A 142,619-nucleotide genomic window follows, 5' to 3' on the forward strand; every position below is an offset into this window, starting at 1 on the left:
TGAACAAAGTCGAGGAGCAACCTGAATGCAGCGATGCCTCTGATCCCTTCAGTAAACCAACGCATCCCAATCCGCAAATCACACTAAAGTTAGTCTTTCTATTTCTGTCAGTGTCCTTCCTAAAGACGTGCTTTCCTCCGGCGTCTTGGTGAGTTACATGTGCAAAGCGTGTCAGCAGGAGCACGACGACGTAAAACACACATCAGGCAACAACACACCATAAACGGCAACGCAGGAAACTGAAATGTGTCGTCGGGTTAAAGTTTGCTGGAGTCAAAGTGCAGCTTCAGAAACGCTGCAGCAGGAAAACCTAAAGACGACGGATCGGTAGCAGAAATAAATCCAGAAGGTTCTGGATGTTCCACCGGGTCAGAACCATCATCACCCTGAGCTGAATATTCTGGAGAAAATCTGGAAAAATGTTTAAACTGGGAAGGCATCAGGACTATAACTGGGTCGGGTAAAGTCCAGGGTTCTGTGATCCGGTTCGACTGACTGTGGGTTCTGGTGGACGGGAGGTCCAAACAGGACCGGTTCTCAAATGTAGACCAAAAACTTTGTCTCGATGCGTTGGTTCAGTTTTTCTGCCAGAACCCGGACCTGAAAAACTGCTGAACAACCAGCGGTCCTGGCTAGTTAATGGACAGCTTTGGTCTCCATTACTTAGCCAGAGCCCTAAGTCATGTGATCTCCCACAGAAACAACCAGACAAGTTTTCTTCTTTACATTTAGTGAAATCACACAAATATACAAACTGAGCAGAAGGCAATGATAGAAAAACAGACGGCGGCCATTATGAGGCATCGACGTTCAAATCAGCAAAACCACAAGAAAAACAAGGCAATGGCGAATGGAACCAAAGATGGGCCCCGACTACTTCCTGGACTTGGCTGCACCTCGGGAATAAAGACGTTCCCAGGAGGAGCGACGGATGGCCTGATGGTGGCGCTGTGACCCGCAGGCGGCCAATCAGGTGCTAGAACCACATCACCTGATAAATGGCATCACAGCAGCCAGGTCAGCTGGCTGAAACAGGAGAGGAGGAGCTTCTGATGTCAGAGTTCACCTGAGGGAAATCGACCAATCACAGGCAGTGCTGCAGCACAGCAGAGGAGGGGGCGGAGACACCAGGTACAGTCTGCTCAGGTGTTCGGATCCCCTCTGCTGGCTCCGCCCTCCTCTTCGTCAGGACGAAGAGTCCGGAGCGGTTCTGGACATGATGGCGGTCCGTCCCCCAGGTGGGACACGAGATCGCTGCTGACAAACATCTCCATCCTCCCATAATAAATAAAATCCATCACAAAAATAAATAAAATAATAAATATCCCACCACTGAGTGTCTGTGTGACTCGGGCTGGGTCTAATTCCTGGAGTCTGGGCTAGGAGCTGCCAGCTCCAGTCCTCCAGGTTCTAGAAAACCTGGATTAAATGGTCCGCCATCCAGTTCAGCAGAGGTCCCTGTTGTAGACTCCAGGAATTAGACCTGGCCCTCCCACATAGGAATCCCAGAGAATCACTGATCTGCCTTGAAATCTGCTTATGAAATGAGGCTCATGATTGGTTAGCTTGTTACCAAGGAGACAAAATGTTTCCTTCATGAAGTTCAGCAGGACGTGGAGAAGTTTGGTGGAGGAAGATCTCTGAGAAGCTGCATCCATCCATCCATTCATCCTCTTTTCCTCCATCAGATCTCAGATCAGAATTGGCTGGTTTAGGCAGAGAAGAACAGGAAGTGGGAGGAGCTCCAGATCTGATCAGTGATTGGCTGGTTTTTCTGCTCAGACACCCAATGGGGGGCGAACAGTGGTGCTGGTACGCTAGTGGCTTCAGAGCCCGACCTGTGCTACCGACACAACGCAGAACCCGCCCTCCATCTGGTCCTTTTGGGTTCACACAGATTAAACGGCTTCAGCCGAGCTGCAACATTTCACACCAAGCACCTGGAGGTCAGAGGTCACCTGCTCCACCTGTAACCGTCTGCAGCTGCTGTTCCCAACCCGACTGCCAGGGGGCAGCAGCTGCTGCAAACGAACCTAAACTCCAACATTTATTCTCATTATAATAAATTAAACATTAATTAAGATTTAAATTTTCATCTTTTTTCCCACACATCAGTTCTGAAGGAAGGAAGTCCACTGGGTTTCTGGACCCGAGTGGAAACGATTCAACTGGAACAGAACCGGAACCAGATTCTGGTAGAACCAGCTGTGCTATCTGACATCGGAGAGCAACCGGACCTCTGAGCCGGCCAGAACCAGCACTGTGATGTGTAAATGTTCCAGAACACAGATGGAGCGTCTCCTGCCGAGTCTCAGGCGGTCCAAACCCGGTTCCCGGACCGAGCCATTAAACCTGCTGAGCTCCGGTTCTGCTCGTTAAAAAAGTACCAAAACGCCTGTTTGGATCTGTAGAGCAGGATTGTTGTGGCTCGGTCCGAGCCGGTCTGCAGGGTTCTGGGCCTGTCGGTACCGTCAGACTTGGATGTAATGTTCCACTTTATACAAGTTCTGGTCCATAAAGTCCACAAGGTTCTGATTACATTTGAACATTTTTTAGATTTTATCATTTGAGCTTCATTTTTTTCTTCTTTACAATTATGGCCACAAGTCTCAAAAGTTCTAGGTATCCGGCCCGGTTCAGCTCCACTCTTGGTTCTGGACCGGATTTGGTCCAAGTCCGGTCCAGTCCTGAGGGAGTTCTGGTCGGGTCTTTGCATGCCACTAGGTTTGTAGCTCTGCACAGTATTTCCCCATCGGCGCCGTTAGCATGGCTGTGTGTCCAGTCCGGATTGGGTCCAGATCCCAGGTGATTCTGGTTCTGACCCGGACAGCGTTGCTGTGCTGGAATGTATTCAGAGGTTCTGTCCACAGTCTGGTTGGTCAGGCAGTGCGTCCTCCCGGCCAGCGGACTGACCAATGAGGAGCAGGGGGCGGGACCGGGGGTCCGATCGGATCGGGCTCAGTGTGCTGCACTGATTGTTCACAGAACCGGAACAGAACCGACACCTGACGTTCGTTTTGGCTCCTCCTCCTTCATTAAAGCTTCAAACTGTCCAGAATCCGATACTTGTTCTGGATCAGAACCGGATCGCTGTGAGGTCCAGATGAACCCTGGTTCTGATCTGGAGGGCCGGGACGGGCTTCTGTTACGCTTCACTTTACATCCTGAGCTCAGTCTGTAGCGGTTCCGATCCAAACCGCCCTGGTTCTGCTGTAGAACCTGTTGAGGTCCGGCTGGCTCCACGAGTCTCATGAAAGGTTCTGCCCCGCTGGGTTCTGGGTCCAATCAATCCATCTGACCAATAAATCAATTGACAGACTGACTGCTGGTTATTCGGTCCGGTCCGGTCCGGGTGTCCAGCAGAACCTCACCCCCCCAGCCCCGCCCCCCCATCGGTCCGGCGCCGACTCTCAGCTGCTGCCGGACATCAGGTTGATGGCTTGGTCCAGTTTGTGTCTCAGCTTGTGTTTCCGACAGTAACCGTCCCGGTCCAACGCCGTCAGGATCTGGAGACATGGAGAGATGGAGGGATGGAGGGATGGAGAGATGGAGGGATGGAGGGATGGAGGGACAGAGAGATGGAGGTACGGAGGGATGGAGGGATGGAGAGATGGAGAGACGGAGGGATGGAGGGATGGAGAGATGGAGAGATGGAAGGATGGAGGGATGGAGAGATGGAGAGACGGAGGGATGGAGGGACAGAGAGATGGAGAGATGGAGGGATGGAGACACGGAGAGATGGAGACATGGAGGGATGGAGAGATGGAGGGACGGAGGGATGGAGGGACAGAGAGATGGAGGTACGGAGAGATGGAGGGACGGAGGGATGGAGGGACAGAGGGATGGAGACATGGAGAGATGGAGGGATGGAGGGATGGAGGGATGGACCGGGTCAGGAGTTATTCGGTTATCCATCCATAATTAAATATTGAAAACCAGGTTTAGCAAAGTTTTCCCAGGTTTTCATCTTCCCAGTCTCGTTTGGACCGACCGTCGGCTGATGGGTCCAACATGGTGGACCCATTGTAGTTGTATCAGGAGGCATCAGAGTTAGTTCTGGTTCTGTTTGACCCGGTTTAAAAGGCTCATTAAATCGACATGAAAATCCTGATGACTGGAGCGTTGAGCTTTGAGGCCCAGTGAAGAAAACAGGGGACATCATTTAGATATAAAGTCATGTAAAACAAGCGTTAGGTATTAAAATATTCACTCTTATCAATTCAAAAATAGAAAACTAGTGGAAACTCAGCTTCTAAAACATCCAGAACCAGAAGCAGATAAAAACATCCAAACTGGTCCTTCTGGTCCTGCCTTGACCTTTCCTCTGGATGAAAGCAGGAAAAGCCTGAGGGGAGTCCTGGGCTGTGAACCCAAGAACTGCAGGAGAAGGAAACAGCCTCACCTCTTCCTTGTACTTGTTGATGTAGAAGTAGAGTTCATTGAGCGCGCTCAGTGTGTTGAACTCGTTGCCATGCAGACGGGACTGCTCCACCAGGTAGGCGTCCATGTCCTGGTCGCTGATGCTGGGCATCTTGGAGATGTCCCTGTAGTACCTTCATGACAGACCGACAGGTGAGACGGGTCCGGAACCGAAACACCAGCTTCTGGTTCCGGACTGAACAATCTGGATCTGTTCAGCCAAACAGATTTTAGACTTTTCAAATGCCTTTGAGGATTTGTGGACCAATCATCTGTTTTGAGTTTCTGAAAGTAACTGAATTTCTTATAAGAATCCACATTTTCCGATGAAATCTTCAAAAACCCAACAATGAGAGCAAATCAGCAGCTTCCAGCTATTAGAGCACTTTGGATTGAAATCTGAAATGAAAAACGGCTGAAACAAGTCTCAAAGTGTCTTCCTGCCCCCGGTGAAGGTGGGCACTTTTCCCTCTCCTGCCTCCCTCATCTGTGCTGCTTTTGCTCTTTGCTATTTTTTTTCGGGGCATCTCTTTGCATGTCCTCCAAATTGTAAATTATGGGTCTGGTCAACTGGGGCCTCACGCATAAAAGACTGCGCAGTTTTCACATTAAAACTTGGAGTACAGAGAAATGTAGAAAAATGCGGCGCACAAAAGAAATCAGATGCATGAAGCCGTGGCGGCGCACCTTTCCTTTATTAATCCTAATTTACAGGAAACAGAGCAGCTCCATAAATACATATTAATGTAAATTAGTATAAATACCCAGAAGTCTGCCACCACCTGAAGCAGTAGTCATGGCAACGGCCTTGTTTGTAGCGGGTTTTTTAAAGGTTTTGTTGGCTCTACTGGCCTTTATTTGAAAGTAGTTTGACAGGAAGGAGGGAGACGAGTGGCAAATGTCACCAGACCGGGAATCAAACCTGCGACCTCTGGCATGAGGACCAAGGCCTCAATACGGGGGCTGTGCTTTGCCCCTGCGCCACCACAGCGCCCCCATTGTGTGAAGCAGTCTAAGTATTTATAATAATACTTATATATTTTATTTAAAAGTTGCTTTGAGGGCACATACTGTCACCTCACAAAATAAAAATACATTTTAAAGAAAAAAAAATCAAATTTAAAAATTAAAAAATAAAGATATCCTGCAAATGCCTGTCTGAACAGCAGCAAAGCTTTCAGCCCGGATTTAAAGAGACAGAGTCTCTGAGTGGGAAACTGGACGTTTATTCTAAAGAGGGGTGTCCAAACTTTTTGAGACCAAGATCTACTTTTTCTCTCACCAGCCGCCTGAGATCTACCTCAGGACACAAAGACATAAAAATTGCTAATTAAACTCTATTGACATATTTTATATGCGAATATCCATCAGTTATAGCAGAAATAATAAAGTGACAGAAAACCTGATCCAGTTTCTTCCTCAGTGAGATTCTGACACTGGGAGCAGGTTACTGGTTTCTCAGTCAGAAGCTGGTTTCAGACCAGCAGGTCAGTCAGTCATGGTGGATCTGAACTTTGGTTTGATGACTGAAATATGAGAAACTACAGACTGATAGGAGGAACCAGAGGGCCCAGTAAAGGCAAATCTTCTGAAGTCGGGATATAATTAATTTAATTTCACATAATTATCGTGGCAGAGATTACTTTAAAAACACATCATTCAGTCCGTTACATATCAGGTTTCCAGGCTTGATATTTATTCCTCGGTTATGAATAAGCCTCTCATGGACACAGCGCTGGTCGAGCAGCTCATTTAAACTCCTGCTCTGCTCTGTCGCCTTTTTTTCTCTTACTGAGATTATTAATTTTAACACGTTTCATTGATTTTTTATTCTTTTTTAATGAAGCTACAAACGTTTAGCATCTTAGTGAATATTTTTGATAAGCCCGTCAGAAGAGGAAGTGCTGCTCTCAGCTTCCTGGCAGCGATCAGATTGTCACCTGCTGAGATCGACTCAGACCCTTTCCGATCGATCGATCGACGTATTGGGCACCGCTGATCTAAATAGTAGAATCATGTGCATAAGTTGTACATCTGCAGAATAAAGATGCTTTATGTCCATAAGGCGCATTGACAAAGCGGGCGGCTCGACTGAAGGATGACTGCAGCTGGACTGGTACCGGTACCGGACGGCTCCTTCTTTAGGTTTTGCTCAGACTGATCATTCTGGAGCTCTGAACAAAACCTAAAGAAGGAGCTGTGCGGTACTGCTCATAAACCATCATCATCATTTCCCAGCAGATCAATGTGATCTCTGATCAATCCTCGCTCTGAAACCTACCGTTGTTCTCCATCAGAGCCAAAGCTTCACAATTACACGGCTCACCTTCATGCAGCTACTTGTATACGTGTGATTGCATACACACCTTAAAAATAATCAAACCTGTTGATTAAATTTCTATAGATGCCATCTTGTACGTAAAATATGGTGCCACACATTTCTTATGCGCACGCCGCGTTATGCATGAGGCCCCTGCTCTTTCAGCACAGTTGACCAAATTTTCTCGAGAAGACGAGCGGTCAAAGCAGAGCCGTCTGGTCCGATGGGACCCATGCAGCTGGAAGCACCGTGGACCGGGTGTTTGTCTGTTATTCTGGCGCCTCCATGATGGCTGCAGCCTCAGGAACCTGTCTACCCATGCCTTATGTTGTCTTTCTTTGTTCTTTGGATGGGCTGCACTCAAACATACTTGATTGTGCTTCTTTGTACAACAACAATAAAGACTGATTGTGAAAGTAAAGCTGTACACAGACAATGTTGTTTCAATAAAGAAGAAACTAAACGTGTACATGACCCATCTGGTGACCTCTGATGGTTTGTTACCTGAACTCACGTCTCATCTGGTTGTTGTGGAGAAACTATCAGTGAAGTGTTTCATCTAATTCTTCTAAAGTTTGGGCTGCGAAGCTGTGAAACATTAACATGTGAAAAGCCCAGAGAAGACCAAGATTTTCTACCTCTCCACCCAGCTTTTGTAGTTGGGGATGTCTTTAGCATAGAGCAACTTGTTGGACGGTGAGTCTTTGCCGAGCCGATGTTCGGATGTCGAGCACGAGTCCATAAAGGTCTGCGCCACCACCGACAGGCAGGCGTCTGTGATGCTGCTCTTATGGATGTCGAAGACGAACTGTGGATTCTTAATGACGTTGACCCAGAACCTGAGAGGAAGACTGCATACCGCACAGAGGCTTACTCAGACGGAACCTAGGAAGATGTTCAGGGACAAAATTCATGAGTTCTTGGCTCACCAGTTACTCTTCCAGGTGTGCCGGACATCTGGGTCGGTGATTGACCGTTTGTCGGCCTGCTCGTCCAAAAAGTCGAACATGTATTTAATCGCCAACGGCAGTGCAGAGCCACGATGGGCTGTGCTGAACACAGTCTCAAAAAGGTCGTCCACAAACTTCTGCAGCGTCCCCTGGTGGTGGAAGGACCAATGTATAAGTTAAGAGTCAGAACAATGATGAAATATTTGACTTCAAAAGTCGAAATTAAGAGATGTGCTGATTAGGTTTTTTCCCGCTGATTCTGATCATCCATGAGGGCTGATCACCAAAAACCAGTGCCGCAAAAAGTGGGTATGCAGCGCATGCAACGCGCCGCACCAGAGGGGCGCCGCACCAGAGGGGCATTAAAACCCCGTCTGGAGGGGGCAGCGCCGATGATGCCTTCACATACACTTCACCGCCCCCTTACACTCCTTCACCTCTTGGGGGGGGGGGTGCGATCTATGGTTTTGCATCCACCTGAATAATATGTAGTTGCGCCCCTGCCGATACCGATCACATAATTATTATTTTTTTTAATCATAAGCACTACCGGTTACATTATGTGGAAAAAGGAACCATGAATTCACCTTAATTTAGACAAAAACTTGTTTTTAATAACTTTTTCCAAGAAAAAACTGAACAGGCATTGTGCAAATTGTACTGCTATTGATAAAACTACCTTTAACAGACTGATAACATATGGAGGCTCTGAAGAGGCTAAATAATGCAAAGAGCCAAAATAAAACCTCTCAACATTGCCAAAAAATTCAAGTATAAAACTTAACATTCAAAGGCAAAAACAGGTTCCATTACAATAAACAATCCAGAGTTACTGAATGAAAACTTCCTGTTAGCATGGCGGCTAGCTGGTTACTGCTAGCTCTGATTGGCTGATTCTGGCTGAGAGGAGTAATTATGCAGATCAGGGAGGAGATCGATTATTTTCTCAGAGATCATCTGTCTCATGTTTTAATACTATGTAAAATGTATTTTTAGGTTAAGATGCTGCAGCTTTAAGCAGGTCGGTGTGAGAGTCACTACCAGGTGGAGCAGAAGCGAAGCTCCGTCTGTCAGATATTACTACCTGTAGCCTGTCAGATATTACTACCTGTAGCCTGTCAGATATTACTACCTGTAGCGTAGCAGCGGTTCAACAGGAGAGCAGAACCAGAGTCTGACATCGCAGCTTGAAGACTTAAATCATTTTCCAGGTTATTTGTTTAGCTTTCTGACCGTCATGCTAATCCAGGTGAGTGTTTGTAGCTGTGCGCTGCTTTACCTGCTATCTGATCCTCCGTATGTCTTTTTTACTGCAGTGAGCCTCGATGTAGCCAAACTCCGTCAAGTATCTCAATGTTTTTATGTCTATTAGCTTCGTTGTGTTGATGCATTTTGACCTGCTTCAATTTTCCGCCGCAACACGCAAACTTCCCCTTTCACTCAGTGGTTATAGTTACACATCGCTTAGGATTTGTTGCTGCGTTTGCGCAGAGTGAAGGAAAGAGGAGACCAGCTGCACAGGCAGGGCCGGCCCAAGCCTTCATGGGGCCCTAAGCGAAATTTGGTTTTGGGGCCCTTTAGTTTTGCTTATATTGCAGACTGGCTGCAGTCAACAGTGAGATTGTTAGATCATTCATAAACCTGCTAAACTTATTGCATCTCTGACAGTGATGTTTACATTATATCCAATATGCAAGTATAATATAGGATATGTGTGTTGGCCCATTTATTGGCACCGATTTCCTTAATTTTGGGGCATCGTGATTGGCTGAAACTTACATGTGAAGCTGATCTTATCCCCTGATCTTCATCAGCAAAGGTTATAACTCAGCCTCTGTCCTCTTCTGCTCTGCAGTGAGAGGTTTGACTGACAGACCACCAGGTCTGAACCTTTACAGTTAATATTCACCCACTGTGGAAACTCAGTGACTTTCTTGCTACATTTAGCAACATTTCAGACAAAAAAATTAGTGTAGAGAAAAATCTAAATTGAAAGGTAAAGCTTTTCAAAGATTGGTAATCTGTGATCGGCCAGAAAACTGAAATTGGTGGAGCCCTACATAGTCATGACATTCTATGATTAAATTGATGTAAAAATACTGTTTGTTTTAGACATAAATTATTATACTCAGCAGCAAACTAATATATATTACCACCAGCTACAGCACAGAGCAGCTCATCCATGTAGCCTGACGTAGAAACATTTAGCTAGACGATGTCAGACAGTCAGAAGTTTTAATTATTGTTATCAAACCTTATCAAACTCGGCGTTTTGAAGCCAAAACTACCTCAGAAATATACAGAGCTGAGAATCACCTCATTTAAAGTTAAACTCAGTTTCACACAAAAACAAACATTGTAGCATAAATGTTTGGCTGTTGAACTGAACAGTTGCAGGTCACCAAGTTTCTAATAGTAGCTCCACAAATCTTTCTGATAAACATTACATTACCAAGAAAAACATTCCTTTATCTTGTCTTTATTCTATTCTCTCTCCGTTTCTCTCTCCCTGAAGTATTAAGTCATTTTTTGTGACATTATTTTGCTAACTTATCTTCCACCGGAGCTTTGGAGGTTTGGATGCTCTGCTCATTGCAGCTCATGATACTGTGTAGTGCGGTACCTACCACAGCCACCGGGGGCCCCCCAAGAGCAATTTATATTTTAATCTTTATTTTTGTCCATATAAGAAAGACTTCTACATACATTATCAAATATATGTTATTGTAAAAAAAAAATCACATTATAATGAATTTGTATGTTTTTGTTAATATAACCACATATAAATCATTACTAAAAAAAAAAAATCAGTTCCACTTAGGGGGCCCCTAGTGGCCCTGGGGCCCTAAGCAGCCACTTAGTTCGCTTATGCCTTGGGCCGGCCCTGGATGCAGGTGATCAGATCGTGTGATCTGATCACCGATCATACACTTTTTCACGGAAATTGGCCGATTATGATCGGTGGCCGATCGATCGGCACACCTCTAGTTGAAATAAATCTAACAGACCAAGAAAAAATATAAAAATGAACACAGACAAGTTCATGATACCCAGGCATTTTTTGTGTTTTGGTGGGTTTTTAGGAAAGCTTCTATGTCTCCAGAAACTAGAGGAGAACCATCTGTTCTTTTAAATAACAACAGGAACCCTTAAGTAAATCAAATATAAGTTCTAAAAGACAAATCAGATGAAGCATCTAATCCAGGGTCCCCAAACCTTTTCCTGAGGGCCACATAACTTTCCCCTTCTCTGCTGGGGGCCGGAGTCAGTTTGTAACAGAAAAAGTGACGATTGCAGGAGCCTAAATGTACAAATATACTGTTTTCCAGAAAGCACAATCAAATAACCCTCTCTGGTTCTTCACAGAAAAAATCCAGGAAATATCACTATTTATGAAATAAATACCGTATTTTCCTGACTATAAGCCGCAGATATCTCCAGGTTTTCCACAGCGATGCAGCAGCAGCAGAGGGGTGGACAGCCACCATCTGAGTCATAACAGGTCAATTGAATATCATTTATTACGGTTGAAAAAGAAAAAGGTGCCAAGTTTAGATTTAACTGAACTGATTATGAGTTTGAAGAGAAAAGTCTCCTTCGTGTTGCTACTAGCATGAACTAAATGAAAATGGCCGCTTTCTTCTTCTTCTTTAGATTCCAACAGCAGCTTGCATCCATTATTGTTGCACTACTGCCATCTACTGGATCCTAATATCTGTACTTCAAATTCTCATGATGATCCCAGTATTATTTAAAAAACGAAAAATCTTCTTTTTCCCCTCAATGCTGTTTAACTGATCAGCAACTTTCTCAAATTTCAATTCCCTATTAAATCCGAATTCCGTTTTAATGGGCTCGTTCTTCTTTTATTTCCAATTTTGACTTCCGATGATTCACTTCCTGCTAAAGAGCCCCCTGGTGGTTGAAGAAAAATCCACATATAAGCCACATGGTTCAAAGCTTAGGAAGAAAGTAGCGGCTTATAGTCCGGGATATACGGTATATGAAAAAAAATCTGAATGCTCTCTGGTATTGTTCAGGGGGCGGCCGGACCAAATGTGGAGGCGGGCCGGATCCGGCCCTCGGGCCGTAGTTTGGGGACCACTGATCTACAGCCTGCAGAGTGATCAACAGTAGGACCACAGTCTGCCCATCTTCTTGTTCCCTTCTTTTTGTTTTCCTGAACTGGAGCATCTCAGGTGGATCCTGAGCCACAAATAATCTCTGTGGAGATTCCTGGGTCCGACTCGTTCCAGTGGGACCAAAGACTCCACTGCACATCTTTGCCAAGACTTTCAGACTATGTGGCATAGCTTCTGCAAAAGAGCCAAGAACTCTTCTCTAATCCTAACTCTGGATCTTACACAAACTCTGATGATCATGTCTTATAGTGTTACCTTGGTGACCAGCAGTCTGCTTTAAGGCGTTACCTTGGTGGCCAGCAGTCTGCTTTCAGGCGTTACCTTGGTGACCAGCAGTCTGCTTTCAGGCGTTACCTTGGTGGCCAGCAGTCTGCTTTCAGGCGTTACCTTGGTGACCAGCAGTCTGCTTTAAGGCGTTACCTTGGTGGCCAGCAGTCTGCTTTCAGGCGTTACCTTGGTGGCCAGCAGTCTGCTTTCAGGCGTTACCTTGGTGACCAGCAGTCTGCTTTAAGGCGTCACCTTGGTGGCCAGCAGTCTGCTTTCAGGCGTTACCTTGGTGGCCAGCAGTCTGCTTTCAGGCGTTACCTTGGTGACCAGCAGTCTGCTTTCAGGCGTTACCTTGGTGGCCAGCAGTCTGCTTTCAGGCGTTACCTTGGTGGCCAGCAGTCTGCTTTAAGGCGTTACCTTGGTGACCAGCAGTCTGCTTTCAGGCGTTACCTTGGTGGCCAGCAGTCTGCTTTAAGGCGTTACCTTGGTGGCCAGCAGTCTGCTTTAAGGCGTTACCTTGGTGACCAGCAGTCTGCTTTCAGGCGTTACCTTGGTGGCCAGCAGTCTGCTTTAAGGCGTTACCTTGGTGGCCAGCAGTCTGCTTTAAGGCGTTACCTTGGTGACCAGCAGTCTGCTTTCAGGCGTTACCTTGGTGGCCAGCAGTCTGCTTTCAGGCGTTACCTTGGTGGCCAGCAGTCTGCTTTAAGGCGTTACCTTGGTGACCAGCAGTCTGCTTTCAGGCGTTACCTTGGTGGCCAGCAGTCTGCTTTAAGGCGTTACCTTGGTGGCCAGCAGTCTGCTTTCAGGCGTTACCTTGGTGACCAGCAGTCTGCTTTCAGGCGTTACCTTGGTGGCCAGCAGTCTGCTTTCAGGCGTTACCTTGGTGACCAGCAGTCTGCTTTAAGGCGTTACCTTGGTGGCCAGCAGTCTGCTTTCAGGCGTTACCTTGGTGGCCAGCAGTCTGCTTTCAGGCGTTACCTTGGTGACCAGCAGTCTGCTTTAAGGCGTCACCTTGGTGGCCAGCAGTCTGCTTTAAGGCGTTACCTTGGTGACCAGCAGTCTGCTTTAAGGCGTTACCTTGGTGGCCAGCAGTCTGCTTTAAGGCGTTACCTTGGTGGCCAGCAGTCTGCTTTCAGGCGTTACCTTGGTGGCCAGCAGTCTGCTTTCAGGCGTTACCTTGGTGACCAGCAGTCTGCTTTCAGGCGTTACCTTGGTGGCCAGCAGTCTGCTTTCAGGCGTTACCTTGGTGGCCAGCAGTCTGCTTTAAGGCGTTACCTTGGTGACCAGCAGTCTGCTTTCAGGCGTTACCTTGGTGGCCAGCAGTCTGCTTTAAGGCGTTACCTTGGTGGCCAGCAGTCTGCTTTAAGGCGTTACCTTGGTGACCAGCAGTCTGCTTTAAGGCGTTACCTTGGTGGCCAGCAGTCTGCTTTAAGGCGTTACCTTGGTGGCCAGCAGTCTGCTTTAAGGCGTTACCTTGGTGGCCAGCAGTCTGCTTTAAGGCGTTACCTTGGTGACCAGCAGTCTGCTTTCAGGCGTTACCTTGGTGGCCAGCAGTCTGCTTTAAGGCGTTACCTTGGTGGCCAGCAGTCTGCTTTAAGGCGTTACCTTGGTGACCAGCAGTCTGCTTTAAGGCGTTACCTTGGTGGCCAGCAGTCTGCTTTAAGGCGTTACCTTGGTGACCAGCAGTCTGCTTTAAGGCGTTACTTTGGTGACCAGCAGTCTGCTTTCAGGCGTTACCTTGGTGACCAGCAGTCTGCTTTAAGGCGTTACCTTGGTGACCAGCAGTCTGCTTTAAGGCGTTACCTTGGTGACCAGCAGTCTGCTTTAAGGCGTTACCTTGGTGACCAGCAGTCTGCTTTAAGGCGTTACCTTGGTGACCAGCAGTCTGCTTTAAGGCGTTACCTTGGTGACCAGCAGTCTGCTTTAAGGCGTTACCTTGGTGACCAGCAGTTTGCTTTAAGGCGTTACCTTGGTGACCAGCAGTCTGCTTTAAGGCGTTACCTTGGTGGCCAGCAGTCTGGTCAGGTAGATCTCAGAGACCATCTTGCTGCCCCGGTCTCCTTCTCTCTGGTCGCTGTGCTCGTGGTTCTTCACCAGGTGCCAAAGTTTAGTTCCTGCAAACAGACAATGGTGGAGCGTCACCAGAGGCCAAGCCGGATCTCTACTGAGTCATGCCTGGCTCCTACAAACACCCAGGTCTACTCCATGAGGATCTCGGATGTTTCTGCAGTACCTGTCTCCTGGTCTGGGGTGATCATTGGAGCTCTGGATCTCAGGCTGTCGGGACTGCTGGACGTCCGCAGTAAGGACTCTGATGGCGGAGACGAACAGATGAGAACCAAAATATTTATGGTGACATCAATAAAACTACAATCAGTCTGGAAGCATTCAGCTTTTCCCACAGTGAGCTGGTCTGATAAGGTAGAAGTCCTGGATCTGGACTCGGTAGCTGAACCTGACCCGTTAAACCCGACTGCAGCGACCGGTCTGGCTCACCGTATCTGCTGAGGGATCTGGTGAAGGTGAAGGAGTTGGCGATGTTGTAGGCAGAAACCTGCTTCTGGACCAGCGCCACCAGGGAACCATCTGTTACCTAGCAACCAGAACCACACATCAGTTGGCGAACCGCTTCACCGGCCCGTTTCCGCCAACAACATTCTGTAAGCAAGAACTGGACCTGATCTGGACCCGGTTCTCTTTAATTCAGCAAAGCATGTACCAGTACCATCCTCTGACCCGGTTCTGGTGGGCCCGGTTCCGTACCTGGTAGTGAGCCAACGTGTTCAGCCTTTTCCAGTCGCTCTCTATCTTGGTTGTCACGTCTTCGTCCTGTAGGATGATCCGGGTCAGTCGGCCCTGCCGCCACTCTGAGAACACAGAACCGTTAACAGAACGGGTCAGAACAGGTCAGACGGGGCCAGCAGAACCAGGAAGCGTGGTGGAGCGGTACCGAGGTCCATGTCGTCGGCCTGCGGCCGCTGGGAGAACGGGATTCCTTTGTAGACGGCGTCCAGCAGCTTGTCTTTGACCTGGGTCACTGTGTCACAGTTCAGAACCTTCACCGGTACCTCGGTTCCGGCTTCGCCCTCCGGAGGGATGCACATCAGCGTCTGAGGGAGAGATGCTCCGTTTCTACAAAATTCCTGCTCCAGAAATCAGCAGCAGAACATCTCAGAATCTGGCCTGCTGCCTGGAGGTCCAGTTAAGGAGCCCAGTGGGACCCCAGCCTGAAGTCTGACCCGGTTCTGCCCCAGATCTGGGATCAGCAACCAGAGGACTGGGTTCTGGTTGAAAGCTCAGATTGGGCTCTGAAACCAGAATGCCGGGTCAGAACCAGTGACGGGATCACTGGGAGTCAGGCTACATTTCAGAGTAAGGAAGGCTCTGCCTGTCGGTCCAATCAGAACCGACAGCCCATCGAAGGCTCTGTACCAGGCAGACCTGATACCGCGTCTATCTGGACGATACTTTTTCCCAGGATTCATTGCGATAAATGATAATATGCTAAAGGAAAATCCTCTCAGTGTTCTGAAGATCATTGAACTGGAAAACATTTTAAATATCCAAAATACATCAACTGGGAACGGAACCAGGACAACCGAAGACCGCAGTCTCCGCAGAACCGGCCCGCGACCTGCCGGGCCCGTTAGCTCGGTTCTGACCACCTGTTTTCTTTTGTGAGCTCCTGGCAATTTCCGGATCGGTTCCAGATCAGTTCTGGATCGGTCCTGTTCTGGTTCCATATTAACCCAGAAGCAGTGAACCTTCAGTCTGCTCCTAATCCTAATGGGAAGCCCGTTGCTATGGAAACGGCTCAGCGATCCAGGCCGGACTCGGTAAACAGTAAAACTATTGAGGTTCAAAGGTTCGGTTCTGAAAGGTGGACCCTCAGCTCTAGAACCAGAACCAGAACCTTTACCAGCTGCTTGTAGTCAATCTGCTGCCGGATCAGCTTGTCTTCGCTCAGAGAGTAGCGCGCCTCTCCGGTGATGGCGTCGATCGGCCCTTTCTCCATCTGCTGCTTGATGGCGCAGTAGAGCATGAAGAGCGGCTCCCCGGCGCACTCCTGGGGGGGAAAGCGGGGAGGGAAGACATTCGGGGTGGGGGCCCACAGGCCCATCAGCGTCCAACTCTCCTCTGCTCGTCCTCCACAGCAATGATCTGATTGGCCGGCAGCCCGGGGGGGCGGGGTTACCTTCAGGAAGCGATGCAGCAGGAAGGTGAACCAGTTGGTCAGCATCTTCTCAGCAACAGACTCTGTTCTAAACAGACAGAGGTCAAAGGTCACATAGGAACCGACTTGGTGTGGTACTGTGGGTGCCAGAGCGAACCTCCTGAGGAGCAGCTTGGGGTGGTTCCGGTTCTCCAGGTTCTTCTCTATCAGATCCGCCAGCAGCTGCTTCAGCACCACCGTGGCGTACTCCATCCGACCCTGAGGAGACAGGTTGGAGGTCACAGGTCAGAATCATAGTCTGGGATTGAATTATGTACGGTGTCCCTCAGGGTTCTGTGCTCTGTCCTCTGTGGTTCAGCTAGTGTTGTAGTACCTGAGACCGGTCTTGATCTCAAGATTACTTCTTGATGGTCTCGGTCGTTGACGACTCTGGATTTTATTTCAGGACCACAACCGTGGAAATATCACTGAATTGCCACCACATGTAATAAATAACGTAACTTACTAATTACGTGTTTGTGTTTCCGCTGCCCCCCGTCGGTCCCTTTAACTCCCTTTAGCACGCGGCGCTCTGACACATGCAGTGGTTTCCTCTGAGCAGCAGAAGATGTCTGTAATTGTCGGTAATAAAAATCCGCTACATAAATCATCAGACATGGCGACATGTAAATTCAGCTTCGCTTTCACAGATGGTGCGGCTACGGCTAACTTTTAGCGTCACTTAGAAAAGAAGCTCAAAGAAAGGTGAGCTCTGTGAGGGGATGCTAGCAAAGCTAGCTGTACAGGGACACGTATGTTGCGTTTGCGATGATAAATGCCGTCACTTCCTGCGCTTGTTGACTGACGTGTTGCACATGTGCAACGATGCTGTGACAAAGACTAATATAGTCATGTCACTCACGAACGATCCGATTCTTCTGAACGGCTCTTCACTGTAATCAACAGGACTGGAGTCTCACTGAGAGCCGTTCTTTGTAGCCATTCTATCATTATTCTATTTTATTAAATATATCCATCCATTTCTGGACCCTTGTCCCCTACTGGGGTCAGCAGGAGCTGCTGCCTCCAGCTAACTTTCCGGGCGAGAGGCGGGGTCACCTGGACAGGTCGCCAGTCTGTCGCATTATTAAAATATTTATTTAATCATTGAATAAATAAAATACAAGAACGTAACATCACACAAAGAGAATGTTCATTGCTCTTTGATTATTTTTGTCACCCATCATCTGTGTGCCGTCTGGTTTCAACAGTCAGGTTATTTCTTGCTAGTTGGTCCTTGGTCAGTGTTCATGGTTGACCGTTTACTGTTAGTGCATTGGCATGGTTGCTGTGTTTAATGATTCAGACAGTGGTGGTTTCTGACATGGGCCATATGAGCAACCACCCAGGGCGTTATCTTGTTAGGGGCGACATGAGATCTGTGCAGATTGTGGCACAGAGATGGAAGCAAAGCAGAAGAAAGAAGAATTTGAATTGATGATTATTATTTATTTCCCGGGCCTTTGGGCCGTTCCCAGACTTTCAGGTCGGTACCTGCAGAGCGGCCATCAGCAGGGAGGCGACGTTCCCTCGGTCCCGCATGGAGAAGGACCTCTGGGCCTCCAGCGTGTGGATGAAGCTGAGCAGGAACATCTTGTTGTTGAGCAGCTGGCTGAAGAGACGCAGAGCTTTCTCCACGTTGGCAGGAGACTGCAGGGAGAGAGAAGCGTTACCAGCTGGGTTCTGGTCGGGACCATCTGGGATGTGAGGCTCGGCGGAAGCGTGGGTTTGGGCCGAATCGGCGGTCGTACGTACATCGAGCTCCTTGAGCACCGGGTGCTCCTCTATGCCGGGGAACATGACCCTCATGGTGTAGGTCCGATACTCCAGGAAGGGGATCTTGACTCCGTCCATGTCGTTGGTCAGCTCCTGGATGTCGGTCTGCAGCTCGGCGAAGGCTGCAGGACGGACAGGAAGTTATATTCACGAGTGGACAGAGGGCGATGGAGCCAAGCGATCACCCACCTTCTTTGCACTCTAGCGCCACCCGGCTCTCCAAGTTGTCCATCTGCAGCTGCAGGCGCTTCAGCGTCCGGTCGGCATCTCGGGTCTTCCTCTTGTAGGCGATGAGCACGGCGATGATGGCGATGAGCAGAACGCCGCCGCCCGCGCCGATGCCGATGATGGCGGGCAGCGTCAGCGTGTTGTCGGAGTAAATGTGGAGAATCCCCGGGAAGTATTCCAGACCGCCCACCTGGATCTACAGGAGGACAGGCAGGTTAGGGTCAAGGGTCATGTGACCAGAGGTTTGGCCATAAAAAAAAAGGCCTTTAATTCATTTTATGGCAATATTTTACATAAATGTTTTCTCTTTTTATTGGCTCTAGTGGCCTTTATTTGATAGTGAATTGAAATACGGTAACGAGAGAAGGGGATGCAAAGGTCGCCAGACGGGAATCGAACCTGCGACGGCCGCGTGGAGGACTGAGGCCTCCATATGTGGAGTGTGCTGAACCCCCGCGCCACCACAGCCACTACAAATTATGTTGTTAAACATAAATGATTAATATGTACGTGTATATATTACCATATGATATACATACATGTACATATAATGCATTACATTTATGTTATTATTATTATTATACCCATAAGTATATTTCTTAGTTATGTTACATATATTTTCGGCTAATAACTGAAAAAAATAATTTAAAAAATCACTCATGCAGTAATGAGACGAAAATAAACAATTAAAAACAATAAATAGAACAAAATATAAACGTGCTGTTTGCTTTAACTTTATTAAATTCTGTATGGATAAAAAATTTAACATAAATATTCATATAATTAATGGCTTATGAAAGATTGACAGAGTTTTACAGTTTATAAAACACACACACCCTCACACACACACACCCACACACACACACACACACACACACACACACACACACACACACACTCTGCGCTCCAACTGGTGTTCAGGTGAGTCTTCATCTCAGCTCGGATTAAAGTGTTTCCTGTTTGCAGAGTAAATATTGATCCAGTTTGAACAAACTGATTAATTAATAACGGCGCTCTGATGTATCAATAGCTGTCAGCGAAGCCTGACTTCAGGTTCAGAATCTGGAATCTGCAGCTCTATAATAACTACAGTAGATTTCTAGATCTTATTGAGACGCTGAAGCTGCGTTTCATCAGCTTATGCAGAATTCATCTGGCAAGATTCTGACATCATAACAATTACCTTCATTAACTCCAATTAACTTCATTAGCTCCAATTAGCTTCATTAGCTCCAATTAGCTTCATTAGCACCAATTAACTCCAATTAGCTCCAATTAGCTTCATTAACTCCAATTAGCTTCATTAACTCCAATTAGCTTCATTAGCACCAATTAGCTTCATTAGCACCAATTAACTCCAATTAGCTCCAATTTAGTTCCAGTTAGCTTCATCAGCTCAAATTAGCTTCATTAGCACCAATTACCTTCATTAGCTCCAATTAGTTCCAATTAGCTTCATAAGCTCCAATTAGCTTCATTAACTCCAATTAGCACCAATTAGCTACATTAACTACAATTAGTTTCATCAGCTCAAATTAGCTTCATTAGCACCAATTACCTTCATTAACTCCAATTAGTTCCAGTTAGCTACATTAGCTCCAATTAGCTTCATCAGCCCCATTTAGTTTCATTAGCTTCAAATAGCCCCAATTAGCTCCATTAGCTCAAATTAGCTATGTTAGCTCCAATTAGTTTCATCAGCTCCAATTAGCTCAAAATTAGCTTCATTAGCACCAACTATCTTCATTGGCTCCAGTTAACCTCACTTGTAGCTGTAGCTAATGACCTTCACCTTTACAGCTCCTTCCTCTTCCTCCTTCGATGAAAGACCCACCTGCTTCACGCAGCGGGTCGGGTCCTGACTGTGTGAAGTGTTCACTCAGAGATTTTGCGTGGCAGAGAATCCAATGTGGCGCAACGTTTCAGGCTAAGCTCAACGTGGATCGTTTGTGTAAATAATGATGATGGCTGCAGATCTTCATCCTGGAGCTCCAAACTGGTCCCAGCGCCACAGAGGGAAACCAGTAGGAGCCATGAGGAACCGGTCCCAGTTCAAAGAGCCCCAACAGGTCCAGTTGGGACCCATCGCAGGTCCCAACTGGACCTGCGATGGGTCAGGAACGTTCCCAAAAGCTCCAGATGGGCCCGTCCGGACGGAACCGCACTGTCCCCATATGGACTGTCCCGTGTGGGGACAGTCGGTCCTCGTCCTGAGCGGACCAATCAGAACCAGTCAGGACTCACCGCGACCCGCTGCTCCCCAGTCAGGTCCGGCGAGTCGCAGAGCAGCTGGTTCTCAGAGACGGTGAGCAGGCAGGGCGATTCTCCGATGAGGACGGTGTAGTTCAGCCGGGCGTTGCCGGGCGCCGCCGGGATCAGGTTCTTCCCCTGGAACCAGAACACACCTGGTGAGCCGCAGGTAAGCCCTGCCACGCCCTGCGCGTCGCTCCCGTGACCTCTGACCTTCAGAATGATGGGGGAACCCGGCTTGACCTCCAGGATCCCAGCGGGGCCGAGCGGGTCGAAGGTCGGGTTGGGGTAGTGGGTAAAAGGGGTGGAGTTCAGGACCAGCAGAGATGACACCTGGACAGGTGGAGGAGAGAGAGAGCTGGCATGGAGTCCACACACAGAACCCGGTCGGAACCAGACCGGAAACACATCAGAACCCAGCTGGTACCTGGTCCAAGATGAAGCCGAACTCATCGGGCCGCAGCGCCCCCTCTGGCGGGTCGGGCTTGTTGTAGACGAGGCCGGGAGCCAGGCAGGTCATGGTGCTGTTGTTGACCACGGTGCAGTACTGCAGAGGAAGAGGAGGATGAAGAGGACCAAGAGGAAGAAGGATGAAGAGGAGGCGGCGCTCCAGCTGGTGTCTTACGTTGCTGGTCTCCACGCCGCCGTACTTGGCCCTGACCTTTGGCTCCTGGATGGTCTGCAGGTTGGTTCCCGTCACCGTGATCAGTGTGCTGCCACTGGACAAACACACAGGGATGGGGTCAGGGTTCTGGGTCGGTTCTGGTTCTGATGGCTCAGTTCCTGGCTTTGGATCTACAACCGGACATTGATTAATGATGAGCTCCACCAGAGCCCTGATTGATCCAGATGTTCCTAACATCTAACTTTTGCACACCGCACTTTTCAGTTTTTTATCTGTTTGAATTGTGAACATTTTTCTTCCCAGTTGTAAACCGTCATGTTGGTTTTTCACAGTAAACACTAATGAAGTCTGTGGTTGTAAGGAGGCAGTATGGGAAGTCTGAGTGCTTGTTTGCGGCGCAGCAGTGAAACCGATCTCACTTGAGGATGGTCCAGTTGGGCTCGATGCCGGAGATGGTCGGGTCCTCGCTGTAGCTGTAGCTGACCTCGGTGTTGGTCACCTCGGCCCGGTCGATCATCAGGCGCACGGGGGCAAGGCCGGCGCCGGTTGGCGAGGCGGGTGTTATGCAGACTATTTCCCGATTGGTGCGCCTGCAGGAGGAGAGATGCCGTTAACCTGCCGGTGGTCTGGAGGTTTTCTGGGCCGGCTTCCCGTCTGCTCAAGAATCTGAAGCTTCCCCAATGGACTCACTTCACAAACAGACACTCCTCCTTGTGGACAAACACAGAGACGCCGCTGCCGGAGTCCAGGTGTCGCCCGATCACTGTCAGCCGGGTTCCTCCGGAGACGGGCCCCATCAGGGGGCGGATCCGGGTGAAGCTTGGGCTCTGAGGAAACCAGGGAATCATTTTAATCACGAAACGGATTGGATCGGCCGTTCTGACCAGAATTATGACCAGGTTTTTTGCCTTCTAGACCTAAGAAGCTAACTGAGTGTAGCAGTGTGATGTTGTTACACTAGATTGTCAAGCATAAGCTATTCCAGTGGGAACTCATATGAGCACTGGCAGCTTTTATTTTGAAAAGACGGCAGATCCATTGCAAAACAGCGGGTAACTTCCTGTTTCAAAATTATTACTTTTATTTAAATGTGGTGTGTTGTGAATGAAAATGTGAACTGTTATCTCTACTGTTGAACATATTGAGTTCATATATTGTTGTTTTGAGTGTCAGTTCGGGGTTTAAGAAGAAAAAGTAACGGGTCATACCATTATAGAGCATTAAAGGTTTTCCTGCTCTTTCTGTTCGGATTCCGTGGGAGAAGATAAGAAGTTTTGTTTTCTGTTTAATAAGTGTATTTTAAGTATAAGTGATATGTTTTGTAAAATAATGTGCTTTGGGGCACTCAAACTGTGTTAAACAGGGCTGTGGAGCATTGTGAGGAGAAAGAGCCTGTTTGGATTATTTTCTGCTGTTTGAATGCAGGAATATTAAAAGTGCCTTCAGATCAGCTGTTGTCTGGCTGTTATTCCCACAAGACACAACGCAGATTCAACTACGCTACATAAGCTTCCTACATGGAAAGCTAACTAGAACCTGTATCCGAGAAGCTAACTGGGCCCAGTGGAGACTCACCACGAAGGAGTAGGTCTGGGTGGACAGGGTCCGGTACTCGGCGCTGCACACGCCGATGCAGAGCTCCACTGGCCCGCCGGGCGAGTGGGGCAGCAGGGCTTCGGCCATGTCGCACACAATCCTGCAGACGGCCCGGCAGAGTCAGGAGTACGCCTGCTTAGCATCTTTTAGCATGTTCCTTAGCGTGTTTCTTAGCATGTTTGCTATTACAGGCTAGCTAACAGGCTAACATCTTTGCTAGCCTGTTACCTAGCGTGTTGACCCAGACTCGCCACACTGACCTCTCAGCGCTGACGTACAGCGACGGCACCGGGTTGCAGCGGACGCCGGCCACCTGGATGTGCGTGATCTCCTTGACCTGCAGACCCAGGTTCTCGCCCTCAATGGCGACGCGGGTGCCACCCTCGCGGGGTCCGGTCAGCGGGTCGATCTGCAGGAGACGGCGGGTCAGAAGCACCCAACAGAACCCTGAGCGGAACGCTGTGGGAGACCCACCTTGGTGATGCGCGGATGGCTGCAGCGCAGGTTGTGGCGGCCGTGGTGCATCCAGTTCTGCTCCGGCGAGGGGCAGTGCTGCCGCAGGAGGCACTTCCTGCTCTCCACGCACCACCCGCATTCGAACACAGGGGGCGCTTTGAGGCACTGGCCACAGCTGGAGCGCTGCGCTTCACACTTGTACAGCAAAGCTGTGGAGAAGTCCAACAGGCAGAATCAGAACCGACCTCTGGCCCACTGGGGTGGTTCTGGTTATTAATTGTCCCCCAGATTAATAATCACTGATAACCGCCTGAATGATGATGAAGGACAAATACCTTTCATGAAGGTGGGCTTGTCAATCAGGAAGTTTTCGTCCCAGACGATGGAGAAGTCCACCTGGAGGTCTCCGGCCTCATCTCCTTCGTACCAGTACTGCAGAACCAGAACCAGAACCTCCTTCAACATCGAGACTTCACATCAGAAAATTACACATTATCATTTACAGTCAGGTGGCTGAGCAGAACCAGCAGCAATTAGTTGGTTCTGGTTCCACTCCAGCTCCCACAGAACCTGGCCCATCAGCTGAGAGACGGGTCTTTGTCTTGGAGACGGAGCCAGCAGGAATTCTGGGAGTTTACGGCTAAATGGGCAATTTCCTCCGGGAGCCAAGATTTAATTAAAGACACACTGAGGGTCTGTCTGCAGGCGCAGCATGGTGTGTGTGTGTCTGTGTGTGTGTGTGTCTGTCTGTGTGTGTGTAGGTGTGTGTGTCTGTGTGTGTGTGTGTGTCTGTGTGTGTGTGTGTAGGTGTGTGTGTCTGTAGGTGTGTGTGTGTGTGTGTGTAGGTGTGTGTGTCTGTGTGTGTGTGTGTGTCTGTGTGTGTGTGTGTGTGTAGGTGTGTGTGTCTGTGTGTGTGTGTGTGTGTGTGTGTGTGTGTGTGTGTGTGTGTGTGTGTGTGTGTGTGTGTGTGTTGGGGGGCAGCCTCGCTGACAGAAAGAGAGATGAAGGACAGGAAGTGAGCAGACTGTGTGCATCCTCAGAAAGAGATGGATCTGTGTCAGAAGATGTGTCTTGGTGAAGAGCAAGGACCAGACGGTGGACCGGCACCGGTCCACCGTCTGGTCCTTGTTGGACCGGTCCAATAAGGACCAGTTTGGACTGGTCCAATAAGGACCGGGACCAAACTGGTCCAGACAAATCAACAAAGTACAACGCCTGGAGACATTTTCAGATCCAGGCCCAGGAAACAGAACTCTGCCTGCCTCTTCCCTACCGACGGGCAGAACCTGGACAATGGGTCAGGCCCGGATCAGTTCTTCCTGGGTCGGGCCCGCTTACCGAGGTGTTCTGGCACTGGATGCAGGAGGAGTTGAAGCGCACGGCGGGGATGCGCTGCACCTTGCCCTGGATGCTGAACACGCACTCGTAGTTCTTCTGACCCGACTGCGGCTGCGGCAGGTTCCGGGCCCGGAGCGTGATCGGACGCACCATCCCAGCCGGAACCAGGATGTCAGCGGTGGGGAGGATCTGGGGACAGCCCTGCAGTGACACATGCAAACATTAAGGGGTTCTGTCTCGGTTCTGACCCAGTTCAGAAAATGTCCATCCTGAAACCTCCAGACTGACCCGGTTTCCACAAATCGGAAAACTTTCCTCACGATCCTGTTTCCACGGTAACATCACCGCCAACCTCTGATTGTTCCCAACCCAACACTTTTTCCAGAATGTTCCCAGAACATTCCTAAACTGTTCCCAGAAGAAGCTCACCTCCAGGCTGCTGACCCGGCCCTCCTGGAAGGAGCAGTCCTTCAGGTTGTTGGTGCAGATGTGGCGAAATTTACACCAGAGGCAGGGAAAGCTGCTGCTGACACAGGAAGTACACCTGAGGAGAGAGGGAGAGACTCTGATTGGTCCAGCAGGGTCACCTGTAGGGATGGGTACCAAACTTTTATTGGTACCGACTGAATTCTGCTGATACTACCAGGTGCCCATTCAAGTAAAATCAAACGGTACCATGTTTCGCTATATAAGCACCTATGGAGGAAAAGTGGGGGTTTTCCATGCTTGTCCTGAAAGCAGCACAGCAGCCCAAGGACGTGATGACGTCAGCAGCCGCTACTTCAGTAAACAAAGTCAGCAGAGCCGGTACAAAACGCTAAAAGGTATGGCTCCGCTTTTCAAAATGCAATGCAAATTATGCTTGTTGCAATATTTGTAAAACAAAGCACAAGGCCAGCGGAGGAAACGCATCTGGTTTGAGAAAGAACCTGGTTAAGCACAAGATTTTTCTAAATGCTGAAGTGTGCATGATTTTCTACAGCCTTCCACTGCTGCATTAGCATCCATTAGCTCGCCTGCATCTGTCTGCAAGTCTTCATCTGTAGCCAGCATCACGGATGAACAAATGTTCAACACATTTGGTGACGGCGACGTTTGTGATGCAAGTGAGGAGAAATGACAGACAGGAAAACATGGAGCTGGATTTTAATTTGTGCACAAAGACAAAACACTCCATTAGTTGCTCTGAAGAGTTTATCTTTAAAGAAATATGTAACATAGCTGTGATGTTGCAATATAGAGTTGGATGTTGTCTTGATATATTTTATATATATAAAAAAAATTCCCTTCTCACATTCTGCGGTCTCTCCCTGCTCGGGTTCCTCCAGTGCCTAGAACTGCACATTTCTGGACTGAGATGCCTGATGTTGTTCCTGGGAGATATATGGGTAAGTCACCAGTCTTCCACCTGGGAGACCCAGGTTCGAATCCAGGCTGGGGCAAAAAGTTACAACAGTGAAACTGAGCTGTGCAGTGTGGGTCCTTAGGCCAGACCCTTGGAGCTATATAGCCTACCTCATACCATGAGAGACATTGATATGCATAACATGCCGGCTCAGATGTCGCCCGGCCAAACAAGGTCTGCGTCAGGTGCTGGGGAACCAGAGCACCTTGATGACAAATGGGCTACTGGAACAAGACGGAAATGGGCGAGAGACGAAAACATGGATCTGTTGGAATGCTACTACTCAAGTAACCCTAGTCAGAGGGGCTATATGCAAAGAGTTCGACATCCCCAGTCTACAATGACTGCTAAACAACTAGTAGCTCAGTGTTCCAACATCCGCAAACGGCAACTGCTATCACAACTTGAGATTGACGAGGTACAACACAAGTGCAATGGCAAGGGGGAGGAGCCTGGATGTCAGGACAGGGGGGAGTTAACTACAACTACCCGCCCAGAGACTGGGTATGTAGCCCCAGTATGAACAAACCATCTGAGCTCAATGAGGCAGCAACTGACCTGAGAGAGAATCATGGCCCTGAATGAACACCAGACAACCCCGACGCCAACTACAGCAGCTGAGTGAAGTACCATCAGAAAGTCTCATTGAAGATGTGAATGCAGCATTGAGAACGATCCCTACCAACACCATAACGGAAACCAATGAGCTGATATACAACTCAGCATCAGTGATCCTTGATATGCTTGGCTATAAGAGCAATCATGAGACCCAATATCCACCATGGAAAAGATAGTTAGAGGCTAAGATCAAGATAACAAGGAGGGAAGTGAGCCAACTGTCAGAGCTCCTGAAGCACTCGAAACTGCCAAACAAAGGCTCCAAGTCTTGGCCAGCCGCCTAAAGAGATACACAAGAGAGAATGAAGCCAGGAGGATTAACCGGCTCTTCTCCACCCAACCAGCTAAAGTGAACTCTCAATGGCAGGGTACTAACAACAGAGCAGACCCACCAAGGCTGGAGACTGAACAATACTGGAAAGGCATATGGGAAAGGGAGGCGTCCCACAACAGCAATGCACAGTGGCTAACCTCTCTACGAGAGGACCACAGCAACCTCCCTGAACAAACCCCGGTAACCATCACTGTGGCAGATGTCCAAGAAAGAGTCTCGGGTATGAAAAACTGGACAGCACCAGGACCTGACATGAACCATGCCTACTGGCTGAAGAAACTCACTGCCCTCCATGAGCGACTGGCAGCTCAACTGAACCAGCTGCTACAAAATGGGACTCACCCTGAATGGTTAACTGAAGGGCACACAATCCTGATCCAGAAGGATCCCTCAAAGGGTTCAGTCCCATCCAACTATCGGCCAATAACCTGTCTCTCTACAACATGGAAGCTCATATCAGGCATCATAGGAGCTAAGATAAGCAGGCACATGGATAAATACATGAGCACGGTGGTCTACAAGGAGTTGGTGTTTGGCTCCTCTGCTGTTTATGCCGATGCCCTTCTGAGCATGGCACAGAAGGGCATCGGCATAAACAGCAGAGGAGCCAAACACCAACTCCTTGTAGACCACACAGTTGCCCGAGACTGCAAAACCAGACACACCAACCTGTGCACCGCTTGGATTGATTACAAGAAAGCCTATGACTCAATGCCACACACTTGGATCATTGAATGCTTAGAGATGTACAACATCAATAGGACTCTAAGAGCCTTCATTGCAAACTCGATGGGGCTGTGGAAAACCACCCTTGAAGCCAACTGCAAACCACTTGCACAAGTGTCCATCAAATGTGGCATATACCAAGGAGATGCTCTGTCCCCACTGCTGTTCTGCATAGGCCTGAACCCTTTCAGCCAAATCATCAACAAGACTGGCTACGGATACCGACTCAAGAATGGGGCCACAATCAGTCACCTCCTCTACATGGATGACATCAAGCTGTACGCCAAGAACGAGCGAGACATCGACTCACTGATCCACACCACCAGGATCTACAGCACTGACATTGGGATGTCATTCGGACTAGAGAAGTGTGGCCGGATGGTTACAAAGAGAGGGAAGGTCGTCCGCACAGAAGGGGTCTCACTCCCAGAGGGAACAATAGCAGACATAGAGGACAGTTGCAAGTACCTGGGAATACCACAAGCAAATGGCAACCTCGATGAGGTCACAAGGAAAGGAGCCACAGCCAAATACCTCCAACGAATAAGGCAAGTCCTGAGAAGCCAGCTCAATGGCAAGAACAAGATCCGTGCAATAAACAGCTATGCCTTACCAGTAATCAGATACCCTGCCGGAATAATTAGCTGGCCAATGGAGGAGATAAAGACCACGGATGTTAAGACTCGGAAGCTACTAACCATGCATGGAGGGTTCCACCCCAAATCCAGCACCCTGAGACTGTACACAAGCCGTAAGGAAGGAGGCAGAGGACTAGTGAGTGTGAGAGCCACTGTCCAGGATGAAACATCCAAGATCCATAAATACATCAAGGACAAAGCCTCAATGGACGATGTGCTCAGCGAATGTCTCAGGCAATGGGGAACAGAGGACAAGGTGCTGGAGGAACCATCATGGGAGGACAAGCCCCTACATGGGATGTACCACCGACAAATAACTGAAGTGGCTGATATCAGGAAATCCTACCAATGGCTGGAGAAAGCTGGACTCAAGGACAGCACAGAGGCCCTCATCCTGGCTGCACAGGAACAGGCCCTAAACACCAGAGCAATAGAGGCTCAGATCTACCACACCAGACAAGACCCAAGGTGTAGGTTGTGCAAGGAGGCCTCTGAGACAGTCCAGCACATAACAGCAGGGTGCAAGATGCTGGCAGGGCAAGCGTACATGGAACGACATAACCAAGTGGCGGGCATAGTGTACAGGAACATCTGTGCAGAATATGGACTGGAAGCCCCGAGGTCAAAGTGGGGAACACCCCCAAAGGTGGTGGAGAATGACCGAGCTAAGATCCTGTGGGACTTCCAGATCCAGACAGACAAGATGGTAATGGAGAACCAACCGGACATTGTGGTGGTGGACAAAGAACAGAGGAAAGCCGTTGTGGTGGATGTAGCAATACCAAGTGACCACAACATCAGGAAAAAGGAGAAACTGGAGAAATACCAGGGCCTCAGAGAGGAACTGGAGAAGGCCTGGAAGGTGAAGACCACAGTGGTGCCTGTGGTCATCGGGGCCCTCGGGGCAGTCACCCCCAAACTGGAGCAGTGGCTTAAACAGATCCCAGGAACAACATCAGACATCTCAGTCCAGAAATGTGCAGTTCTAGGCACAGCCAAGATACTGGAGGAGAACCTCCCAGGCCTCTGGTAGAGGACCCGAGCTCAGAGGATGAAAGAGAGAGAGAGAGAGAGAGACCACCCGCGGAGGGTGAGAAGGGAATTATTTATATATCTTTTTTTTTTAAATTGAAAAATAAATATGGTAAACAAAATAAGAGCGTTTACTATTAAAAAGCAACACATGCAAAAGTATCGAAAACTGGTAGTGATTCCCAGGTACCGGACTTTGGTACCAAGTGTCAAAGGTACCATCAGCTGACATGATGAAGAGGATGAAGAAAAGGAGGAGACTCACGAGCCGAGGACGGAGCAGTTGTAGTAAACCACGCTGGTGGAGATGAACCGGAGACCCGTCTCTGTAGAGCGCAGGCTGAGCTGGACCGCACGCTTCTCCCCTGGAGGAAACATGGCCGACCATCATCACACAACCTGCACACGACCACTCCACGTGTGTGTGTGTGTGTGTGTGTGTGTGTGTGTGTGTGTCTCACCGTAGGGAGGAGCTTGTGCTGGTAGCTCCTCGAGCGACGGCGACATGCACACCACCTGACCTTCTATCTGCACCTGTCCAGGTGTTTCTGTCAGGTCTTCGAACACACAGGTGACCCCGCCCGAAAGCTCCGGGACGTTCTTCACCCTGATGGTTAGCTGGATAAAAGGAGAAGGTGGAGCTTAGAGCTGACAAAGTCCAGGCCACAGGTGGGTTGGGGTGCGGCTGCTCACCTGAGTGGGAGGAGAGGTGACGGACATGTTGCTAGGAGAAACCGAGATGAACACGCATTGGTCCAGACGGGTGTTGAAGTGCTGAGGCTCCTCCCACCGGTCACATGACTCCTTCCTGGAACACCTGCAGAGGTTAAAGGTCATCAGACAGTGAAACCATCTGACCATCCATTCAACCAACCAACCATCCATTTTCAGGCTGATTTTTTTCTGATTCTCAGATTATCATCTCAGTTTTTATGACCCAACTTCCTGTTTCCTGATTAACGATGGAACTACCGAGGAGGCAGCGATGGAGGTGGAGGCGGAGCAGCCGACAGGTGGAGGTGAAGTCTGCAGAAAGCAGCAGCTCCAACCTGTAGTGATGATCTGTTTACTTCTAATGAACAGCAGATTGACAGAGAGAGAAGGAGGAGAAGGAGGAGCAAAGCTGCATACCAGAAGCAGCTACCATTAGAGGAAACTCTGCACTGGCTCTTTAGCCTGAATAGACGGAGCCTTGAAGGTGACGCTCAGGGTAAAGTGTAAGGGCATCACATCTTCAATAAGCCTTTAAGCTGAGACTGTCTGGTCCATAAACACAGAAACACCCAGAGACCCAACAAGTTGCCTCCTGGGTCTGCTCTCAGCCTTGTGGCTGAGGCTTTTACTTTGAAGGGACAGCTGACTGATGGAGCTCTAAACAGGAACTTCCTCCCCTGGCCTGGATGCTGAACATCAAACATCCTGATGAGAGATTGGAGAATTTATAGCAACATTATTGACACCTGAGGGGATCACACACACATGCACATGCACACATGCACACACGTTTGTGTTGCTATCTTTGTGGGGACTTTCCATTGACTTCCATTCATTTCTACAGCCTAATCCTAACCGTAACCAAAACTCAATTCACACCTTAGTCCTAAATCTGACCCCTGACCCACAAACAACATTTCCCCTTGTGGGGCCCAGGCTTCGGTCCCACAAGGAGCAGTGGGTCCCCACAGCGTAGTGTCAGGAAAATGGTCCCCACAAGGTATTACAAACAAACACACACACACACAGAGGGTCTTTCTATCTTCATGAGGACTTTGCATTGACTTTTATCCAAATTAATCAGTCCTACTTGGACCTTCCAGGTCCTCCAGGTGAGCCCCTGTGATGAATCAGTGAGTAGAAGAAGAAGAATGCTCTTACTTGTTGAAGAGGACGCACCAGCCGCAGTGCGGGTCTCCTGATCCCAGACAGTCAGAGCAGCTGCTGTACTGCTGGCAGCTCTCCACTGGCAGCCTGGTCACCTGGACACAGAACCAGAACCTTCAGTTGGGTTCTGCTCTGACCCGATCTGGTGCCAGGTTTCCATTGGCTGTGTTTCAGGACAGACAGTGAACCAGGCCAAACTGGGCCTGTTTAGAAGCAAACTGATGTTTGTTCAGAAAAGGGTTCAGTGTTTGCAGCTCGTTTTGTTGTTTGGCTTCTGGTCTTTTTCTGGAGGCTTAAAGCTGCAGAACGCCACTTTTACATATTTGTTTAATCCAGTCTTAGCACTGTCCACCACTCTGGTGGCTATGCTATCTAGCATTAGCATTCAGGACGGCCTCTGTTATGGTTGTAAGGTCCGGTTGGAGGTCTGGCTTGTCACAGCGAGCAGAAGCTCCGGACCCGGCTGTTGGTTCTGGGGGCATCAGAACTGGGCCTTACCTGTCGGTGGCTCAGCAGGTAGATGCTGCGGTGGTCTGGACTGAACACCATGTCCCTCAGGATGGGCTGGCCCTCCGCCACCGCCACCGTCTCATACAGCAAGGCATTCTGGGCTGGCGGCGGCACGCCGTCCACTCGGATCTGAAACACAGAACCAGAACCGTGAGACCAACCCGAAATGTATGAGCTGACAAAAAAAACACATGATGAAGCAAGCAGAACCAGATCAGAACCGGGTCCAGATTCTCCACAGACTCGTTTCTTTGGGTACCAGAACCTTTCAGCAGAACTTCAGATAAAACCCGGATCCATTTCCAGAGTCTGCCCAACGATTTCATCATCATCATCATCACCACCACCACCTTCTTCTTCATCATCATCTACATCCTACGATGAAAATCCTCCAAGATTTAATAGAAGCCGTTCCTGCAGCGTAATGGGATTACTTCTGACTGGAGAGGAGGAAGAGGAGGAGGAAGAGGGATGCTGAATACAGCAGGAACCCGGCAAATATGTGGAGCAACTAAAATAAGACCCAAATCCTCCCCTCCCCCCTGACCCAGAAAAACACCATCGAGGAAGAGGAGGAAGAAATGGGCAGCAAATAAATGGAAGGAAAAAAAGAGAAAAAAATGGAATAAAATATGGAGGAAGAAAAATGCAAACGAAAGAAAGAGAACAAACGATGTAAGAAGGGAAAGTCAGACAAGGGATGAAAGGACGAGTGTGTGTAGTTAATTAGCTGTCTGGTTAAGGAGCCCAGCTTAATTAGAGCCGACGAGTTGCACGCGCGCACACACACACACACACACACACACACTCTTCTACAATCCTGTTTAACGGAGTCAGAGCAGCAGGAAGGAAACGATAAAGTAGGACACTGCAGCAAGAGAGACGGCAGCAACACGGTTCTGGAAAAAGCTTCCAATCCCAACCCGGACCAGACCGCCTCATTGAACCGGACAGGAGTTGTGAAGACAAACGGGATGAGAGTGAAAGCAGAAGATGAAGGAAAGCTCAGTGATGGAGCAATACAGGAAGTGACCTGTGACCTTTGAACTATGACCCGCGGCTGGCATTCTAACCATCAGCACCTGCTTTGTTCCCGACACACTCGGCCCTTCGCCTACACATGACCTCTGACCTCGCAGCCACAGATAAAGAGCACAGCTGTTGGAAAGCTGTCGGTCCTCATAATCACTTCCTGTGTTTCTACTTTACCCACCATGTGAGGACCAGACCTCCAGAACCTCCAGAACCAACAAATCCAGAAGAACCTCCAGATCTAACAGAACCATGTCGGGGTCATGTGACCTGAACAGTCTCAGCCCTCTTGATTAGCATTAGCTTTAGCATCCTGCAGCAGCTGTTTGCACCTGAAACGCGGCTCTTAAACAATCCGTCACTGGGTTGGTTCTGTGGGACTTTTGAGGGAACACTTTGATTTTTCCTGAAGCAACTTACCTGACCCGTTCCAGAATCAGAACCTCTACTATAAACACTTCAATTTCACTTCCATAAAGCTGTCACTGGTTCCGTTGGAGTTAAACAAGCTTTTTAATGCTCAGTTTATTCTGCTCAGCTGGTCACATTCTGCTGGAAACACGATGCTGCACACACACGCAGACATTCCTGTGTAACGTAATACCTCAGAGTGTGTGTGGGTCGGCATGGGGGTGGAACTGGGAGGTCCGGTCTGATAGTTGGAGTAAAGCTGCAGCTCATTTCAAATAAAGTGACTTCAGAACTGATCATGCCTAGCCTCTGTGTGTGTGTGTTCAGCTGATAACACACAGATTCAGTCCTGTTCTGACTGGACTCTACAGCAGATCCACTGAATGAGACATTTATATAGATTTTATCTTGGTGTTTCCAAAAAATGTATTGTTTTCTGTGATGTTTTAAAAATTATTTCCGAAGTTTTTACTTGTCTGTAATTGAGGTTGATGTATTAAAGAGAGAAAATCTGGGCCAGAAGGTCATTAAAAATGACAGCAAAACACAGAAATTGCAATAAGCTAGTTCTGTTGAATCTTCTGAAGTTGCTCTAAATGGTCTGTTTCCCTTCCTCATGGTCTGGTTGACCTGGTTCTACTGGAACCAGAACTCCCATAATCTGCTCCACCAGATGCTGTGGTTCTCTTCCTCTCTGCTCTGAGTCAAACCAACCTGTTCCTCTCCTGGCCTGTGGGGGCGCTGCACCAAGAACCACTGAAGGAAACAACACAAAAACCTCTGAAGACACAGAGCAACTTCCTTCTTCATCAGATGGAAACAAGATGGAGGCGTCAGATTTTAGCGGTTGGAGGATTTCTCTTTAGGCTAAAGACGAGGAGCCATTTCTGCTGCTAGCCTTATGCTAGCATGTTAGCTTTGGTTGTATTTACCCAGAATGCCCTGCTCTGTAGTCCACTTCCTGATTTTGGAGTGGTCTCTGGTCCGCTTGGCGTTCACATTCAGACCAAACCAGAGTTCACTTCAACCGAACCCAGACCGAGGTTTGGAGGACCAGAGGTCAGAGGTCAATTAGTGTTCACACCTCACCAACCGGACGGGATTTTATAGGCAAACGAACTGGAGTCGGGTTAAAGCGGACTGGACAGAGCTGGTGGGAATGATGCTACCTCAGTCTCCATCCAGAGGAGCGAGACTGACAAAAGACTGGCTCAGACTTTCTGCCTCTGTGTCACATGTTTGTTTTTATAAAGGGGCAGCTTTATGTGTTTTCCAGGCACATATTCCCATTTTATATCATAATCAGCAGCTATTTTACCTTCAGTTGTTATGAAATCTTTTATATATCAAATATGACTTTAAATAGATTTGACTTCCTGATGTAACGCCTTGAAATTGGGTCTGTGTCTCTTTAAGAACTGTTCTTTATGTAGCTCCGCCTCCAGGAAGTCATCCCAACATGGCTACTCTATAACCCTTTAATGTTTTTACCAGTGCTGCTCTGAGCAGCAGCTCCTATCAGGAGCTCTGCTGTTTGCTAATTGCTGCTGGCTAGTCTGAAGGAGCTGAGTGGGGGAGGAGCTGTGCCTCGAAGGCGGGGCTAGGGCCACCCAGGTGTTTTAACAGCTAAATGGTTGCCATGGAGATTAAAGAAATTCTCCAACATGAAAGAATCAGAGCAACACAGCAGGGAGAAACGAGATGATTTACACGATACCGGCCCTTTAAGAACAGACCTTCAGAACGGACCTGGGCTTTCTCCAGGAAACTGGGTTCCATCAGAACCATTAGTATCTGTTAGCCAACCCATTCAGCTCATTCCATCTGTCTGCCTCACACTGCCATTCACAGACACATTAGCAAGGCCTGAAACTCAACACCTGCAGCGCTTTCCCTGCAGTGCGCGCACACACACACACACACACACACACACCGGGCTGCTCTCGGGTTTCATCCAGCAGCTGCTGCCTCTCTTCTCAATAATGTGGACAAATTAGAAAATTATGCCTTTGGTTCTGAGGACAGGAAGTTCTGCAGAACCACCTGACCTCTTGTAAAGACCTTTGACCTCTTCGGCCTCTCAGGACTTTATGATTTGCCTCTTCAGACTCGGAGTTTTGCCTCCTTACCGAGTTTTGGTTCTGACCTGACGGAACCGGGTCAGATATAACTGGGTCAGACAGAGGAGCATGGAGTCCTCTACGTCTGAAACTTAAATCTTGAAACAAATTAAAACTTTTACTGTTTCAGCTTTAAGCTTTGCTAAGGTAATTTTATTTCTATAGGAATAAGACAATTCAGAGAGCGTTACATGAATTAGAGGAAATACAAACAAAATGGATGGAAATAACACAAATGGTTCCACTGGATTCACCGGTTCTACTGGATTCACCGGTTCCACTGGATTCACCGGTTCCACTGGATTCACCGGTTCTACTGGATTCACCGGTTCCACTGGATTCACCGGTTCTACTGGATTCACCGGTTCCACTGGATTCACCGGTTCCACAACAGACTGTTTTCCCTGCAGCAGCCATTATTGTCGCCATGGAAAAATTAGAGACCATACCATGGAGATTCTTCAGGGAGTTGCATGATTCGCTCTGTCCTCCATCGTCTCCATGGCAACCGAATAATAATGAACCTGATGCTTTCTGCACCACAGCGCCTGTGGTGATGCAGCTCAAACAAGGATCTGAGAACCAGAACCTTCCAAACCTTCCTGTTCCCACCAGATCCAGTTCCTCGCCTGCAGGAAATCCTGCTCCTCTTCCTCAAGACGAAGGTCTGCACTCAGACCGCCTCCGAATGAATCAGCTGTTCATTTATTATTCTTACATATTATTGTCATCTTTAGCGTTATAGTATCAGGAATATCTATCACAGTTTTCCTCCTACATTATTTCTGTTAGTAAACACAGATTAAAATATTGAACAATATTTATGAATTTTTAAAGATATTTAGGAATATTTGTAGTTAATTTAGGATTTTCTCCCTGCTGAAACAAGAAAAGCAAAGACAGATCTGTAATTTGTACTGTAGCTCACAATAACACATAGAAATCAGAACAGAGATCATAAATGTTTTTATCAGAAGAAAAATATTCAGGATTTTCAGTCCCCCCTAAAATCAAACTGTAACTTTATTGACACAAACATTTTTATGTTTGAGTTCTTCAGATTTATCATTACATCATGTATTTTTTATCTAACATCTTCAGCCCCTTGGAGTCATTTCATCACGTAAATGTAATTTTGAGGCACAGATTGAGATCAGATTTATGTGAGCTGAAAAAGGAAAGCTGACAAATCAGAAGAGTTCTGGTGAGCTTCATGTCGTCAAACCGGTGCATTGCAACGATTGGGTTGAATGTAAAACGCCTCCAGTTGTTTCTCTCTGAGGGTCCGGACAAAGAAAAGTGAAGCGTTGCCGGCTGGTTTTTAGTGGCTCAACTGCAGTTTGTGCTCGTTTGCTTAATTGGAGACGAGTTTTGATTGGATATCGGCTCCAGAGCCGGTTAGCAGGAATCAGACAGATCCCACAGCTGAGCTGATTAAGGAAACAGGAAGTGACAAGCAGCATTCAGAGGCCAAACCAGGAAACATGACAGCGAGACCCTGCAGGACGGTTTATGAAGACATCCTCCGTCCTCTGTCTCCAGCCTGATCTGCCACCAGGGGGCAGTTTGGAGCTGGATCTCCTCCTGGAGTTTCCTGGTTATGTGAGGGTTAGGGCTAGACCCAGGCTTCTCCAAATCCCCCAAACCCCCTATTAGATGCTGACATTCCTGCCTCCCAGTTCCTCACAGTTTCTGACCCTGAAGGCATCACAACAAACCTCAGCTGCATGATTTACACAGAAACATTCTGGACGAGCGCCCAAAAAGTATTCAGTATTTTTCTGGGTGTGCCATCAGCCTGGCGGGGCCCATCAGGCTTTACTTGTCCCCTGCCAGGCTGAGCCTCATTTATTTCTCAAGCATTTTTAGACAGCAGAGACAGTGAAGACGGAGTAAGCTAGCTTTATAGCTGACGCGTCGATCTGGCTGTTCTGATTGCACTGTTCCTGCAGCTGCCTATTGGCCTCACACGCTACCATTTCCACATTATGATGCCAGATTATGCAGCTCTAAATTATGTAACTTTTAACATTTCTAACATGGCAGGCCGCTGGTAGACTGCTCTAGCGCCCCCTATCACCAGGCTGAGCAGGTAGCACCCAACATCCTGGACAATCCCCCGAAAAGGTATTAGCACCCAGCCTGCTGTACCACAGGGTAACTAACCAGCAGATGATTACAGCCGACCGCATGCAGCTCTGTCCGTGACTCTGTGGCCTGATGACCAGGCAACCAAACGCAGCCAGTTCTGAGAGTCGGACCAACAGCAGAACCTCGGTGAGGATAGATGGAGAGCGACATGCACTGGAGTGCAGGGACAGATCAATAAGAACAGATAACAGAACTGACAACCATGAAGAGGTTAGGCACCGATTATTCAGAGATATCAAAGATCTCCCGACCTCCAGAGGATCGACTGACGTGCTAGAAACTTTTAGTGATGAGTTTTAAAGTACTTTAGCCTGTTGCCTTGCAGCAAGAAGGTTCTGGGTTCAATTCCCGGCCCAGGGTCTTTCTGCATGGACTTTGCATGTTCTCCCTGTGTATGGTTCTCTCCGGGTACTCCGACTTCCTCCCACAGTCCAAATAGATGACTATCATGTTAAATGGTCTCTATATTGTCCCTAGGTCTGAGTGTGTGTGTGCATGGTTATTTGTCCTGACTGTCTCTGTGTTCCCCTGCGACAGACTGCATTCAGGCTCTGCAGACAAACAGCACGTCTACATGTGGTAAATAGACATGTCACATCTCTTCAAAAATTCAACATGATGATCACATGGTTTCCTAATATGCTGCTGCTGTTAAGAACAGGTTGGTTTGACCTGAAACCATTTCAGTTCAGACCAATTATCGTCCCAAACAATTTAATCAACTCACTTTGACAATAGTATAAATATATATGCACATAATTAATACGGATACAGTAGTTTTACATCGATTCTTAGCTAAATGTGTATGTTTAAATAAATAAATAGGTATGTTGCAATAAAAATAACTACAGAGGTAAGTTATAGCTGCAGGAGGCTGACAGGAACCATTAGTCGAATAACAGATATAATTTCAATTCACACAGTCTTTCATTCAGGGTTACATAAATAAAACAGTTTTATACTTTAAATCAGCTGAAATGTCCTGGTTTTTGTTCTTCAATTAATTTTCCTGCAAAACAAACCTGGAAATAATTCACCATTGAAATCCCATTTCCACCTTTCAGTAATTATGAAGAACTAATTAAAGATTTGCTTGACTAGCTGTGACACCAGAGGTCTCACACACGCACACACACACAGACACACACACACCAGTCTTTGCTTCCAGAGGATTTCTGCCGGCGTGGATTCGGTGGGGAATTTCACAACAGGAAGTGAATGAGTGAAATTCGGAGACTGAAGGTGAAAGCTGTGACGCTCTGCAGCGGTTTTCTGCGCATGCTCTGATTTATCGGGCGTGGCCATTTAAATCTCTCCCAGGTTTAGCAATCACCTGCAGTCTTTCCATCCAGGCCACATGGTTTTAATGTGACTCTATTTGTGTCTGACGTCAAGCTGAAATGCCTCCTAGGAGACCGTCTTTATGGATTTATCTCTAAAACAAAGTCAATAATAAAAGCTGTGGGGTCTGGGAGTGGGGGAGGGGCAGTCAGGCGGGGGGATGACAGAAAGAGATGAAGTCATTTCCCAAGGTGAAACAGGAGGATGAACACATCCTTAGCAAGCACCAAGCATTTAACTGGAATAGGCTTCCCTGCTCTGGATAATATTTCAGACTTTAGTCTGATTTAAACCCATTTAACCAAATAACAGGTATGTTAGGAAACCGCCTCCAGCAGCAGCCGGTGTGATCTGTGTTACTGTGATAATGGCAGCTGCAGGACAGGAAGCAGGCGACATGGTGGCACTCGGGTGGAAAACGAACAATGACCCTTTCTATGCATCTTCTATGCTGCTTCATTCACCAAAAATATTTGCATGTAAAGACAAAAAGGAAGCAAATTTTTAAAAAATGTCCAAATCTGAGTTATTCTGCAATCTGTTGAGAGATAAAAGAAGACAGTTATGTTGATTAATGAAGCCAGATATGGTGACACTTTCCAGTAACAGCCATGTGAAATCTTTAGGTAGTCACAGTGAATGAGTTGGGTCTTAAAAGCTGTTAAATTTAAAAATATTACATTATTTGACTAAACGTTTGCTTCACCTGGGGGTAAAGAAAAGATAACACAAAGGTTGACTTCAGGGCTGAACCACAGTCACTTTTAGCTCCATGTGGTTGTAAAACAACTTTTGGATCAAATGGGTAAAGTTAACTGATAGTCCAGAAGCAGATGGAAATATTGTAACTTAACTGCATTAAAATGTTTAATCGTTGACTGCAGGGTCTATAACTAATCGCATTTTAATAAAAAAAACATACATCAACAAGATTAGCAACATTCTCATTTCAAAACACTTTATTCCTGCTGAATAATTTTAAAAATATCCATCAGAGCTCAATGACAAACATATTTATAGTTTTTAATCTGTACTTCAGTTTCTTCAACCATCAGATTGGAGCAATGTTTTTATGTATTAACTAGTTGAAGTCCTGGATCTAGAAAGAATACTAGAAATGTTCTTTACCAGTCGAGTCTATTTATCTGGTTATTATCAGAATATAAACAATAAACAACAAAATTCACTGTTCAGTGATTCTCATCCTAAACTAAACCAGGTCGAATGAAAATGTCCCCGTATCCACAGGAGTCCTTATGTTATCTGTTAATTACTGCAGTCTCCAAACAGGCGCATTTACAAGTACACACACACACACTTGTATCTCTAACCATAATAAATATTACTACTGACTTCCACGCGTTTCAGGAACTCCATCTGGCCCAAACTAATACTAGTGCCAGTACAGTCCCAACCCAAATCTGATCCACATGACGGAACCAGAACCTGACAAATGGGACTTTGCTACATAAACGTGAGGCTTTTCTCTGGTCCCAAAGGCTCAGCTGCCTTCAGGAGATAACTGATTCTAGCAGAAAAGGTCCTAATGAATAACATCACACACACACACACACGTATGCGTTTAAAGGTGCCTCAAAAACGCCTCTATTTATTGCTGTGGCAGCTGCAGCAAAAAAGGAAAACAGAGTAACAAGCCGCTGCATTAAATAATTACTGGAAACATACACAAACAGAACCGCAGCAGAAAGAGCCTGGCAGCCAGCCACACACGCACGCACGCACGCACACACACACACACACACACACATACATTCTGGGGGGTCAAACAGTCAGGTAAACAAAGTAAATCACTGCGCCGCACACTGACAGCTCCAGAGCCGTTAGCTAACAGCGGAGACGGTTACAGGGACAGATGATGAGACAAAGATCTTCCACCCTTCAGAGATGAGCCACTCGCTCGCCTTTTTAGGCAGCGTTAACGGTTTAACAGGAGAGCGAGACGCGGCTGACAGGACTTCAGGTTTACTCTGTCCAAACAGGAAACGGATCAAAAGCATCTGTTCACCACTAACACCAGCCGTCTGAGAAAGAAGCTCCATCAGGACGTCTGGAGCTTTCAGTGCAGAGTGAGAGCCGGTACCAGTTATACCAGCATGGGACCAAAACACGGCGATATTTTTATATAGATCTGTCTATCGATGTAGATATGAGTAGTTTTATTGCATAGAAATAAAGCCAGGTCTAAATCCAATCCACATGATTCAAATTAAAAATGTCTTGGAGCCACTTTCACGTCATGGTATTCAGATGGACAGTAAAAACAACATTACTAAACACTTTTCAGTGCCAAACTTAACATAACTTTGAACGTTTTGACTGATGACATCATTTTAAAATATATCAGACGTTACTTAGTATTTGGTCATTTTACCAAATAACTTTCTTCCTACTTCAGTCATTTCTTGTTTAGAAACTTCTTAAGTGCTATTCTTACTCAAGTACAGTTATTTTCAAGGCATTCAAGGTTTATTCAAGGTTTATTCAAAGCTTGTTCTAGGCTTGGAGCTTCAGCTCCCAGAGTCCTTTAGGATCCTGGGAGGCGAATCAGAGATGAAGTCTGGACTCCAGTCTGTTCCTCTCCCAGATTCAAGGAATGAAACCATTAAGATCAACTGCCTTTAGCTAATCACATGTAATTACATTGTTATTATTACTACTATTGTTATTATTGTTATTACTGTTGTTAAGCTGGTGTATGGAGTGTTTATTACTCAGCAAGTCAAACATAAAGCTGGGTTAGCAGACCTGGAGAACATCAATACTTCTTCTTGTCATCGGATGCAACAAAACAATGAACAGCAGCGGGTCCAACAGAACCAGAACCACACAGGAACAGCTTCTTCTCCCATGTTTATTTTTCATTCTCTTGTTTATTTGCAGAAGGACGTTTTCTGCCTCAGTGCTGGATTTTTACAGAACCGACAGAAACTTGGATCGGACCCATCAACCCAGGGTCAGGGTGGGTTAAGGATGATTGCTCTGTTGCCAGGGCAACAGTAAATTGTCTCTAATCTAATTTAGATACAATCAAAACAAAAACACCAGCTGGTCCTCAACGAAGGCTCAGCAGAGACAGCTTCCTGTTCAGTGTGTGTGTGTGTGTGTGTGTGTGTGTGTGTGTCAGAGCCCAGGTGTGCAGCTTCATGCTGCAATCAGAGCAGGTTTATGTCAAAGCACCGAGTCTGGCTTCTTCAGGTCTAACTGCAGCCCGGCTCTTGGTTTCGGATCAGAACCAGAACAGACTCAGATCTCAGCTGATTCTACTCCACAGGTTTTCACATCTACCTATAAAAGTGGCACCAGCCAATCACAGCGAGCGGACACAACAGCTCTATGATGAAGATGATAACTGTGAGGATGATTATGAAGAGAAAGATTCTGGTTCTGGTTCTGGACCTGCAGAGGTTCTTCCAGCCTCTGAATGGAGCTGTAGCTCCGATCAGAACCACTCCAGGCCCGATCGGACCTCCTGCCTGAGGTTCTGTTCGTCTCCAGCTCAGCGCCAGAAGAAGCCCGGCTGCAGCAAGCGGGCCCACTTTGAGCCGTTTCCATGGAGACAGGAGAAGTGAACCGGTAGTGTTGGGTGATCTGACAGCTGATTGGTCAGGGAGGGTGATGTCACAAGATGGGAGGGGCAGGAAGCCCGCGCGTCCCAGGAGGAAGAGTGTAAGGCCGGTCTTTGTTCTGCTGCCAGACCCGGTGTGCCGCAGAGACCCGAGACACGCTGCGGCGCCGCCCGCCTTCCGGCTGATCAGAGTCGGACCCGGATTCTGAAGGACTCCTGAACAGCTTTTTGGCAGCTGCTCCTCTAAGGTTGCTGACATAGTTCCAGAACCTCCAGAACTTCCTCAGCTGAACATCATCACCATCTGATATGGAACCAGAACCAGAACTTGGCTGGAGGAAACGGACCTGGAACCTGAAGAGGTTGAGCCACTTGGTTCGGCAACCAGCTTGACGCAGATAAACCCCCTGACCCGGTCCAACTGGAACAGAACCATCGGCTCTGCCCAACCTGGTCCAGTGAGGAGGGAACTTCTCCCTCCGCTAGAATCAGCTAGCTTCTCCTTAATCTAGCTCAGTGTTTCTCAACGGGGGCGTTCAGAGTACTGTAGGGGGCGCTGGCGGAAATTTTAACAAAAGGGGCGCTGGGATGCCTTTGGGGGGCGTTTGGTCGAAGGTAAACTTTACACCTTATACAGTGGGGAGAACAAGTATTTGATACACTGTTGATTTTTCAGGTTTTCCCACTTGCAAAGCTTGTAGAAGACTGTAATTTTTATCATAGGTCCTCTTCAACTGTGAGTGATGGAATCTAAAACAAAAATCCAGAAAAATACAATGTATGATTTTTAAATAATTAATTTCCATTTTATTGTGTGAAATAAGTATTTGATACACCAGAAAAATGAAACTTAATATTTGGTACAGAAACCTTTGTTTGCAATTACAGAGATCAGACGTTTCCTGTAGTTCTTGACCAGGTTTGCACACACTGCAGCAGGGATTTTGGAGGAGATCTGTATGGAGGAGTGGGCCAGAGCCTTCAGGTTTCGGGGCTGTCGCTGGGCCACACGGACTTTAAGCTCCCTCCAAAGATTTTCTATTGGATTCAGGTCTGGAGACTGGCTAGGCCACTCCAGGACCTTAAGATGTTTCCTACGGAGCCACTCTTTAGTTGCCCTGGCTGTGTGTTTTGGGTCGTTATCATGCTGGAAGACCCGGCCATGACCCATCTTCAGTGCTCTTACTGAGGGAAGGAGGTTGTTGGCCAAAATCTCACGATACATGGCCCCATCCATCCTTCCCACAATATGGTGCAGTCGTCCTGTCCCCTTTGCAGAAAAGCATCCCCAAAGAATGATGTTTCCACCGCCATGCTTCACGGTTGGGATGGTGTTCTTGGGGTTGTGCTCATCATTCTTCTTCCTCCAAACATGACGAGTGGAGTTTAAACCAAAAAGTTCTATTTTTGTCTCATCAGACCACATGACCTTCTCCCATTCCTCCTCTGGATCATTCAGATGGTCATTTGCAAACATCAGACGGGCTTTGACATGCGTTGGCTTGAGGAAGGGCACCTTGCGTGCACTGCAGGATATTAATCCTTGACGGCGTAGAGTGTTACTGATTGTTTTCTTTGAGACTGTGGTCCCAGCTCTACTCAGGTCATTGACCAGGTCCTGCCGTGTAGTTCTGGGCTCATTCCTCACCTTCCTCAAGATCAATGATGCTCCACGAGGTGAGATCTTGCATGGCTCCCCAGACCGAGGGAGATTTTCCGTTATTTTGTATTTCTTCCATTTTCTAATAATTGCACCAACTGTTGTTGCCTTCTCACCAAGCTGCTTGTCCTGTAGCCCATCCCAGCCTTGTGCAGGTCTACAATTTTATCCCTGATGTCCTTACACAGCTCTCTGGTCTTGGGCATTGTGGAGATGCTGGAGTCTGATTGATTGAGTGTGGACAGGTGTCTTTTATACAGGTAAAAAGTTCAAACAGGTAATACAGGTAATGAGTGGAGAAGAGGAGGGCTTCTTAAAGAAGAACTAACATGTCTGTGAGAGCCAAAATTCTTACTGGTTGATAGATGATCAAATACTTATTTCACACAATAAAATGGACATTAATTATTTAAAAATCATACATTGTATTTTTCTGGATTTTTGTTTTAGATTCCATCACTCACAGTTGAAGAGTACCTATGATAAAAATTACAGTCTTCTACAAGCTTTGCAAGTGGGAAAAACTGAAAAATCAGCAGTGTATCAAATACTTGTTCTCCCCACTGTATGCACAACAATACCAGTTTAGACTTTGAGCTACTTGGATTGTACTGTGTAACATTAAACCATGCCTGGCTGCAACTGTATCAATGGCAGCTCTACTTCTTCTTCTTCTTCTTCTTCTTCTTCTTCTTCTTCTTCTTCTTCTTCTTCTTCTTCTTCTCTTCAGTGTTTGTAGCTTTTGGCGCAGCTCCGCTCCTGCTGCTAGTAGCTTCACCGCATCAGTTCAGCGTCTCACCGGCTGATGACGTTGCTGTGATTCACTTTGTCTGGTGTGTGATTTTCTAATATTTTATGCTTTATTGAGGACTTTTGTTTTAATGTTCGTCTGGATGCTGCACATTTTCATGGAAGGACAACAGAAAATCGCTCTTATAAACATGTAATTACTAAAATCACGATACCCTCACTGTGTATCCCTCTGAAAAATGAACCTATTTAAATAATAAGAATCCGTACATGGTGATACCACGATAGACAGCGTTCATTTCATAGAGTTAATATCTGCGCTGTAAGTGGTTTGGTATGAAACGGTACCACAGCACTTTTGAATTTCAACCATCAGAATATATTGGGATTTTTTCAGTTGTTTTAAAAATGTGAATCTGCTTTTTTCAATCGATACAATTCCCAACTGCTCCGCACCGGAGGGGGTTAAAAAACAAACAAAAAAAAAAACAACACGACGCACGTTGTGCAAAACTCAGAAACAGGAGAACCGGGACATTAAACGGAGCCACAACTAGATGTGAATCAGAACTAAAAACAGAGAATCCGACACTGAACAGTGAAAAATCAATACGAGTGTCAAATCAGGTGAAACACATGATGATTAAGCGGCGCAGCAGGTGATGAGTGAAGATTACTGACGGTGAGCGTCAATAAAAATGATAAAATAAATCTAGCAACAGGAAGAAACTAAAGTGGACAAAACAATAAACCAAGAGAGGATAATATTAATCAAAGAAAACTGAATGAAAATGTATGAAGAACAAAATGCAAGAATAAACTAAGAAACTAAATACAGAGGAATAAACTGGTATGGCAAGACCTTTCGATCAATAATTAATACAGAGACTGTATGGCAAGAACAGACACTGTTTTCAGATAAAAGGTACATTAATATAAAGGTATATTATACTGGAATATTTTTTCCTCTGATTGGCTGCTGTCAGGCCTACAGATTTTAAGTTGAATGTCCATTACATTTTTTGTAAACACCTGTGAAAATAATTTCTATTCCCATGACTTTTTGTTCTCTGGGAAATTATTTTTGATGATAAATACAGAAACAACCATAAAAAAAATAAAAACATCAAAAATAGTGATAGTAATATTAACAATAAAATAATATTTAGTGCAAAGTAGAATTCAATTTCTTATATGGGGGGCGGTGAGGGACCTGGATAATGGATAGGGGGGCGCTGGCCCGAAAAAGATGGCGAAACACTGATCTAGCTTCCCCTTCATCTAGCTTCACCCTCAGCTAGCTTCACCCTCAGCTAGCTTCACCCTCAGCTAGCTTCACCCTCAGCGAGCTTCTCCCTCAACTAGCTTTCCCTTCATCTAGCTTCACCCTCAGCTAGCTTCACCCTCAGCTAGCTTCACCCTCAGCGAGCTTCTCCCTCAACTAGCTTTCCCTTCATCTAGCTTCACCCTCAGCTAGCTTCACCCTCAGCGAGCTTCTCCTTCAGCTAGCTTCACCCTGAGCTAGCTTCACCCTCAGCGAGCTTCTCCTTCAGCTAGCTTCACCCTGAGCTAGCTTCACCCTCAGCGAGCTTCTCCTTCATCTAATTTCTCCTTCAGCTAGCTTCACACTCAGCTAGCTTCACCCTCAGCAAGCTTCTCCTTCAGCTAGCTTCACCCTCAACTAGCTTTCCCTTCAGCTAGCTTCACCCTCAGCTAGCTTCTCCTTCAGCGTGCTTCACCTTCAGCTAGCTTCTCCTTCAGCTAGCTTCACCCTCAGCTAGCTTCTCCTTCAGCTAGCTTCTCCTTCATCTAGCTTCACCCTCCTCAACTAGCTTCTCCTTCAGCTAGCTTCACCCTCAGCGAGCTTCTCCTTCATCTAACTTCCCCTTCATCTAGCTTTCCCTTCATCTAGCTTCACCCTCAGCTAGCTTCACCCTCAGCGAGCTTCTCCTTCAGCGTGCTTCACCCTCAGCTAGCTTCTCCTTCAGCGAGCTTCTCCTTCAGCGTGCTCCACCCTCAGCTAGCTTCTCCTTCAGCTAGCTTTTCCTTCATCTAGCTTCACCCTCCTCAGCTAGCTTCTCCTTCAGCTAGCTTCACCCTCAGCGAGCTTCTCCTTCATCTAACTTTCCCTTCATCTAGCTTCACCCTCAGCTAGCTTCAACCTCAGCGAGCTTCTCCTTCAGCGTGCTTCACCCTCAGCAAGCTTCACCCTCAACTAGCTTTCCCTTCATCTAGCTTCACCCTCAGCAAGCTTCTCCTTCAGCTAGCTTCACCCTCAGCGAGCTTCTCCTTCATCTAACTTCTCCTTCAGCTAGCTTCACCCTCAGCTAGCTTCACCCTCAGCTAGCTTCCCCTTCATCTAGCTTCACCCTCAGCTAGCTTCACCCTCAGCTAGCTTCCCCTTAATCTAGCTTCACCCTCAGCTAGCTTCACCCTCAGCGAGCTTCTCCTTCTGCTAGCTTCACCCTCAGCTAGCTTCTTCTTCGTCTAGTTTCTCCTTCAGCTAGCTTCTCTTTTAGCTAGCTTCTCCTTCATCTAGCTCTTCTGTCGGCTAGCTTTTCCCTGGGCTAGCTTCACCCTTGGCTAGATTCAGCTAGCTTCTCCCTCAGCTAGTGTCTCCTTGACATTTCTCCATAACCACAAGTCTAAAATGCAACAGAAAGACATTAATTCTGCTCCATTCCTCCTACCTTCTTCAGCTGTCCGCTTCGGGTTCCGACAAATACCACGGTGTCGTTTCCGTAGGTGTAGGCGGCCACAGCGCCCATCCCCTCGGTCCGGTCCTCGTACAGCGGCTTTCCCTCGATCACCCTCAGGCCTCCCAGCGGCTGGTTCAGCACCAGGCCGCAGAAATCATCCCCGATCTGCTTTGGCTGTGGAGACATGAAGATGGAGAAACCAGGATTAGATGTCAGGAGGAGTCATGGTGATGTCCATGAGAGACTCTCCCCTTCCTGCCACCATAATCAATAAATCAATCAATGGCATGACAAATTAAAGCAAGCTCCATAATTAAGGGTAGAGTTAGGGTGACCCTAACCCCTAAAGCGATTTAATAACAATAAAAAGTTGCCATTTTGAAAAATGCTCTTGCACTACCTGCCCCTTTGGCCTGTTTTCCCTGTCCTGGCTGAATGATAATGTTTTTAAAACACAATTTTGGTTACACAAACTTCATTATTTATTTTAACTATTGTTTCAGTTTTTGTTTATTTATTTTGAATATTTAAAATATTTTAAACATTTAGTAAAATGTTCTTTAAGTTTTTGATTTCAGAGGATTTCTGTCTCACTTTTCCAGAATTCCAGGAGATTCTGGGAACACCAGGCTGATTTTAGCACAAACATCAATTTAAATATGAAGTGACTGTGTGAAACATCAGGAACCAGTGGAGCTCCAGGAACCTCCAGGTCCGTGGAGCTTCCTGTTTATGAGTCAAGCAGCGAAGCAAAGTCCATCTTTTCTAAGCCATCGTCCTGAGATGATCCTGGTTCTCTGCAGGCGGAGCTGGAGCTCCATGTCAGGAACAGGCTGATGACATTCCTGGTAAATTTCAGGTTTCCTTCCACAGTTCAGAGAGAATGAAGCAGGGAGGAGCCAAGTTATTAAAGGCTGTGCAGACCCAGCTAGAGGTCGGCTAACACCCTGTTATTACCGAGTTAAAGCTGCGCTGCACCACACAGGAAACTCTGAACCGAAGGAACAGCTCTTCTTCTTCCACACAGAGGACCTTCAGTAACTTCCTCATTTCAACCAGAAACACATTAAAATAAGAATAAATCCAGAAGCTATAGCAGCTGCTTTCAGCTCCGATCCATTCAGTTTCATCTCATGATCCCTGACTGTTCATTTCAGTTACAGTCTCTATATATTTATTGATATTAATGAAAAATAGGTTGCAGATGTTATAAGTTTTTTAAGCTTAAAGGGATCCAAAATTAGTTCAACTTTATTTGGGAAATATTTATTTTAGATGTAAGAACAATACAGTAATAGTACTATATGTTATTTAGTTTTTATAAATGTCAATAAAATATTGTCACATCCATAGACATGAATACTAGACGCCTGGAGCTCTGAGTCGTAGGTAACAGCGTCCGCCATCTTGTATGTGGCAGCAGATCGGAGCTCCTTCAGTCCTGTTCTGTGTGTTTCAACCGTTTTACGAAACAAACTGGATTCATTAGGATCACCTTCCCCAGGTAAGGATGAAAGATCAGAATTACTTTGCAGCCAGAAATTCGCTTCTAAACAACCGAAAAATATTTCCTATGTAGTTAAATTGGCCTGAAATAACCGCTGATTGTTAGCATAGCAGCTAACGTTTTCACACTGTTTTCTAATGAGAGGTGATGAGAAACCGCTGCTAGAGGAGAAGTTCATTAGAAACCAGAGGATTTAGTGAGGAAAGGTCAGTCAGGATCAGAGCTGGAGCTGCTGCTCTTCAGTCTGTTTCCAGCTCAGCTTCTCCATGTCGGTATTTAGCTATAAAGATGCTACGAGTCAGAGCCCAACATGCTGAAAATGGCTTTTTGAATAGGAAGGAAACATATCGTATGTATTTTCTATTAACTTTTGGATAATTTCTCTTTTATCCTCGGCTTCAGCCTGTGAACCAGGACGTCTCAGAAGTCAGTGAGTTCTCCCAGTGAGACCAGCAGACTGAAGCCTGTGACCAGTGTTCCCAGTATAATAAATAAATGTTTCATTCTTTCACTTTTGTGTATTTTTAAATATCTCAATCTGAAGTATTATTGTATTAATGTAGCTTATATAATGAAATAAAAATAATTTACTCTGTTGGAATTATTTTCACTCTTTGCTGTCAATAGCAGAGTTGACATGCTGTAAATTCTCTGGAAAAAAGTAAGAAAAATATGTAGTTTAATGTTTGACAATGTCTGATTTATAAATCAAAAGTCATTTCTCAATAACGTATAAAAAATAAATACAGGAAAATTATTTGTGTCTTGTCTTGAAATGCTAAATGTATTATTTAATTATGGAATTATATTCTCTAATAAAACACTGTAAATGTGTGTCTGTTTATCAATTTCAATATAAAAATTATCATTTCTATCAAACAAAAACATTGTGCTCTTTATTCAGAAATGCCCCAAAACAATTAAATAATCACATCAAAAGTTAGAAACTCTCTTTAGTCATTTCTTTGCCAAAAATATTAATGTGTGAGAGAAAATGTGTCAATGGCAGGAATTAACTTAAAATACTTTGTAAAACGGCACGTTATAAAGTTCGGCCCATTCACTTGTATTACCTTACCGGCACATATTCCACATTCAATATGGCGGACGCTGTAACGTATCGCAGCAACGGGCCGGCCCGCTCCATGAGGGGTCTACGTATTAATGTCTATGGTCACATCAATGTCGCCATGTTATTCACGCTGCAATGCATTCTGGGTAAATGACGAGTAATGGTCCAACTGCCTGGCTCCTCCAGCCAAACAGTGATGAGTGACTTTAAGCCTTTTTAATTTGAACCGGAGCGCATTGAAACCCATCAGAACATAGAAATAACAAGAGGCGATGAAGAGGAGGAGCAAACAGAGGAAGAGGAAGAATTGGCCATAGGAGCTGCTGCCGCCTTCATGTAACCCAGGTTAACATAATCTTCACTAAATGTAAGCCTTTTCATAAAAATATGAAAAGGCTAGATAAATAGGACATAAATAAATAAATAGGAGAATAAATAGGTCTTAAATAGTTAAAAATATAAAAAGTAATAATTACAGACATCAGTGTTGTATTTCATATTATGATATTTTATTTGGTTAAAAAAATCTGCATAAAACAGTTTTATTTTGTCAGCAGCTAGAAACGGTTAAGCGTGAGTAAAAACTCTTATTCTGAAGGGTCACATTGATGTGTAGCCCATGTGACTGGCTCCAGCCAACCGGATTGCTTTGTTCTCTGGCGCCAGAAGAAGAAGCAGAGAACAAAGAAGCTAAGGGAGTTGTGCTGTGAACGAGAGAAAGATAAGAGAAATCGACGATTAAAAACATTTTTTCCATTTTTTGGAGAAGGAGCGTTCTGTATTTTTCAACTTGACTGCGTTCGGGATTGTGTTTTAAGTTACAGAACTGAACTTGGTGAGTTAAAAAGTTTATTTTATTTTCTGAGAAGAACGTATTTGTAAAGTATTTTTATTTCGTTGAAACGGAAAGCTAAAGTAGCGCATTTATGTTGTTTTATGTTCAAAATCTGTGGAAGTAACGGATGAGCTGAACCTGGCCTTTTTAAGGTTCTGCTGGAAATTGGACCGGGAAATTTCGAGTCGATTGCTGAGTTGGATTCCGCTAGTGAGAAACAAGATGGCGAGCCGTAACCCAGGAGCCCTGTAACCGTCTAGCAGGAGCTACGCCCTCTGCTGGACACTGCAAATCATCCAACCTGGAATGACCTGCCCAGGTTTCCTGCTGACATAGCAGCGGATTCAGAGAAACGGAATTAACCCTTCAGGATCATCAGAGAGAAAAGACATCGATTTGAAGCACAAGTTATTCGGTCTTTTGCTGGACTGTGTCTGTTGTGTGTGTGTGTGTGTTTTTTTCCTTTGAACCACATTCAATGTCTTTTGTTACAGTGTGTGGAATGTAAAATTGTTTGGGTTTAAATTAGAAATAAGACATGGTTAAAAACTTTAACTTTCTTAAAAGAACACTAATCTAAAATAGATTTAAAATATTAAAACAAACTGAATTAAATAGATTAACAGTATCAACTTGAACTTAAATAGAACTATAATCTAGGTTTAAATAAATGGTATCCTTTAATACCTAACAATAGGTTTAAATTTCTAAAAAGGGATTAAATAAATTATTCTGAAAGAAACAGGGAAACTATTTTGTATTGAATTTTGTGTCATTGTATGTCAACTCTTTGTATAATTGTCTATTTTCTTTTTTACAAAATAATAAGCCGGCAGTTTAAACTTATTTTCTGGTCTGTGGTCATTGATACACTTGCACTTCTCCTACTCCCGTAGCCGAACCTAGCACTGGTCCTATTCTGAGTTCTAGTCCTGTAATCACATCGTAAGTGTTACATTCAGGTTCATAATGAAACAATGAATGAGACTTTGTTCCTTATTGGTAGTGGTTTCACATTCAGTGTCGGTGTTCTAGCTCCGTTAGCATTTCTAGTAGTAATAGCTCCATTACAGGGTTTCCGCCCGGTACTAACAGGTACATAGTAAAAATACCAGTGTTGAATTAACACCCAAAAGTGTCTATATGTGTCAAAGTCAGGGGGTGTTAAAGTAACACTTTTGAAAGTGTTAAAAGATTGACACCCTTTTTTTTTTTTTTTTTTTTTTTTTAACAAAAGGGGGGCTGTTTTTCCTTTGTGGGGCGTTTGGTCGAAGGTAAACTTTACACCTTAAATGCACAACAATACCAGTTTAGACTTTGAGCAACTTGGTAAAACTGTGTTGTGTAACATTAAACCATGTCTGGCTGCAACTGTATCGATGGCAGCTCTTCTTCTTCTTCTTCTTCTTCTTCTTCTTCTTCTTCTTCTTCTTCTTCTTCTTCTTCTTCTTCTCTTCAGTGTTTGTAGCTTTTGGCGCAGCTCCGCTCCTGCTACTAGTAGCTTCACCGCATCAGTTCAGTGTTACACCGGCTGATGACGTTGCTGTGATTCACTTTGTCTGGTGTCTGATTTTCTAATATTTTATGCTTTATTGAGGATTTTTGTACAGATGTTTTGGCAGTAATGTGATCATGTCAAAGCAGCAACTTATATTAAAAAGTGTTTTATTTCCGTTTGAAAGCTGCCCGCTTCCATGGAAGGACAACAGAAAAAAACTCTTATAAACATGTAATTACTAAAATCACGATACCCTCACTGAGTATCCCTCTGAAAAATGAACCTATTTAAATAAAGAAATCCCTCCATGGTGACACCACGATAGGGAGCCTTCATTTTAACACCGGAGCTGTAAGTGGTCCGGTATGAAACAGGTGTGATAGAACAACAGAACCACAGCATTTTTAAATTTCAGTAATCAGAATACCAAAATTGTTTCCGTTGATTTAAAAGGTTTATGTCAGTCTGCCTTTTCCCCATCGATACGTTTCCTGACCGCCCTGGACCTTTGGGGGTTAAAAAAGAAATCTGAAGCTGAACAGGGAAAAATCAACATGATGTGAAACATGATGATTAGGAGGCGCAGCAGGTGATGAGTGAAGATTAATGATGGTCAATAAACGATCAAATAAATCTAACAGGAAGAAACTAAAGTGGACATAGCAATAAACCAGGAGAGGATAATAATCAAAGGAAACTAAATGGAAATGAATGAAGAACAAAATGCAAGAATAAACTAAGAAACTAAAGTAAATACAGAGGAATGAACTGGTATGGCAAGACCTTTAGAGCAATAATTAATACAGAGGAAAGAATAAACAGACACTATTTCCAGATAAAAGGTAAAATAATATAGTTGAAGGGTTTGTTGAGACCAGGGGTCACCAACGTTTCTGAGACTGGGAGCTACTTCCTGTTTACAGAGTAACACGAAGGGCTGCTTGTTTGATACAAACATACATTTTCTCAGCTCACTCTTAACAATAATACATATGTACACATGATTACATGCGGTCTGATCATATTCATGTTAGGGATTACTCACTATAGTTGTCAGTAATGATTTACCATGGCAGATACAGTTAATTGCTATGTGATCAGAAGTTCTTCAGTTTTAAGTTTGAGTCCCTTTTGGAGCTTTTCTGGGTGATTCTAACTTTCCTCCAAGTGACAGGATGGATTATTGCAGCTGTTTACACTTTGACTTCCTTGAGATTTTCCTTTTAAATAAAAAAGAAAAGAATAGTTATTGGATATTTTATTATCTAACCCTCTTTACTATTAACAAAATTGTGGAGAAACAAGGTTTCGATGACAAGGTCCCTCGGGCGACCGGGGGCCGCGGGCACCGTGTTGGTGGCCCCTGGTTGAGACCACATCTAATACTGAGAATAAATATCTTACAGATCATAACAGTAAATAACTGATCACTTATTCATGTTTTAATTAGATTTGATTTATTTCTTCAACATAATTTTTCAGTCAGTGTTAATGTGATGAGGCTGTTCAGTGACTCCATGACACTTTCAGTTTGACTCATTAGGATTTAAGAACCAGATTTGTTCTTTGTCATTTCTGTCCAGTAAAACTATTAATCTATAATCAATAGACAGGTCTATATAAAGATATAATCCATGTTTCTGTCTCATATTTCTATGGCATTAAAAGGACCTTTAGTTTTTCCACTGAAAGCTCTGGTTTGCTCACTAAATGCCATGTGGGTGAAGTTTTATGGATGATGCTCTGATGTCCCATTCTCCTGAAGGCAGCACAGAGCTGCACCACCAGAAACACTGAAGAGAAGAAGAGCTGTGATTAATGTAGTTCCAGTTCTATCCATGTTTTAATGCTGCAGAGCTCAGTCGGTTTGCAAATAGATCAAAGTTTAAACTGGCATGTTGAACATCTTTTATCATTTTCTAGAATATTTAACAACTAGAAAATGGCAAAGAATAAGAATATTTTTCCTCTGACTGGCTGCTGTTGGCCTACAGATTTTAACTTGAATGTTCATTACATTTTTCATAGACGCCTGTGAAAATAATTTCTATTCCCATGACTTTTTGTTCTCTGGGAAATTATTTTTGATGATAAATACAGAAACAAGCATAAAAATCAAGACATCTACAATAGTGATAGTAATATTAATGATAAAATAATAGTCAGTGCAAAATAGCCTGCAAATCCTTTGGTGGGGGCGGTGAGGGACCTGGATAGGGGATGGGGGGCGCTGGCCTGAAAAAGGTTGAGAAACGCTGCACTAAAGTGTAACCGCCTCATCATGACAATAACAAATATGTATTTGTGTATTTTTTAACTAGCTGAAGAAATGTTTATCTTCAGCACCAATAAACCTGCAACCTGCTCTCTGAGCTGCTGTAGCGGATTAATATCGTTAAATAAGAGCTGGAAACTCTTATGACTTCACATGATCATCACCGTATGTTTCCTGGACGTCTCGTGGTTTCCCTCCTCTCAGAGAACCGACTGAAAAGGAATTAAAAGGAGACAAAAAAAATCCAACAACCTTTCAGAAAACTGCTGACGGCGACCTTTGAACCATGAAGAAATGAGCTGGAGTTTAACTTTAATGCCAGCAGTTGGTCCTGATCTGATGGAGTCGGACAGGAAGTCCTCACAGCCAGAGGGAAAAACACACACACAGACACACACCTCCATAGCGAGGACAGACGGTGGCTTGCTGCAGACGCTTAGTGAAGAATGGGTCTGTCTCTCACACACACACACACACACACATACACACACACACACACACACCATCCCTGCTGCTGATAAAGGAAGCAGGTCAGATGGGCCGTAAGCCCCGCCCCCAGCGCTCAGACCCGGTTCTGATGTTTTATGGCTTTCATCAGCGTGAGGCTGATTGGCCGGTTCTGCTTCCCCCATTGCACCCCCGAACCGGGCCGGCCCAGATCGCCGCTCCTGCCAGAGTCTCCCTGCCTGGTTGCCATGGCAACGACTGCAGGCCATTACCGCCATGAATACGAACATCATCTACCCCCGACCTGAAATAACCCCACTGCAGCTCACACTGAGACACATTTCCTTCTGCTCCGTTCTCCATTCCTCGCCTACAAAGGAGCCGAGTTCAGAACCCTGCGGAGCGGATCTGGAACAATCTGGGAATCTGATTGGACTCCAAGCTGAGAGAAACGCCACCATCAGACCCTGAAGCTGTGAGACGAACGCCACAGCACGATGGAGGCGCCGTGTTGCTGCATCAGGCAAGAAACGATGGAAAACAGGAAACTATCCCATAAAGCATCAACGTTATGCAAAAAGGAAACTTTGTGAAAACCGCAGCGCCACAGACGTGGCGCCAGGTCTCGCCTGAAAAAGATGTTTTTGATCTCATTCTGCCGACGACTCACAGTGTGGATGCAGTGCAGCTCTTTGTTGAGTAACCACGGCAACGTGAGGTGTCCCTCTCCGCGGTAACAGGAGCTGATGCGCTCCCTCATGGCCAGGTTGATGTCATGCAGGGTGAACAGACACAGCACCGTCTCTCTGGGCGGGTTGGAGCGGTTCTTCTGACCCTGGACACAGAAACAGCAGCCCGGTCAGAGTTGCCGGCTCCACTGCGGCACAGTAGCACAGGAAGAGACGCAGGGAGCTCACCTGTGAGAAGACCACAAACAGGACGTCGTCGTCCGGACCCAGGCCGAGCGCCTGGGCCAGCCGCCGGCCCGGCTTCTGCCTGTAGGCGGCCTGGACCAGCCGGTACTCAACGCCGTCCTTGGTGCAGCCCAGAGGAAACTCCACGTACGAGTAGAACTCAGTGTCGTTGGAGCACATCCTCACAATCTTGGAGGTGAAGAACTTCTCCCCGCCGGCCTCCATCTGGGTCAGCTGCGTGTCCAGCTGCAGCGTCAGGAAGTAGACGTAGGTCCGGCTGGAGAAGCCGTACACGTAGTAGATGTCGAAGGCCGGGTAGGTGGACAGCGTGTCCGACGGGATCTTGATCTGCGACGACACAAATTCGTCCTGGTAGACCAGCGAGAACATGTCGTTGTTCTCCTCGTCGGCCACCAGCTTCCTGCTGGACAGCGTGGGGAAGTACTCCGACTTCCCATCGATGGCGGCGCCAATGAACAGCCGACTGCTGCCTTTCACTGGCTTCTTCTTCCTGGAGTCCGCCGTCCAATCATCTTCCCCAACGACCACGCCTGCAGAGGGAGAGGAAAAGGAGTTAGAGAACCTCCAGGCCTCCGGGGGGCGCCGACCCGGCAGGTCACAAGGAGGCGCAGGGATGGTCTGGCCTGATACGGCTGCTGCTCAGCGACAGGAAGTAAATGTTTGAGCGTTGAAACCATAGACATAATATAAGGATAGACCCTCATGCACCGCTCTCGCCTATTGTAGCTGATTTAGGGCGGCCATCTTGGAGCGGTCCACCACTCCACTCAGCGTTATGTGTTTAGCAGCACAATGACGTATCAGCGCATTTAATCGATCATAACACACTTTTTGTTACTGTAAACCATATTCAAACATCTATCAAAGCAACATTTATAAACAATTGTATTTTTTAAGTATTTTAATACATAGTTCATCATATTTAAATATGCTTAGTGGCTATAACAATAGAAGAGGAATGGAATATTCTGATATCGATGAATGAAGAGCATATTACAAAGCACACAGCCGTTCATAGTTTATTTAATAAATTATTTAGTAATATCAATATATATTTATATAACTATACAAACACTAATAAATAAAGATTAAAACTGAATAATATATATTGGATACATGTTTATTTATATATATATATATATATATATATATATATGTTTTTCAGCCGACGAGTCCAAAATCCGGTGAGATTCATCCTGCAGTGAATCCGTCTCTCTTTATAGATTTCTCCCTCTTCTTCCTCACATCGTGTCTTTAGGAAACTTTCAAAACAAAAACGGAAGATTTAGGATGTATCTTACTAGTGAAAGAATATAAATAATAGTCTTTACCACCTGTGTAAACTTTGCCGGTGAATGTTATAACACATAATATAAGTTTTATAATATGTGTTATATTGTTTCATTTCTAATATAGGCCCTTGTGTCAGATAATCTAAGTCAATGTTAGAGAATAATTAATATTTTTAGATTAACAGAATCTCAGTCAGCCTTCATAGCGGGGCTGAACCCGTATTACACCAAGCACTGTAGCTAATATTAGCTGGTATCTCACCGGTGGACATAAATACAGTAAAGTAATATTCTAATCGCAATATATACACAATAATATGTCCATCTTACTTGTGAAATGTTGTCTGTGGAGCCCTCACATCAATAATCCATCGACCAGAACAACAATATCACTCAGTGCTGAGGCATCTTCTGCTGTTTTGGTTGAGCAAAGTAGGAGGGTATACCGCTCCAAGATGGCCGCCGTATTTCCTGCGCCGGAGCGGCCAATGCGGGGTCTGCTCTTATATTATGTCTATGGTTGAAACACCCATCTGAAGAGAAGACTTAACGATATCGGCATCATTCTGAAAGGTTACTGGTTTGGATCCAGAGGCCGGGTTTCCCAGGCTGCTTCCGATGACCAGGCGTCTCGCCCCGCCCCTCGGCCCCCTACCTGCCATGCCATCGGGCTCCTTGGCGCCGGACAGGTAATGCTCCTTGCGGTGATGCGGCTCTCCCAGCTTGAAGAGGTCGTCGAGCCGCAGAAACTGGCAGACGCCCTGCCAGATGGAGCCGCAGGCGACCAGTCTGCTCCCAGTATAATCCACCAGCAGCAGCTTGTTCACGTTGTTCGTGCTCTCCAGCCTGGAGGCAGAGAGGTCAGAGGTTAGAGGACGAGGCGGGCCGGCGACAGCGGCGGCGACGGGTCGGAGACTGACCTGTGGGCGCAGGCGCGGACGCTGGGGGGCGGGTAGCAGCGGGCGTTGTCCTCCACCGGGCCGGTCACATGACTCTTCAGCTCTAGCAGGGCGGCGCTCAGCTTCACCACCCGGTTCACGGCGCCCACGAAAACCTCGCCCGTCCGTCGGTGCACCGCCAGGTGGGTGAAGGATGCGTCGGGCGCCCGGTACTCGGCACGGCCCGACTGCGGGGAGGGCGGGGCTGGGAGAAAGAGGAGGGACGGGAGGAGGAAGAGGAGCAGGAGGAGAGGAAGAGAAGAGGAAAGAGAGGAGGGGAGCATGGTGGAGCGAGAGAGGAAGAGGAGGAGGTGCTGCGGGTCCGATGAAGATCCGCTTCACTGATCCATGACTGCAGAGACACAGAGAGAGACCGTGTCAGAACCAGAACTAGAACATATATGACTCGGGAACCGGTTCAGCTTTGGTTCCTGATGCACTTCCACTAATGCTAGCAGAGCTAATATCTAGCTTAGCGGTTTAGCTAACCATTTCTGAAGGGCCAATCAGAATCAAATCCTTCCTGTTCCTGTTACCAGAACCCCAAATATCTGGAGTTTGTTCACGCTGTTGAAACCGATTAGCTCTTTATGCTAATCTGCTAACAGCAGAGCTAGCATATAGCTTAACGCATTAGCGCATTGTGAAAACTTTGAAAACATTTAGCACGCTTAGCTTACCCTGTTCAAATTTGCTCAGCTGTTTTGTAAAGTTTCTGTTATCGACTTCTGAGAAATCTTCAAACTGTTGGACAATATTCAGACTCTTATTTTGAATGGGCAGAAGTTTGTTTGTTGTATAGTATATTAAATATACTTTCATAAAATTAAGTGTATAACACCAAAACTTAAATCTGAAATGCCCATGTAGCTCTACGGGGATTTTGTGCATCATCAGCATTTATTTAATATGGAAACAAAAAACAGGAAAATGTAACAAACAGAAAAATGAACTTGAGTTTCTTTGAAACAACAAAAAATCATTTCTGCACCACTAAAAACAATTCAGGCACGAAGAGTAAACATTAACCAAGGGTGAAGGCAGCGCACCATCCTCATCCTCACCGCAGCAGATCCCGCTCAGAGGATTCGTTCCTGAACGTCACATGACTACAACAATGTCACTGCTTTAGCACTCTAGCATTAGCTTCTGCTAAATATCATCCTGGTGCTTTAGCGTTAGCTAGCGGTGCCGACTATTGGGTTTCCATCAGTCTGGGTCACATACAGCTGATGGACTTGATCCGGACTGGACTGGATCTGCTGCTAACCCCCAACAGAACCAGTCAACCCTTTGGTTCCTCTTATGATGGACCCAAATCACCAGAGTCCTGATCCAGAACCATCAGCAGCATGGTTCTGGCACTGGGGGTCAAATGGGTCAAAGTGAAGAGAACCGGGACTGACCCGGTATCACCCGGGATCCAGATAACCCAAACACAAAATCCTGATCTGACAGTAAAACGATCCGAGACGAATCTGGGTTTTTAAAGCTGCAGATGGTTTTATCTACCAGCAGAGAGTCTCGTGTGTGTGTGTGTTTGTAATACCTTGTGGGGACCATTTTCCTGACGCTACGCTGTGGGGACCCACTGCTCCTTGTGGGACCGAAGCCTGGGCCCCACAAGGGAAATGCTGTTTTTGGGTCAGGGGTCAGATTTAGGTCTAAGGTGTGAACTGAGTTTTGGTTGGGGTTGGGTGGGTAATGGTTAGGGATAGGATAAGGTGTGTAGCTGACAGTCGGAGATCGGACCCGCCTCAGGTTTCCTGCAGCTTTATTAGACAATCAGACGGAAATCTGCCTCTCACACACATGTTTGTCTCTCTATCTTTGTGAGGACTTTCCATTGACTCCCATTCATTTCTACAGCCTAACCTTTAACCCCTTACCTCTGACCGAAACCAAAACCCAATTCACACCTTAGTCCTAAACCACTAACCCAAAAACAGCGTTTCCCCTCATGGGGGCTTCGATCCCCACAAGGAGCAGTGAGTCCGGAAAATGTCTCCAACATGGCCGACTGAAACCCGCTCAGAAATATAAGATCACTGCAGAACCTGCTGGTTTTGACCAGAACAGAACCAGAACAGGGCAGTAGTAAAGCTCTCAGCCCCACAGACAGACACACAGGAAACTATGTTCAACAATTAACCCTGTGACACACACACACACACACACACACACACACACACAGCCAGCGGTCCATCTGTCGACCTCTCCCCTTCAGCTCAGCAGGCCAATTAACTAATGTGCTGATCTTTCACTGCCTCTTTGTCCCTGTGTGTGTGTGTGTGTGTGTGTGTGTGTGTGTGGCTGGCCGGCCACAGTAAGGACACAGAGAGTTTCTCTGACTGTACCGGGTTTCAGAAATTCATCCTGTGTCCAGATGTTCCAGATTTCAGGAACATCTCATGTTCCTGAAATCTGGACCTTCTGCAGGTGAAGTCAGGGTTAGTTAACCTTCATGGTTCTGGCTGAGGGCGTAACTGCCTGGAACTGACTGCAGCTTCTAAGGTCCAATACAGCCCAGAACTAGAACCAGGCACACACAAACATCAGCTAACTGGATTTTTTCTACTGTCTCTGAACGGGCTGGTTCTGATGCAGAAAACCAGCAAACCAAATAAACTGAGCTATCTCGTTAGCTCAGTATCTTTAAAAAAAGACAAAACAACAGGAGGGAAACCATCCAGTGTGAGGAAACATAAAAGCCCAAAGCAGGCCATTCAGAACCACAGAGACACTGGAGAACCTGAAGCTCCAGATGCAGAAATCAGACAGAATGAAGCGTTAATGCGTTTTCACATTAACACATTGATAACACATTAACATTAATACGTCTGTTTGGTTCCCCTGCAGCCTCCGCCCAGCCAGCCCCTGTAATTTTCAACGTCGGCTGCTAACAGTGGTTTGAAGTAACGAAGTACTTCGTTACTGTACTTAAGTACATTTATCGTGTATCTGTACTTAAGTAGATTTAATAATGGATACTTTCTACTTTTACTCCACTACATTTTACAGTAAGTATCTGTACTTTCTACTTCACTACATTTCTACTAAACCGTCCCGTTACTCGTTACATCCAAGTCGCGTTGCTCTTTTTGTCCGTTAAAATGTGAAGTTCAGGGTTTTAAGGTGGCGCCGTAAAATCCGAGCAATAACGTGACTTGGTGTCTGTTGTCACCCATCGCCTCCACCTTTACTCGCAGGTGGAGCTCCAGACATGCGCAGTGGTTTCCTCTGAGCGGGAGAAGATGTCTGTCTGATCGTCAGTAATATAATAGCTGCATAAATCATAAGATATGGCGACATGTAAAACCAGCAGCGCTTCGCTTTCACGGTGGGACTTTGTCCAACTTTTAGCGTCACTGGGAAGGAAAGCTTAAAGAAAGGTAAGATCCGTGGACGTGATGCTAGCAAAGCTAGCTGTACTGAGACACATGTTGCATCTGGATGAAAAAAAGTCACTCATGCGCTGAATTATTGTGTGGAGGTGTTGACTGAGGTGTCCATATATGGGACAACGCTGTGACCAAAGTGCAATATAGTGATATGACATTCAGGAACGATCCGATTCTTCTGGACGGATCTTTACTGGTTACATTTATTTCAGCTCTAAGTATTTAATATCTAGGTGTTTTATGGGAATGTGGATCTTTCAGATCAATTTGAGAAGCAATTTTGAAGGTAAAACTTAATTTTATTGTGTCACGTAGCGCGGGGCGCTGGTTTTGGTCTCGGGTTGGTGGTCTAGACTACAACTCTGCTACATGGCTCCTCGGTTGCATGTCCTCCCCCACCCAGCTTCTTTCCATCCCCTTTCTGTTGGATTTCTTTCAAAATAGTTCATGCTATGTTAGGACAGGAGACAAGATGTTTCCATCCCTGAAATTATGATGCATAGAATCACATATCTAAGTCTAAACTATGTTACAGAGTAAACACAATAAAAACATGCTCTATCTGTGGCATTGTTCATTAAAATGGCACATTTCTAATGTATTAAAATTAAATACGATTGGTTCACTTAATGATATTGTATTAGTGATTCAGCAAGTACTTTTACTTTTAATACTTAAGTATTTTTAAAAGCCAGTACTTTTTAACTTTTACTTAAGTACAAATGTTAATGTGGTAGTTTTACTTTTACTTAAGTACATTTTTTGAGTACTTTCTCCACCACTGGCTGCTAATAGTTTATACGTCAGAGAAGCGCAATGCCTTCACAGTACACAGTAAAATATCGCGATACATCTATCGCGATATTTTAAATTTGTGATCGTGATATTTTAAATTTATGATCGTTAAAATGGCTATATAGCAACCATCGAGTATAAATTGTCGTTCAAATAAACTTTCGCCGTCAAATTCAGTATGGTTTATCCGACATCCTATGAATGTATCACTAGTCTCTCCCCCCTCCCAACCTGAAAATGTTCTACCAATCACGTCGTGCGGAGAAAACAAACAACATGGTGACAGCGAGAGTTTGAGGCGAGCCGTGAATGAGACGGAGGCTGAAGTGTCAGATGAACTAGTCTAGTTCCGAAGAGAAACGGCGCTGGATCAATAATTTGGCAGTAGTTTGGATTTTATATGGAGGATGTCGAACAAAATAAGGTAATTTGCGAAACATGTTATAAAACTATTGCCATTTCAGGTTGTCCCACAAATTTATTTCACCGCCTAATGAGACTATTCTTAGCCGGTGGAGCTAGACCGTTAAAGGAAAACCTGGAGACGTAGGAATGATTCATTTAGTGATATGCAATGGGAAAAATAACGCAAAACCACTCATTCTTTGTTTTCTCTCTCTCTCTCTCTCTCTTTGTCGGCTTTACGATACACGCAGACTAGTTGCCATAGCAACTGACAACGCAACTTTATTATCAGGATTCAGGACCAAAAACACTCAAACATTACCCCACATAGAGCAGAACATTCAGTTCGTTACAGTTTAAATTTAAATTTGTCAAAGTCAAGCATAACTGACCTACTGCCCTCTCCCTTGCTATTTTTTTTCTTAGTTAAAACTTATTTCTCACCTTGTTATCTAGTCACAGTGTAGACAGTTCATAGCAAAACACTGCATCACTTTTTATATGAGCTTACATTTAAGTCTAGCAGGGAAATGGGGGCGGGAACTTGCGTGGGTGACATCAAGCTGCTTAGCTCAAGGATCTTAGCTCGGTCATTCTCCACCACCTTTGGGGGTGTCCCCCATTTTGACCTCGGGGCTTCCAGTCCATATTCTGCACAGATGTTCCTGTACACTATGCCCGCCACTTGGTTATGTCGTTCCATGTACGCTTTCCCTGCCAGCATCTTGCACCCTGCTGTTATGTGCTGGACTGTCTCAGAGGCCTCCTTGCACAACCTACACCTGGGGTCTTGTCTGGTGTGGTAGATCTGAGCCTCTCTTGCTCTGGTGTTTTTCTATTGCTCTGTTCCCCACTGCCTGAGACATTCGCTGAGCACATCGTCCGTTGAGGCTCGTGTACAGTCTCAGGGTGCTGGATTTGGGGTGGAACCCTCCATGCATGGTTAGTAGCTTCCGAGTCTTAACATCCGTGGTCTTTATCTCTTCCATTGGCCAGCTAATTATTCCGGCAGGGTATCTGACGACCTTCCCTCTCTTTGTAACCATCCGGCCACATTTCTCTAGTCCGAATGACATCCCAATGTCAGTGCTGTAGATCCTGGTGGTGTGGATCAGGTGGATCCTGGTGGTGTACTTGGCGTACAGCTTGATGATTTGGCTGAGGGGGTTCAGACCTATGCAGAACAGCAGTGGGGACAGAGCATCTCCTTGGTATATGCCACATTTGATGGACACTTGTGCAAGCGGTTTGCAGTTGGCTTCAAGGGTGGTTGGATTGATTACAATCCAAGCATATGGAACCCGACAGGTTGGTGTGTCGGGTTTTGCAGTCTCGGGCGACTGTGTGGTCTACAAGGAGTTGGTGTTTGGCTCCTCTACTATTTATGCCGATGCCCTTCTGTGCCGTGCTCATGTATTTATCCATGTGTCCGCTTATCTTAGCCGCTATGATGCCTGACATGAGCTTCCATGTTGTAGAGAGACAGGTTATAGGCCGATAGTTGGATGGGACTGAACCCTTTGAGGGGTCCTTCTGGATCAGGATTGTACGCCCTTCAGTTAACCATTCAGGGTGAGTCCCATTTTCATGTAGCAGCTGGTTCAGTTGAGCTGAACCAGCAAATGTCTTGGTGGGTCTGCTCTGTTGTTAGTACCCTGCCATTGAGAGTTCACTTTAGCTGGTTGGGTGGAGAAGAAGGTCAGTTGCTGTCTCGTTCAGCTTTGATAGTTCGTTCATTACTGGGGCTGCATACCCAGTCTCGGGGTGGGGAGTAGTTAACTCCCCCCTGACCTTACCTTTGGGCTCCTCCCTTTTGCCGTAGCATTTGTGTTGTACCTCGTCAATCTCAAGTTGTGATAGCAGTTGCCGTTTGCGGATGTTGGAGCACTGAGCTACTAGTTGTTTGGCAGTCATTGTAGACTGTGGGTGTCGAAGTAACCATTCCACCCTCAGTCTTTGCATGTAACCCCTCTGACTAGGGTTACTTGAGTAGTAGCATTCCAACAGATCCATGTTTTCGTCTCTCGCCCATTTCCGTCTTGTTCCAGTAGCCCATTTTTCATCAAGGTGCTCTGGTTCCCCAGCACCTGACGCAGACCTTGTTTGGCCGGGCGACGTCTGAGCCGGCATGTCATGCTTATCAATGTCTCTCATGGTATGAGGTAGGCTATATAGCTCTAAGGGTCTTGCCTAAGGACCCACACTGCATAGCTCAATTGCACTGTTGTAACTTGCCCCAGCCTGGATTCGAACCCCGGTCTCCCGGGTGGTAGACTGGTGTCTTACCCACTGAGCTATACAGTCAGCTATTTCCCTACATGGGATGTACCACCGACAAATAACTGAAGTGGCTGATATCAGGAAATCCTACCAATGGCTGGAGAAAGCTGGACTCAAGGACAGCACAGAGGCCCTCATCCTGGCCGCCCAGGAACAGGCCCTAAACACCAGAGCAATAGAGGCTCAGATCTACCACACCAGACAAGACCCAAGGTGTAGGTTGTGCAAGGAGGCCTCTGAGACAGTCCAGCACATAACAGCAGGGTGCAAGATGCTGGCAGGGAAAGCGTACATGGAACGACATAACCAAGTGGCGGGCATAGTGTACAGGAACATCTGTGCAGAATATGGACTGGAAGCCCCGAGGTCAAAGTGGGGAACACCCCCAAAGGTGGTGGAGAATGACCGAGCTAAGATCCTGTGGGACTTCCAGATCCAGACAGACAAGATGGTAATGGAGAACCAACCGGACATTGTGGTGGTGGACAAAGAACAGAGGAAAGCCGTTGTGGTGGATGTAGCAATACCAAGTGACCACAACATCAGGAAAAAGGAGAAACTGGAGAAATACCAGGGCCTCAGAGAGGAACTGGAGAAGGCCTGGAAGGTGAAGACCACAGTGGTGCCTGTGGTCATCGGGGCCCTCGGGGCAGTCACCCCCAAACTGGAGCAGTGGCTCAAACAGATCCCAGGAACAACATCAGACATCTCAGTCCAGAAATGTGCAGTTCTAGGCACAGCCAAGATACTGGAGGAGAACCTGAAGCTCCCAGGCCTCTGGTAGAGGACCCAAGCTCAGAAGATGGAGGGAGAGAGAGAGAGAGAGAGAGAGAGAGAGACCACCCGCAGAGGGTGAGAAGGGAATTTTTATTATTATTTTTTTTATGTATACATATATAGTGTATCGTGATATCGCAAAAAAATATATCAGGATATTAGACTTTCCTCATATCCCCCAGCTCAACTTCGCTGTCCGTCTGAAAACCAGAGCACTGCTGATCCTAGAGCTCAGTCACAGCTGGACTCTTTTTTCTGACCAGAACCACTGGACCTGGGCCGACCTGGTTCTGGACCCATTGCAAAACCACGGAGAAAAAGTCTACAGTGACTTTTCATCTACCGATGACCACAGGGTGAGCAGCAAACATCTACATGTAGAAACAGACTGTTTCACCTGAGGGAACTTCAGCTGGAACAGCAACAGTTCCCACAGCAAGGACTTTAGAAGGACTAAAAACAAACGTGAAGAGAGACGAGAAGCTCTGTCACACAAACATCCAGAACCTTCCACTGAAAGGCTCAAACGTCTCCTCACCTCCTCTCTACTCTCTCTCACTGAACAGTTCTCTCTGTCACTGAACAGTTCTCTCTCACTGAACAGTTCTCTCTCTCTCACTGAACAGTTCTCTCTCTCATTGAACAGTTCTCTCTCTCATTGAACAGTTCTCTGTCATTGAACAGTTCTCTGTCATTGAACAGTTCTCTCTGTCATTGAACAGTTCTCTCTCTCATTGAACAGTTCTCTGTCATTGAACAGTTCTCTGTCATTGAATAGTTCTCTCTCTCATTGAACAGTTCTCTCTCTCATTGAACAGTTCTCTCTCATTGAACAGTTCTCTGTCTCACTGAATAGTTCTCTTGGACAAAACTACATATTTTCTCTTGTAGGTAGAAATTTAAATATAATATCAAATATCACTTTTTGCTCACTGTAATATAAGACAAAGCCCAGCAGAATCATTTTGATTTATTACTTATTCTGAGCTAGCTGAATTAGCTACTTCAGTTAACTCGGTGTTCCTGTTTGCTAGCAGATGTAAAATCTTTGCTGTCTCCGGATGAATCTGAGAGTCAGGGTTTACGATTAAATATATAACCTATGCAGTGACGTACGGTTCAGGAGGCAGGTGAGGCTGCAAAATAATACGTAATGATAAAAATAATTTAAATTACAATATTCGCCCAGTGGTTTGTACTATGAAGAATTTATGGTACTTAATAGTACATAGGTGAGGCTAGTATTTAGCTTCACTAATTTGTATTATTTTTCTTTAAAATCGCTGAATTTTTAGCAATTTCCTGTTCAAATACTGGGAAGTGAAGCTGGCGAGGCAGCAGCGACCTGAGCCTCTGGCTAACTGCCTGGATGCCATTCGATGTTCCTCCTGTCTGCACACCACCAATAAAATGGTTAAAAACATTTAATATACAAACTGATTTTCCATAATTTAGCTACGGTGTTTTTTGTCACCAACTGTGTGTAATGTGATTTGCGTGCTGAGGAGCGATCAGAAACGGCAGAGAACAGATTCAAGGTGAGGCAGGCAGTTCTCTAGCCTCATGGCAGGGGGCGCTCATGATCCCAGACATGCAGTAAGTAAAGTGTAGCGATATATTCATTACTGCCTCTTTCAACGTCAACATGGATGACTACATTTCTATACTTTCAGCTGTTCCTGAGGCGACAAACTTGCTCCAGCTAGTTGTCATTGTGCCAATCGTCAGAGGAGCTCAGCACCGAAAAGACTCCCAACAAACAGCTGGAGCTTCCCTGGCAGCAATCTCTGCTGAGACAGAGGGACTTTAAAGGCTGAAGGAAAATAAGGAGGACTTTTACCAGAAATCTTTTTGTGCATGAGGAGGAGGACTTCATTTATAAGTAAAAATTTTTGTTTAGTTTTCTAATGAAATGTGTGTTTTGTGGCTACAGTTGGTATGTGTAAAAAAATATAACCAGCAAGCTGCTATGTTAGCTTAGCTAATAGCAGCGGTAGCTATAATCTACCACAGCGATCACTTAATAATCACCAAATAAACATTAAGCCTAGAAACAAACTGGAAGAGACTGAATGTTTCAGTCTGAGTGGGAAATATTTGAGTGTTTTTTTGGTGTTGGATGCAGAAACATAAAGTGGCGTTGTTGTCAGTTGCCATGGAAACGAGTCTGTGTGTAGGGTTGCTGACACAGGGCGAAAAAAAGCGGTTTTGAGTTGAACTTAAATGGTTTTTCTGATTTATTTTCTCTTTGCTGTGGAGCATAGCACTAAATTAACAATACCTACATTTCCAAGTTTCATTGAGTTAAATGAATTGTTGTGCTGTTACGGCCTGTACGAGCTGGGTGCAGCACTAAACATTTGATCTTCGGCGTCCACACCGTCTCTGGGTGTGGAGCTCTGCTGCCGGGCCTCAGTTCCCCTACTCTTTGTTTTGGCACCTCAACACTTCCATACGCACTCATGCAACACATCCAAGCTCTTGCATTACGCCACCGATACTGACTTTCACAATCCATTGTAGTTTTTGTTAATAAATTTTCCTTTTGCTGCATTTTATCCACTTTACAACAGTGATAAAACAATTTGTGTAAAAGTGTTTCAGCACCGAGTCCCCGGATGAAAACAACATCCAGGGTTTATTTTGGTAAATATGATTACGCATCACTGCATCTATAAATATGGAATCAGAGATAATCAATAACTGATTTTTCAAACATGTTGGTGTTGGAGATTATCCAGTAGCAGCCGGCTAAAAGGCCACGTCTAGTTTTAATTTATTTTATCTGCTGAGAAATTATGACACCAGCTTCAGGTCAGGAAACCAGGCAGAAGCTCCCAGGCTGCACGGCAACAAGGGACTCTGACCTCTGACCTCAGCCACCTGCTGCTGGGCCTTTAATGAAATGAAGTTATGACATCAGAACCACCAGGACGTTTACCACAACTTCTCATCTTCTGGACCCAACTGGGCCCAGACAGAACCACCGATAGGGACCACACCGGTCAGACACGACTTTTGACCTCAGCACTTACTCCTTGCTGGGCTGCCTGAGAATATAACATTAATCCGGACCGGACCGGACCACTGTATTGATCCCAAAGAGAAATTAAATGTAGTAAATCATTAATTTTCCACATTGATCTCCTGTAGCAGTCTGTGTTACAGCAATTTGAAGGAGCCTCTGACTGAAGACACTCTGATAAGATCTTCACAGGATTACTGTGGCCAGAACTTCCACAGTAATCCCCAGAACCAGAACCAGCCTTCAGGCGTTGGGCCTCTTCAGGTCCCTGGTTCTGGTTCTGGTTCTGTTCAGATTAATTTTTATTTTCCTCCACTTCTTCTCCGTGATGGAAACAGGATTTGACCTTTGACCCCGTTTCTCCTGAAGTCATCTCCTTCGTTTTCTTTCCATTATAGATGATTTGATTGTTCCCTCCATGCCATCAAGCCCCTCCGACGACGACGATCCGCCCGGCGACTGCTGAGTCATCAGACCGTTTCTGTTCATGAGTCTGAACAGCGAGAAGGAACCACGAGTCCAGTGGAACCGGGTCCGGTTACGAGGCGGTACCGTGTCCGGACAACGGCTGCCTCAAAGCAACTTCTCAGTTAGAAGAATCAGATCCCACCGCAGAGCAACGCCAAGCAGAGCAACGCAGAGCAGAGCAACGCAGAGCAACGCAGAGCAGAGCAACGCAGAGCAGAGCAACGCAGAGCAGAGCCACGCAGAGCAACGCAGAGCAGAGCAACGCCAAGCAGAGCAACGCCAAGCAGAGCAACGCAGAGCAGAGCAGAGCAACGCCACGCAGAGCAGAGCAACGCAGAGCAGAGCAACGCAGAGCAACGCAGAGCAGAGCAACGCAGAGCAATGCAGAGCAGAGCAACGCAACGCAGAGCAACGCCACGCAGAGCAACGCAGAGCAACGCAGAGCAGAGCAACGCAGAGCAATGCAGAGCAGAGCAACGCAACGCAGAGCAGAGCAACGCCACGCAGAGCAACGCAGAGCAGAGCAACGCCAAGCAGAGCAACGCCAAGCAGAGCAACGCAGAGCAGAGCAGAGCAACGCCACGCAGAGCAGAGCAACGCCAAGCAGAGCAACGCCAAGCAGAGCAACGCAGAGCAGAGCAACGCAGAGCAACGCAGAGCAACGCAGAGCAACGCAGAGCAGAGCAACGGAACGCAGAGCAACGCAACGCAGAGCAGAGCAACGCCACACAGAGCAACGCAGAGCAACGCAACGCAGAGCAGAGCAACGCCAAGCAGAGCAACGCAGAGCAGAGCAACGCAGAGCAACGCAACGCAGAGCAACGCAACGCAGAGCAGAGCAACGCCACGCAGAGCAACGCAACGCAGAGCAGAGCAACGCAGAGCAGAGCAACGCAGAGCAGAGCAACGCAGAGCAGAGCAACGCAGAGCAACGGAACGCAGAGCAACGCAACGCAGAGCAGAGCAACGCCACGCAGAGCAACGCAGAGCAACGCAACGCAGAGCAGAGCAACGCCAAGCAGAGCAACGCAGAGCAGAGCAACGCAACGCAGAGCAGAGCAACGCAGAGCAACGCAACGCAGAGCAGAGCAACGCAACGCAGAGCAGAGCAACGCCACGCAGAGCAACGCAGAGCAGAGCAACGCAGAGCAACGCAACGCAGAGCAGAGCAACGCAACGCAGAGCAGAGCAACGCAGAGCAGAGCAACGCAGAGCAGAGCAACGCAGAGCAACGGAACGCAGAGCAACGCAACGCAGAGCAGAGCAACGCCACGCAGAGCAACGCAGAGCAGAGCAACACAACGCAGAGCAACGCAGAGCAGAGCAACGCAGAGCAGAGCAACGCAGAGCAACGCAACGCAGAGCAGAGCAACGCAGAGCAACGCAACGCAGAGCAGAGCAACGCAGAGCAGAGCAACACAACGCAGAGCAACGCAGAGCAGAGCAACACAGAGCAACGCAACGCAGAGCAGAGCAACGCCACGCAGAGCAACGCAGAGCAGAGCAACGCCAAGCAGAGCAACGCCACACAATGTAGAGCAATGCAACATTGAGAAATTCAGAGAAATGGCAAAACACGACCTGAAGAGCTGCAGCCGCTTCAGACAGGAAGGACACACACACACACACAGAGAGAGAGCGACTCGCTCGTCCAGCTGCTGGAGGTGAAGAAAGTTACTGGATTGTTTCCTCATCCTGATTCTGTTAGGAAACCCAGAGGACATGCGGGGGACACCGTCCAGTCTTGCAGCTGGACTCGCTGCTCTTATTGGTCCCAGGCAGAAGCTCAGAAGCTCAAGCTGCCCGTCTGTTCTTAAAGGGCCGGTATCGTGTAAATCATCTAATTTTTCCCTGCTGTGTTGCTCTGATTCTTTCATGTTGGAGAATTTCTTTAATCTCCATGGCAACCATTTAGCTGTTAAAACACCTGGGTGGCCCTAGCCCCGCCTTCGAGGCACAGCTCCTCCCCCACTCAGCTCCTTCAGACTAGCCAGCAGCAATTAGCAAACAGCAGAGCTCCTGATAGGAGCTGCTGCTCAGAGCAGCACTGGTAAAAACATTAAAGGGTTATAGAGTAGCCATGTTGGGATGACTTCCTGGAGGCGGAGCTACATAAAGAACAGTTCTTAAAGAAACACTGACCCAATTTCAAGGCGTTACATCAGGAAGTCAAATTTATTTAAAGTCATATTTGATATATAAAAGATTTCATAACAACTGAAGGTAAAATAGCTGCTGATTATAAATGAAAAACAGATGATACCTGCCCTTTAAAGGTTCTGCAGGTGGTCAGGAGAACCCAACAGAACCAGAACCAGAGATGTTGTCTTCAGGATCAAACAAACTTCCAGAACCCTTGGACGGTTCCCAGCAGAACCAGGTGGTTAGAGAACGGTTTGGGTTCAGCTGCTGATTGGCTAGCAGACCCTGCCCTACCTGCTACTCACACAGTGACTCACTGATGGGTCTCCACTAACACCATGAAGATCCACAGCTGTTACCAGGACCACCAGGAGGCGGGACCAGCAGGGAGCAGATCTGCTGCTCATTGGCTGCAGAACCAGAACAAGAACCAGCGCTTCAGGTAACTGGTTTTACTGTAATATCCCGATCCAGCTTCAACCAGCTGATGCAGACTGACCCCTGACCTCCAGCCCAGTATGCACTGCAGTGCTGACCTCATCAGCGTGGCTCCAATCAACACAGGTTGGGGGTTAAACTCTGGCCCAAACCCAAAAGCTCTGCAGCCAACCGGGCTTTATGGAGAACTGGGTCACTGAGCTGAGAGCCTTCAGACCGGCTCTGGACTGGCTGATGACCTCTGACCTCTGACTTGACCCTCCAGAGCCACATGAAGCCGGTTCCTCAGTGGTTCCTTCCAGCAGCTGCAGGACATTCAGGCCCAGAGGACGAAAGTCTGAGACCAGAGAAACTCATCCAGGATTTAGTGGTTTGATTCCTGCAGCAGGTCAGACTGACAGACCAGAAGCTGCAGCTGGAGATCTGACTAGAACCAGGAGGGTAGAGACACCACCTGGTTCTACACCACCCGGTTCTACACCACCTGGTTCTACACCACCCGGTTCTACACCACCCGGTTCTACGCCACCCGGTTCTACACCACCCGGTTCTACGCCACCCGGTTCTACACCACCCGGTTCTACGCCACCCAGATCTACACCACCCGGTTCTACATTCCTTCACTCAGACTTTAATCTGCTGCTAGTTCATAAATCACTGAACGGATTAAAGATCTGCTGCTGGATCAACCTTTTGGTTCTGGTTCTGCTCTGCATCAGAACCAGAACCAAACATGAACAAGCAGCTTTCAGCTTCTATGCTCCACAGATCTGGAACAAACTTCCAGAAAACTGAAAAACAGCCGAAACCCTGAGCTCCTTTAAACCCAGACTGAAAGCAGCAGGTTGGAGCCGATCTGATCAATAACTGGAACATTGAAGAATGATCTGATTATTGGTGCTGATCGGTTCTGATCGGCTGGACCTGATCAGAACCATCAGATCATCAAATCTGAAGACGTTCCTGATCTGGATTTGGACCTCCCGACCCACCTCGTCCCAGTCCCATCAGAACCGGCACGTGGGTCCGCTTCAACCCTCCTCATTGGCCTCAGGCCCGGCCCAAAAGGACCTGCAGCTGCTGCACATGCTCAGTGCTCCACAGACAGAACCCGGTTCTGGTTCTTAAGGTTCTGGTCCAAAGCATGCAGCTGCATCAGCACCACTCAGGAACCATTAAGAAATTGAACCAGAACCGAACCAGAAGATCTGAACTGAAACCTGAACCGATTCAGTTTGTTACCGAAAGAATCGGAATCTGTTCGTTTTCCTAAAGAATGGATCTGTATTGGTCCTGATGAACCGGACCGGACCGCTGATCAGAACTGATCGGTTAGTTATTGAGTAGCTGGAGCTCCTCCTCTTCTGATGAAGATAATTGATTTTTGATTATTGATGGATCAGTTCTGAACTTCAGAACCAGTTGCTTCGGATCGGTCTGGATGTGACGTCATCAGCTCGTCCTGATCACGGATTGGTCAGCTGGTTCTGGACGATCCGTGACTTCCGGTTAATTCAAATTCGGTTCTTGATAACTAATCGGATCACTGATCCGGACTGAATCGATCAGGTTTATCTGACTGAACAGAAGCAACAGGATCAATGAGCAGAAATCCCCGGTCCGGTCCGGTTCGGCGGCGCAGAGGTCCAGAACCAGAACCTAGAGCAGAAAACGCTTCGGTTCGGTGTCGGTTTTAATCCAGAAGAGCCGGAGTCCTGAATGGAGGCCCGGTTCCGACCCGGCCCGGTTCGGCCCGCTGAGCTGAAGCTGCTCCCCCCTTTGTTCTCCTTAATGGAGCCGCGGCCCCCCCTCCCCCACAAAAACACTCTCAGCCTGAAATCCCGAACCCGGTACCGATCCCGGTACCGAACCCCGGCCGATTCTGAGCCCACAGAGGTAGGGGGGGCAGCATCACCCCTCCACCCCCCACTTAGAGAAACAGGAGGAAATTTCCACGCAGCAGAAACGGAGCGAGGCGTTTTCCCCCAAAATATCCCTCCCCCCCTTCTCCCCTCAGCACACCGGTACCGGCCCGGTCCTGGTCCACTCCCCCCGAAACCGACCATCTCCCCCACGAGCGGACCTACCTGGACGTGCACGCGCAGAAAAGTCCAATCAGGTATTTAAATCCAAAGAGGCGCGCGCCTCCGCCGCCGCCTTCTTCTTCTTCCGCAGCCGCGTGATTCCAGTCTGGACTGACTGAGGTTCGGGTGGTCCGGACCGGCAGAACCTGGTACCAGAGCGGTAATAATCCAGCCTGGGGGTTCGGAGCTGCGGCTCTCTCTCAGCCTTGCTCTGCTCGGCTCAGACATGGACTGCCCCCAGTCGGACCGAACCACTCTGGACCGAACCGCGGGGGGATGCGCGCGCACGCCGCGGCCTAAAGCATCACTCCCTCCCGCCCCCCCGATAATTAGCCCGGAGCTCGCGCTTGGAATAGCGCGTGCACGCATAGATGGCTAGTTGAACTGTGGCACGAAACAATGTGCGTGCACGTGTCATAGAAGACAGACGCACGCGCATACACACCCATAGCACGAGCTGCGTGGTTCGGTCCAAAACCTTAATCTGAAGCTGATGAGGAGAGAAAAACAGATGGATGGATGGATGGATGGATGGATGGATGAATATATCAATGGACGGATGGGTGAATGGATGGATGAATAGATGGATGAATAAATGGATGGATGGATGAATATATCAATGGATGGATGGGTGAATGGATGGATGAATAGATGGATGAATAAATGGATGGATGGATGAATATATCAATGGATGGATGGATGGATGGATGCATGAATAAATGGATGTCATCAGTTTTCATATGAACAGTGATGACATCACAGCTTTAAGGATGAAATAGTGTTTTATTGACCCTTTTCACAGTGACGTCAGACAATGGCCGCCATAACTCAAACCTGGGTATCTTTACTTCCGGTGTGATTTTGCCTCGGGAAACCTGACTGAAAAATTCACGGATACTCATTATCTCAAGGATATAATAAAAGGTAAGGTTAATAACAGCAGCATTTAAGTGTTAGATAGCTGTTATTACTCATTGTCAATCCACCATTCTCTGACTGTGTGTAAAATAAACAGCCTCCGATCGGAGAGTAAACCAGCTAGCAGCAGCTTTAGCCACATTTGGGAACATATATACACCGCTGTCTGTCAGTGCTGTAACGTTTAGAGATTCACTTTCTGCATTAACTTTAATAAAACAGTATTTACATGTTAGCCGTTATCAGTCATTGTCAATTTACCATTCTCCAACTGTATTTAAAGGACCCAGCCTCCGATCGGAGAATAAACCTGCTAGCAGCAGCTTTAGCCACAGTTAGGAAACGTATACACCGCTGCCTTTCAGTGCTGTGTTGTTAAGTTTCACTAAAATCACTGACATCTTCCAACACTGTTGTTTAGAAAAGCATTTTAAATATCGATTTAAGCACCATCTGCAAAATAATTTACATATTCTGATGTGATTCATAATTTCTCCATTTGTTTTGTTGTTCATCTTTCTCAACAGTAGCCTACCTAGCCTACCATATCTGAGATGGTCCTGTTCCTCTGTCCATGGCAGGTTCAGTCAATCAGCTGTGGGACATCTGCTGCCTAACATCAAACTATCATGAGCCTCTTGATTTAAAAGGAGACAAACCAGTACAGAGCCTCCCTGTTCCTGGAAGTCACACTTCTTGGATGAACACTCAACACTGCAGCTGTTAGAAATGAAATCTTTGTGTATCTATCCTGTAATTAATATCTATATGTATCTATTAATAAATGAATTGATGATGTGTAGAGTTCTGTAAAAACTATTGTTAATAGCTTCTCTTGAGTAATCTACATATGTGCAACTTTTACATTTAAATTGCTTCTTTTTGTAAATTTTACACATCTGGCAACGAAGTATGTGGAGGAGAGGAAATGTTCAAATTAAAGCTGCTATTGTGGAACAAAGACATAAAGTTTGTGGCCGTTTCTTTAAAACATCTATGTAATAATTATATTAAACTACATGGTTACTACATTACACAAACATAATTATCACCGTTAACAATTTAAGTCATTGATAGAGAAAATGTATTTACAAAAGGCATATCAGTTTTATTTCAACAGTATGTACTCAGGGTTTACAACTTAGGAAGACATCCATGTGGGGTCCTTGGTGGGTGGCAGTCTGCAGTGAACTGGTCCCAGTCTGCAGTGAACTGGTCCCAGTCTGCAGTGAACTGGTGGGTGACAGAGGCAGTGGTAAACTGTAGTGAGCAGTTTGAAGCAGAAGTCCCACCATGTGATCCACAGGGTTTTCCCAGCTGAGCAGAAACTTCATGCTCTTCGTTTCCACAGCAGAATCAAGTGTAACCTGTTAAAAGGGATATGAAGTAATTATTCCTATGTTATCAATTTTCTCCTGCCAAGTCTGCAGGAAAACAAAGTAAAAGAAACTTAACCTTCTAATCATAACTGTCATGAAGTGGTGAAGAGAAGGTGGTGAGGATGAACGCAGGGACCCAGGTGAAAGAAAAAATTTATTTAATGATGGAAGCTCAAAACAGTCCAACACAGGCGGCACGGCAGAGAGTTAGCGCACAGCTAATACCGGTAGCTACTGATGGACAGGACTGAAAACGAGAGCTGACGCGTGAAAACAACTGACATTAGACAAGGACCGACAAGAGACAGAGACAACAGGTGGACTTAAATACACACGGGGTAACCAAGGGAACGAGACACACCTGGGAACAATCAGGGGCTGACAGGACAACACAGAGACTCAGGGAAACTGGACTAAACAGAAAATCCCAAAATACAGGAAAACACAGATCACAACAATAACCTTTGATAAATATTCATTGGAGAAATGTGAAGTTAATGAGCTAATACACACACACATATGTGTGTATTGTGTGTATTATATACATATATATATATATATTTTGTGTGTGTGTGTGGCTACAGGTTATTTTGGGGTCAGAAATCCTCTCTCTCCCACTCTAGCGGAGCGGCCCTCACACTCTTAACTTTTCGAAAAATCGAAAACTTTGGGTCGTTTGGAGACAAAATGTGGAGAAACTGTAATTTGTATCGACGTACCGTCTTTACTTTAGAAGAGATCACGGACGTGTCTACAAACTGAAATTTAAATGGAATTTCTACGTCAAATCATGATGACACAGAAATTCATCAAAATTAGGGGTGTTTTTTTTTCCAGATTTTCTGTTGCCTCACTCCATTGACTTGAATGTTGGTTTTTGGGAGTCGTTTTTTGCAATTTATGTCACTGTGGTAACTCCGAATCCCACCAGAAATAATAGCTCCCCTCACGGCATCGAGCCGCACATTTTGATGCCACATTTGTGGAGTTGCACGCAGCGGTGCGAGCCGCATCAACGGTGACGGAAGAAAAATAAATAATATCCAGACATTCTATTGGGTCTATTGGTGCCATTTCAATGCATGGAGGCACCTATGACAGGCACTGCTCTCTCTATGCTTTGCTATGGGCAGTCCCAATAATAATAATAATAATAAAGAAACACCTTATTAGGTTCTCACTCATGGTGTGAAATAAAAAAATAATAAAGAAAGTGGATAATATTTTTTTCTAGAAAGTTTTCAACCTTCATACTAAGGATTTTAATTCACACTCAAAAATCCTGAGAAATAAAAAATTTACGGAAGCAAAATATGAATAGCCTGGGGAAATATGTATTTTTCCCACAACGCATTGCCAGACCTCTGTCTCCCCGTTTGTAAGGTAATTTTATTTATATAGCACATTTTCAGCAACAAGGCAGTTCAAAGAGTTTTACATGAGTTTAAAGGAAATACAAACAAAATAACAAACCAAAGGAAAGAAAACTAATCTAATGTTCTAAAGTATGTGAACTAAGTTCTGTTCAGGGTTGCTAAGTATCTAATTCCATTTCTAAATAGTGAAACTCTACAGTTTCTGATAAAATAAGCTAAAGAGTGGCTGATCTAAATCTTTTTCTGGGTTAAAAGTAATAAACTAAGCAGTGACTGTTCCTGTTAAGTATCTCTGGATTCCAAGTTTGTAGTTATTCTAATTCTGATCCCATTTCTGGGCTGTATAATATTGATCTAAATAGTGCGTACTCCACAATTTCTGATATTACTAATAAACTAAAATAATCCTTTCCTGGGTTAAATAGGGAGTACTCCACCGTTTCTAAAACAAAAAAAGAGGAAAGGACACATTAGGGCAAATGGCAACATTCAGACAAAACAGGGCAAAATTGACACGGTCAGGCACTGATGGACTCAGGGACTGAACAGCGAATACAAAACAAGTGTTTATTATGAAATAAACTTATTCTTAGTCAGACAGGCCAGGGTCAGAACCAGGGAATCCAAATCGGGGTCAGGCGGTTCCTGATCTCAGGGTCAGACAGGGGATCAGAACCAGGAGGTCCAAATCCAGTGGAGAGGGTCAGGATCGGGGACAGGAGAGGCAACTAGGCAGAAGCAAGAGACAGACAGGTTAGTTACCGGACAGTTAGCTCAAGTTTCTACAGCAGACCTGAAGGTGTTACCGCTGAGGGTTTCACAACAATCTGACGCCGTGCAGGGGGAAGATCTGTTCTTATATGGCAGCAGCTGGAGATCAAGGTGATGATGATCAGGTGTGAGTGGTCACAGCTCAGCAGCAGCTGTGACAAAAACAAAGACATGAGTGAAGGCGGTGACGTCAAAGGGCCATGAAGAAATGTTACTGAGCCCCTGGCAGAGTTTGATAAAGGTGTTGTTTATCTAGGAATGTCCTCAGGAGCGTTCAGCTCCACAGCTGCATGGATACAGGAGGGGGTGTGGATGGAAGAGCGTTGTGTTTACATATCTTCGAGGAGATTAGAAAAATGCAGCCCTTCCAAGGCCACACAGGAAAAGCCAATTCAGAAACAGAATGTCTTAGGTCGAGAAGATTATAAACTTCAATCTTCCCTAAAGTCTCTCCGATACGTCTCAGTTCCCAATCATCCAAATTAGTTTAGTCGTTCCACTGAGCCGAAACTAGCAACTTCTCCAAGATTGATTCCAACTCGTTAGTGAGTTTTAGAGTCCTCGTCTCTGTCCACACCAACAGTCTGAGTGTTCGCTAGTTCGGCCACAAAGCTCCAAACAGCAGAGATCCTGTTATCATGAATAAATCCAGGGTGAATCCCGCCAGGTGTGTCCCCGCACGACAAGAGGCTCTCCTGTGCCCAGACTTCTCGTCGAGAAAATTTGATCAATTGCATTGAAAGATCAGTTGACCAGATCCATAATTTGTAGATTTGGATGATGTGCAAAGAAAGGCTCCAAAAATATAGAAAAAGACAAAAGTAGAGCAGGCATGGGCAGGGAGGGAGCAGAGGAAAGAAGGGTCTGCCTTCATCGAGAGCAAGAGAGAAAAAGTCTTGAGACTTCTCACTGCCTCTGTCTGGGCTCCGTTGCTATGGTAATTAATGACTGCAGCCAATGCATTGCGAGACCTGAGCTCAAACATTTTAAAGTAATTCTGGCATTTAAAATAGGCTGTGTCCCTTTCAGACAGCGGTTCGGGCCGCAGCAGCGGCAGGAGCTAACAGGGCTAAAGGACCTAACACAGCTAAAGGAGCTAACAGAGCTAAAGGAGCTAACAGAGCTAAAGAAGCTAACAGAGCTAGAGGAGCTAACACAGCTAAAGGAGCTAGCAGAGCTAAAGGAGCTAACACAGCTAAGGGAGCTAACAGAGCTAAAGGAGCTAACAGAGCTAAAGGAGCTAACAGAGCTAAAGGAGCTAACAGAGCTAAAGAAGCTAACAGAGCTAGAGGAGCTAACACAGCTAAAGGAGCTAGCAGAGCTAAAGGAGCTAACACAGCTAAGGGAGCTAACAGAGCTAAAGTGGCTAACGGAGCTTTCTTTGATTAAAAGGGAATAAAGTACAAAGGTTAACAAAATGACAAGTAATAATAAACCTAAAGACAGAAACGAAACAAGAGGACAGAAAAGGACCAACAAGAGTTCAAAGGTTGCAGAAGGGCAACTGTTGCTGGGCAACAAGGCAATTGCAACTCTGATGCAGGAGCCAGTTTGGAGAAGCGGCCCAGAACCCGATGAACAGAAACTGTTTGAGTTTCTGAGGCGGATCACCTGGCTTCAGCGATCCATCAGGATTCATGTCTCCATAAAACATCCTGGATCTGAGAACCACTGCTGGTAGAACCGTGTCGGGTTCTGCTGGAAGGTGAGCTGTCAGCAGGAAGCAGGGAGACGTGGTGAGGTGGCAGCGAGCGGCAGCCAGACGAGCCCAGAATAACTCACCCCGGTCCAGGTTCAGGTTTAGACTAGGCCGGCCTGTAATCAGTGGCTGCCGCTCTCTCATTTCCCTCATAGAAACCAGGCGAGGGTCTCCGCCCGCAGGCCGCCTCGCGGGGTTCCTCTGTCCTTAGCCCCCGTCTCCCTGTTTCCTTGTTTCCTTCCCTGTTCGAGCAGTTTCTGACTTTTTCTGGAGATTCAGATCAGATTTCAGGTGGGAGGTTCAGTTGTCACAGTGGGGGGTTTCCTGGTCCCCCCCCCTCAGTCAATGTTTGTTGCTGTGCTGATCTTGCTAAGTTGTTGTGAAGCAGGCAGTAGCAGCCTGACCTGTCGCTGCCTGCAGCACAGCAGTTTCCACCCAGCACATCTGGGGCGGCTGGCGGTTAAATCTGGAGCGAGTTTATGAGGGCGAAGCCGCAGAGCCGCCGCTACGCGCTCCGCCTACAGTTGCTCTGATATCCACACATCTGCTTCTGTCTCTGTGTGTTTATGTGACGCCGCTGCTGAGACGGGAGGCTGCTGTCTCTGCTGCAACAGCAAAAACTAAACTGGAGCAACAGAAACTAGAAACCGGCTCTGGGTTGATGAGTTGCTGTTGGTGTCTGTCTCAGATCAGACCTCTGAGGCCTCCAGGTGGCCTAGTGCCCCTTAATGCCCCCTACTGCCCCTAAGAACCCAAAAGAGCCACTAACCAAGCAGATAACACAGTGGCTAACAGAGCGGGGGTCAGAGGTCAGGCCCTTCCCTGAAGCTCTAGATCAGCTGCTGAACAGACAGGAAAACGAGGAGGTTCTAATCTGGAACCAGAACCAGAACCAGTGGAGGAAGGCATGGAGAGAACCGTCAGCACAGTGAGATCTGCTTAATGGGTCGGTCCACTTGCTACTGAAAGGTTCTGATGGTCGGGATAAAAGCAGAGATGAGAGGCAGGATGGAGGGATGAAAACACAGAGTGAACAGAAAGAGTGATGAAACCAGGGAAGCATGGAGGGGGAGCAGGCCTGCCTTGTTGCTAGGCAACTGAGCAGCCCTCTTTGAAGTTTCCCCTTATTGTTTTTTTTCTAACAATCAGGTCACAGCAGTAACCATAGCAACCGGCTCTGCACCACGCCTGACAGCCATCGCAAGCAAGGGCAGTCCGGTCTGAGGACATGCAGTGCAGCACCGGCCCCCGGGGGCGCTAGGGGGCACTAAGGGCTGTTAGGAGATCTGTTAGCTACTGTGTTAGCCGCTCTCTTGGATGGAAGGATTCGATTCATTACCTGATTCTCTCTCCTATTTTTACATATTTATGAGGACATGATGTCACAATAGTTTCAGATTTTCGTCATGGATCAAACTTTATTCAGAAATGTAATCTCTGATTCTGGAGGCATCAGATTCCCAAAAATATTTCATGATTTACATCTCTCTCTTATGCACAAGCAAAACTCTGGTTCTTCTCTCCGGTTTCTGCTCCTACACTTCATGCTTCTTTGCTTCCACCTGGTGGCCAGCTGAGGAACTGCGTGTCTCACCTGTGGAAACCAGGCCCAATAGCTCCACACACACCTGTGAGATGAATCCTGCTTTACCTGGGAGCAGAAGTGAAAGTGAGGGGGTACGGTGGGGTACTGCGTGCCCCTAAAAGATTTAGCGGGGGTTCGCAGTACCTGCAAGAGAGGAGCGGCTGTAAAGAATCAACTGGTTCACTGTGCAGCCGTGACTGATTAGTTTTTCAAGATCAATCTAAAACACGACTTAATCAGTTAATAAATAACTTTTTTCCCATTTCATATAGTTTCTGAACTGTTCGTGCTTTGCTAGAGCAGCGGGGCGACACGTCGATCGCAGAAGGTTTTGAGTCGATCTCAGCATCAGGTGACAAACTGATGCTGCTGAGACCAGCAGGTCCTCCTCTGATTGGCTTAAAACGTTCATGACTTTATTAAAGAACAACATCAACAAAACGTGTTTAATGACCCAACAACAATAATAATCTCAGTAATTATTGTTTCAACAAGGTGTTGCGCAATTCTGTGCGTTTCGGTTCCATTATTAAAATAACGAGCAAAAGGAGTTTAAATGAACTCAACCACGGCTGAGTTCAGGGAGGATTATTAATGATCACAAAATAAATATAGAGCCTGAAAACCTGATATCGTAACGGACTGAATGTTATGTTTTAAATGTAACCTGTGCTCGCTCGGCTTGAGGAGCGAGCGGTTGCCACGGCAACGGGTGGGCTTAAATGACAAAGAGAGTAAAAAGGTGGAGTGGTTTAGAGTTGATCACCTGTTCAGTTATTTTACCTTTGTTTACCTTTGCTGTGGCGAATCACAGCCTCTGTAGTTTATGAACGTTCAATAAACGACAAACTTGGACTGATTACCTCGTTCTTTGTATAGCTACGTCATTCACAATAAACATCAAACACGGTAAAAATGTTTCATTTAGTATTTAAACTAATGGCTTCTACCGCGATAATTATGGGAAATTAAATTAATTGTCTAATATAAAAAAATAGTTTGGTGCTGTCAGGCTCAGAGTCTGAGAGGCTTTTCCTTTATCAAACTTTTTATTTTTGCCTCTTATTTAATGGAAATATTGATGTTGATGAGACTTTCTCCAAAATAACCTTTTTCCACCTTTATAGACCCACTGTTGAAAATGAGGCTCTAACATTCACAAATGAAATAAAATCCAGTCCAACATCTGGTTTGAGGTGATTCCTCTGGATCCTGTTGGAGGAAAAACATCCCAACTTCAGAGGATGAGCTTTAACCTCACAGAGCTCTGAGGTTCCTCCTGTCAGGGTGAGGAGGAGCCATGTTGGGAAGGTGAAGCTGCAGGATCTTGAGAACAAACAGGTCATGATGCTGGGCTGCTGATCATCCCTCTGTCTGGACACAGGATCAGTAGAACCAGTTTAAAAGATAAAATGAATGGTTATATGCCAGACATGGAAAACTGGGATGACTCCATGATGTTCAGGATTTAGGTCTCATGGCATCTCAAGGTTCAACATGGCAGCCAGTGGACTGAAGGAGATACAGCTTTACTTTGTAGCAATTCAAGAGCTACCAGCTTTTATCACTTTGCAAAAAAAAAAATATATATATATATATATTATATATATATATATATATATATATATATATATATACGCAACGCTGGAGGGCAAAAAGACTAACCTTTCACATGTCATCCATAGCCGCGTTAACTCAGTGAAACTTAGAAATGTAGGTATTAATTTCGTGCTATGATCCACAGCAAAGTGATCTGTATTCGCCACGCTATGCAGACTCGTTGCCATAGCAACTGACAACAATGCCACTTCATGTTTTAACAACAAAAAACATTCAAGAATTTTGCACACAGAACATTTAGTCTGTTGTTGTAGGACGTTTTAGGCTTAATGTTTAATTAATAAATAATTGCTGTGGTAGATTAGCTTCCGCTTCTACTTCACTGAATTATTTAAACAAACTGTAGCCCACAAAACGCACATTTCATAAAAAAAGATCTTATTGCTGTCTTACCTTTATGTATCAATGAAATCCATGCGCCGCTAATTCTGCACAAAAATCTCCGTTCATCCAAAGCCAAGTCTATCCTCATGTCTTTTCTACTCCGTTTGAGAATCAAACTGTCTCGAAGCAAAACCTTCAGCTCCGGTGTTGGTCTTCCTTTAGTTATTATCTCCTGCTTCAACTGAAAATCCACTTTAGAAAACTGTTTAACTGTAGAAATGTAGTTTTTCATGTTGACGTCGGAAGAGAGGAGAAAACAAATATATCGCTGTACTTTACTTATTTACTGTGTGGCTAGCTCCATGGCTAGCTCACTGTGTCTTACTCTGCAGTTGTGGAGTCACAATATCTGGGATCATGAGCGCCCCTAGCGATGAGGCCAGAGAACTGCCTGCCTCCCCTGGAGTCTGTTTTGTGCCGTTTCTGATCGATCCTCCTCACACAAAACACAATACAAACACAGTTAGTGACAAAAAAACCACGGTATATTATATACATAAGCGAAATTATGGAAAATCAGTGCATATATTAAATGTTTCTTAGCCATTTCATTGCCGGCGTACAGACAGGACCAACATGCTCTCATAGAACGGCAGCCAGTGCAGTTAGAGAGGTTGATCAGTCCAGGTGAGGCTCAGCTTCCTGCTGCCTCACCGGCTTCACTTCTGAGCATTTGAATGGGAAAATGCGAAAATCCAGCGATTTTGAAGAAAAAATAATCATAATTGGTTAAGCTAAGTAAAAAATAGATACTTTATAGTACAAACCACAGGGTGAAAATAGCTATATAAATGATTTTATTATTATATATTATTTTTCCATGATGACCGCACGTCACTGACATATATATATAAATTCTCTTCTCACCCTCCTCGGGTGGTCTCTCTCATCCTCTTGACACTTGTCCAAGTGGTTTGCAGTTGGCTTCAAGGGTGGTTTTCCACAGCCCCATCGAGTTTGCAATGAAGGCTCTTAGAGTCCTGTTGATGTTGTACATCTCTAAGCATTCAATGATCCAGGTGTGTGGCATTGGTGTGTCTGGTTTTGCAGTCTCGGGCAACTGTGTGGTCTACAAGGAGTTGGTGTTTGGCTCCTCTGCTGTTGCAGGGCATGGTGTTCATTCAGGCCATGATTCTCTCTCAGGTCAGTTGCTGCCTCGTTCATTACTGGGGCTGCATACCCAGTCTCGTGGTGGGGAGTTGTAGTTAACTCCCCCCTGACCTTACATCCAGGCTCCTCCCCCTACAGACCCAATGTCCAGACATGGTCACAGATATGCATTGTCCTCCACAGACAATTATTCTAGTGCCAGTCTTTGTATAGTTTTTGAAAAACAGGAGTGACACAGTACAAGCTACTGAAAGGTTTATTGCTGACATGGCTCCACATGGAAAGATTAAATGTATGAGGTCAGACAATGGTTCAGAGTTTACAGGAAACAAGTCCCAGGCTTTACTGAGCAGAAATGGTATCAGACACGAGACCTCAGCGCCAAGTTCTCCATCAAAATGGTACGGCAGAACAAAACTGGAGAGCTTTTTTTAACATGGCTAGATGTATGTTAATCAATGGTGGGTTACCAACAATGTTATGCCCATATGCAGTTCAGACAGCTGCTGTAGTGCAAAACAGATGTTTTAATAGTCACACAAAGCAAACGCCTTAATGCATGTTGACAGGCAGACAGCCTAACATTTCTAGGATGCAGAAGTTTGGATGTGTTTGCTACATTTACAAACAGGAGAGAGGAAAGCTGGATTCCAGGTGTGAAAAGGGCATTTTATAGAGTATGACAGGAATAGTCCAGCCATACGGTCTACTATCCAAACAGCAGGAAAATACAGAAACACAGGCTTGTGGAATTTGTATCCAAAGAGAAACATGAGACGGATGTAATTTTGGATGACGATGATATGATTAGAGTTAGTCCCAGAGCAACCAAACACAACAAAACATGAGGAACCTGAGAGACGATTCCCTGTCAGAGAAACCAGGTTATCTAGTCAACTGTATGTAGCATTGATGATGATGAAGAGCAGATAGCTAACACTGATAATTGTTACAGACTGATAAGTGGAGTCCCTCAAACAAAGAAGCTGTAACATCTGTGAATGCATAAGAGTGGGTTACAGCAATGGATGAGGAAATGCAGTCATTAAAGGACAATGTTACCGTTTCCCTGACCAACTTACCTGAGAGTAAAGATGTAGTGGGGGGTAAATGGGTGCATGCAAAAAAAGAATAGTGACGGATCAAACATACGGCTAGATATGTTGTCAAAGGATTCAGTCAAAAGAAAGGTATGAACTATGATGAAACCTTTTCACCAGATGGATGTGAAGGCAGCATATTTACATGCCCCAATAGAGTGTGAACTTTATATTGATCAACCAGCTATAAGAAGGAATCTCAAGAAAATTAAAGACTGGTGGATAAGCTGCAAAAATCTCTGTATGGACTTAAACAGTCGGGCAGGAACTGGAACAAAATGCTGCATGGCTACCTGTGTGAAATCAAGTTTGTTCAAAGTCCTGCTGATCATTGTGTTTACACAAAGATCACTGATACTGAAACAGTGGTTATCATCATATGGGTAGACGATCTGATATGAATACCCTTAGAGATGTGAAAGAGAAACTTGTGTCCAAATTTAGGAAGAAGGACTTAGGAAAGTTGACACATTATCTTGGTATTGACTTTGAGCAAGATGTCCCAGTCCAAGTATGTGGGGAAAATACTAGAAAAGTTCAACATGCAGAACTGTGAGGCACAAACTACCCCTTTGAGCAGAAAGTTAACTATGCTGATAATGCTGAAGTAATGATGTCAGAAATACAGTAGGGAGCTTAATGAACATGTAGGCCAGGTTAGGGTTAGCATTTGCTTTGCAGTGAGTAAACTGGCACAGAACTTTGCAAACCGTATCACAGAGCAGTGGAAATCTGAAATGTTTTCAGGTATCTAAAAGGCACACAGAAAAAAGAACTGTGTTTTAAAAAGGTGCCTGTGATAACCTTATATACACATACAGTGAAGCCGATCGATCCGCTGATGTATCAGATCGCAGTACAACAGGTTACTGTATGAGTCTAAATAAAGATGCTCCGTCTCATGGAAGAACAAAAGACAGCCTACAGTAGCTCTGTCTACATGTGAGGCAGAGAACTTGGCACTAGCTGCTACTGTACAGGAGAGCTGATACTGGAGACAACTGGTGTTCACCATGGATGGTCTGGATTATTTAGCTAAGCTCCGAGGACAATCAGGGCACCATATCTTTAGCCAAAAATCCTGTGTACAAAGATGTAAGCATGTTGATATTAAATATAATTTTGTCAGATCAGTTGTAAATGAAGGAAAAGTTTTTCTAGAGTACTGTCCAACCAATGAAATGGTTGCAGATGTACGAACCAACCTAGCAACAAAGATTAAGTTGAGGAAGTATGAAATCTTTATGTTTGGTGCCTCATTATTTTGGTTGAATATTAAGAGTCAGAGGAAGTTACCTAAATGTGAGCAACTGTGGGTGTTGACATTATGCATAGGCGTAAATCCCGGGGGGTCGGTGGGGGGTTCGGACCCCCCAATCTTGGAAAAGTCTAGAATTGCCCCCCGCGGCCCTCCCCAAAAAAAAAAAAATTTATTGAAGAAACGTTTGCATTTAAAATGAAATGGCAATATAAACAAAAAACCAACTAAATCTGCCACTTATCTCATAAAAAAATAAGAATTAATTTCCAGGTCACCCCTACTATTATTAGAACAATGGTTCAGTCCAAAGTGTAGGAGGAGCAACAGCAGCACTGAACGGTACCGGCTCGTTAGAGTCGCTAAGTCAGCTGTTAGCTGTTAGCTGTGGCTCTGCAGCACAAATAAAAACCCTTGATGTAGTGGCGATTGTTTGTCAAACCAAACATCCAATCAAAGTTCCATTAAGCCACTAAGACACTGGGGTCAAGTTTCTCAACGCAGGCAAAAGAAGGTTCAATATCCAAACTTGTAAATCGTTCTTCCCGAGAACAGATAGAAAAAACAGAAAACTGCCTTTATTTCTCATTGACTTCAATATAAAGCCTTTAAAACCACAAAATAAAATCTGAATATTTTTCTATATAAACTCTCGTGCTTTAAGTGTTACGTTTAAATTATACATCCCAGATATTCATTTCTATCTACCCGTTTGTTCTCTGTCACTCAGGACATGTCAAAAATAAAAAAGGCTTAAAAATAAAACAACTTAACAAGTTATAATTTAAATAGGCCATAATTTGTATTGGGAGCCATTTCAATGAATCAATGCTTATGAAGAATGTTAAGAGCAGTTACTCATTAAAGCTTTTTTATTTAGAAACTTCAATTTTAGCAAAGGTGTAGCAGAGATCAGATCAGTCCGAATGAACAAAACTCGTATAAAGCAACATTTAAATTTTAGTTTTATTTCTCTGCAGGCTAAAAACATTTTAAACCACATTTTACATTACATTTCACTGTAACTCTGCCGACCCCCCCCAAAATTGGTCTTAAGAAATTTTCCTGTTTATGTTTTCCCCCAATAATGAGATGGGATCTACGCCCTTGACATTATGTTTTTGTGCTCTCATTTGTTGTTTGTTTTCTTATTGCATTATTGTGTCACATCACATGACCTGTCTAAACACACTGGTGTAAAAATAAAGGGTGTGTCCTTCAAACACAGGAGGAACAAACTGTCAGGCTGTCAGGTTGACCGCTGAGCCAAAAGTGATTCTGCCATCACATTTTCTCACCATACATTTTACTTTTAGCATGTTTGAAATGATCCAATTAACATGTAGAATTTAGCACATAATGTTCTAAAGTTTATATTTTCTTACATTTAGATTGAACTGATTGTGGGTTTGATGCCCACAGTGTGAAGGTATTCAAAGTAAAACACTTTGAGTATGATGCAGCAGATAAAACTGGACCATTTTCCCTTCAGTACAGCAGCAGGTTATACAAAATGACAGTCATTTTTCAGTTGGCTGATAAACTCAGGAAGGAAACAACCACAGCTGATGGCTGTGATTGGGCAAGTTATTGCATCACTTCCTGTTCTTGTACTTTGTAGAGCTATTTTAGTCTTCCTTGAGTTAATATAGTCAATATTTTAACAGATATGTTTTTGCTACATTTGGCTGGTAAAGCTTCGTGTTTCACAGTTTTTTTTTTCAGCCTATAAAAGCTAGTTAGCTTGGTTAGCCTAGCACTAGCTTAGCATCAGCGCTGTTATCGCTACATCTCCTCTTGTCTGTTGCAGTGCGTCAGCTGCCCCCTGCCTCCGTTAGTGATAATGCTGTAATAAATGTAATGTTTTTGTAGGTTTGGAGGCTTGGCCATCTTGAGAAGGCAGGAGATAGCGTAGCGCCCTTAGCACGGCGCCTCAGTATAGAATGAGCAACCACAGGACAAGCTGTCTGATCTGACACAGATCTATAGAAGAAAACATCAGAGATGCTGTTACTGTTTTTATTGAAGCTGAAGCCACATCGGAAAAGTTTGTGAATTATGACCCAAAAACTCTGGGTACAAAATCTGCAGATAATCAAGACAAATTAGATAAAATTCAAATTTTAGGAGGTTTAGTTAAACTTGACTTAATTTCAGTTAAATCATGAAAAAAATTGAAGCACTTTGGTTAATTTTAAAACAAAGATGTATCAGAGTGTTGAGAAGATTACAGTAACTGAACAAATCACAGTGATGTCGGTCGGGTAAATGGTGACCGCTACGGCTGTTTGGAGTGATTCCAGATGGGTAACTGGTCCAGTTCAACCACTTCACCTCTCCATCCGCCCCCAGGCTGCCGGAGGATCTCTGGGTCCTTTCGGCTTCTGGATGCGACAGTTAAAACCTGACAGAAACCAGAACAAAACACGCTACGTTTACTAGAAACCCAAAGGCGCCGTCTAATTCCTGAAGATGAAAACATTTCATGTATTTCTCCTGACTATACGACGCGAGGCACAGACTGAAAGAATTATCTACGAAATAAACCCGGTCCCTAATTCAGTTTATATACATATAAAAATAAATAACTTAATGAGAAATCATCTCTAATGTGACGGAGACAGTGAAGAAAGGAGGGAGGTGGAGAAAAGAGGAGAGGACAGAACACCCTGGTCTGCTTCTACACCTGCAGAAAGAGAAAAAACAGAGAAACCATGGCAACAAACATCTGCTTAACGACAACAATATCACTGAGAAGCACAAGGTGCTGATTAACATGCTTAGTGGCAACTGCAGCCAAGCAGAGAGAATCTGAAAGCTCAAGAATCTGTGTATAAAGTTTGTCCGTGTGCGCTGAGCAGCAGGTGAGCCACAGAGCCGATCTGCCCCAGGTGAACTGACCGATGCCTCCAGGTGTGAAGAAGCTGCTGACGTCTGAGGCAGGAGAAGAAACATCTTCATAGTCGTGATCTGCTTCTGCTAGGAAACAAAAGTCACATGGTCACGCCTTCAGCCCCGCCCCTGGAGACACCTGGCCGCTGCGGCAGGGACCGACCTGGCACCAGGTGAGGGTCCTCCCTCTGATTGGTCGGGGCAGCAATGTCGTAAATGGGCGAGGCTGAGGGGGGCGAGGTCAGCGGCTTGACCTTGGGCTTCACGGTGCTGTAGATGGGAGCTGCAGACGCCGCATTGAAGTCATTGTCATAGTGATGGGATGGCGGCAGGGTTCTGGAAGGAGGAAGGAGCTGATTAAAGATGGAGGAAACGTTTCCATGCCCCCGGGACTGGAAGGCTTAGCAAGCAACGCACGATGCTACTACCTTCGCAAAGAAACATCAAGTTCTGGAATGTTTTCCTCACTTTTATTTAGGGCTGAAACGATTCCTTGAATGATTCGAGTACCTCGATTACCTGCCTCGAAGCTTCGTTAATTTATGTTTTATTATTTAGGGCACCGTGTTCCGGCCGGGACTTCATTTGCGTGGTGCGGAGCTCTCACTTCCGCCTGAGTTGTTGATGAAGCATAACGTAATGGGCTCTTTGCAATGGCCTTTTATATTAGGTGCTGCAGGGCTTGGCCAAGGTTTGTACATCGATCCGAAGCCCCAACAAGTCAGCTGGAGAAAGGTTTTAGATGTTCGCCTCGTTATACATTCACTGACACGAAGGTGAGTTTTACTTAAACTTTGTGGCTAACATTAACGTTAGCTTATGCTAGTAGGCAATATTCTCGGACATTGTTCTTGTAAAATGTGCTATTTAAGTATCTAAACATTCTGACGGACAATGTATTTATCTTATTTTCAAGTATATTATGTGTGTTTATTGTCGTTAGTGTCACAGACTAACGGGGAGGTTCCGGTTTGGGCTTTTTACTAACGAAGCCTGACGGAGCTCAACAAGCCTCCTAGCTTGACAGTAGCGCAGCTCTGGTGTCAGAGATCTGGTTCAGCTGTTCAGGTTCAAAGTTGCTGCTTTTAGAAAAATATGACCGTGTTGCTTCATGTTTCTGTGTTATTTCGTTTTATTACCTTTGCATGTTTCTTGTTCAGAGCTCAGATAGGACGGTGTTTACAGCAGGATGTACAGGCGGATCAGTAGCTCGGCTGTCTGGCTCTGGTCTGCTCTCTCGTTCCCATAAACTCTTTCAGGCTGAATATAGAAGTGATTCCATGGAAATAACTCAGGGAGGCTTCTTCATTTACCATCCGTATCCCCGGTAGTTTTAGGCTGATCCGGAGTGAAGTGAAGGCTGCAAACTTTGCTGTGCGGCGTTAGCTGGTAGCGACAGATATTTACAAGCCAACTTCTTAATTCAGGATCGCTTGGAAATTAACGAAAACTTAAAAGCCCATTATATTAGGAAGACAACAATGTTAATATTGTTTTTTTGCATCTGAAATACGACTTAGTCTTTTCTACCAGTCATGGTAACTCAAAGCGGAAAAAAGTGAGCCGCATTAGCTCCTGGAGATGTGACGTCAACACCTTAGGTGCAAAGAGCCCATATTTCCAAGTTCGGCTGTGATCAATAAAATCCCGGGTTTTCGTTGTTTTTGGGGGACCAATAAGCTCCTTAAAAGGGTTGGCGCGATGCCTGGAGAACGGCAGCTGTTCTCCTCCGGGAGCTGCTGGTTCAGAGCGAACGGCGGGAAGACGCTGAGGAGGATTTATCCACCTTATTCTTGGGAGGCTTGCTGGGGAAACGACTATGGGTCTTACTTCCGGCGCCCACCGGAAGTAGCCGTATTTCACTGTAATTTGTAGGGGTTTTGTTTCCGGACACGCCGTCTGCTGTCAAAGAGCTGCTCAGTGCAGAGGACCTACTAGTGAGTTTAATCAGGGGAGCGACAGGAACACAGCGTTAAGTTTTGTAACGGAATGACCGTGAGTTAGCAGCGCTGCTAGCAGCTCGTTCCTCTGAAGAGCTGACAGGAATAAAGAAGAGAAAAGCGGAGAAGCTGGTCAGAGATCTGAGCTGCAGTTTAGCACTGACAGAATAAAACAGCAGAACTACATAACATTAGCTTGGTGTGAGGTGAATTTTATTTTTCATTTCAATTTTTCACAAGTGTGTAAATTGGGCCAGCAATACATTTCTATAAGGCAAAATAAAATATCTGGGTTCATTTAGTCCATCAGAACCAGAACCTCGAGGTTCTCCGTTCTGAGTGTCGTTGCAAATCAGCGGAGAGATGAGCGCTGCTGCGCCTCAGACCGTAATATGGAGAATCTCCCCACTGGACCAGAACCGAACCGAATCACACATTAACCTGTTACAGAGAGCAACCTGCCACTGTAAGATGCCCTTGTGGAGCTCGGGGAACTGTTGTGCTGTTCGTGGCTTTACTCTAATAATCAGATAAAGTTTAATTTGTGGCTGCAGCAGCAAATATGTTTTGAATGTGCTCCCGAAACAAAAAGGCAGAGTTTCTGTGATAAGCTGTAGTTTTCATCGCCTACCGACAGATAAGGGAATAAAAAGAATTTGACTAAAATATCTAAACTTGGAGAGAGAACCCAAAATGCTTTATGTGTGATCATTTCATTGTGTGGATAGAAAGTCAAGGGAAGAAAACCCGCATCTGCATCCGCAGCAACGGAGTCAGTGAAGTAGCTAACTTTGCTAGTGCGGGTTACTTGCAGCCATTTCTTCAAGTCGCCATCCCTCCCCGCATTAGCTGTAGGTAGCGGTAAAACATTATTGCAGCATTTAAGCTATGATAGCTCGTGTTCCCACATATTACATAGCCTAAAATCTCTGACGAACGCCGGTTAGCGAGTTGCTAACATGTAAACAAATGGCTCTTCCGGTTAGCGGTGGAAATCGCGCCCATAAATCACGCAAAGCCTCATGGGGGCTCGGAATAAGGTGGATACAGGTGAGCGAGACTGAACACGGCAAGCTATGAGAGGCCAAAAACTTATAAACTCTCTTACATTCACAGTCAAACTCTCTGACGGAGTTTGATTGCAACGGAAGTTAACTTAAAATTTCAGTTTCTGATTGGACCCCAGGCAGGAGTAGGCGGGTTTTCATGGACAGAAAAATAGCTGAGGGGCAGCGACTAACAGAGGCAACTAATATTTTAAATGACATCGTCAGCGCTCCCACAGTAATGTCAGCATTATCAGAAGTGTTTAGAAGCCGACAGCCATCTATCAGTGGGATAAAGCTGGCCGTCTCTGCGGAAATGGCAGTAAAGCCAGCCTGCACAAGTTATGGCGCTCTCTTTTCAAAATAAAAGCGCATCTCCACTTTATGTTTAATTCACACATCACGTTTCTCTCCGGCGGCTATAACAGGCTAAAGCTTTGTGTTAATTAACCCTCTATGGCATGACTTTTTATTTTTTTGGGGAAAAAATATTTTCCTGCATTCTTTGGGAGCTTGTTGGTCCCTAATTACATATCAATCATAAAATTGGACCCTAACCTCCCGGAACCGGATTTGGGTTTGTTGCCTCAGGGCAGCATTGCGCTACAAGGGGTCTAAAACGGCAAGTTTTCTACAGTGATTATGAGAAATGAAATACAAATCAAACAAAAACTATATTCATAAAAAAAAAAACCTTTTTTGACAAAAATAAATGAGACATGGTTCCAACTCACCAAATATAAAATAAACAGCTAACTTTCATTAATGAATGGTACATTTGTGCAAATTACTAAAACGAGCATTTGTGTGTTTGTACGTGTGTATGGTTGGCAGAGTTAGAATCACTAAGGATGTTGAAATCAGTCTTTTTCCCCATTATATGTTAAACATCAGGAAGGAATTGCTTGCTGATGTGAAAAAAAGTGTGCATCACATTGTTGGCACTTGATTACTGGCGTACCTGGGAATCACCGTCTGTTTATCTGATTATCTATGGGTTGTAGTGACCAGATTCACATCAGTGACAGGACTTAGGGCTGCAGGTTCTTTTTATAAGAGTTTGTAGATCTGATTTTTTGGTAGAATTTGAGCCAAGCAAAGGACAACATTTCCACCAGCTCCCATATCTGGTAGATTTGGCCCTGTGTAGATTCTCAAGTTGTAAGGAACACCATCTGCACCAGCCATATGAAGTTCCCTCCAGACCCGTATATTTGGGTTTAGCAGGTATTGCTTCAGTCTTTGCCTGCCTTGGAATGGGGCCATTTGTTCATTGATGACCAGCTCTTCACCCTTTGGGACTGAAGTCAGTTTTGAGGATAAACAAACAATGAAATAATGGTTTTACACTGGATCCTCATGTTTTCATTGGGAATGACCCCAGCTTATGAACCATGCACATTTTGTCCATGAAACGATCTTGCATCCATCTCCTGTTGCTGTTAGTCAATAATAAAGTAAAAAAATTGGCTCTGATAATTATTTTGTAATCAATTGAATATCATCACATTAGAATAATGTTGTCTGAGCAAAAGGGCCCTAACTGCAGTGTTGCCCTGAGGCAACAAACAAAAAATCAGTTTTACCATATAAGTTATAAAAAAAATGTCTTGAAATGATCTATAATGCTTCTTTACATACTCAGAGATATTAAAATATTTTTAGATAGTGACCCAAATTTAAACATGAAGAAAAGTGATGTATAACTTACAAGTAGGAGGCAAGGTGTAGCATCCACCTCCGCTTCATAAAAAGGACTGCTGCTCTTCTAAGTAAAGGTCACATGAACCTCAATACCTCTTTTATTTGGACAAAAATATGTCTGGAGGTATTTTAAATCATTCCCCCAAAAAAATAAAATAAAGGAGCAACATGAGGTACAGAAACTGATATTTTAAGTTAACTTCCGTTGCAGTCAAACTCTGTCAGAGAGTTTGACTGTGAATGTAAGAGAGTTTGTAAGTTTTGGCCCATGGGGCCTCTCATAGCAAGCGGCTAGGTAGTTGATGCTTACACAGTAAGTGTAGCTTTACGGACGAACCGCACAATAAATTTTATATGCTGTCTACTGCACAGTTGACATATTACACTGTAATAAACATTTTTAAAAGTAAAAATATGTAGCTAAAGTTTGACAACTATTTTCAAAGTTTATCTTTACAATAAAATGCCTAAAACTTTTAATGAAGTTACATTTTTATTCATATTTTAAAATAGCAAATGCACATTGAATTATGGAATTGTGTTAATATGTTCATAAATACATCACTGTAAAGGGGTGCGTGTGTGTGAGTTCATCAATAAAAATGATTGATTTATCAGAATCAGCTGTATCAAATTGTGCCCCAAAACAATTAAATAATCACATCAAAAAGTTTGAAGCATTGTCCTTAGGTTTTTATTTTTCATTCCTATATATAATAGTGTGTGAGAGAGATTGTGTCAGTGACATTCATTAACTTACGAAGTTCGGTCCATATACTTGTATGAGTTTGCTGGCAGATAGGCCACTTTCAATATGGCGGACGCTGTGACGCATTGCAACAACGGGCCGACCTTCAACCAATAACTTCCGGTTCAAAAGCACTGTCGTCCAATCAGCAAACTCTCAGGTCTCTAACTGGGACATAGCCTTTCCGTTTTGTTAATGTTGTAGTGCTTTTGTAATTTGTAATTGTGCTTTCAATTTGCTGAAATGGTTTGCACCTCAGGGCCACCGTAGAATTAGACTGGCAGCCAAACAGAAAAATCAGAATGGAAAAGTGAAATTTCAGCTATTTAAACTTAGATTTCATTATAATGACTAGGTAAGATTAAAAAACCTGTTGGATTAAATCTCTTACTTTTGTCTTTTTTCCATTTCAGTTCTCCCTCAGCACCCCTGGTGGCACCCTAGAGGACTGCAGCCCCCAACTTTAAAAATCTGGGCCTGCTTTAGTTTCATTGGTCCAAAGGACATTGTCCTGACAACGAGGACCTGGAGGTCGCTGGTTTACCAGGATTGACCTTTAATCTTTCACTCTCTGCAGAACTCATGGAGACACTTCCATCCATTGACTGCAACCGGGCCAGAACCTCAGTCCTGATCCTGCAGGGACCGTCAAACAGTACGAGGACTGCAGGTCCGTAGAACCGACTGGGTCTGAGGTTCTGCGTGCTGGACCGGACATCTCTACCTGCTTCCTGGGTTGGACCTGGGCATGACCACGGAGGAGTAGGCCGGTTCTGATGTGGTCCGGTGCGGCTGTTTAGCCTTGTTGACCACAGCATAGGTGTCATTCATGGCGGATGAGCTGTGGACAGACAGAAGACGGGTTGGAGACAAACGGGCCGGGACGAGGACAGACTGTCCAGCTGATGGTGCCTTACAGCTCCAACATCAGGACATAAACGCTGCAAAAATGTTCTTTAGTTAAAGGATACGGGTTCAGTTACTGGTTCTGGTTCTGAAACTGACTTCAATACCATAAACTCCAGAATATATTCAACCTGGATCCACCAGCCAGTAGCCACTAACCATTAACCAGTAGCTAATAACCAGTAACAACTAACTAGTTACTGGTTACAAGTTATTTGATACTGGTTGCTAGTTACAGGTTAATTGTTAGTGGCTACTGTTTATTGGTTACTATTTACTGGTTACTGGTTACTAGATAAGGCTATTAACTAGTAGCCACTAACCATAAGAACACATTAGGGCAGATGGCAACATTCAGACAAAACAATGGGGCAAAACAAAGACACAAGTGAAGGCAGTGACGTCATGGAACCACGTTGCTCAGCCTCCCGGCAAAGTCGGATAGAGGTGTTGTTATCTAGGAATGTCCTCAGGAGCGCTCAGCTCCACAGCTGCATGGATACAGGAGGGGGTGTGGATGGAAGAGCGTTGTGTTTACATATCTTCAAGGAGATTAGAAATATGCAGCCCTTCCAAGGCCACACAGGAAAAGCCAATTCAGAAACAGAATGTCTTAGGTCGAGAAGATTATAAACTTCAATCTTCCCTAAAGTCTCTCCAATACGTCTCAGTTCCCAATCATCCAAATTAGTTTAGTCGTTCCACTGAGCCGAAACTAGCAACTTCTCCAAGATTGATTCCAACTCGTTAGTGAGTTTTAGAGTCCTCGTCTCTGTCCACACCAACAGTCTGAGTGTTCGCTAGTTCGGCCACAAAGCTCCAAACAGCAGAGATCCTGTTATCATGAATAAATCCAGGGTGAATCCCGCCAGGTGTGTCCCCGCACGACAAGAGGCTCTCCTGTGCCCAGACTTCTCGTCGAGAAAATTTGATCAATTGCATTGAAAGATCAGTTGACCAGATCCATAATTTGTAGATGTGGATGATGTGCAAAGAAAGGCTCCAAAAATATAGAAAAAGACAAAAGTAGAGCAGGCATGGGCAGGGAGGGAGCAGAGGAAAGAAGGGTCTGCCTTCATCGAGAGCAAGAGAGAAAAAGTAACCACTAACCACTATTCTAGTGACTAGTAACCATGAACTAGTCACCAGTAACCAGTAACCATCACAGAGGATCTGATGGCCCATTGTCTTCTGCTCAGAGAATCTCGACTCGTTTCTACAGGAAGTTCATCTCCTCTCCACTTCCTCATCCAGCTTTGTGGTTGTCATGGTTACGCTAAACTTCCTCATAGGAAAGACCTGCCCAACAGCTGAGATCTTCCTCTACACCCTCGCCTTCCCTTTCTCCTCCTCAGCGCTCGTCGTTTCCTAACTCCATCTTTTATTGACCTTCCTCCTCAGACTGGTTGCCACGGTAACATGGCAATGTATGGAGATGGGATGACGACGAACAGAGGAGGTGAGAAAGTGTTAATTCAACACCTTGGGGTGAAACTTCCTGTCTGTCTCTGGAGCACGCATGCACACACACACACCTAAACACACACACACCAGTGACGTGCGGTCAGGGGAAGCCGGTGAGGCAGCAGGAAGCTGAGCCTCACCTGGACTGATCAACCTCTCTAACTGCACTGGCTGCCGTTCTATAAGAGCATGTTGGTCCTGTCTGTACGCCGGCAATGAAATGGCTAAGAAACATTTAATATATGCACTGATTTTCCATAATTTCGCTTATGTATATAATATACCGTGGTTTTTTTGTCACTAACTGTGTTTGTATTGTGTTTTGTGTGAGGAGGAGCGATCAGAAACGGCAGAAAACAGACTCCATGTGAGACAGGCAGTTCTCTGGCCTCATGGCAGGGGGCGCTCATGATCCCAGATATTGTGACTCCACAACTGCAGAGTAAGACACAGTGAGCTAGCCATGGAGCTAGCCACACAGTAAATAAGTAAAGTACAGCGATATATTTGTTTTCTCCTCTCTTCCGATGTCAACATGAAAAACTACATTTCTACAGTTAAACAGTTTTCTAAAGTGGATTTTCAGTTGAAGCAGGAGATAATAACTAAAGGAAGACCAACACCGGAGCTGAAGGTTTTTTGTGGATCATAGCACGAAATTAATACCTACATTTCTAAGTTTCACTGAGTTAACGCGGCTATGGATGACATGTGAAAGGTTAGTCTTTCTTTAGCGTTGTGCCTGCGCCAAATTTCCGTAGGTCCAATAACCTGAATGGTGTCTAAGTCATGAGTCAGTGGCTCACCAGCAATGAACCTCACCGCACGTCACTGACACACACACACCTAAGCACACACACCTAAGCACACACACACACCTAAGCACACACACCTAAGCACACACACACCTAAACACACACACACACACCTAAGCACACACACACACACACACCTAAGCACACACACACCTAAACACACACACGCTGGTTTCTACCTGTTGACGGATGAAGAAGCAGCTGCTGAGGTTTTCTTCTCTCGTTTTTTCACCTGGAGACAGAAAAGGATTTGAATCAATCCAGGGTTCTGGAAGTCCTGGAAGGTCCTGGAAGGTTCTGCAAAACTGCCTCATTGGACAAAACATTTGTTCCAGAAACAAAAACATGAATTTCATCCAGATGTTTTCTGATTAGCATCTGGAGGAAGAACAAGACTTTCATCTGAAAGAAGCAGGGTCGGTTCAGGTTAAGTCGCTGAGCGGCACAGAGTCTCCTTTGCAGACCAATGAAAGCACAGCTGCTGCAACATGGCCTAGTCAAAGTCAGGCTTTAAAGCAGACTGAAGTGCTGTGGTGGGACCTCTGAGTAGATGAAGTCAGACTGACCACCGTCTCCATCTGGGACAGAGGTTCATACTGAAGAAGCAGCAGATCACAGAGCTGCTGCAGAAGCAGCAGGCAGAGGGGTCAAGAGGTCAGGAGGCAGTAGCCCTCAGAAAGGTCAGCCTCCAGCTGGTGGTAGCCCTCGCTAAGGTGGTAGCCCTCGCTAAGGTGGTAGCCCTCGCTAAGATGGTAGCCCTCGCTAAGGTGGTAGCCCTCGCTAAGGTGGTAGCCCTCGCTAAGATGGTAGCCCTCGCTAAGGTGGTAGCCCTCGCTAAGGTGGTAGCCCTCGCTAAGATGGTAGCCCTCGCTAAGGTGGTAGCCCTCGCTAAGGTGGTAGCCCTCGCTAAGATGGTAGCCCTCGCTAAGGTGGTAGCCCTCGCTAAGATGGTAGCCCTCGCTAAGGTGGTAGCCCTCGCTAAGATGGTAGCCCTCGCTAAGATGGTAGCCCTCGCTAAGGTGGTAGCCCTCGCTAAGGTGGTAGCCCTCGCTAAGATGGTAGCCCTCGCTAAGGTGGTAGCCCTCGCTAAGGTGGTAGCCCTCGCTAAGGTGGTAGCCCTCGCTAAGATGGTAGCCCTCGCTAAGGTGGTAGCCCTCGCTAAGGTGGTAGCCCTCGCTAAGATGGTAGCCCTCGCTAAGATGGTAGCCCTCGCTAAGGTGGTAGCCCTCGCTAAGCCTCCAGCTAATGGTAGCCCTCATTAATGAGCCGACGCTCCACAAAGACATTAGTTTGTATCCGAGTTTGAATAAAACTGTTATTACCTTTCGCCTATCAGACCGAACGGTGCGAAGGCCACCACACCGGCTCTTTCAGAGTTTTCTGTCTGAACGGAGAAGGAGAAGATATTCAACCCTGATCAGCTGAAGAGTTGAGCGAAGAGGAGACCTGAGCCTGGCTGAGCGAGCGCAGCAACCTGCCTCAGAGTCAGGAAGCTAGCAGTGGAGAGCAGATCCCACCGATCAGCCGCCGTCCTCCTGGTCTCGCTTCTTTCTGTGATCTCAGCTGCTTATCGTCAAGCTGCAGCTCTAATTTTCATACAGGAAGTCAGTACACCACTTCCTCTTTCTGCAGTGCTTTGAGAGGACTTCCTCCTGCGTTGCACACTAGAATCTATTTGTTGAGCAGTAGAGCCCAGAGGCGGCGGCGTTGGCGTTACCTCCGGCAGGTTGCTGTAGAGCCGGTCCTCAGGCGTCTGCAGGAAGCGCTCCAACATGCTGGCGGCCGCGGTGAAGATGAACCCATACTGGTCCTGGAAACACAACCGTAGTCAGAAACACTCTCCAGGTCGCCTCTGCTCCACCCGGCACAACCTCTGCTGGTGGAGGTGGTGTCATGGTCTGGGCTGGGCCGTCTGCTGCCCTCAGGCCCGGTCCAATTCCCAGACCCGACTGTCCCAGGAGAGACAGCTGGAGACAACCGAGACCTGAATGGGACAAAGACGTCCCTGTGCTGTTTGGGACACCTGAAGACGGGTCCGCATCATGGAACTGGAAGTTCTCGTCAGGGAGATGCTGCTGCTGACCAGAACCATCTTCTGGCTGGACGTGGAGTCCTACCTTGGTCTGGACCGCCGAGGGTCTCTGTCTCCGCAGCTCCAGGACGAGGTCCAGGACGCTGAAGTCCTCAGTGATCTTCTGCAGGAGGGAAGAGAACGTCACAGATGAAGCCTTGCAGAACCAGAACCAGAACCATGTGATGAAGCTCACAGGTCTCCTCCAGGTAAACTATGGGATGGATTCCTGATGGTCCGTGACAAAACCTCCAGGTTTTTCCCTCTGACCTCTGCCTGACCTCCTGGAAGTGATGTCACTGACCAGCTTGGCTCCTGCTGGAGAGACCTGCTCTGTTGTCATGGGTTACCTTGGTAACCACAAGGTCGTGGATGTAGTCCAGAGCGCAGATGACTCCTGTCCTCCCACAGCCTGCACTGAAACACACACACACACACACAGTCACACACTTAGCAGATGCAGTGATCATGTCCACTGTGCCATCGATAGCAGGTGTTACCTGCTGCATATTCACAGCCTCCTGCTCTGTGTGTGTCTCTGTGTGTGTGTCTCTCTGTGTGTGTGTGTGTGTGTGTGTGTCTCTCTGTGTCTCTCTGTGTGTGTGTGTGTGTGTGTGTGTGTCTCTCTGTGTCTCTCTGTGTGTGTGTGTGTGTGTGTGTGTCCTGTTGAATGTTCATGACCAGCTGACCTGTGATCAGCCTGTTGGCACAAACAAGCTGCAGAGATGATGTGAAGTTTAACACTGATCAGAGGACGACACAGCGTCTCTCTATGTCTCTGTCTGTCCCTCTGTGTACCTGCAGTGGACCAGGACAGGTGAGCTTTCGGCTCCTTGGCTGCTCCTGGCTCGGTCCAGCAGGTCCAGAATCCCGGTTGTCTCATAGGGGACGTCGTGGTCCGGCCAGGACAGGTACTGGAACTGGACCAGTGAGTGGACGTCCTATGGGAGAGGAAGAGGAGTGAGGAAGGTGTCCTGAGCCAGGAGGCAGCAAGGTGAGCGCCCACCTGCTGGTAGCAGACCACCAGGGTTCGCACCACGACGTCCTGGTTGGGCCGCGACTCCACCTGCTGGACGTTCAGAGGAACAACACGTCACATTCGGCTCTCACGATGCGGAGGACGGAGAGGACCGGGCCGTTACCGTGGTGACGGTGAAAGGTCCAAACGCCGCAGACTGAAGAGGAGCTGCCCAGTAGCATTCACATTTTCTCTGCAGAACCAGAACCAAACCTCTCTCTCATGTTTTATACACTTCAGCCGTAAATATCTCAACAAGAAAAAAATCTTAACATTTTAAATAATCTGAATAAAAATAAGAAAATGAAACGATACCTTTCCCATCTCGATCTCTCTGCAGGCCATGACTATCACCTGAAACACAGAACCAGTAGTTAGTCTGACCCCTGAGGACAAATGTGGACAGGTGCAGCCTGCTGTCCTAGTGACGGCGGTTAACCTTCCTGGTGACTAAACGAGTCTGTCAGATGTGAAAGTTGAAGTTCACCTGTTGGTCTATCAGCCAATCAGTGGCCTTCCCTCCCTGCTGCCATGGCCGCCGCCAGGAGATGAGTAAAGTGCAGCTCTGAGCTTAAATTAGGAAATACATTCTAATAAATCTTATAGATGAAGTTGTTTTATTGTTTTATGCTCCTTGAGATCAGGAGGAAGGCGATGATGAAGCTTTTTGTCTCAGTCTAGTTTCTGGTTCGTTTTTCAGGTTTGATCTGAAATAGGTTCAACTTGAAACTGGCAAACCAGCCGGCAGTGCCCTTTGACCCCTGGAGCACCTGGTTCCAGAATGTGTGTGCAGGTGTTATTTGGGACGGGGTCAGAGGCCAAACTGCTGCTCTGACAGGAACCAGAACGAGTTCAGCTGGTGAATCATTAACTTTACTGCAACAGTTTCCTCTAACTGCAGGAGGAGCGCAATGTTGGAGCTGGGGACCAGACTACTTCCTGGGATCAGCTCTTCCTGCTGGTTCGCTGACCTTGATTTTGTGTTGCCAGATCATCCTCCAGAAGTCGGTCAGAGTGGAACTGAGGGGCGCCTGGGAGGCGATGTATCTGCAGTCACCTGACGCCCCCTGCAGGACAAACACTGCTGTTACAACCAGAGCTTTCTCACAGCAGCAGGAGACACCTGAGTGGTGAGCTGCATCACCTGGACGAAGCTGGCGTTGATGTAGTCGGAGTCGGAGCCTGAAGTCTGCAGAGACAGAACCACCCGGGTCTGATCATCTGGATGGAGAGACGGGGTCAAAGGGCAGAGAGGCGTTAGAGCCAAGTGGGAAAATACATCACACTTCTACTGGGCAAAGAAAAGAGACGATGAGGACGGAGGCAGGGAGGGAAGGAGGGAAGGGGGCAGGGAGGGAAGGAGGGATGGAGGGAAGGAGGCAGGGAGGGAAGGAGGGAAGGAGGGATGGAGGGAAGGAGGCAGGGAGGGAAGGAGGCAGGGAGGAAAGGAGGCAGGGAGGGATGGAGGGAAGGAGGCAGGGAGGCAGGGAGGGAAGGAGGCAGGGAGGGAAGGAGGCAAGGAGGGAAGGAGGAAGGGAGGGAAGGAGGCAGGGAGGGAAGGGGGCAGGGAGGAAAGGAGGGAAGGGGGCAGGGAGGGAAGGAGGCAGGGAGGGAAGGAGGGAAGGAGGCAGGGAGGGAAGGAGGCAGGGAGGGAAGGAAGGAGGCAGGGAGGGATGGAGGCAGGGAGGGAAGGAGGGAAGGAGGCAGGGAGGGAAGGAGGCAGGGAGGGAAGGAGGCAAGGAGGGAAGGAGGGAAGGAGGCAGGGAGGGAAGGAGGCAGGGAGGGAAGGAGGGAAGGAGGCAGGGAGGGAAGGAGGCAGGGAGGGAAGGAGGCAAGGAGGGAAGGAGGCAGGGAGGGAAGGAGGCAGGGAGGGAAGGAGGCAGGGAGGGAAGGAGGGAAGGAGGCAGGGAGGGAAGGAGGCAGGGAGGGAAGGAGGCAAGGAGGGATGGAGGGAAGGAGGCAGGGAGGGAAGGAGGCAAGGAGGCAGGGAGGGAAGGAGGCAGGGAGGAAAGGAGGGAAGGGGGCAGGGAGTGATGGAGGGAAGGAGGCAGGGAGGGAAGGAGGCAGGGAGGGAAGGAGGCAGGGAGGAAAGGAGGCAGGGAGGAAAGGGGGCAGGGAGGAAAGGAGGGAAGGGGGCAGGGAGGGAAGGAGGGAAGGAGGCAGGGAGTGATGGAGGGAAGGAGGCAAGGAGGGAAGGTGTCTTCATACATGGTAGGATATCCTTGTATCGGTTCTTCTTGGCGTTGTCCTTTAGGGATCCAACCTCTGTGGTCAAGCCGTGATCTTTCTTTAACTGGAGCGACTGAGAACGCACCACCTGGACACACACACACACACACACACACACACACACACACACACACAGCAGGTAGGTGAGGTGTGTAACCAGGTGTGTGAACTGATTTCTGAACATTTTTATCTAAACATTTTCATTAAAGGTCTTTTTTGATCTTTGTTCTTTAAATCATGTTTTATTTTTGCCATTTTTACTCTGATTTGTAACAGAATTGATCATTATTTAATTAACCAAGTATTTCAAACTGGTTTTCTTAACTGGGACTTAGTTTACTGGAAAGAGCATCACCAGTGAGATTTATAAACTCTGCCACATGTTGAGCTAGCAAAGACCAGTCAGGACCAATAAACACTGAGGGGTCCAGTAAGGGACTGGGACCATCTGGCAGCAGAACTGCGAACAGAATTGGTTCCCCTTCTCTGTGACCGGCAGAAACCGAACGAGGAAGCAGAACTTCCTGTAGCTCAAAACCAGAAGCAGAGACCCGGTTCAGGGAGTCAGAACCAGCAGGGACCAGTGGGGACCAAAGCTGGACTAAAAGGAACCAACCTGATCCAATCAGACCTCAACAGGCGCTCCGAGTCGCTCTACGCTGTGGAGTGGTTTTGGGTCACAGGAAGTAAAACCAGAACCTCTCACTCTGATGAAGGCTGGAGAAAGGCCAAGCCAACATACCCTGACCCTTGACCTCTGGTTTCCAGGCACGGTGGAGGAGGGATGGTGCTGTGAGCCTGTTCTGCAGCCACAGGCTCTGGTTCCATGATTTGATTGGATGAATCATAAACTGCTGTGGGTTCTGTCTGCCCAGTCCAAACTGGTCCAATGTGGATCCAGTTTGGATTCAAACTGTCAGACAGTTTCTCCGGTTCAGACGTGAGAAGCAGAGGAACAGCAGAGCGACGCTGTGAGTGTTACAACCATGGCACTGTTAGCGGTTAGCTAGCTAACCTCTGAACAAACAAGGCGCCGCGGCAACAGGGGATGTGGTGAGACTGAGGACAGTCTAAAGATGAGACACGACAGAAACGTCTTCAGAGGACAGAAATGTCTGTTTACAGGTCGGTGGTTCAGACCTCAGATCTGCTGAATTCGACATGATGACTTCTCATCTACAGACGGCTAAAAGGGGACTTCCTGGAGGTCAGAGGTCATACTGCGAGCAGTCAGGAGGGTTTCTCTCTGCTGCCGGCTCTCCAGTCCCCAGAGAGGGTCTGAAGAGGAGTAGAGAGCTGGTGGAGGTGGTATCATGCTGTGGGGTGTTGAGCTGGAAGCAGCAGAGGAAGACGAAGCAGAGCTTCACCTGTCAGCTCCTCCTCTTCAGGTAGAGACTCTCTGCTGACCTTTGACCCTTGGCTGGTTCCTGCTTGTGCTTCTGCTGGTAGTAGGAAGGTCGTTGGTTTGATTCCCAGCCAGGCCGTTCTCCCTGAGCCTGTCTTTCTCTCCAGGTGCTCCTCCAGCAGCATGCTGGTTGTACTGCGCCTCTCCCCTGACCTCTGACCCCCAGCAGGATGTACGCTGCAGACGAGTGCAGAGGTTTATCTACCCACTTCAGTAGATTTTAATTCAGCTTTAATCCTCTCGAAGTTTCCACACCTTCCTGTAAATACCCAGAACAGTTCCTGGTGGAGCCCCAACCTGAACGACCAGGCAGTGAAACAGTGACATGTTTAGAAAGTGGCTGCATAGTTTAACCAAATGAAGCCGGCAGCAGCTTTCTGCTGGTTTGAATAACCGGCTCAGAGAAACGCTCAAACAGTGGCAGCTGTTTCCAGGGAAGTTTCCCTCTGAGGCGAGCAGGAAGAGATCAAACGTTTCCCAGGCGCTCCAGGCCCGGCGGTGCTGCCGGCGGGACTTAAAACCGTTTTCCAGCGGTGACACTGACCTGGTACTCCTGCTCCACGGCGGCCGGGTCCACGGCCCTCAGGGCCGACAGCAGCAGCTCCATGGCCAGCTCCGGTCAGCAGCTCACTCTCACTCTGACTGCGTCTCAGTTCTGCCTCTGACTTTAACCGTCAGTTAATAATTCAGCTCCTCTCTCACCTCACAACCAGGAAGTGAGGAACCTGAATGAAACAAACCGCTCCGGACTGATTACCTCACTGGCTTTTATTGTGTCACTTCATCACAGGAGGCCGTCCTTCCTCAAACACACACTGCTCTCTCACTGTGGAGCCGCATTCTCACCTGCAGCTGGTCAGAACCGGGCCAGTTGCAGAACCAGAACCCTCCTTAACGACGCCAAACAGAAACAGGCCTTTCAGCCAAACACAGAAAACTACTGCAAACCTTTCAGAGGAGAAGAGAAAGAAGAAGCCAGACGGCAGAAACTACCATGAAGAAGAACTGAGAGGCCAGCGGCTGAAAACCCAACAACTTAATAAAAACATGAGGAAAAGCACCAAAGATGTAAATTAATGTCACCATTTTAAGAAATCTGCAAGATATAATCAGCTAATTTATCCAATTTCAAATTTATCATGAATTTCTAAAATGGATTCAATGATGACTTTAGCTGAAATTTGTATGATCATTTAAATTTGTCATTACTTGTGCAAAGCCAATATAGATAGAAAGTAAACATGTTAGTTGTAGCAAACTGAATTTCTCATTGCTAGTGGGCGGGGCTAACACTGCTCAATGGTGATTGGTCGGCAGTTAGAGGATTTTATAGGTTTTATGGTGAACAGGAAATGTTCGTCATAAATCATTTGATATCATTAGTACAATTTCTCATATAAAGACTGATATTTCAGTAATTAGTTACGACAGTAGTCACTGTGCCGTCTGTAAGCGGGTAGTCATGGTAACGCCGGCGGAGTGATCTATGTTGTCGGGTCCTGCTCCTCATGTGATGTGTTGGTTCTGAGCTAGCATTAAAAAGTAAGAGAGTTCTGGTAAAAGCTGAACACGTGTGTGGACATTCAGTTACTTTACACAATTGATCTTGATAATTACATATTTAATCACGTGATTGGGTGTTTGGCACAGTTATATAAATAGATACGATGTTTTTATTCAAGCTATCGATGAATGGTTGCAAAAAGCGGCCAAAGTCTAAAGAAACCCCTTCAGGAGACGAGTCGATCCGGCTTTAGCGGACTACGGAAGCCTGGCAGTTGGAATGAGCTCAAAAACGTGGGCTCTGAGCTGCGTCGCAGTGTCAGAGTGAGATCTCTGTCCTCTCTCCCCATCTTCGCCGCTGCTAGCCTGCTAGCTAGCAGCTCTCCGGGAACATGGCGGCGTCGCAGGCTCTGTCCGAGGAGGAGTTCCACCGGATGCAGGTGAGAAGGAGCGGCTGGAGGCTCCTCGTTGGTCAGCAGGGTGACTGTCGGGTAGCAGGCACACCTGAAGGGAGCGGCGGTCAGGCGGAGAGTCGCTGCCGGAGGACGTTAGCACTCCGTGCTAACCTTTAGCCGCTCATCTGGAGCGGGTAACGGAGCTAGCTGGTCGGGTCTGTGGGGCTGAAGATGCGGGGTTGGAGGGTTAAATGCTTTTATCTGGGCTGTGATGGCCGGAGGTCTCAGACTTAGCCGGGACACTTCTCTGATTTATGAACTCTATTAGTTCTCAGCTAGCTAGCCTCTGTGCTGCTAACCGTTATGTCTCTGTCAGCTGATAGTCACCGGGTCTGAGGGATGCAGCTGGCCGCGTTCAGGTCCAGCTGCCTCGGCCACAGGTGGAGCCAAGGGCCGCTGGTGTCAGCATGAACTGGACTGAGGAGATGATGATGTTTAAAGACAAACAGTCATCAGAGTATTTAGTTCCAGGAAAAAGTGAGTCATTAGTCAGGTGATGGTGGATGACCCGACCAGGACATCCGGGTTCAGACGCAATTAGGAGCAAGGTTCACTTTCTTCATCAGCCCTCACTTGTTGAACGTTTGAGGAAAAGAAAAGTCAGTGGAAGGTAGACAGACAGAAGAGCTGAAGGTGATGCGTTCAGGTACCTGCGATCAGCGGGTCAGTCCAGGTTAGAGGTGTGAGGAAAGCCGGATCTAGAGACAGAGGAGGATTTTAGGGAGAAATGGAGACAAGTGATCCAACATGGAGGTCCCTGAATGGAGCAGAAGAAGATGGAATATTTAATGTGCTCAGATGGGTGATTGTAGGTTTCTTAGCAAACATTTTAGTTTCTGGATGAAAATAAATGCAGTTTGAAAGAACTGCAGAAGCTCTCCAGAGGTCCTGGTGAACAAGGTTCTCAGGTCTGAATCTCTGGGATAGTTAAAGTCTTTAACATCTAAACATTTAGTGCAGCACATCATTTAATATTTCAGCAAAATCTACAACATGCAGATATAGGAATCTAACCTGGCACAGATGTTCCCAGGGACTTGGTGTTAAGAAAAGGCCAAACCTTTTGTCACTGGAAGATTAAAGATGTCTGCTATAGTTTTCAAGGAAAATTTATTTCTGCATTACATCTCCAATATTAGTCACAGATGAATAATTTTTGTGTCAAATCGTACATAATTGGGTTCATAAAAGTTAAATTTACTGATAATCTTTTAGAAAATTCAAGATGGCAGTCTTGGAAAATTAACTTTAGGACTAAAATTGCCAATTAAATGAATGAGTTGCTGTCAGTCACAGCCTACAGAATTTGAATTAAATTCTATAGGCTGTTTTCTTTCTTGAAAAAGTAAATATATATATATATATATATATATATATATATATATATATATATATATATCTTTCTGGAACAAGAAGGAAATGGGTGAGAGGTGAAAACATGGATCTGTTGGAATGCTACTACTCAAGTAACCCTAGTCAGAGGGGTTACATGCAAAGAGTTCGACATTCCCAGTTGACACTAACTGCCAACAATTAGCTCTGTGTTCCAACATCCGCAAACAGCAACTGCTATCACGACTCCAACACAAATGCTAGGGGAGTTAACTTTACAAGAAAGCCTATGACTTTCTTTGATCATTGAATGCTTAGAGATGTACAACATCAACAGGACTCTAAGAGCCTTCATTGCAAACTCGATGGGGCTGTGGAAAACCACCCTTGAAGCCAACTGCAAACCACTTGGACAAGTGTCAAGAGGATGAGAGAGACCACCCGAGGAGGGTGAGAAGAGAATTTATATATATATGTCAGTGACGTGCGGTCATCATGGAAAAATAATATTAGAATATTAGACAATTAATTTAATTTCCCATAATTATCGCGGTAGAAGCCATTAGTTTAAATACTAAATGAAACATTTTTACCGTGTTTGATGTTTATTGTGAATGACGTAGCTATACAAAGAACGAGGTAATCAGTCCAAGTTTGTCGTTTATTGAACGTTCATAAACTACAGAGGCTGTGATTCGCCACAGCAAAGGTAAACAAAGGTAAAATAACTGAACAGGTGATCAACTCTAAACCACTCCACCTTTTTACTCTCTTTGTCATTTAAGCCCACCCGTTGCCGTGGCAACCGCTCGCTCCTCAAGCCGAGCGAGCACAGGTTACATTTAAAACATAACATTCAGTCCGTTACGATATCAGGTTTTCAGGCTCTATATTTATTTTGTGATCATTAATAATCCTCCCTGAACTCAGCCGTGGTTGAGTTCATTTAAACTCCTTTTGCTCGTTATTTTAATAATGGAACCGAAACGCACAGAATTGCGCAACACCTTGTTGAAACAATAATTACTGAGATTATTATTGTTGTTGGGTCATTAAACACGTTTTGTTGATGTTGTTCTTTAATAAAGTCATGAACGTTTTAAGCCAATCAGAGGAGGACCTGCTGGTCTCAGCAGCATCAGTTTGTCACCTGATGCTGAGATCGACTCAAAACCTTCTGCGATCGACGTGTCGCCCCGCTGCTCTAGCAAAGCACGAACAGTTCAGAAACTATATGAAATGGGAAAAAAGTTATTTATTAACTGATTAAGTCGTGTTTTAGATTGATCTTGAAAAACTAATCAGTCACGGCTGCACAGTGAACCAGTTGATTCTTTACAGCCGCTCCTCTCTTGCAGGTACTGCGAACCCCCGCTAAATCTTTTAGGGGCACGCAGTACCCCACCGTACCCCCTCACTTTCACTTCTGTATATACATAGTTTTCTTTTTCAGGTGGACATTTAGAAAAATGTCCACCATAATGGAGAATATGCATTTACAATAAAATCATGATTTCCAGTGGTGGACACTCTAACAAAACGGTTGGGTTCATTAAACACTAAGAATCTTAGTGCTGAACTCCTGAAGCAGATAAAAATTAGAGCAATCTAATGCTAAACTTAAAACACAAACATAAAAAAATAGCAGAATCCAGTGCCAAACTGTTTAACCAGAAAAAATGAATTGCTAAACACATAAATCTTTATTGGAAACTAACACTAAACACAAAAATAGCAGAAGCTAATGCTAAATATGAAAAACTAGCAGACGCTACTCTGCTAGTTTGACTGTCTCGGTCTCAGACGTCGTGAAACATTCTGATTGGTCATCTGGGACAGTGATCAGTCAAGATATTGACCCCAGATATATGTGGGTCATGTGACTCAGGGCTCACCTGTGCAGGTAGACCAGTTTCTGCTCTGTAGGTTAACATTTACTGATCAGAGCAAACAAACCGTCGGATCAGTTGCTGGTTCAATCACTGATTCAGGACGTTGATCCTTTGGAGAGCCTTCAGTGCAGCTCCACCTGCTGCTGCAGCTCCACCTGCTGCTGCAGCTCCACCTGCTGCTGCAGCTCCACCTGCTGCTGCAGCTCCACCTACAATGAGAATCTACTGAAACATTTCTAGACAAACTGATTTCATCTTTGGTTCCAGGAAGAGCAGAGTCAGAGTTTATCGCCATGGTAACAGACTCCTCTACTGATGATGTGTCAGTGTGTTGCCAGGTTAACTAACTCAGGGTCGGTTGAACCTGACACCGGCTGATGAACAGTGATGCTGCGGGCCGCCATGTTTCACTGGGTTCATGTTAAGACTCCAGTTATTCCATAGCTTCAGACTGACCAGCAGGGGGAGCTGGCTCCTGTTATTTAACCCCTCTGTGTGTTTGTGTGTGTTTTTCAGGCTCAGCTGCTGGAGCTGCGGACTCAGAACTACCAGCTGTCTGATGACCTAAGGAAGAACTCTGCAGGTAAAACACCAAGGCTGCCTCACCAGCCCACAGGATCACTCCTCCTCCACCATCCCTGGTACTGTGTTAACTTCTGGTTCTGTTTCAGAGCTCAATGCCGTCCGCCTGAAGCTCAGCGTTCTGGAGAGAGACCTAGTCAAAGCTCAAAAGGTGATTGGCTGGCTGGTTGGTTGCTGGTTGGTCTCTTTCTGCCTCTACTGATTGTTTATTTTTTTCTTCAGGCTTTAAACAAGAGCAAAAAGGCTCAGGTGAGTTCCCCTCCTGGTTGCTATGGTTACCAGGCGGCGTGACCCCATCCTGACCCCAGGTGTGTTGCTGCAGGAGGTGGATGCTCTGCTGAGTGAGAACGAGATGCTGCAGGGGAAGCTGCACAGCCAGGAGGACGACTTCCGGCTGCAGAACAGCACGCTGATGGCCGAGCTGTCCAAGGTAGGGCGACCTCTGGGCGACCTCTGGGCGACCTGAGATGACCCCAGCCTGACCCGTGTCCCTCAGCTCTGCACGCAGATCGAGCAGCTGGAGACGGAGAACCGGCGCCTGCAGGAAGGGGGTGGAGCCTCTGGGCCCCCTGCTGACTCCGCCTGTGGCCCCGCGGATGGAGAGCTGCTGCGGCTGCAGGCCGAGAACGCCGCGCTGCACAAGAAGCTGAGGGGTGAGTCTGATGGGAGGGTTCTGGAGGTCCGGTCCGTTTCTGACAGATGTTTTAGTCGCTCCTCTTCTCATGCAGCTCTCCAGGAGCGTTTCGATGGGGAGCTGCAGAGGCCGCCTGTTGCCCACGGCGACCAGAGCGTTGCCACGGAGACGGATGGGCCAGCTGGCACCAACAGAGTCTCTGATGTTGCAGGGGGTGGGGCGGGGGCGGGGCCAGAGGGAACCAATCAGAGGGAGGAACTGGTGAGTACCTGCAGCAAAGCTGGACCACAGAGTTCTGTTCAGTCCGACCCGGTTCTGACCCGGTTGTGTTCCTCAGACTCAGAGCGGCCTGCAGCAGTCAGAGCAGCAGCGTCATGGTGAGTCCCTCTGCGTTGCTACATTAGTTAATTTTTTATGAACAGCTCAAATCAATATTTAATAATATCTCATCAATATTCATGTCTAATAGTATCGTGATAATCAATATTTCCTGTATCGTTTGTTGTTAAACTCGTCCGTCTCAATTTCAATATTTTCATTTATTTTTCCATGTAAGCCGATTCCATGTATATCCACCAGAACCGGGCTTAGTTCTGGTCCTGAGCAAAGCCCAGTTCTGGTTGGTTGGTTCTGGCTGACCCAAAACCACGCTGAGCGGTTCTGATGGTCCCAACTCGCTGCTCATGATGTTGAGGCTCCAGACGTTTCCATGGAAACAGATGACTCAATAAACAGAACCAGCTGATCCATTCATCAGTCAGCAACTGATGAATGGACTCCAGAACCGCTCCAGGTCCAGTCTGAGCAGCTGGTCGGGTCGGCGTGTTTTTGTATTAAAACTTTTAAGTAGACAGGAAATGTAAAATATTACTGGGTAATTAATTATATGTTATGGAAAACATCTCCAGTGAAACGATATTTAAACTCGCAACTATAGAGTCTTAAAAACAACAAATCAAAAAATCCAATTAAAATGAACATAAATTATTTTCACTTCTGTTTAATCCAAACTAAACCAGCGGCTCATCGGGCCCCCAGGGCTTCAGGGGCCATAAATGCTGATATTTTAACTAGAGGTGTGCCGATCGATCGGCGATCATTGGCTCTTGTTGCCGATACCGATCATCTCATTTCCAGCCTGCCTGTGCAGCTGGTCTCCTCTTTCCTTCACTCTGCGCAAACGCAGCAACAAATCCTAAGCGATGTGGAACTATAACCACTGAGTGAAAGGGGAAGTTTGCGTGTTGAGGCGGAAAATTGAAGCAGGTCAAAATGCATCAACACAACGAAGCTAATAGACATAAAAACAATGAGATACTTGACGGAGTTTGGCTACATCGAGGCTCACTGCAGTAAAAAAGACATACGGAGGATCAGATAGCAGGTAAAGCAGCGCACAGCTACAAACACTCACCTGGATTAGCATGACGGTCAGAAAGCTAAACAAATAACCTGGAAAATGATTTAAGTCTTCGAGCTGCGATGTCAGACTCTGGTTCTGCTCTCCTGTTGAACCGCTGCTACGCTACAGGTAGTAATATTTGACAGACGGAGCTTCGCTTCTGCTCCACCTGGTGGTGACTCTCATACCGAACCTGCTTAAAGCTGCAGCATCTTAACCTAAAAATACATTTTACATAGTATTAAAACATGAGACAGATAATCTGAGAAAATAATCGATCTCCTCCCTGATCTGCATAATTACTCCTCTCAGTCAGAATCAGCCAATCAGAGCTAGCAGTAACCAGCTAGCCGCCATGCTATCAGGAAGTTTTCATTCAGTAACTCTGGATTGTTTATTGTAATGGATCCTGTTTTTGCCTTTGAATGTAAAGTTTTATACTTGAACTTCTTGGCAATGTTGAGAGGTTTTATTTTGGCTCTTTGCATTATTTAGCCTCTTCAGAGCCTCCATATGTTTTCAGTCTGTTAAAGGTAGTATTATTGATACCAGTACAATTTGCACAATGCCTGTTCAGTTTTTTCTTGGAAAAAGTTATTAAAAACAAGTTTTTTGTCTAAATTAAGGTGAATTCATGGTTCCTTTTTCCACATAATGTAACCGGTAGTGTTTATGATTAAAAAAAAATAATAATTATGTGATCGGTATCGGTGATCGGCAGGATAAAACCTGATCGGCACATCCCTAATTTTAACACAGACACATAAATGCAACATTTATTTATTGAGATTATCAATGGTGTTAAATTTGATTTAATACTTTCAGCATAAATTAATATACTTTAAATTGTTTAACATTTAAATGTAAGATTTTAAGGAGCTGGCAAGTTTATTTTATAAAAGTTCAAAGAACAATATTCATAGATTGTTTTGTTACTATAGCAACAATCTGATGCTGTGAGTTAAATCTTTGAGTTTGAGCTGTTTGTTCACAAATACAAATTAGTAAACTGGATTATAACTGATTGTTTTTATGTTGGCCAGTTAAACTCCTCCTCCTCTCTCAGATTAAATCCAACACAGAAGCTGCTAGAGCTGCTGATGGGGCCCCTCAGTCAGATTCTGCCCAGGCCTCATCCAGCCTTGGACCGGCCCTGCAGGACGAGTTAAATCCGCTGCTCTGAGCAACAAACAGGAGATTTAATTTAATGCTGCTAATGTGGCTTTAGCAGCTCCAACATTTCTGTCTAAGTTTTAATAAGAATCACAGAAACTGTTGTGGTTGCTGGAATTTATGGGACGAGTTTCTCGCGCATCAACTTTGACTAAGTGGACAAAGTATCTGATATGGTTTGATGGATCATGTAACTGGAAAAATAATACTAAAAATAAAAATAATATAAAACCAGGGTGAAGCGTGACTGAGGAGAGCGAGAAAGCTCCTCACCTGAACCTGCATGATGAGGTTGTCGTTCGTTAGCCGCTAACGCTGCGGCCAACCGGGACACAAACTGTATAGGGAAGACAGCGCCACACGCTGGGCAGCGTGTTGGGATGGAAACGCTGCACACAAAGATAAATCATTCTCATCGCTCCTCAGAAAGCGACTGTGGTTCACACAGAGCTACACGGCAGGGTGAGACTGGTTGATGTAAATATCCACACAGGTCAGCCGGAGTCCAGTTTGGTGAAAGGAGGCGATCTGTGCTCAGGTAAACTTCAGAGATCAGCAGAGACACAATGCAGCTTTAAAGTTTTTATTTTATTTTTTTATTATTTTCCTAAAAAACAAAAACAAGCAACAGTTAGCCTGGCCATGAGCCTTGTAAAGTGTAGCAGCCTGCCAGGCTTATGATCCAACGGCGCCCCCTCCTGGCAGCTGGTTGGTTCTAACTCTGTTTGTTCCAGAGCTGCAGCTGCAGATGGAGATGGAGGTGAACACCGAGAGAGAGGAGAAGAGGCTGCTGAGGGAGCAGCTGCTGGTGCTGGAGGTACACACACACCGACACACACACAGACAGACACACACACAGACACACACACACAGACACACACAGACACACACACACACAGACACTCACACACACACACACAGACACACACAGACACACACACACAGACACACACACACAGACACACACACACAGACACACACACAGACACTCACACACACACACACAGACACACACAGACACACACACACAGACACACACACACAGACACACACACACAGACACACACAGACACACACACACAGACACTCACACACAGACACACACACACAGACACACACAGACACACACACAGACACACAGACACTCACACACAGACACACACACAGACACTCACACACACACACACAGACACAGACACACACACAGACACACACACACAGACACACACACAGACACTCACACACACACACACAGACACACACAGACACTCACACACAGACACTCACACGCAGACACACAGACACTCACACACAGACACTCACACACAGACACTCACACACAGACACTCACACACAGACACTCACACACAGACACACACACGCAGACACACACACGCAGACACACACACACAGACACACACACACACACACAGACACACACACAGACACACACACAGACACACACACACAGACACACGCACACACACAGACACACACACACAGACACACACCGAGAGCTGCAGCAGAGTAACCCCCCCCCTCCCCCCCAGGCTTCCCGGTTGGCCGACGTCTCCAGGCTGCAGGATGACATCATCAAGGTGAGTCCTGGCTGCAGTGAGTCACCTGGAGGTCAGGAGGTCATGAAATGTAATGACTGCTGTTTCTGTTTCAGCTGACGGACAAAATCAAGAAGAAGCAGGAGAGGTGAGGAGCCGGGGGGGCAATGGGGGGAACAGGGTTAGAGTACCTTACTTTTTTCCTCCAGCAGGGGGCAGCCAAGCTCCAGAAGCCTGGAAATGAACTGAACTGAGCTTCTCTTCCTGATTGCTGAAGTTGCTGTAACTGTTGCGTTGCCTTGCAGCTTCCAGCGCCTGCAGACGGAGAAGGAGGCTCTGTATAACGACAGCAGGTCAGAACTGGAGTGGTGCCTGATGGGAGAATAAGCTCTGGATCGGTGACATCACTTTCTGTTGACTTTCTCTGATGACATCATCATGAATTATTGTGAAAGCATTAATTACTTTGATCATTTATTTAATATTAATGAGCATTCATTGTTTCATATTCTCTGCTTTAGAAGGAAGCGTCCAATCAGAACTCAGTATTATCTGAAAACAGGTCTCAGTCGGATAAACTGGGCCCAGTTTACAGAAACGGGCCCGGTCCGACCCGGAAAAATGGAATAAACGGAACCGGTCCGACCTGCTGTGTCTGTGTTCAGGACGAAGATCGACGAGATCAACCAGAGGAGGGAAGAAGAAGTGAAGGCGGCCAACCTGCGGCTGCAGAAGCTGCAGTCAGACCTGACAGCAGCCAATCAGGTGAGAGCTCAGTCTGTGACATCATCAGTGACTTTATCATCCCATCCGTTAGCAACAAGCGGTTAGCAACAAACTGCCTCCATGTTTGTTCAGATGGCAGTGGAGCTGAAGGAGCAGCTGGAGAGCAAAGAGACGCAGCACCAGGCAGCTCTGCAGGCCCTGAAGGACCAGGTAACTACTGCCCCGGGGTGTAACTACTGCCCCGGGGTGTAACTACTGCCCCGGGATGTAACTACTGCCCCGGGGTGTAACTACTGCCCCGGGATGTAACTACTGCCCCGGGGTGTAACTACTACCCCGGGGTGTGGGGGATGTAACTACTGCCCCGGGGTGTGACTACTGCCCCGGGGTGTGACTACTGCCCCAGGGTGTAGGGGATGTAACTACTGCCCCGGGGTGTGGGGGATGTAACTACTGCCCCGGGGTGTGGGGGATGTAACTACTGCCCCGGGGTGTGGGGGATGTAACTACTGCCCCGGGGTGTGGGGGATGTAACTACTGCCCCGGGATGTAACTACTGCCCCAGGGTGTGGGGGATGTAACTACTGCCCCGGGGTGTGACTACTGCCCCGGGGTGTGACTACTGCCCCGGGGTGTGGGGGATGTAACTACTGCCCCGGGATGTAACTACTGCCCCGGGATGTAACTACTGCCCCGGGGGTGTAACTACTGCCCCAGGGTGTGGGGGATGTAACTACTGCCCCGGGATGTAACTACTGCCCCAGGGTGTGGGGGATGTAACTACTGCCCCGGGGGTGTGGGGGATGTAACTACTGCCCCGGGGTGTAACTACTGCCCCGGGATGTAACTACTGCCCCGGGATGTAACTACTGCCCCGGGGGTGTGGGGGATGTAACTACTGCCCCGGGATGTAACTACTGCCCCGGGATGTAACTACTGCCCCGGGATGTAACTACTGCCCCGGGGGTGTGGGGGGTGTAACTACTGCCCCAGGGTGTGGGGGGTGTAACTACTGCCCCGGGGTGTGGGGGATGTAATTACTGCCCTGGGGTGTGACTGCTGCCCCGGGGTGTGGGGGATGTAATTACTGCCCCGGGGTGTGACTACTGCCCCGGGGTGTAACTACTGCCCCGGGATGTAACTACTGCCCCGGGGGTGTGGGGGGTGTAACTACTGCCCCAGGGTGTGGGGGGTGTAACTACTGCCCCAGGGTGTGGGGGGTGTAACTACTGCCCCAGGGTGTGGGGGATGTAACTACTGCCCCGGGGTGTGACTACTGCCCCGGGGTGTGACTACTGCCCCGGGGTGTGACTACTGCCCCGGGATGTAACTACTGCCCCGGGGTGTGGGGGATGTAACTACTGCCCCGGGGTGTGACTACTGCCCCGGGGTGTGACTACTGCCCGAGGGTGTAGGGGATGTAACTACTGCCCCGGGGTGTGGGGGATGTAACTACTGCCCCGGGGTGTGGGGGATGTAACTACTGCCCCGGGGTGTGACTACTGCCCCGGGGTGTGGGGGATGTAACTACTGCCCCGGGGTGTGACTACTGCCCCGGGGTGTGGGGGATGTACTACTGCCCCGGGATGTAACTACTGCCCCAGGGTGTGGGGGATGTAACTACTGCCCCGGGGTGTGACTACTGCCCCGGGGTGTGGGGGATGTAACTACTGCCCCGGGATGTAACTACTGCCCCGGGATGTAACTACTGCCCCAGGGTGTGGGGGATGTAACTACTGCCCCGGGGTGTAACTACTGCCCCGGGGTGTAACTACTGCCCCGGGATGTAACTACTGCCCCGGGGTGTAACTATTGCCCCGGGATGTAACTACTGCCCCGGGATGTAACTACTGCCCCGGGGGTGTAACTACTGCCCCAGGGTGTGGGGGATGTAACTACTGCCCCGGGGTGTAACTACTGCCCCGGGATGTAACTACTGCCCCAGGGTGTGGGGGATGTAACTACTGCCCCGGGATGTAACTACTGCCCCGGGATGTAACTACTGCCCCAGGGTGTGGGGGATGTAACTACTGCCCCGGGGTGTGACTACTGCCCCGGGGTGTGGGGGATGTAACTACTGCCCCGGGATGTAACTACTGCCCCGGGATGTAACTACTGCCCCAGGGTGTGGGGGATGTAACTACTGCCCCGGGGTGTAACTACTGCCCCGGGATGTAACTACTGCCCCGGGGTGTAACTATTGCCCCGGGATGTAACTACTGCCCCGGGATGTAACTACTGCCCCGGGGGTGTAACTACTGCCCCAGGGTGTGGGGGATGTAACTACTGCCCCGGGGTGTAACTACTGCCCCGGGATGTAACTACTGCCCCAGGGTGTGGGGGATGTAACTACTGCCCCGGGATGTAACTACTGCCCCGGGATGTAACTACTGCCCCAGGGTGTGGGGGATGTAACTACTGCCCCGGGGTGTGACTACTGCCCCGGGGTGTGGGGGATGTAACTACTGCCCCGGGATGTAACTACTGCCCCGGGATGTAACTACTGCCCCAGGGTGTGGGGGATGTAACTACTGCCCCGGGGTGTAACTACTGCCCCGGGATGTAACTACTGCCCCGGGGTGTAACTATTGCCCCGGGATGTAACTACTGCCCCGGGATGTAACTACTGCCCCGGGATGTAACTACTGCCCCAGGGTGTGGGGGATGTAACTACTGCCCCGGGGTGTGGGGGATGTAACTACTGCCCCGGGATGTAACTACTGCCCCGGGATGTAACTACTGCCCCAGGGTGTGGGGGATGTAACTACTGCCCCGGGGTGTAACTACTGCCCCGGGATGTAACTACTGCCCCGGGGTGTAACTATTGCCCCGGGATGTAACTACTGCCCCGGGATGTAACTACTGCCCCGGGGGTGTAACTACTGCCCCAGGGTGTGGGGGATGTAACTACTGCCCCGGGGTGTAACTACTGCCCCGGGATGTAACTACTGCCCCAGGGTGTGGGGGATGTAACTACTGCCCCGGGATGTAACTACTGCCCCGGGATGTAACTACTGCCCCAGGGTGTGGGGGATGTAACTACTGCCCCGGGGTGTAACTATTGCCCCGGGGTGTAACTATTGCCCCGGGATGTAACTACTGCCCCGGGATGTAACTACTGCCCCGGGATGTAACTACTGCCCCGGGGGTGTGGGGGGTGTAACTACTGCCCCAGGGTGTGGGGGGTGTAACTACTGCCCCGGGGTGTAACTATTGCCCCGGGATGTAACTACTGCCCCGGGATGTAACTACTGCCCCGGGATGTAACTACTGCCCCGGGGTGTGGGGGGTGTAACTACTGCCCCAGGGTGTGGGGGGTGTAACTACTGCCCCGGGGTGTAACTACTGCCCCGGGGTGTAACTATTGCCCCGGGATGTAACTACTGCCCCGGGATGTAACTACTGCCCCGGGATGTAACTACTGCCCCGGGGTGTGGGGGGTGTAACTACTGCCCCAGGGTGTGGGGGGTGTAACTACTGCCCCGGGGTGTGGGGGATGTAATTACTGCCCTGGGGTGTGACTACTGCCCCGGGGTGTGACTACTGCCCCGGGGTGTGACTACTGCCCCGGGGTGTGACTACTGCCCCGGGGTGTAACTACTGCCCCGGGGTGTAACTACTGCCCCCCAGAGTCCAGGGAACTGCCTCGCTGCCTCTAGTGAATAATTTCTCTCTGCTTTCGTGGAGGAACTGAATCGGGTTCTGGTTCTGCTGCAGGTCCGTTCTGCTCTGCCCTGCTTTCTCTCTGCATTCACTCTTCTTCTCCTTTCCTTGGCTTCCCTCTCTCTGCCGCCCCCTGCCTGCGGTACTGCAGGCGGCCAATCGGAGCGCGCTCAGTCAGGAGCAGGTGGACGTCGTCCTGCAGGAGAACGATGCTCTGAGGACGAACCTGGCCGCTCTGGAGCAGGTAACAGAGCGCCACCCACAGGAAAGCTGCCGTCACTGCAGAACGCCCAGAACCCTCCGTCCTCCATCCAGCGGCCCAGTTCCTGCAGAGCCTTCAGGGTACTGACCGCCGCTGACCTGTTTCCAGATCCAGACCTCCAAGACGCAGGAGCTGAACCTGCTGAGGGAGCAGCAGGAGGCGCTGGCGGCGGAGCTGCACCAGAGGAGGGCGGAGCAGGAGGGTCTGCTGGCCCAGAGGGACGACCTCAGCTCCCAGCTGCAGGTAGCGCCTGGCAAGTTCTGACCCGCCGCCGCTGACCGGATCCTCGCGGCTGACCGACCCGCCTCTGTTCCCCCGCAGGAGTCCAGCTTCGCCAACAGGAAGCTGCTGGAGCAGCTGACAGAGGAGACGCAGGAGAAGGAGCAGCTGCTGGGAGAGCTGGAGGAGACCAGGAAGGTAGGAACACACACCTGACAACTCCTGATGCACCCAGCATTGATCCAGCATTGATCCAGCATTGATCCAGCATTGATCCAGCATTGATCCAGCATTGATCCAGCATTGATCCAGCATTGATCCAGCATTGATCCAGTATTGATCCAGCATTGATCCAGCATTGATCCAGTATTGATCCAGTATTGATCCAGCATTGATCCCCCCTCTCCCCCCTCCAGACGGCGGAGAAGCGGAAGGCCATGCTGGACGACATGGCGTCTCAGCTGAACCAGGTGAAGTCTGACCACAAGGAGGCGCTGTCTGACCTCAGGCTGCAGCATGAGAAGGAGGTGAGAGCAGAGCTGCAGGTTTCTGGCAGACCGGTGAGGTCCAAACATTACTTTGACTGGGCCTCCTGAAGCTGATTGGTGCGTCTCGCCCCTCAGGTCCTCGGCGTGAGAGCTCGCTATGAGAAGGAGCTGCGGGTTCTCCACGAGGAGAAGAACCGCTCCGAGGAGGAGATCCGGCAGCAGCTCAAGGAGGAGAAGGTTCTAGTTGTGGTTCTGGAGCAGCGGACCCATCCGGGCCGGAAGTTTGACATCCGGTTTGTGTTTCAGGGTCGGACCAGAGAGCTGCAGAGCCTGCAGCAGCAGCTGGAGGATCTGCAGCAGCAGCTCCAGGCCATGGAGGGAACCAGGGGCTGGTTCGAGAGGAGGCTGAAGGAGGCCGAGGTGGGTCCGGCGCTGGCCCGGAACCGGTACCGGCGGGCTCGGCCAGCAGAACCATGACCTGATTACTGTCTGTGTGTGAGCAGGAGAACCTGGAGACGAACGGCGAGCGGCACCGGCAGGACGTCCAGACGCTGCAGGAGGAACACGGCCAGCAGCTGCAGGTAGCCGGGGGTCAGGGGTCAACAGTAACTAACAGAAGAAGGTCAGAGGTCAGTGACTGATGATCTTATTTGAATAAATCGGACCGCTACTGTCGACCAGCTGGGGGCACGGCAGTGCTCCCGCCCTAATGGTGGCCCTTGACTAGACCTTTTCTGAGCCGATCCCAGATCAGCTGAACAGGAATAACTCTGCGTAGGCGTGCTGATTGGACGCGCTTCTAGTTAGAGTTGCCATCTCCATAGCAACAGAGATGTTAAACCTTTCCAATAGCCAATCAGAGCAGGAGCTTCCCTCCATCTGTCAGATCCTGCTGCTGTTGCGGCCAGCAGGGGGCGATCCTGGCGGGAAACGGCCGGGACACAGAGAGACACTTCCCAGACACCTGATGAGTCGGAACGGCCTTCAGGAAGACGCCGTCCCCACAGGCAGGACGCCGGGAATGAAATCCTGACGGTTCATTTATGTCACATGTTTGTTTCCTGCAGGAGAAACAGGCTGAGATGGAGGGATGGAAGCAGCGGCTGGTGGAGGTGGAGAAAGAGAGAGATGAAGACAGAGAGACGATCGGGAAGCTCAGACAGGTGAGATCATCATCAAACAGCAGCAGAAAGCTGACCAGCGGCACGTTTCTCTCCATTTCAGAGCTGCCAGAGGCTAATGGCTAACGGCCAGAGGCTAATGGCTAACGGCCAGAGGCTAATGGCTAACGGCCAGTGGCTAATGGCTAACGGCTAGCGGTCAGCGGCTAGCTGCAAGTGGCTAATTCACAGTCATTCTGCTGATAAACATTGATTAAACTTCTCTGTGCCGAGCGGCTCTCTGATGGCAGGAAAACTTACATTCTATCCCAGGGCTGGGCAGTCCTGGTCCTAGGACCAGGTTCCGGTCCCGGTCCAGGTCCCGGTCCAGGTCCTGGTCCTAGGACCAGGTTCCGGTCCCGGTCCAGGTCCTGGTCCTAGGACCAGGTTCCGGTCCCGGTCCCGGTCCAGGTTCAGGTCCCGGTCCTGGTCCCGGTCCCGGTCCATTCAGGCGGTGATCTTGTTCCAGGAGCTGAAGGACACGGTGGACGGCCAGCGGATCCTGGAGAAGAAGGGCAGCTCTGCGGTGAGTTCCAGCCGGCCCACAGCAGGTGAGAGTCGTGCGGCGCCGACTAACGCTGCGTCTCTGCAGCTGAAGGACCTGAAGCGGCAGCTGCAGCTGGAGAGGAGGCGGGCCGACAAGCTGCAGGAGCGGCTGCAGGACATCCTGACCAACAGCAGGACCAGGACAGGTAAACGGGCAGTGATGTCATCACCTGCTGGGCTCACCGGCCTCCAGAACCAGAACCAGAACCAGGTGCAGCTCACCTACTGCAGCCTCGTCTGACGCGTCCATAAACTGTTCACACCCCTCAGTCTCAGCGTCGCTCTGATGAATTCAGTTCTTCACCACGTCGTCATGACGACCTGGACGAGTCAGAGCCCCGGACACCTCCGATGACCTTCAGATGACCTTAATATAACTAATCGTGGCGGTTCTGTTCAACTGTTTGTCCTTCAGGTCTGGAGGAGCTGGTCCTGTCTGAGATCAGCAGTCCCAGCCGGACTCAGCAGACCGGGGACTCGTCCTCCGTGTCCTCGTTCTCCTACAGAGACGTGATGAAGGACTCGCAGCCGGCCAATCAGAACAGGGTGGGTCAACTCTTCAGCTGCAGATCCTTTTACGAAAACTTTTTCAGCCGCAGAGAGTATCCATGTTGAGAGCCGTATCATCTGAGCTTCTTCAGAGACTTCTGGTCCAAACTGATGGGCTCCTGTAGCAGACGGTACTCCAGCGGCTCTGAGAAAGCCTCTGACTGCAGGTCCAGAGTAGCGTGCTACCTGCTCCTGTGATTGGCTCCCTGTCTGCTGGAAGTTCATCCCAAGGTCTGGCCTGGGATTCGGGGTCACGGCTACCCCCAGAGGTGGTTGCTATGGTTACACCTCATTACAACAGTCCTCAGGTAAGAGGAAGACCCAAGAACCAGAGACAAGGAAAGAAGGTTTTAGCTGCTCCCTCCATTTTGCACCACCGTACTGTGGAGATTAAAATGGATACTAATAAACAAACCAACTTTATGGATCCATGTTGGCCGGAGAGAAACCTCAACGCATCAGCAGCTTCCAGGTTTTTTTTCCAGGTGTTTCCCATGTATCTGGTGTCTCCATCAGGAGTTGGTGTAGGGCAGGTGAGTGTTGGTAGGTGTAGGTGACCTCTGACCCCAACGTGTCTCCGTCCAGTCCGGCGCCGGCAGCCCGCAGTCGCAGCGACCCGCCGACCTTTCTGATGACGAGGTCGGGGAACTGTTCCAGCGGTTGGCTGAGGTCCAGCAGGAGAAATGGATGCTGGAGGAGAAGGTGAGCCGTTACCATAGTTACAGTGGTAACTGGATCCGATGAGCCTTTGCCATGGTAACCATGTTCCCCGGCGCTGACGCCGCTCTACCTGGTGCAGGTGAAGCACCTGGAGGTGAGCTGCTCGTCGATGGCCGAGGACATCTGCAGGAAGAGCGCCATCATCGAGACCTACGTGATGGACAGTCGCAGAGGTGAGACCGCCAGGACCAGAACCGGGCCGGGTCTGCTTCCCAGCTACAACCTCCTTCACTGTTACCACCCAGAATCTTCTGGTCTCATCCTGACCTCTGACCTCTCCACAGACGTGTCGGGCAGCGCACTGGCAGCTCACGGAGGCTCCCAGGGAGACAGAGGAGGTCTGGGCTCAGTGCTCCGAGACCTGGTGAAACCCGGAGACGAGAACCTGAGGGAGATGAACAAGAAGCTGCAGAACATGTTGGAGGAGCAGCTGACCAAGAACATGCACCTGCAGAAGGTAGCCACGCTAAGCATACTAAACAAGCTAAGCATGCTAAACAAGGGTAGCAGGCTAAACAAGCATTAGCAGGCTAAACACAATATACAGTTTTCAAGGCATACATTTCAGATTTTTGTCATAATCAGTAACTGTTGCCTATTATTTGTTGCTATGAGATTTTATATCCACCTTATTCCGAGCTCCCATGAGGCTTTGCGTGATTTATGGGCGCGATTTCCACCGCTAACCGGAAGAGCCATTTGTTTACATGTTAGCAACTCGCTAACCGGCGTTCGTCAGAGATTTTAGGCTATGTAATATGTGGGAACACGAGCTATCATAGCTTAAATGCTGCAATAATGTTTTACCGCTACCTACAGCTAATGCGGGGAGGGATGGCGACTTGAAGAAATGGCTGCAAGTAACCCGCACTAGCAAAGTTAGCTACTTCACTGACTCCGTTGCTGCGGATGCAGATGCGGGTTTTCTTCCCTTGACTTTCTATCCACACAATGAAATGATCACACATAAAGCATTTTGGGTTCTCTCTCCAAGTTTAGATATTTTAGTCAAATTCTTTTTATTCCCTTATCTGTCGGTAGGCGATGAAAACTACAGCTTATCACAGAAACTCTGCCTTTTTGTTTCGGGAGCACATTCAAAACATATTTGCTGCTGCAGCCACAAATTAAACTTTATCTGATTATTAGAGTAAAGCCACGAACAGCACAACAGTTCCCCGAGCTCCACAAGGGCATCTTACAGTGGCAGGTTGCTCTCTGTAACAGGTTAATGTGTGATTCGGTTCGGTTCTGGTCCAGTGGGGAGATTCTCCATATTACGGTCTGAGGCGCAGCAGCGCTCATCTCTCCGCTGATTTGCAACGACACTCAGAACGGAGAACCTCGAGGTTCTGGTTCTGATGGACTAAATGAACCCAGATATTTTATTTTGCCTTATAGAAATGTATTGCTGGCCCAATTTACACACTTGTGAAAAATTGAAATGAAAAATAAAATTCACCTCACACCAAGCTAATGTTATGTAGTTCTGCTGTTTTATTCTGTCAGTGCTAAACTGCAGCTCAGATCTCTGACCAGCTTCTCCGCTTTTCTCTTCTTTATTCCTGTCAGCTCTTCAGAGGAACGAGCTGCTAGCAGCGCTGCTAACTCACGGTCATTCCGTTACAAAACTTAACGCTGTGTTCCTGTCGCTCCCCTGATTAAACTCACTAGTAGGTCCTCTGCACTGAGCAGCTCTTTGACAGCAGACGGCGTGTCCGGAAACAAAACCCCTACAAATTACAGTGAAATACGGCTACTTCCGGTGGGCGCCGGAAGTAAGACCCATAGTCGTTTCCCCAGCAAGCCTCCCAAGAATAAGGTGGATAAATCCTCCTCAGCGTCTTCCCGCCGTTCGCTCTGAACCAGCAGATCACACTAGGTTTGAAATATTCTGCTACTGGCGTGGAATCATCTAGTCCAGATTTGAAGAGTCGATTTGTTCGTTTTTAAAGCAGAACAGATGATTATTATTATTATTCACCAAATTTAACTTGATTGTACATAATTACAAAAAGGTGACGTGAAAAATAATTAAGTGCAAAGAATGATTTCTTTTGGAGAGAGGAAGTCTTTTATTTTGAAGAATGCTCAACAGGATCTAGTTTCGTCTTTTGCTACTAACTTGCCTTCTGTTGATTTCGGTTGCTTAGTTACGAATAGCCGTTCGCCGTTATTCAGCTATTGTTTTGTCCAATAAAAATCTGAGCAGAAAATGTTCAGCGAATCCATCTGAGCCTCTAATCTCCCTTTAGCCATTTCCTGAATCAGAAGCTACAATCGGAAGCCAACTTCCGCTCCGATCCAGACGCTCAGTTAGAAACGCCGCCACAGCTGGAGGACCGGACTGACGTTTCCTTCTCTGCAGTCCTGTTGTGTTTGGGATCCTGCAGGCTATTAATGGTTCCAACCACAGAGCAAAGCAGCATCCGTATCTCTCCATGTTTCAGACCAAACATGAAGGCAAACCTGACCAATTCCTGTTAGCCACTGTACTAGCCTAGCATAATACCGCCACTTCCTGGACATAAAATTGTCACATTATAATGTGATGGTGCTCGAAAAAGGGTTTCCTGCGTGATAGCAATGCTTCCGGACTGCAGCTCTGCCTCCAGGACCTTTTAACTTTTTTTATCAGCGTTGCTCTGAGCAGCAGCTCCTATAATGAGCTCAAATTTCTCATTTCTGCTGGTTAGTCTGAAGGAGCTGCATGGGGGAGGAGCTGCACCTCGAAGGCGGAGCCAGGGCCACCCAGGCGTTTTAGCATATGTTAGCATTGTGTGCGTATCGCTTTTCAAACATGCATAAAAAAAATCTAAGCCACACTCCAGGTTGTTTCTGAGGGAAAAACATTAAAGCATGAAAAAGTCGATACCGCTCCTTTAAAATATCGATTTTCTGATTTTAAAAAAATGGTTTATTTTAATAAAAAGGTTGAAGGAAAAATCTGCAGAAAGTGTTGAGTGGAATGACCTGAAGGTTCTGACCCAAACCTCCGTGTCTCCCTGCAGGACCTGGAGCTGCTGTCCCAGGAATTAGTCCGGCTCAGTAAAGAGGGCGGTCTGGGTGTTAGCGGCGCTGCCGGTTCTGGATGAGACTATAATCTGGATCCATCCTGCTTGCTTCCTTCCTCCTCACTCGCTGCATTCACAACCTGCTGGGGTCTGTCTACTTTCTGGAGCCAGAGTGGGCTCTGGGCTAGGACTAAGTGCTGGTTCATGTCCATCTGGACCAGAAGGTCTCAGGGACGGAGGACGAGGAGCTCTGAAGACACTTGGTCTCATTTCATTTGTCTTTGTTGAATGTACTGTAATTAGATTGCACCGCTCACCTCTCTGGGCCCTGGCTATGACCTGGAGAACTCTGTTTATCTTGCAGCATGCTGAGCCCTGACCTGACCAATTCCTGTCTGGGATCTGACTATGACCTGGACTCTGTCTGAAACAGTCACCATGACAACTGAGCACAGACTGACGGCCAATCAGTGAGCTTGCTTTCCGGTTGCTGTGGTTACCGTTTTGGTTTCGCTCACCTGGAAACACAATACTGAACTTTACTACAAAATGTTCTGAAGACGGAACCAAAGATTCTATCGGATCCGCCCGTCACTACAGACCAACTGGGCCGCTTTCTGCCACCAGGTGGCACCAGAACCTTCAGCCAACAGGAGGTCTGACTGGTTCTGGTTCTGAGCGGTTCTGTCTGCTACAATAAACAGAACCACACAGTCCAGATGTTCCTGACCGGGTCACAAAGTATTTGAGTTAAGGTCGGTTCTGGACGTATTCCAGAATGAGACCAGATTCTGCAGAAGAAAAACAGAACCATCCGATTGGTTCTGACCCGACCCAGTAGACAGTGAACCTATTGTGGTCCAGGCGGGTTCTGGGTTCTGTTAAACCGGAACCAATTCTGTCCTGAATAGATCAATTCCTATGTTTGGACCTTCAGAACCAGCCTGATGAGCCTGTTGGTGGAAAACAAAAGGTTCTGTTGACTTTCACACAGAACCAGCTGATGTTCTGACCCAGAGTAGAACGGACCAGCAGATCGGAGTTCTGCTGTCTGCCAGGTTCTGTAGTGCCTCTGGTCCAGAACCGGACCGGCCTCAATTAATCACTAACACTCCAAGGGTTAGACTACTTCCTGGATTCCCTCCAGGACAGAACCAAAGTTCTGCAGCTGGTTCTGGTTTCAGCTCTCTTCTGGACACTGTCTACTTCCTGGATTACCTGAAAACATTTCCTCTACTGTTTTATGTGCGGAGTCCGGATCAGTCTACTTCCTGCAGAATATAAATTTCCATTATAAGTTCGAACTTATGACTTACTGACCAATGGGCTCTGACTACTTCCTGGACTCTGCTTTAGTCTGACATCTCGGCCCGTTCTGGGCGGAACCGGCTCTGTTTTCTGTGCAGCTTCAGGAAGTTTGAATTTTATCATCTGAATCATCTAATCTGAACAGGTTTTGTGTGCCGTTTGGATCAGAACCGTGTTTGTACCGTCTGGTCCTGTAAATAATCGCTGTGATTTAAAGAATAAACTATTTATGTCTGATCATCATGACGCTAATTAATGTATTCATGAAGAGAAATAAAATCCTGTCTGGAACCAGCGCCGGTTTCAGGAGTCATTTCTTGACCACAGGTCGCCTTAACGGAATATTTTCCGTATTTTACTGGTTGTTTCTTTAAACGATGGGAAAATTCAAAGCCCATCGGTCATTTGACAGGTTATAATTCACACCCCAGGCATTAGACTTAACCCAAAGAGTTCATCACAGAGGCACCGAAAACCAATCAGTGAAATAATCCTTTCTGAAAATCACCTCCTGGACTCTGAACTAACTGCGTCTCTCTGACCGGAGCTGACGGCCTGTTGAGAGTTACGGACCGACCGGAGGCTTTGGAGCGTCTGGTTAGGAGGAGCGTTCAAAACCTTTGGTAGAAACGGAGTGTGGAGGCCAAGTTAATGTAGAAAGTGTCCAGTTACTGTTAAAACTTATTTAATTAGAAATTGAATAAGTGTATTTGTTGAATTTTTAGGTAGAATTATTATATTGCATGTGACTAATTTCATAATGTTTTACCGTGAATAAGTGTTACTATTATGTTTTATAGCTTAATTGGCCACCTGGCAATTTTATGCAAATGAGGTGGGCCGTGTGAAAACGAGGCAGATAGCGATAGAAAGGAAGGAGCGACAGAGCCACACGGTTTTTCAACCGTGGTTCGTTTGTGGAGGTTAGCTTAGAACTTTATTGCTCTTGTAAAAGAAATACTCAAAGAACTGTGGAATAAATTTTTTGTTTATACCTTTACATCGGAGCGCTGCGGAAATTTTTATTTATTTTCTTCTTCAAACACACGAGTACATCAGAACTTAAACCTTGTGGCAACACACGGAGCCTTTAATTGCAGACCAGAGAAAACTGAAGAGATGCAACGTTGAGTTAATCCATTTATAGTCTAAAGGAGCCGCCAGTTTATCCTGAGGAAAAAGGCGCAGAATTTCATTAGACCGTAACATGCGCAACCGATGCGGACGCGAAGAATTAAACTGAACTCGTCCACCTCTAAAAACTATTAAAAATTGAAGTGATAATCATTTAAATCAGTGTTTTTCAACCTTTTCTGAGCCAAGGTACATTGTTTTAATTGAAAAAATCCCGAGGCACACCACCAACCACAAATGTAGACAGATACTCTGTAGCCACCTATAGTATATACATTCTTATCAAAGTGTCTTGAATAGGAATCAAATTAACATGTCCACTTCAGAAATACACCTGAACAGCCACAACACTGTGGTGTGATGCATGAATGTAGTAACATTCAAGCTTCACTAATTCTCTTGTTTTAATGTAAAATGCTCTGTACCTGCTGCCATCTAGTGGTAAGAAAATGACATGATTACACTGCTAGTCAGTACTACAGCAGAGACGCTCAGAGATGGCATCATTTGCAGATAATTGATTCGTTTTCAAAAAATCTTTTAAGACCAATTACCGTACTTTCCAGACTATGAGCGAACCATACTATAAACCGCACCTTCAAATTTTTTGAATCCCCCGGAAACTTGCATATATCAGCCGCACCGGGCTACAGGCCGCTGGTATCTCTGCCGCTCTCGGTTTCCCATAAGGACCAGCAGAGGGCAGCAGAGGGCTGCGTCCTAATACCTGCTGGATATATTAAGGACAAAGTTCTCCGTCTCCAAATCCGGTTTTGTTCACGCCGAGTTTACGTGCAGCGGCTTTATTTCCCTCCTGTGCTGCCAGATCGACACTGCTCAACTTAGAAGCTGCATCATATGAGTTTGAAAACATTTCTCCGTCGTGCCTGCTGCTAGCATGTGCTTGTTCTAAATCAATGTTTCTCCACCCTGGTCCTCAGCCCCCCTGCTCTGCATGTTTTAGATGAGCCTCTTTTCCAGAACAGCTGATCCAAATGATTGCATGACCATCAGGTGCTGCAGAAACCTGTTAATCACCCAGAGATAGAATCCAGGTGTGGCAGAAGGGAAACAGCTAAAACATGCAGGACAGGGGGGGTGAGGACCAGGGTGGAGAAACACTGATCTAAATGAAAATTAGCTCGTCCTTCTTTGATTTCCAATTTTGACTTCCAACGATTCACTTCCTGCTAAAGAGCCCCCTGGTGGTAGAAGAAAAATCCACAGAAAAGCCGCATGTTCAAAGTGTAGGAGAAAAGTAGCGGCTTATAGTCCGGAGGTGAAATTGGATAATTTCCACGGCACACCTGATGATCACTCACGGTACTAGTGTGCTGCGGCACAGAGGTTGAAAAACACTGATTTAAAATAGCACAACATCATGTTGACGACATGAAACATTAAAAATGGATACAGTTCTGTTTTTGACATAACCAGAGATTTGTTTGTTTTTTGAACTGAAACTGGTTACAGGCTTTGAATCAACAGAAAGTGAGTCGGAACTGTGGATCGTCTCAGACTGAAGCACTTTGAGCAAAAGTGGCTCTTCGAAGGGAACCTTACATTTCCATCTAAACCGCTCTAGATCTGCTGCTGCCCTGCAGTCTCTGCATGCTGTCGCTTAATGGTGTAGGTGCAAATCTGTTTAAACGCGTAAAAATCAAATTTAAAAGATTATAATTTATAAAAGTGAGAAAGTCCAAAATGTCAAATTTAGCCAAAATATGACGGTGATGGAATCTGATTGGCTTTTGGTATAATGATCAAAAACCAATTTGACGGGTAAAAATAGAACATGACCGATTTTTTAAAACGCTGTCCGTCAAATTACGGAGAACATAAAAGTCTGGCGTGACCTCTGACCTTAACGGAAACGGGAATTATCCGGTTCCGACCTGAACCGTTTTATTGTTCTGCGCTCTGGCAGAACTCTTTTCTGTTCTGATTCAATTTTCCCTCAAAGTTTCTGGATAAAAATGAGAGTCAATGTTTTAGTTTATTTTCAATAAAAACCTGCTTCCCCTGTCTGATACTGTTTCATGCTTACAAACACCGCCGGTTTGACTGTGGCTCCGTCTATTTCCCGGAGAAGACGTTGCTGAGCCGAAAGTCTGTCAGAAGAAAGTTGCAGTGTTGTGATGGAGGTCATGTGACTGGAGACGCTGCAGTCACCTTTAATTAACCCACTTCCGGTCCCTCAGCGGGGAGATTAGAGAGGTGAGCGCCTTAACGAGATGGCAGCTGATTGGCTGAGGCTGGAGGTTAATTGGGAGAAGGACCTGGAGGTAATTAAAAACCTCACCAACTATTCCATCTAGTTTCTACTGTAAAAATGTCAGTTCAGGTGAAATGAGACCAAAGTAATTTAGCAAAAACCAGCGAGATGAACGGCAACAAAAGCTGGAACATTTTTCGCTCAACAGTTTTATAAGATCCACCAGAAAATATTCAAATTTTATTTGTGTAGCACCTTTCAGCAACAAGACATTTCAAAGAGCTTTACATCATAAAACCACAAAAATACAAAGTCACAGAAATGGAGAACATAATCAGATCATTGATCAATGTTCCAGTTATTGATCAGATCGGCTCCAACCTGCTGCTTTCAGTCTGGGTTTAAAGGAGCTCAGGGTTTCGGCTGTTTTTCAGTTTTCTGGAAGTTTGTTCCAGATCTGTGGAGCATAGAAGCTGAAAGCTGCTTGTTCATGTTTGGTTCTGGTTCTGATGCAGAGCAGAACCAGAACCTGAGGGGTTTGGAAGGTTGGTACAACAACATTTCTTTAATGTATTGTGGTGCTAAACTGTTCAGGGATTTATAAACTGGGTGGTGTAGAACTGGGTGGTGTAGATCTGAACCGGGTGGTGTAGAACCGGGTGGTGTAGAATCGGGTGGTGTAGATCTGGGTGGTGTAGATCTGGGTGGTGTAGAACTGGGTGGTGTAGATCTGAACCGGGTGGTGTAGAACCAGGTGGTGTAGAATCGGGTGGTGTAGATCTGGGTGGTGTAGAACTGGGTGGTGTAGATCTGAACCGGGTGGTGTAGAACCGGGTGGTGTAGAATCGGGTGGTGTAGATCTGGGTGGTGTAGAACTGGGTGGTGTAGATCTGAACCGGGTGGTGTAGAACCGGGTGGTGTAGAATCGGGTGGTGTAGAGCTGGGTGGTGTAGAACCGGGTGGTGTAGAACTGGGTGGTGTAGATCTGAACCGGGTGGTGTAGAACCAGGTGGTGTAGATCTGAACCGGGTGGTGTAGAACCAGGTGGTGTAGATCTGAACCGGGTGGTGTAGAACCGGGTGGTGTAGAACCGGGTGGTGTAGAGCTGGGTGGTGTAGAACCGGGTGGTGTCTCTACCCTCCTGGTTTTAGTCAGAACTCCAGCTGCAGAATTGAACTGGACCAAAGTGATGAAGCGTTCTGCTGCTGGCCCGTTGATCAATCGCTTATCGATCACCAGATCCAATCGTCTTAGAAACTAAATTAAAAACTTGGTGAGATTTTGTGTTTTTCTGATCAGCAGATCAGAACCTGCTGTGAGACTAAAGGAGGCTTTGTGTTGGACCGGGCCGCTTCTGAAGGAAGAACCTTCATCACAGCCGGTTGAGGCTGATGATGTAACGCTGCCACGCATCGTCCCAGGAAACCGGGGGTTGCCACGGAGATCCCGCATGTCTGGAGGGGCGGAGCCTCAGAGGCACGGCTTAAAAAATTCAGGAGTTTCAGCAGCGAGAGGCTAAATATAGACTTCCTGTTGGGAGGGGGGCCGCCTTCTGGGTCAATCAGAACCGGTTAGAACCGGAACCAGAACACGACTGTAACTTCAGAGGACCATGAAGGAGGACATCCTGTCTCAGCAGCCTGGTTCCGGTCCAGTTTCAGATCTGCACTGAACCCCTGAGTTTTGGAGGTCGTTCAGCTGCTGTGGAGAACCAGAGCACTAAAGATGTGGTCCAGAACCAGGTCAGGGACCAGAACCGGGTCAGGGTCCAGAAAGGAAAAGGTTCCCAGTCAGGAATCTGTTTGGTTTTGTGATCTGAAAAGAACTGGAACTGTTCAGTCAGGAAAGAGTAAAAATTGTTTGGTCAGAAGAAAACTTGATGGAAGGAGAAAATGGTGTTAAGGTCGAAGCTGACTGAGCAGCTGAAGGAACCTTCATTTGTCTGGTGAGGAGGTTCTGGTGGTTCTGGTCCGGTCTGGACTCTGACCCGGTTTACAGAATCTGTTGCAATGAGACGCTGAACGTCTCTAAACCTTACAAACTTTCTTAAATTGAGAAACAAGAAGTTCAGAACCAACCTGGAAGGAATCTGTTCAAGGAATCGGATCTCAGCAACTTGAAGCTGGAGGGGAGAACAAACCTGGTTCTGGTTCTGGTTTGGTTAGCTGTCAGAACCACAGCTATGGCGACAATATACAACTTTACATTAGAACTGGAGCATCATCACCATTTTCACTCACTGCCTTCACCACTTGCCTGGAGGAGATGAGGACGTGGATGAATCAGGACTTCAGTTAAACTGCTCCAAACTGAGGCCATGTTGACCAGAACACCTCACCAGGTTCAATCTTCAACCTTGACGACAATCTTCTTCTCTGGACAAGACATCCCCCTTTCCACCACTGTTACAGATCTTGGAGTTAGAATGGATCCTCATCTTACATTTGAAAATCAGATTAAGCATCTATTTAAAACCAGTTTCTTTCATCTTCGCAATATCTCCAAAATTCGTCCATCTCTCTCTTTCTCTGATGCCTTTGTCTCCTCCAGGCTCGACTACTGCAACTCTCTGTTCATTGGAATCCATAGAAAACACCTTCAGAAGCTCCAATACATTCAAACCAGAGCAGCCAGGATTCATTGAGGGCCTAAATCTGCCCATATTACATCTAATCTGCAAGACCTTCACTGGCTTCCTGTTACAGAATTCAGTACAAAATCTCTCTCATTACACATCAGTGTTTAAAAACTTCACCGGATTATCTGAAGGACCTTCTCATTCCACCTTCCTCCACCTTCCTCCACCTTCCTCGCTCCAGATTAAGGACCATGGGAGATTCGCTGGGCTGCCCCCCGTCTCTGGAACTCTCTCCCGGATTATTTGAGAGCTCAGCAACCACTGGTTCACTTCAAAAGAGGCTTAAAGACTTTTTTAAGCAGCCTATTCTGCCTCCACATGATTTTTATGATGTTGATTTTATCTATGATTTTAGTTGCACTGTGTAGCACTTTGAGATTTTTTCTAATGAAAAGTGCTGTACAAATTAAATTGATTATTATTATTATTATAACCTTCATGGACCCACAGACTGAATGGATCCAAAACACAGCAGCAGCACACTCCAGTTATCTGGACCCGATCAGAACCAGAACCTGCTTCATGCAGCCAGGTCAAACAGTCAGAATCAACTGCTAGGTTCTGACTCTGAACTGAACCTGGACCCAGGCCATCAGAACCGGGCACACTGCAGCTTTAATTAAGGTTTCAGTTGCAGAGACTGGACCAGAGCCAGCAGACCAAAGCAGAACCGGAGCAAAGACTGAGAGAACCAGGCGGACCGGGCCATAGAGGGGGTTCTGATCCGTAGCTCCTTACCCTCCAGGTAACAGCTCAGCGGCTCAGGTGAATTAACACCTGTGATCATGTTGCCATGGTTGCAGGTCAGGAGATCAGACGGATCAGATTCCTGCCATCGATTCTGATCTGTCTGCCAGAACCAGAACCTGCAGCAGAGAAGACCCGGCCTCCTCCAGTTGTTTCTGCATCGGCGCCAGGCTGGATCGAAGTCAGCTGCTGATTGGTCAATTCACTGTGGGGGTGGGGCCAGAGGTGTCCGCCATTTTGACTGACGGTGTTAAAACATTTTGATCCTCAAGTTTTTAAAATATGACACATTTAATAGTATTTTAGGTAACACTTTATTTGAAGGGGTGTGAATAAGACTGACATAACTCCGTCATAAACATGACATAACTCCGTCATAAACATGACATAACATGTCATAAACATCAGTAAGTCTTCATGAATATTTAACTGTTGTCATAAAGTGTCATTCGGTAAATCATGACACTTTTAATACAAAGTTGACATTCAAAATGTCTGTCATGACAACTTATTAACCAAGAATCATGTCATAAATATGTCATAATAGTAATCATAATGATTTAATTATTACAGTATCAAAAGCTTCAACAAAACAGTGATTAATATTCCCACAATCTGAAATAAAGCAAAACAAGTAGATTTCATTAAGCTTTATTACACTGTCAAATGATTTAATAAGAGTCAATAATTTCTTTTACATCAAGTACAGTGAAATCAATAGCAACAATTATAAAGATGTCATTTAGTGTTATTACAGAGTCAAATGCTATGCTAACAGTGTCTCTGATGTTAAGTCTTAACTCAAGTGAAGTGAAACACACTGGACTCCTTATAACTACCATCATAGCTGTAGAACATTGGAATAAAACTAAAGATAACTTGTTCTTCAAACAGAGGGTTTGACATCTGGTCAGTATGTTGTTACTCTGAAATACTGATTGAAAAACTAAAACAGAATTACTTAAGCCCACTTCACACTATGCGATTTTAGAACTGTTGGCCGATTTTCAAAACCTGAGGCCACACCGACCAAATCGTAGGTAACGCGTCGATCGGCCCGATCGTGCAGTGTGTGACGTTCAGCTACACGGCAAGAGCAACACACCTCCCACGAACTGATTTCTCACCGACGTTCAGATTCCAGACAGAAAATACAGTAAAAACCCAGGATATCACACGGGGATTTAGAGTAAACAACCATGTCTGACAGCGTAGAAGCAGTAGTGACAGTTTGTAGCTTGTTTTAAACAGAAAAGATGTAACAAAAAGAAAAGGAGTTGGATAAAAACGTGGACACCCGGCGGCTTTATTTGCTGCACAACGCTATGGAGGTGAGTTGTGTTTTTTCGTCTGTTTTACGAGCCAGCATGAAACCCTGGCTGAATGAAAATCATTAGGACCTGTTTATGTCACGTTAATGATGAACAGCTGAAAAATCACCGGAATCAACTGGGGTAGAATTTGGCTCCAACTCCTCTCCTTGTCTTTTATATATTCTTTGCACGAAATGTTGAATAAACATTAATGTTGTTTCCACATATCATCTCCAATCTCCGCTGGACCTCATGACAACCCAGCAGCCCACTGGGGTGTCCAGTGTTATCGCTACTGAACCTGTTGCTCAACAGATGGTGACCATGTTTGACAGGGTCCTCTCTCTGTGCAATGCGTCACTAGCTACTGGTCACCAGAAAGCAAGCCGGTCTCAGGTTTCTCGGCGCACACAGCCCCAAGGATGTCGAGTTTGTGGATCCAGCGAACACTCCACACATTCACACTGCAGACTATTCAGGTTATGTCTTCACTGTTTTGAGCCAGGACATGTGAAACATGACTGCAGGCAGGCAGTGGGACAGAGATCCTCAAATGCTGCTTCACATGTTGATTTAAACTGACCAGCCTGTGTGATGAGAGGGGCAGCATGGGCAATGTAACAAACACCCTCACTGATTCTGTTAATCCACACTCTGTGTATGTTGAATGTTGTAACAGCTTCCCCGAAGAGAAAACAATAATTTTGGTTGGGTCACATAGAGTTCAGGAAGCTAGTGAGTTGTTTTATGCTCCTGTGTCGATTGGTGGCCAGACATCACTGAGAGGGATGCTGGACTCAGGCAGCATGTCATGTACACTTAGTGAAATGGGAGAGGCTAAGTTGAGAGCGGCAGGTGTTGTCCTTTTTCCACAACCTGTCCCTGAAAAAGTTGTCCTTGTTGGTTGTGGTGGACTTGTTACACGGCCTAAATGCATTTATGAGGTGAACATGGAGCTCTACGGTCTTAAGTGTCTAGTGCCGATGTTCCTTGTCCCTGGGCAGAGGGATGAGTTGATTATTGGCACAAATGTGCTTCGACCAGTGATCCAAAGGATGAAATCTGATGGGAAATACTGGGAGATGGTGTCCTCTCATACAACTGACCCTGATTGTGAACAGTTCCTCCAGTTGCTGAGTTGCACCTCTCGGTGGCTGAGTCCAGAGGTACCTGATAAAGTGGGTACTGTGACATTGCAGCAGGCTGTTACACTGCTGCCCCGAAAAGAATACATTGTTTGGGGAAGGCTTCCTTCCTCTGCTCCTGTGTCACCTGGGAGGACTGTCATTGTGGAACCAACTTCAGCTCGCTCCACACCGAAAAACATCTTGGTTGGTCGGGTTATTACACCAATGTGGGGCGATCGCTGGGTTCCCATGAAGGTTCTTAATCCCACTGACAAACCTCTTATATTGCGCCGCAATAGTAAGTTGGCTGATGTATTCCCATGTGTGGCTGTTGAGAACTTTCCTGTCACTCCGGGCTCATGCATGGTGCAGTCGAACCAGGCTACTTCCTCGTTCTCCCTGGGATGTGAATCATCAGATCCTGTGCAGATGCTAAAGGACTGTGGACTTGGTGATGTGGACTTAGAGGGTTGTGAAGTGTCTGATGAGTGGAGGGGGAAGCTGGCTGATCTGTTGTTGAGCTTTCAGGGTGTGTTCTCCAAGGACCATTTGGACTGTGGGGAGGCAAAAGGTTTGTCCATCGGATCCATCTATCTGATGCTCGCCCCTTCAGGTTGCCTTTCCGCAGGGTGCCCCCGGCGCAATATTAAGTGTTGAGAGAAGTGGTATCAGAGATGGAAATGAAAGGCATAATCAGTAAGTCAATCAATGAATATGCTTCACTCTTGGTGTTGGTGTGGAAGAAGAATGGCGACTTGAGAATATGTACTGATTTCCGTTGGCTTAACGCTAGGACGGTTAAAGATGCACATCCACTGCCCCACCAAGCTGAATGTCTTGCTGCCCTGGGTGGGAATGCCTTCTTCAGCACCATGGATCTGACCTCTGGGTTTTACAACGTGCCTCTGCATGAGTCCGACAGACGTTTCACGGCCTTCACTACACCACTTGGCCTATACGAGTATAACTGTCTCCCTCAAGGTCTCTGTAACAGTCCTGCATCGTTCATGCGCATGATGCTCAGTATCTTTGGTGACTTAAACTTCTCCAGTCTCCTCTGCTATTTGGATGACCTGTTGGTGTTCGCGTCTTCTGAAGAGGAGTCATTGAACCGTTTGAGGGTTGTATTCTCCCGGCTGCGGTCCAGCAACCTGAAACTCTCTCAGAAAAAGTGTCACTTCCTGAAACAGTCTGTGGCATTTCTTGGACATGTTGAGTGCTTCTGGTGTCTCTGTTGATGAGGAAAAGGAGAGAGTAATAACTGGCTTCACAAAGGCAGATCTAATGGAGGCTGATGGTCACACTCCCTCTCAGCAGAAGGTTAGATCATTTCTTGGAATGGTAATATTTTACCAACATTTCATCCCTGCCTGTTCTCGTATTGCCAAACCGCTTTTTGCCTTGACTGCAGGCCAGAAGAGGAGACACAAGGGCATCAGTCATCGTGTGAGACCTGGGACGTTCGGGAAACTGACGCCACTTGATTGGACCCCTGAGTGTGAGGCAGCCTTTGTGCAGTTGAAAAATGCACTCCTCAATTCTGTGGTTTTGGCACACCCGGATTTTGACAGACCTTTCATCCTTTCCACAGATGCTTCCACTGATGGTCTGGGTGCCGTTCTTTCTCAGGTATCAGTGGGTGAGGAGAGGGCAAGACCAGTTGCTTTTGCTAGCAAGTCTCTCAGTCATCGCCAAGCCAAGTACCCCGCTCACAGACTTGAGTTTTTGGCTCTTAAATGGGCAGTCTGTGATAAATTCAGTCATTGGCTCAAGGGTCAAAAATTCACTGTTTGGACCGATAATAACCCTCTCACATATATTCTGACCAAGCCAAAGTTGGATGCTTGTGAGCAATGCTGAGTCTCCAAGCTTTCTCCATACATCAAGTATGTCCCGGGCAGGTTGAATATTGTGGTGGATGCTCTGAGCAGAGGCCCATTTGTGAAGTCGCTGGCTGAACGTGTGCTGGCGGAACGCTATGCTGACCTATTGAAGCAGGCCTGTGATGTGAAGGATGAGTCTGTGCAGGCAGCTTTTCATCTGACTTGCCATCCCCAGTCTTTGATTGACTTACCATTCTCAACGGCCGTCAATGTCTCCATGTCTGATGATGATGTCTCCTCGGTGTTATCATCCATCAGCAACTGGGAGGTGGCGCCTAGACACCGTGCCGCGTCCCTAGTTGACCACTTGCCATCAGTTGTTGTCCCTAATGTTAATGCTTCCTCTGTTCTATCCAAGGCGGAGCTTCAGTCTCAACAGGAGCGTGATGCCACGCTCTCCAGGGTTCTCCATTATGTGACCAGGAAGCGGAGGCCTTCTAGACGTGAACGCTACAACGAGTGTCAGCAGACCTTGAAACTTTTGAAGCAGTGGGATAGACTTGTGCTTTTGGATGGGATTCTTTACCGTGTTACAAAAGATCCCTCGACGAAACACAAGCGCTTCCAGTTTGTCGTACCAGAGTGCCTTCGCTCAGTGGTACTTTCTGGCATACATGACAACACCGGTCACCAAGGCCAGTCGCGTACTTTGTCGCTGGCTTGTCAACGTTTTTTTTTTGGTTTGATATGGACAAGGATGTGCATAACTATGTAAAGCAGTGTTCAAGATGTGTTCTCAGACCCCTGAGCCAGCTGCCAGGGCACCACTGGAGAGTATAAAGACCTGTGCTCCTCTTGAGTTAGTGTGCATTGATTTCTGGTCAGCTGCAGACAGTCACAACAAGACTGTGGATGTGCTTGTAATCACTGACCACTTTACTAAGTTGGCACATGCCTTCACCTGTCATGACCAATCAGCTAAGAGTGTGGCAAAGAAGCTGTGGGAGGGTTTCTTCTGCATGGTTTCCCTCAGCGCATACACTCTGACCAGGGCCCAAGCTTTGAGAGTGAGTTAGTGGCAGAGTTATTGGACATGGGTGGTATTATGAAATCACACACTACGCCCTACCACCCCATGGGCAATGGCGTTACGGAGAGATTTAACCGAACTTTGGGGAGCATGTTGAGATCTCTGCCCCCTAGAGTGAAACAGAAGTGGCCACAAATGATTCAGTTGATGACATTTGTGTTCAACTGTACTGCACATGAAACGACTGGGTTTGCGCCTTTTTACCTGATGTTTGGACGGGTTCCATGGTTACCGGTTGATCTCATTTTCAAGAGTGTTCTTCGTGATGACACAGTTTGTGATTACAATACCTATGTCAAGTCACTCATGGATGATTTACATTCTGCTATGGCCCTGGCTCAAGAACACAGTGCTGCTGAGCAGAGACATCAATCAAGACAGTACAACAAAAGGGTCAGGGGCTTACTTCTGTTGGTGGGGGACCGGGTGCTGTTGGCAAACAAAGGCGCGAGAGGGAAACGTAAGCTGTCAGATAAATGGGAGTCTACAGTTTTTGAGGTCATCGCTTCTAAACCCGGCCTAAACCTTTATAAGATCAGGGATTCGTCAGGACGTGAAAAGACAGTTCACCGCAACCTCCTACTCCAGGTCAACTTCTTGCCTTTGGACCCTTCATTGGGTGAGCAGCACTCTGTTAGTTTTGTTGCTGCCCCTGGGGAGCCCGATACCTCTACCTTGGAAAGAGGAACTGAGACCCGAGGGCCTGGTATCCCTCCTTGTGCCAGTGAGTCTACTGAGGCCCGTACGGCATCCTGGGTTCAGGCACAGTCGCCATGTGAGAGCGAAGACTTACCCTCTTCTGATGGGATGTCTTCTGCCCCCCTTGGGTGGGCTGGTGAAGGTGCTCCTTCAGTCCCTTCCATTGAGTCACATAGTCATCCAGGGGACTTCAATGACCTTCAGCGATTAGGTCACAGAGGGACTACGCGTCTTGGCAGGATTATCAAGCCAGTGCGTAGGTTGATTGAGTCTATGGCCCAGATTGAATCTGTTTCTGGGAGTCAAAAAGTTAAACCTCCTATTACAGCTGTGTAATTTTTTTTTCTTTTGTTTGTTTTTCCTAGTACTTCATCTTTGGTCACCTGATTGTTAAGCCTCTAGGCAAGTGTTTTGTTGAGTATGTGGATGGCATGTGCACAATTTTATTTCTGAATATTGTCATTGGCCAAAACGGTGTGGTGTATAGGGCACCGCATCCTGTCTGATAGGTTTCTGTCACCTCTTAATCTTTTACTAGATGGCTCTTCTGCCGACTTTGTCAGTTGGCTATGGTAATTTTTGGCCTGTGTTGTATGGTTTTTGTTTGCTTGTTTTTGTTTTCCTTATGGTTTTATAATTTTGTGTAAATCTAGGGGGGTGAATGTAACTGGGTCTATATTAATAGTTGTATATTTCCACAAAATGTGTTCTTTCATGTATTTGTCTGCTTCTACTTGACTGCTGTTGTGTCCTCTGTGTCTACTATAAGGGGTTTGGTCCTCCAACTTCGCCTTATTTTCTTCTTCTTTTGTTCAGGGTCCTCCAGGACTATTATAAATATTAAGTTATTAATTTCCTCTTCCCTTTTGATATTCGTTCCACTGGGGAGAGGCAAGTTTCATAATCTATTGTAATCCTTTCATTTATATAGTTCAAATGTTTATTTTTCCTTCTGTATTAATAAGAAGTGTTTGGATATTTTTATTTGAGTTGCTATTACACCTTCATATCATTTGATGCATGCTAGCTATTATTTTGTATAGATCGGGTTGGAGAACTGGAGCACATGCTAGGTGCTAATGCTAATATCTCCTGATTGACAAGAGTAAATAAACGGAGACCG

The 142,619-nt window shown here is 46.8% G+C and overlaps 3 protein-coding genes and 2 long non-coding RNA genes across 10 annotated transcripts; 1 reads left to right on the forward strand and 4 right to left on the reverse strand.

The window, feature by feature from the left end:
- Positions 1 to 713: 713 nt before the first annotated feature.
- Positions 714 to 58,577, reverse strand: plxna3 (plexin A3). The gene is made up of 37 exons (XM_088003513.1): positions 58,256 to 58,577; positions 57,991 to 58,181; positions 56,026 to 56,573; positions 55,779 to 55,943; positions 47,466 to 47,648; positions 31,713 to 31,853; positions 31,209 to 31,309; positions 30,027 to 30,150; positions 29,795 to 29,951; positions 29,599 to 29,698; positions 25,010 to 25,124; positions 24,581 to 24,781; positions 23,578 to 23,674; positions 23,261 to 23,451; positions 23,047 to 23,195; positions 22,766 to 22,886; positions 21,881 to 22,017; positions 21,610 to 21,780; positions 21,191 to 21,284; positions 20,993 to 21,112; positions 20,779 to 20,898; positions 20,560 to 20,703; positions 18,277 to 18,511; positions 18,067 to 18,209; positions 17,806 to 17,961; positions 16,430 to 16,530; positions 16,294 to 16,360; positions 16,018 to 16,164; positions 15,049 to 15,208; positions 14,862 to 14,965; positions 14,595 to 14,691; positions 14,332 to 14,409; positions 14,100 to 14,212; positions 7,669 to 7,838; positions 7,378 to 7,590; positions 4,403 to 4,553; positions 714 to 3,506 (listed from the first exon to the last, which is right to left on the reverse strand). Exons 1-37 carry the CDS (start codon positions 58,555 to 58,557, stop codon positions 3,411 to 3,413), a joined length of 5,703 nt encoding a protein of 1,900 aa, XP_087859639.1. The 5' UTR covers positions 58,558 to 58,577; the 3' UTR covers positions 714 to 3,410.
- A 19,515-nt stretch (positions 58,578 to 78,092) lies between these two features.
- On the reverse strand, positions 78,093 to 80,862 carry LOC148152597 (uncharacterized). The gene is made up of 3 exons (XR_015762117.1): positions 80,144 to 80,862; positions 78,568 to 78,684; positions 78,093 to 78,489 (listed from the first exon to the last, which is right to left on the reverse strand). It is a non-coding gene; the product is annotated as an uncharacterized LOC148152597 (long non-coding RNA).
- Positions 80,863 to 89,293: 8,431 nt separating this feature from the next.
- On the reverse strand, positions 89,294 to 106,422 carry ptpn18 (protein tyrosine phosphatase non-receptor type 18). Of its 3 annotated transcripts, none has more exons than XM_088003510.1 (16): positions 106,071 to 106,422; positions 104,101 to 104,209; positions 103,037 to 103,113; positions 102,864 to 102,959; positions 102,208 to 102,246; positions 102,017 to 102,085; positions 101,881 to 101,940; positions 101,673 to 101,815; positions 101,225 to 101,291; positions 100,921 to 100,998; positions 100,521 to 100,613; positions 98,983 to 99,035; positions 96,343 to 96,459; positions 90,344 to 90,516; positions 90,190 to 90,267; positions 89,294 to 89,692 (listed from the first exon to the last, which is right to left on the reverse strand). In XM_088003510.1, the coding sequence occupies exons 1-16, from the start codon at positions 106,131 to 106,133 to the stop codon at positions 89,619 to 89,621; spliced, it is 1,389 nt and encodes a 462-aa protein (XP_087859636.1). In that variant the 5' UTR covers positions 106,134 to 106,422; the 3' UTR covers positions 89,294 to 89,618. The 3 variants fall into 3 exon arrangements, with proteins under 3 accessions (XP_087859636.1, XP_087859634.1, XP_087859635.1); XM_088003508.1 differs by having other exon boundaries at positions 101,881 to 101,943; positions 106,071 to 106,421; XM_088003509.1 differs by having other exon boundaries at positions 90,190 to 90,264; positions 101,881 to 101,943; positions 106,071 to 106,417.
- On the reverse strand, positions 100,125 to 100,490 carry LOC148152598 (uncharacterized). The gene is made up of 2 exons (XR_015762229.1): positions 100,278 to 100,490; positions 100,125 to 100,183 (listed from the first exon to the last, which is right to left on the reverse strand). It is a non-coding gene; the product is annotated as an uncharacterized LOC148152598 (long non-coding RNA).
- A 783-nt stretch (positions 106,423 to 107,205) lies between the features above and the next one.
- On the forward strand, positions 107,206 to 129,005 carry gripap1 (GRIP1 associated protein 1). Of its 4 annotated transcripts, XM_088003504.1 has the most exons (30): positions 107,206 to 107,469; positions 111,225 to 111,291; positions 111,380 to 111,441; positions 111,513 to 111,539; positions 111,613 to 111,720; positions 111,787 to 111,943; positions 112,019 to 112,185; positions 112,262 to 112,301; positions 114,993 to 115,037; positions 115,234 to 115,316; positions 116,050 to 116,097; positions 116,172 to 116,203; positions 116,361 to 116,408; positions 116,721 to 116,820; positions 116,914 to 116,991; positions 120,596 to 120,688; positions 120,815 to 120,949; positions 121,028 to 121,123; positions 121,342 to 121,452; positions 121,549 to 121,650; positions 121,720 to 121,833; positions 121,917 to 121,994; positions 122,481 to 122,576; positions 123,043 to 123,099; positions 123,166 to 123,265; positions 123,535 to 123,665; positions 124,254 to 124,370; positions 124,468 to 124,561; positions 124,673 to 124,845; positions 127,400 to 129,005. In XM_088003504.1, the coding sequence occupies exons 1-30, from the start codon at positions 107,422 to 107,424 to the stop codon at positions 127,481 to 127,483; spliced, it is 2,691 nt and encodes an 896-aa protein (XP_087859630.1). In that variant the 5' UTR covers positions 107,206 to 107,421; the 3' UTR covers positions 127,484 to 129,005. The 4 variants fall into 4 exon arrangements, with proteins under 4 accessions (XP_087859630.1, XP_087859632.1, XP_087859633.1 ...); XM_088003506.1 differs by lacking the exon at positions 114,993 to 115,037 and having other exon boundaries at positions 107,207 to 107,469; positions 115,240 to 115,316; XM_088003507.1 differs by lacking the exon at positions 120,596 to 120,688 and having other exon boundaries at positions 107,208 to 107,469.
- Positions 129,006 to 142,619: the final 13,614 nt, after the last annotated feature.

The sequence above is a fragment of the Poecilia mexicana genome, unplaced genomic scaffold (genome assembly GCF_051168715.1).
Source record: "Poecilia mexicana isolate PSO_F unplaced genomic scaffold, ASM5116871v1 scaffold_23, whole genome shotgun sequence".
NCBI classification, from domain to species: Eukaryota; Metazoa; Chordata; class Actinopteri; order Cyprinodontiformes; family Poeciliidae; genus Poecilia; species Poecilia mexicana.

Excerpts from the sequence above, each read along its gene's own strand:
- gripap1 (XM_088003504.1), top strand. The coding sequence starts at position 107,422 with ATGGCGGCGTCGCAGGCTCTGTCCGAGGAGGAGTTCCACCGGATGCAG. Across the intron at positions 111,944-112,018 it reads GCTGCACAAGAAGCTGAGGG|CTCTCCAGGAGCGTTTCGAT; the intron begins GTGAGTCTGATG and ends CTTCTCATGCAG. Across the intron at positions 123,666-124,253 it reads AGCCGGCCAATCAGAACAGG|TCCGGCGCCGGCAGCCCGCA; the intron begins GTGGGTCAACTC and ends GTCTCCGTCCAG.
- plxna3 (XM_088003513.1), bottom strand. The coding sequence starts at position 58,557 with ATGCTCCCCTCCTCTCTTTCCTCTTCTCTTCCTCTCCTCCTGCTCCTC. Across the intron at positions 21,113-21,190 it reads GCGGCGTGGAGACCAGCAAC|TACTGCACCGTGGTCAACAA; the intron begins GTAAGACACCAG and ends CTTCCTCTGCAG. Across the intron at positions 14,213-14,331 it reads CACCCCAGACCAGGAGACAG|GAACTAAACTTTGGCACCTG; the intron begins GTACTGCAGAAA and ends GTCTGTTTGCAG.
- ptpn18 (XM_088003508.1), bottom strand. The coding sequence starts at position 106,133 with ATGGAGCTGCTGCTGTCGGCCCTGAGGGCCGTGGACCCGGCCGCCGTG. Across the intron at positions 101,816-101,880 it reads TGGTGGTCTGCTACCAGCAG|GACGTCCACTCACTGGTCCA; the intron begins GTGGGCGCTCAC and ends CCTCTCCCATAG. Across the intron at positions 100,999-101,224 it reads ACGACCTTGTGGTTACCAAG|AAGATCACTGAGGACTTCAG; the intron begins GTAACCCATGAC and ends TCCCTCCTGCAG.